The 120280-nt window shown below is 37.2% G+C and overlaps 4 protein-coding genes across 4 annotated transcripts; 3 read left to right on the forward strand and 1 right to left on the reverse strand.

Annotated features, from left to right (window-relative positions):
- The first annotated feature begins 29736 nt into the window (after positions 1 to 29736).
- Positions 29737 to 58308, forward strand: LOC139740886 (cytochrome P450 3A19-like). The gene is made up of 7 exons (XM_071651471.1): positions 29737 to 29935; positions 43052 to 43191; positions 44864 to 45040; positions 53401 to 53621; positions 55310 to 55447; positions 57546 to 57708; positions 58234 to 58308. The coding sequence occupies exons 1-7, from the start codon at positions 29737 to 29739 to the stop codon at positions 58306 to 58308; spliced, it is 1113 nt and encodes a 370-aa protein (XP_071507572.1).
- A 14125-nt stretch (positions 58309 to 72433) lies between these two features.
- On the forward strand, positions 72434 to 80591 carry LOC139740887 (cytochrome P450 3A56-like). The gene is made up of 5 exons (XM_071651472.1): positions 72434 to 72691; positions 75713 to 75806; positions 76448 to 76500; positions 78264 to 78360; positions 80487 to 80591. The coding sequence occupies exons 1-5, from the start codon at positions 72621 to 72623 to the stop codon at positions 80589 to 80591; spliced, it is 420 nt and encodes a 139-aa protein (XP_071507573.1). The 5' UTR covers positions 72434 to 72620.
- A 466-nt stretch (positions 80592 to 81057) lies between these two features.
- On the forward strand, positions 81058 to 93948 carry LOC139740866 (cytochrome P450 3A24-like). Its single transcript, XM_071651448.1, has 8 exons — positions 81058 to 81142; positions 81438 to 81586; positions 83532 to 83662; positions 86970 to 87149; positions 88931 to 89151; positions 90714 to 90851; positions 91504 to 91666; positions 92337 to 93948. Exons 2-8 carry the CDS (start codon positions 81457 to 81459, stop codon positions 92409 to 92411), a joined length of 1038 nt encoding a protein of 345 aa, XP_071507549.1. The 5' UTR covers positions 81058 to 81142; positions 81438 to 81456; the 3' UTR covers positions 92412 to 93948.
- Positions 93949 to 100662: 6714 nt separating this feature from the next.
- Positions 100663 to 115668, reverse strand: LOC139740867 (cytochrome P450 3A6-like). Its single transcript, XM_071651449.1, has 10 exons — positions 115577 to 115668; positions 114112 to 114228; positions 113147 to 113235; positions 110764 to 110912; positions 108207 to 108337; positions 106871 to 107050; positions 104859 to 105079; positions 103834 to 103971; positions 102069 to 102231; positions 100663 to 100761 (listed from the first exon to the last, which is right to left on the reverse strand). Exons 1-10 carry the CDS (start codon positions 115625 to 115627, stop codon positions 100687 to 100689), a joined length of 1314 nt encoding a protein of 437 aa, XP_071507550.1. The 5' UTR covers positions 115628 to 115668; the 3' UTR covers positions 100663 to 100686.
- Positions 115669 to 120280: the final 4612 nt, after the last annotated feature.

Below are 120280 nucleotides of genomic sequence, written 5' to 3' on the forward strand. Positions count from 1 at the left end.
ATGCTAAGTGTTTAAGAGACATGTTTACACATCATACATTCATACATGCTAATTTCTAAGTGTTTACATGAGACATGTTACTCATCATACATGTTATAATTCCCATGTGTTTATTAATGTGAAGTGGCTTTTTCCACTTTTGCATGGAATGAGGTAAACGCATAACATTTTATAGAATTTACCCAGTATGTACCGAATTATCAGCACACTTACATCCCATAATACCAGGGAAGACTTGGGTTAGCTTTGACAAACATTTTGGCTACAAGAGTCAGAGGAAATTCTCTGAATGCAAGTTCTCAAAGCATCAGTCAAAGCTTGGGCAACATTTGATGAATAATAAGTTTAAATCCTTTAAATATTACAATGCACCATGCTTTGCTATGTGACACCATACTGAGTTAAATGCAAGAGACCTGGGAGTCGCAGGCCTGTACACAAAGACATAAATGAAATTCTCTCCTATACACACAGTAAAATTTGTATTATAGTAGGCTTGCTAAGGGCAAAAAAGGGGTGATCGCTGCATTTTATAGTACAAATGTCCTACTTGGCACACATGTTCCTCTGTACAATTGGAATTTTTTCATCTAAAGAGACAATCTGTACCTATGCAAATAAGCCTTAATTTGCATAATTTATGCAAAAATACATATAAAAGTTATTATAAAATATATGTGCATCAAGCTGAAATACCAAATTTGGTATAAGTATAGAGTATGTGGAAACAATTCCTGCAAAAATTTGATTTCATACCTATGTAAATAAACATAAAATTTGCATAATTACGCAAGTTATTGTGCAAAAATCTGCATTTTTGAAAGAATTTCTAAACTATTAAGCACTGGATCTTGTAGTACAAAGTTTGAACCTGGGATGGATGTTCCTTGGGTCAAAAGTAAATGATTCACCAGAAGAGACAAACTGTCTCTATGCAAACAACCTGTTATTTGCATGATATGCATATCAATACCATGCAGGTCCTACACATCTAGAGATAATCAGAACAAACAAAAAGCCTTAATGAAGCCTTAATGAAACTCCCCTTAAATCTCATCCTAGATAGATATAACCCGTTAGAAACACTTAATGAAACAAATGAGAAAAGAACTTGAATAATTGGAAGTTAATTTTGATGCACACATGTATAACCTCAGACATTCTTACCTTTTACATTTTTACCTGTATATTTCTTTCAATTTAACCTCTGACATCTTTACACTAAACCAGTTAACATATTTTTTTTTTAATACTTCAAGATCATGTAGGTCACGATCATCTATACAGGTATTAGCTAATATGTGGTGGAATATAACATTCTTTGGACCACCAGGGAGTTACATTATCCCAAGGGAAAACAGTCACAACCAGGGAGAATATGATATTTACGATCCTCGTAAACAGTAGCCTGTGACGATCTGTTGGCAAATCACATCCTAGTAATTGTAAAAGCCATCGAATACACTCTTCTATGGCTATGAACATTTTATTTCTGCTTTGATATATGGTTGAAATTGACTGATTTTAAGTCAGAGACTGAGATTATTTGACTTAAAGTATAACATCTCCTATATTGTTCACATGACAATTTTTGCATATTATTGCCTTATCAAAATGTTATTGTGTATATATTTCCTAGCATAGTTTCTATGCCATAGTAGCTCATAGTATACTGAGTTAACATTTTTTTTTTCAGAAACAGACTTTGTTTGTAACTCAAGCTTGTAAGTTCTTAATGTTTGCAGATACCTTTGCATCCACATAATTTGCACAAGTTTATAATCAGTTTGACGTAAAAAGCCTCTTATTCGCTTGATCGCCTACAAAATGCAGTGAAAATCAGAATTCACACTTTCACTATGGTAGTGTTTTTTGTAATGATTTTCTAATCATAACCTCAGTTTTGTACTGTTTGCAAGGAAAAAAACAGTCCTTTTGTAAGCAATACTGTTCCGATTTGCATCTGCTCATATGTAGGCCCTACTGTTAGATTTGCATAATCATATTTAAAGAGTGTCACCGTCGATTGCCATTTTCCCCACCCTGCGAAGCATTTATGCAATGAGGGGAAAATTGATAGCAAAAATTATTTCAAAGACCAATATGTTTCGAAATTTCACGTCTGGTGTACTTATTTACATAATTTATGCATAAAATGCCTAAGTTGTTTAAATACTATGGAAACAATTTAAGCAACTGAAAAGTGTTGCTGACGTTAGGCCACTGTAGTCTTGTTTCTGGGCAGAAGCCACGTGAATTAGAGTCTATTCCTATATTTCCTACAGTCTACACTATTCCTAAGCTTCTACATCCTATACTTATTCCTAGACCTAGACCTAGACCTAGACCTAGACCTATTCCTATACCTAGCTGAAAGAAAAGCATTTGATTTTCTTTATAAACCCCCACGTGATGATTATGTTTCAAGACACGGTTACTAACTGGATGACACTTTCATTACATTTTCATCAAAATTCCATCAAAACATCGGAATACTTTTTGAAACGCGAATGGAAATTATGAATAAATCAGCAATAATTTGATTACAATTTCTAACACAGTTTACAGTTTAATCCAAGCATCGATACTTTTAAATTTAACGTTTTTTAATATTTTGTGCCATATTTGAATAGCAAATTCTCTCATTAATATTCATGATCTTGGTATGTCGTTATTGCTTTTTCACATGATTATGACTTGGCAAAAAAAAAATCCAAATACAATGTATTCAAAAAAGTTAGATTTGCATAATCATATTATTTAAAGAGTGTCACCATCGATTGCCATTTTCCCCACCCTGCAAAGCATTTATGCAATGAGGGGAAAATTGATAGCAAAAATTTGATAGCAAAAATTGTGAATTATAATCAATACATTGTTATTTGAAAAAAAATTTCACTGAAAGACTGAAAGAAATATAATTTGGAAATTTCATGAAATTCAATATTCAGATTAATACAAATTTTGGAGTAAAATACGTATAATATATTGCTAAATGCAAGGTACCTGTTTTGCAATAAGACTACAAGATTAGAGATCGATCTATATATTCGTAAAATTCAGTTATTGAAGACTTTTTTTAAATTCAATTATTTTATTTAGTTGATATATGTAGGGTCTCTTACCCCTTTGCCAGAATGGGTATATAATGAATTGGAATCGGTTGTTTGGGAATTTATTTGGCAAGGGTGACCCCCGAAAAAACTGTGTTAGTATTAGATTATGAACATAATTCTGAAATAAAATGTATTTTAGCAGGATAAGAAGTAGCACTTTGAGTTCTGTTTTGAGGGATTTTCAATTTAGATTATTGCATGGAGTAGTGTACACAAATCATCATTCATATCAGTTTCAGTTCGTAAATGATAATTTATGTTCTTTTTTTAACAATAAACCTTTTTTTTTACAATAAACTTCAATCAAAGGATATTGATATTTTAAGTTTGGATTGAATGAATGTTGAAAAGAAATTATTTTGGGGTTATTAATTTAGTTAATAGAATTTGTAATGTAATGAAGGAATAAAGTTGAAAAGAGAATGAGGGATTAGTAGTGTAAAAATAGAATAGAAGAGATGTGTATATTATGGATTGGGCATGAGGATTGTAAAAAAAAAATGTATCAGAGTGTATCAAAATGTATCAAATTGATGTTAAATTTTGGCATAAATTTTGTATCCATTGGTGAAAATGATTATGAAATTGGTCCAGAGAATTTTGTGTAAATTTATGTTATGTTTCCCATTGATCAAGAATAACATATTCTTTTAAGGACAAGTTTACCTTCATAGACATGTGGGTTGAGTGAATGCAGCATTAATAGTAGAAGACATCAGTGAGAGTTTGAGGAAAATCGGACAATCCGTTCAAAAGTTATGAATTTGTGAAGTTTCTGCTCAGTCACGGCTGGATGAAAAGACTACTTTAGCTTGTGATGTCACATGAGTACAACGATATAAAGAAAGAATAAAGAAAAATAAACATTCTTCCATAAACATTTTTCCATTTTTCTCGCATAACGTAAGAACACTCGACTTCTCTCTTTCAGAAGGCAGGGGGAATAATATTACCCTTAATATACGTCAATAACAAGTCGAAGAAGTGTAACTTTAATAAAAAAGTAAAGTTTTGTGAAATTCTCCTTTTATTTTCCTTATATCGTTGTACGCATGTGACACCATACACTGTAGTAGTCTTCTCATCCAGCAGTGACTGCACAGATACTTAAGAAATTCATAACTTTTGAACGGATTGTCCGATTTTCCTCAAACTTTTACTGATGTATTCTACTAATATTGCTGCATTCTCTCAATCCTTATGTATATGAAGGTGGACTTGTCCTTTAAAACAAAAAAAAAATATCACGCAAATTGCCTGGTGGAAATGATTGACGTGATCTCATCGACCAATCAGGATGTTCGAAATGAATATAGGCGGAGCCAACTTTCCCCCAAAATTTTCGGGAAACTCGAAGCATTGGCAAACCAGACTGGACTGTTTTGGTAGTCGAGCGCGTGCGCGGTAAATTAATACACGATCGTACGGTGGGGCATACGCGTGCTGTAGCGCTGTGTGCGCGCGGTAAATGATCACACAAAACAGTCCAGGCAGTGGACTAATCCTTCAGTGAAACACAAAAGAGAGCATTTCGGCACTCAATAAGTTTATGATATCCGCGTCGTGGCACAATCGTTACGTTGAAATCAACGCTCCCTCTTGCAAAAATAACAGTTACTGCTGTAATTACTTGCTCGGTTTCTGGTGAGAAAGAAGGGGTGTTACTATATAGACTCGAGAAAGCCTTCAGCAGCTGTAACAGTGTTGGCTGAAGTATTTATTGGGGGAGCTCATCAACTGAGCACCCTTATCACTGTCAATCATGACATTTTCCCTGTTTGGATTCACGGTATTTTGGCCACTTGTTGGAACCTTGGTCGGAATCATAGTGGGGTAAGTGTATCGAAATATTCTAAGTAGGCTAATAATCTCGTATAGGCGTATAATATCAGCACGTTCTTCACAGTTTACCAAGTGGTGCTTTCGAGCGCTCGAAAGCGAACCGAACCAAGCTTATCATAGTGGATAAAATGGGTGTTTCTTGGCTGTAATTTGCTGAAGAAGCAAAATGTGAAGTAATTATCATTGTGAATGACCTTTATGTAGCTATCTTATTATTTCCTTTGTTTTATGTAACATGGGCATCAAGCAATAGATATGCTAGAGATAACAATAAACAGTATTTTCCAAAGTAATATAGTAACCTTGTAATAAAAAAACTTGAAAAAAAAATTCATACTTCCCTGCTTATACACAGTAGTGACCATTGATTTTCTCCTTGTATATTTTTTCTTCACTGATTAAATAAGTGAAGCCCTCACTTTCCAAACTTATTTTCACAAAAAGACAATGAGGAGAGGGAGGAGGCTGAGGAAAAGGTGCAGGGTAAAATGAAAGTAAAGGTTGAACAAATGAATGTTTATTCTTGTTGATTTCTTTTAGTTTTTTCTCTCAAGTATAAGATATGAAGCAAATTTTGACTTTTTTCTTATTCTTCTCATTTCGACCTTGTAATGAAAAAAGAAAGAAGAACAAAAATATATGTATACTTACCTTTTATACTGCCTGTGAAGTACTGCCTACTCCAGTATAAACAGTAATGACTACTACCCTTTGTTTATTCTTTCTTTACTGATTAGATAAGTTAAGCCTTCACTTTCCCATCTTATTTTCACACCCCCCCCCAAAAAAAAGAGAGAGAGAGAGAGAGAGAGAGAGAGAAAAGCAACGAGGAGGAGGAGAGGAGGGTAAAATGGATTTAGTTTTACCTTACCTGTTACACTTATCATGAAATATGGTGAAGGTAACTTTAAAGAAGATTATTTGCTGCGTGCCATCATTACGCCTTTTCTTCTTTGAATTATTTCCATTTTGTTACAAAAGAAGAAGAGGAGAATGAAGAAAGAAAAATCCTCTTTTCGGTTAAAATGACTCAAATCTACGTCAGAGCTGACTTCAAAGTTCAATAAATTTTTCGTTTGTCTGTATGTGTGAAAATTCTCCAAGCATAATACGTATATGAATTTATTCATGATATTTATTGCACAATGCATGTCTATATTGACATCAAAGTTCATTATTTTTCGTGAAAAACGCTGATCTTCATGTATGAACTTTATTTCATTCCCAGTATTGAAAAAAGGTGATAAGGAAGAAGGGGACGAGGAAAATGATCCACTCCCAACACAATTTCATCCATAAATTAAGATTCACATCAAATATCAGTAAGCTTATTACAATGTACATGAGTCAAAGAAGTAAAATAAATTTTAGAATTAATTCCATTAAAAAAGAATATCGTATCACCAATTTCAGAATGATTACATGAGAAATTATACGGAAAAGGACTGCCACTATAAGCAAAAGCTTAAACACGTGGCAGCCCAGGGACCTATCTACATAATACACATATATTGCTTGAGGAATGGGGAAATACTACAGAATGTAATACACTGTAAATGCATCATTTTATATTCTACTGCATAAATACGAATAGAAATGAAGTGAATTATGATGAAGATGATGATGATGACGACAGGGTAATGATGGGGGAAATGTGATAATGAAGATGAAAGGGTTGATGGGGTAACTTTGGGCACCTCTCGAGGGGCTGCATTTCAGAACCCTTTAACGGACGGTCCTCGTCAGTTATGTCTATAATTACAATACCCCTTTCAGGTAATCGCGGTTCAATTATCCGCATCCAAATAATGCGGATGAAATAATCAAAATCGCGTTCATATATCCCATGAAGTGCGCACTACTTTTACGAGCGCCCGTTCATATAACGGTGCGAAAGACGGGAGTATTTGTCATGGTTACTCGGCACGCCTCTATAATGACGTAATGTTTCCGTTGATATATACTCACGTGTATGCACAGCTCTCGCTCAAGCTCAGCAATGAGCGGTTGTTCGGGAAATCGAGTGACCTTTGACCGAACTGTGGAATGTTAGTGCGCATAAGTCGTAAAACGCGTTCGTGTATTCTCGATCTACTCCTCATGCTGCAATAATGCGCATAATAGCAGTATCAAAATAATGCGCACTTTTTTACTCCTCTCCCGTTCATGTAATCAAATTTTACGACTTGTTGCTCCTATTATCCGCATCCACGATTACCTGAAAGGGGTATTAGATGCGTAGGTTGGTCAGTGACGTAACAAAGAGCGTAGAAGCGCACGCACGAGTGATGAGCTGAGCTACTAGTAGCTGAGCTGAGCATGCAGCAGCTGCTAGTAGATCGAGCTGGGGCCTGTTTCACTAACATGGGAAATCGATCCAACCCAAGACCGATCCCAACTCTGGGATTGATACCATCCTGGGAACGACTCTTGTGACGCGTTTCATCAAATCGATCTTTGGGTGGGAACGATAATTAATTGAGTTCGACTGATTTAATCATAGTGAACGAGGCTGTGATCGATAGTGAGAGCTAAAGGAGAGAAACATGGCAATGACAACCAAGCAGAAGGTACGGTAAAGAAACAATGAAATTAATATTTCGTGGTCAAATTTCATTTTCAGTACACAAATTTCATCTTAGAATGACATGTTTATTTTTATTTCCATGGCTGATGCCATTCCAAGTCTGTTCTTGGCAGTCATAAGGAAGCACTGCCCAACGATTTCTTTACTCTGTTCGTATTGAACATGTTAATCGCAACAATCGTGATTTGCTTAGTCCCATGTGTGTAATTACGCACACGTATGTCAGTCTACATCTACCACTGATACGGTAATCCACATCTAGCTCCATCCTTGCTTTATTCATGCATGTAGACTCGCGACTGTAGACCTAGAATATATCTAACTGTTAGATTAGTTACAACTTGTCACTGATAAGATTTCGATTAAGTGAGCTTCGAATAACTTGTGAAATGTCAGCAATATCGCAGACGCCGCTAGCTAGGCGATCGCGTAGCTGTCTAGCTATAGAAAATTCAAATTTCAATTGAGGCTCCTCCGGACAGACGTCAGCTTTTTCTGCCTAGAAACTCTAGACCCTCTACCTAACATTGTTAGACCCCTAACCTGTTACTCTTCATCACAATCACAATTGAGTCTCTCTTGTCTAGACCTAGACTCTGTACTACTCAATTCGAGTGCAGTCTACACTTGACTACAGTGCAGTAGATTACATTATAGGCCTAGCCTAGACTAGGCCTAGGGCTAGATCTAACGTTACTACTACTTACTAGTAGGCATACTACTACTTCTAGTTAGCTAACGTCAGTATCATTAGATATCTAACGTTAGTCAGTAACACATAGATCTACCATTAGATTAGTCGAGAACTAGTAGATACACAGTAATGGCAACGTAGCATGCTGATTCTATTATAGACCTCTATATCTTTGTCTGATTTTGTTTTCGGTGCTAAGTACTCGGTATCCATGGTTGCATGTTTACTAGACTTAGAGCTCTATACGGATGTTATATCTCAAGTTCCACTACTGTTTTGTTGGAACAAGCCGTCCATACTTCGACTATAACACTGTCCTAAATTTGACAAGCGGGTATGTGGAAAGACCTAATTCCATGCTTTTACATGTGGTCATATTTTTTCGTTGAACTGCTGTGCATTTTTGTTTGGGGGGGGGGTACAACAAATTGTACCAGACTACACCAAAGTTAATTCATATTACACCATAGCCTGTTTCAATATATGCATCTCTCGATGTGTAGGTTACTTCAGGTAAGCGTAGGCAGCAGCGCAGCGTATGCTGCGGAGAGCGAGGTTTTTGCAGTAACCATGTGCAAGTCAATGTCAATATCAACAATTTCCTTTACCGAGTTGGTTCCAACTTACGTGAATGATTGGAAAAAATCTGGTAGTATTTCCTGCCATTTTCATACAATATGGTATTACAGTAAAATCAAAATATCTCTACCTGGGTATGAAAGTACAATGCACAAATGCAAGTCGGTGACACTTCCTTTTCCCGCTAGGTTGAGTAATGACAGACAAATTTGAGAAAAGAACTAGAGCTTGAGATATTTTACTTGTCATAGCATGTTTCTACAGACTTGTATAGTTAAACTTTGTAATCTGCTTTATTCTGTTATCAGCAGGGACTGGCTCTGAATGTGATGCACTCTTCTACACAGTGGACAAGAGGACTGTGCAAACCTTATGAGAGAGGTGAATTCCTGACCAGGCTTTGAGCTCATTGATTGACTGGAAAGATGTAAGTTTCATTTCTTAAAATTTTCTGAAAGCTCATTATTCAAAAGGTTTTTCAATGTATTATCTATACCCAGTTTTAGAACGCAATCATACGATTGTGGGAGGGAAAAAAATCATTTAATGGGGATTTGGTGGTAGTGGTACTTAGTATTTCTAATCACAATACCTATGTACATTTTTATCGTAATTATGACACCATGTACTTTGAATGCTTATTTTCCTGATACCAAGTGTGAAATTTCCTTGAATTCATATTTTTTCTAGCGTCTTAAATCTGCCTCCCTCAGAGAAATATAAATTCTTCTCTTTCTTCTTCTCTGTAAAGGATCGTCAGATACTTTTAGTTGGTATTATGTAATCCAGCATTGGCAAATCAAGATCAATAAAACGGTATGAGATATGACATGAATCCAAAATCATGAATGTACAGAAAGCTCTTTTAAAACCAAAGTTGTAAGTCAAATAATGGCCAATGCAAGTGTCGGTATGGAGACCAAAAAATGCAAGTAGTGTAATATTTAAATTTAAAGTTATCACCATTACCCATCATTTTTTTATTAAGTCCTGAGAGATTTGACTTCATTAATTGGCAGAGTGACATCTATTTGCAACATGACTTTGTCTTAAATTAAGCTAGATATCAAAATGAAAAATAGCATTACTCGGGCTAGAGATGTAATGTGATCTTTAGCTTCCATGTAATACAGACCTATGCTACCCCCACATGCCATGTCTTTTTTTTTTTTTATTCGCAAAATAATCTTTTGCTTTTAAATGTGACCATCTTTGAGAGTCCATCAAGTTATGGTATGAGTCATTACAGAATTAATGTCATAAGAAAAAAAATCTTAACAGTAACAAAACCATTTTGTGGTTCAAGACGTCTTCAATGTTTCTCTTTTTATTTTATATGCTTTGTTTTACCTCAGGAAGGGACAGTTGCTGAGTTTTATTGGTCATGTGTCGTCAACATGGAGCATCTACAGTCACAGCCTTCGTCCTTTCTATTGGAGGATATGAAACCCTATTCCTTCTTATATGCAGCCGTGGAGAACAGCTAGGGGACTGTCTTGTCCAAGCATTGTAGCTACAGGTGATCTTGTCTTCAAGTTGAGCTTTCAAATCTGTTCAACTGAACCCTTATCTTTTCCAGCAACTTTGTGAATGACGTGTAATACATTCTGGGACCTGGGCGCCTTTGAATGTTTCTACACATAAATGGCGCTATGCTGTTTCCTCATCATCATGGTCATCTGTGTTCTAGATCTCGGCTTCTAGCCACATTACATGGCAGAGTCACCATTTTCTTTTAAGAGGGATTTGTGTATAAACTAGGGCCGAGCAAACAGTAACGTAACAATTTATTCATCATCTCCAATCTCCACATAACAAGTCCACACAAATACGACAACAGTTGATTCAGAGGTGATAAGGGAATAAAAGGTTACTTTTGATTTTGATCTCCCTGTGTAACAACAATGGTATTCTTTCAAAAGTCATTTAGCAAGAAAGTTTAGGCATTATTGTCTAAATATTTTACCCTAAATGTGTTAATAGTGTCATGAATATGCATTTGTACAAAGTGGGTGTGGCCTGTTCTGCCCATAGTGGAAGTCAAGATGGCTCGAAGCAGGGACCATGCCGTCTGAGGAGTCGAGGGAAGAATAAAGTTTTCATTACTTTTAAGTTTGATTAGTGGTGGTGATTTGTTTGGTGTCAGAATGTGTGACATGTTGCCCCAACAGGATTTCCCTCATTCCATAATACTGTAATAGGAAATACAAGAGTATGCTGTAAGCAGATTCCTGGAAACTTATACCTTTGGCTGGTGAATACTTTTACTTTGAAACCTCACTCTTTAACTTTTGACACGACATTGAATTTTATCTCATTGTGAACGTTTGTGAGCTTATAATTTTTTTTTGTAATCAATTAGTGTCATATTACTGAGATAACCATCATATGTGACCGTGCACCTCAAAACGAACATAAAGTCGCACACACTGATTTTGCGTAAGGACTGAAAATAAGTGAAATGGGTCAACCTAGCCGAACTTGACTTTTTCATATTTTCTGAAAGAGCGGGTCTTCTTTTACATTATGCTAAAAATTTGGTATCATAAAACGGGCAGGAAAGTGTGGTTTTTAGCAGTTAATCTCGAACATTTTTGGTAGAATAGTGTGATTAGGCGTGTCTTTAGAATCCCTTTTTCATTTCTGAAAAACCTTGTCCACACTCTTCACTTTCAATTCTAATAACTTTTGAAAGGATAAGTGCTACTGCTTTGAAAGTTGGCATTAATTATGGACAGAATGTGTTAATGAGGCATGCTTAATTTCAATTTAATCTGATAATCCCTTCATTGTTGTTACTCTGGTGGTTTACTTCCTGTTTTTTGTCCCATTCATCGCACAGCCAGCACGCTTTGGTAAAGATTAAGCGCTTGAATAGACACTGTGCTTCAGAGCCTCTTTTCTCACTTCACACTTTTCCCGAGTTTGTGATTTCTTTCCAATATTTAGATAGGTTAGGAGAGTCCATTTGATTTCAGTTATACATCATTTCAAAGCTTAAAGTCTGCTCTTTCAGAATATGGTTTAACTAAAAAGTCATGTCTGACGACTTTTTGTTTGTTTTGAGGTGCAGGGTCACATATCATATGCATAATAAATAGCCACTTTGTTATGTATTTGTTTTATCTGACTAGATTCAAATAGAAACCATCTAAGGCAATGAGTAAGCCATTTTAGTCATAGTCCTTGCTTGTTTCTTCATTTTTTCTTTGTCTATGTAATTGTGTGTCAAAGTCGTTATAAATCTGTAGTCTCTTCCATCCCCCTCTAAAATCCAAGTATATCATAGTTCCTCTTTCTTGCTCAATTTCTCTTGAACCTATTTTTCTTATTGCTCTCTTCTTGCACTGCTATGATTCTCTCATTTTCATTCTCCCTGGTGTGCATGATATGCTACCTTTCTCTCCTTTCCATTCTCCTTGTTATGCATATATGCTACTTCACTCTTGACCTTTAACAATGAAAAAAAAAACTTGTCTTGTGTTGGAGGCTTAAAAGAGGGAATGTCTGAATGGAGTTGTCTCATGTTGTAATGTGTACGTTTCTACCATGGATTTGATTTGAATTTGAATATTTTTTCAGTTGTAAGAGAAGAGAAAAGCTACTGTATGTAGAAGAAAGATGCATACTAGTATTAAAAGTTTCATTGGTGTTGATTTTCATATCTTATTCATTCATGACTTCAATTACCATTGTTTCTTCTATGTGATTTTAACACACCCAGATGTGAATGATTTGCCCTTCACGTGTGAACGTGATGTAGTGGTGTTGAAACCCAAGTAGAGGCTTTCAGATAATGAAGAGTGTGTATTCATTGCATTTTTTTTTTTATTCCGGTAGTATTTTGACATTGCACAATTAAATTCCATCAAATGTGAATATTTTTGTAACAGTTGACTTATTCAGAAGTGTCTCGGGAGCTGTAGTTGATTGATGTTGTTTTATCGAGTGCTATAGTTGATGGTTTTGTTGGCGCACAGTGAATTTTGTGTATCTATGTAAATAAATTATGGTTACATGTATACATATGGTTACATGTATACACTGTACATATGCTTACATGTATACATGTAACCATATGATATAGCGCACAGGTCCACCTTTCAGTGCTCATGGCGCTTTAAAGATGAAAAGATAGATATACACACACATTGTACATGTATGTTCAAACATGTCAACAAAGATGAAAATGGCAAACAAAAAACAAACATATGTATACCAAATAAAGAATACAATATTGTTCCAAATATTAATGACAGCAATTACAGTCCTCAGTGTGAGTGGAACAGATACGTTATATATATGTATTATGTATATATACATGTATTATGTATATATATATATATATATATATATACATATATATATATATATATATATACATACATACATACATAATACATATATATAACGTATCTGTTCCACTCACGCTGAGGACTGTAATTGCTGTCATTAATATTTGGAACAATATTGTATTCTTTATTTGGTATATATGTTTGTTTTTTGTTTGCCATTTTCACCTATACGCCACCTTGGGCATTTAACAGACATGATGCAGTTATATATACACGTAACTGCATCATGTGTGTTAAATGTCCAAGGTGGCGTATAGGTGAAACTACCAGAAAATTCTGTACTAGTATGAGGTTCAACATAATCTAATTGATAATTTCACTCTGTGAATGGTCTTTATATTATACTGGGCAATATATATGTACTTAGCCTTGGCGTGTTACTAGTATACTACATAATGTCATTTTCCTCATCCTCTTCCTCTTTATTTTCTCTCTTTCTCTTCTTTCTTCCGTCCCTTCATTCGTACTTTTTTGCTCTTCTCTCTTTTCGCTCATGTAACATACGAGCACATGACAAATTGTATCACTTCATTGCCATTATGACGCTTCTGTGTGAGGTCATCGCTATTATGACGTAACAATCATAAGCGCGCAACTCGGCGAGTGTAATGGATCTTTCCCAACTTGGGTCAGATCTGAATCAATCCCAACTTTGGGTTCAATTCCCAGCTCCGTATCGTTCCCAAATTGCTTAGTGAAACAGTTCCTAACTTTTTGGGAATGATCAATCCCAAAACTGCCCCTGGGATCAATTGAATTGAACTTAGGATTGATCCCAGAGCTTAGTGAAACAGGCCCCAGGAGTGTAGTACGTACGGATACCCGACAGCTCCTCACCAGGTTCACCAACCGGTTCACGATTCCTAGTGTGAAAAAGACATATAAGAATAAACTTTAGCTATTAAAATTAGACACCCATCTCATTTGTATAATAAATTATACAAATATTTGGCCGTTTTCTCAACATATTTTCCCCGCAAACAAAGTCTTGTTATCAAACTGTATAACTTGACGTAGTTAGTTAGGTAGTGAAAAATAGATAAGGTATAATCTGTCAAACAAAGCGTAAGTCCTACATGGTGTCATCAGAATCCGAGGAAAATCAAGTTCTGGAAACAACCAATTGAGAAAAAAAAAAGAATAACAATATTTTCAATTACGTATGCAAATTGGTGTGCAAGGTATGCCGTACAAACGACAGGCTTCGAGATTCTACACACATTGCCGCGACATATGAATCTGAATCATTATAGTTATCATATCAAGATCTATGTTGACGATTCCTGTTGTAATAATGCAGATACAAGAGAAAGCCATCAGATGCCTTAATAACCTAATTTGCGTAATTAATTATGCAACTGATTGTCTATCTCTATGCGTATTTTCCCTAAAACAAAATCTTGCTATCAAAATGCACACGTACTTTGGTGTACTGAAAACCAGGTAAGTTATCGGGCAAACAAGTAACACATTATAGTGTCGTCAGAGTCCAAGGTACAGTAACTAAAGAACTGGAATCAATCAATAAAAAAGAACTTAACTACACTTATAGAAATATGTTATCAATTAATTATTCAAGAGGCCGTATTTTTCGAGATTCTACGATGCACTGCTGCAATATATGTGACCGTGCTTCACAAAACCAACGACAAGTCGCACCTCCTGATTTTATGTGAGGCCTAAAAAAGGTGAAACGGGTCAGCTAAGTCAATCTCGACTTTTTCATATTTTCTGAAAGAGCTATTTGTGGATCATAAAATGAATGGGAAAGTGTGTTTTCAGCAGTTTTTCTACAACTTTTTTTTTGTAGAGTAGTGTGATCAGGTATGTATAGAGGCAAACATTTCTTTAAAAAACCCTTTACACATTCTTCCCTTTCAGCCACTCAAATAACTTTTGAAAGGATAAAGCGATACTGCTTTGAAGTTTGGTATTAGTCGCGGAAAATAATCATGTGCTATAGAGCAGGAGGAATGTCAGCTTAATTTGATTGACCCAAACATCCATTGCACAGCTATACTATAGCATGGCTTTAAGAATAAGCACTTGAAAGTCAGAGCCTCTTTACTCAGTAAACACTTTTCCAGACTATGTGCTTTCTTTTTTTTTACGTTTAGATATGTTAGGAGATTCTATATAAATTGAGTTATACATAATTCTAAAGCTTAGGGTCCCGTCTCTCGGGGAATCTGCCTCTAACTAAAAAGCCCATGTCTAGCGATTTTTTGTTTTTGTTTTGTTTTGTGATGCAGTGGTCACATATCTGAATCTGTTTCATAACATTTACACATCAAGACCTGCTCATAATTCTTGGTGTGATAAAGAGATACAAAAATTAACTACTAAGCAGCACACCTCTATTATTTCATTTGCAAAATTATTTATGCAAATATTATCCCATTTTCGATGCATATATTCCACCCAAACAAAGTCATGCTATTAAAGTGTATCAAAAAGGATAAGTTATCGGGTAATCACATGACTATCCACTGCTCTATAGATTATTGCAAGGTCACTCTATCTTTTCCTGTACTATGTTGGATTTATTGGATAAGTTGGTATATAATTATTTTTAATCTGCAGGTGCATAAATCTCGTCTGCGAACATAAAATGTATTTTTTCATGTATCTCTTCACCCCATCTGTCATTAGGTTCAAGCCAAAATTAAAAAAAATGTAAGAAAAATCCTGGAATTTTGGAAACAGACTTGACAGAAACGAAGGATGATTTTGTAATACTTCAGTCATTAAAGTATGGTGAACGAGACATTAAAATCAAGAAAACTATATAAAAGAAGGTGTCAAAGCAGAGGGAAATGTCTCCTAGAAAAGATTATTTATGTGACTTATTAGAAGATATTCGCGCCACTGAGAAATCGCGAGTTAAACTGACTGATTTGCTTCACCGATATTTGCTCCGGAACAGCCGTCTTTTTCGAGCCCTAAAATATGACGTCACGAAATGAACAAAACCCTTTACGAGTGCAGCGGGACATCGAGGTCTCCATTCATAAAGCACGCATTTCTTGGTGAGCGGATGCAATATCTGGCCTGTCTTTAGTCGCATCTGCTTTCTCGGCTGAGACATTAAAACTTCCAATTTTACCTCATATTGTACGGAAAGATTTTGAGTTTGACATCGACAGTGAATTGAGGGATGGCAGTGACAATGGCACTGATAGTGACAGTGGCAAAGTCGGGGTGGTAGATGAAGCGAGGGAGAGGCGGCGGATATAGAAGGCCGCTGCGGACACAACTCGTTAGGGGCATACGAAACGGGCACACTGCCTCTCCATACGTATGCCCCAAACGAACCACGTCCGCAGCGGCCCTCCATAAACGGAGCCCACTGTGTGGATGGAGTGGTAGCACATATTTTTGTTTGGAGTGGTAGCACACATGACGTCATTTCGTGACGTCATAATTTTGGTCACCAAAATTTCGCCGTCAGATCGGATTCAGGTAGCCTAAAAAGGGTCTCAAAACACCATCTCTCCATCTTTCTGGACACGTTTTTAAAATTTAATTATTCATATACCTAGAGACTTAAAGGACAAGTTCACCTTCATAAACACAAGGATTGAGAGAATGTAGCAATATTAGTAGAACACATCATTGAAAGTTTGAGGAAAATCGGACAATCCGTTCAAAAGTTATGAATTTTTGAAGTTTTTGTGCAGTAACCGCTGGATGAGAAGACTACTGCAGTGTGTAATGTCACATGCGTACAACAATATAAGGACAATATAAAGAGAATTTCACAAAATATCATCTTTTGAAAAAAGTACACATTCCCTTGACTCGTTACCGACATATGTTATGGGTAATATTATTCCCCCTGCCCTTAGAAAGCGGCAAGTCAAGTGCTCTTTTATTATGCGAAAAAAGTGAAAATATGTTGAATTTTCTTTACATTTTCTTTATACGGTTGTACGCATATGACATTACAAGCTGTAGTAGTCTCCTCACCCAGCGGCTCCAACACAAAAATTTTAAAAATTCATAACTTTTGCATCGATTGTCCAATTTCCCTCAAACTTTCACTGATGTGTTCTACTAATATTGCTGCATTCTCTCAATCCTTATGTTTATGAAGGTGAACTTGTCCTTTAAGCTTTCCAGAAATGTGAAAATCACGTTGTTTATGAATATTGTCCTTTTTTTTCTCGTTCACCATAATTTTAAGGCATAATCTACAATTTGAAGATAAAACAAAAACCCAGCATTAGTGCATCCAAATAGTTCTAAAATATGAGTTAGGGATAGAAACAACCAATGTTAAAACTTGAACTAGTAATTAAAATATGAACAATACTTGTAATGAAAATGTTTCCAGATCATTGAGAGGCAAAAGGGCGACCATTTCCCTCTTTTACACGAACTGAAATCTGTGTGTAACATGGTTCCTTCTGAGTATTCGGTATACGCAGTTCTTACAAACCACCATGAACCACTGGTCCTTCAAGCTTATAAAATAGGGGCCCATTTGCTAAGAATGTCATTTCTATGATATGAATAACACCTGGTGAGATCTATCATAAATAGGCGTTTTCGTATCAGCACGATAAAAAAAATCCAAGCTCGAGATATTTTTCGCAAACGCAAAGTTGTGCGCTATTTCATTTCCTATTCACATCAGCCCGAACATTATCAAATAACGCGCTAGTTCCCAAGAAAGAAAAGAGCGCGCTATTTCGAAACACTGGGCTGATGTGAAAACGCCTAATGTGTCTACTAGCCCAACATAAATTATGGACTTGATCTCGATATTTAGTACAATGTATTAGAATGATCAACAGAAATTTCATTAACTAACGAAAGCAGATTAATAAGTATTGTACATCACTTCTCGCTGGTTAAGATTCATAACAGTATATCTTTTTGCTCGAAATGGGACCGGATAATTTACCTATTTAGCAAAAGTCAGACAGACAATTTAAAGAAGCGTCGTGTCGTGCAATTAAGAATAAACTGACGTGACTGAAATGAATCAGGGAGGTGGAAGATCTTCCATCTCCCTGAATGAATCAATACCTGGTGGTTATCACTGGTGACATGTTATCCACGTATGTTAAAAAAAAAAAAAAAAAAAAGGACCAGGAAGGTGTGGACCCTTATTTCGCAGATTGAACTGGCCGAGGCCGTTTCAGAGTTTTATTTGTTTGCTTGTTTGGTTGGTTTTTTTACAGATGTAATAGGAAGATCAAACCTAGATGGATTAGTGCCATACGTCTTCTCTTCGATTTCTTCTCCCTCGATCAATGCTATTATAACGTAGCTATTCAAGTTTATCATAATAAGGCGCGGTCAGACTGGCAAAAGATCACAAAGTTTAAGATCGCAAAGTCTTCGCGATCTCTTGTTGTCCGGTCACATTGGCAAAAGATCGAGAAGTTTGGCGGGGATGGCATAGGAAGAAATATCCCTAGTTGTAGTGGGAAGTTTCTCGGAAAGTTTGCGGTCACATGCACTTGCATAACGTCGAGATCTTAAAGATTGCGATCTTAAACATTTCGATGTTTCGCCACTCTGACCGCGCCTTTTTTTGGTATCTTTTGCCAGTGTGTGATCGTGGCTATTCTACAATTTTCCCCCATGGATCCTTCTCCAGTCTTTAAAAATACACTCTTATTTCTGCCGAGTCAAAATTTCAACTCTGAATCCGAGTCAAAAATTTTTCACTCCGATCCGTGTAAATTCAACACCAACCGTGTACTTCTGACTCAAATCCGAGTTATTATTTTGGTTATTGAACTTTTTACACCTGCGCAGAGTCACATCAGAAATACCCAGCGCGGTGTACATGACATACGCGCGCTACAATTGGACAAAACATGTCATGTGTCCTATGTGACGTAGTGCCCCCGCGAAAAAAAAACAAAACAAAGAAGCGTCATTTCTCGACCATCCGCCGCAGCCGCGAGATGTCTTGCAACTTTGTGTCTTCAAGATGGACAATTTTGTGCGCACTTTTCTAGAGGAATGCAGAATGGAGGAATACATAGGAGTTTTCATCGGTGAGTACCCACCTCATTCACAACACTCACATAAAATTGCCTGAAACATGGTCTAAACAGTCAGTTTTATTTAGGGCAAAATGAACTTTCAACACGGACACATTGACTGGTAATGGCGTAGCCATAGGCGGCCGTATGGTAGCTCGTACCTTTTGTACGTAGCCCTTGGCTATATGCTATACGTTAGAACCAATCTACAATAGTAAACCTACCTAGGTACACCTCCACTGTACATGCATAACACACACATACGATCTTGATTGCTAATTCGAGCTACCATACGGCCGCCTACGGCTACGCCATTACCAGTCAATGTGTCCGTGTCGAAAGTTCATTTTGCCCTAAATAAAAATGGCTGTTTAGACCATGTTTCAGGTAATTATTTATATGAGTGTTGTGAATGAGGTGGGTACTCACCGATGGAAACTCCTATATGTATTCCTCCATTCCGCATTCCTCTAGAAAAGTGCACACCAAATCCGAGTCATTACTACACCAAAATGGGTTACTTACAATGCGGGAAACGACACCGTATCAGAGTGAAATTGTGATCTTTTGATTCGGAAATCCGTGTCATTTTGCTAGAATAGATTGCACCTAACTGACCCATTTCCATGTCAAATTTGACACTTTCCGAGTTAACTTGACGCCACAGAAATGACTCGGAAAGTGACTCGGAATCCGAGTGAAATCATTTGACTCGGAAGTTCGAGTAGCTTTCACTTGGAAGGAGTTGACTCCCAGCTGGCGCCATTTCCGAGTTATTTTTGACGCCGCAGAAATAAGAGTGTATCATTATTTGATTTACTGGACATAATTTTTGTTCATTTATTTTGAGCATCAGTAATGTTTGTTGTGAAATTAAAGGTGTTTTTCTAAGACGTAAAAGAAAGAAAAAATGCTAGGGCACTTTGAGTTAGATTTTGAGAGTCACAAAAGAGTGTGGTTCGAGCGTATACTTGAAGCTGTGTTGCACCATAAAGCTGTATTTACAGCTCTAAACCCCTTCGCTGAGCGCACGGTGTTGTGATGTGCGTAGTGAATGATGGGATACACAAACTTGAGTTTATTTGGTCGACCGTCCACATGTTACCAGAAATAAAGCAAAATTTCTCGGATTTAGCAGATGGATTCTTTTTTTGCGGGTACGTTTTATATCCACACGTACAAAAATTCGAGTTTCCCAGCGGGTTACACTAACTCGAGTGTTGTGAGTCACTAATTATTTGTGTGCGTGTGAATCCCCTAGCGTTAACTGCTCGTTAGTTCAACAACTCAGGATTATTTCTTCTTCTTCTTCTTCTTCTTCTTCTTCTTCTTCTTCGTCTTCTTCTTCTTGGAGTCTTTCAGATCGGGAGTCCATTCGGTGAATTCAAAATGTCGCCCTCTTGCGTCGAGTAAAGTTGCCTTTGAGGGAGAACTGACTAGGCGGTAGCCCTTTACGTTACTACGTCTGTGGTATGGCCATCAGGCCAGCCCGCTTGTGGGCCAGCCTCACACTACTGACCCGACCACTTATGTGACAAAATGTGTACATTCATATGCGATAGGCTATATGAAAAATTGCCTGCATTCGTTGTACTAGTATGTATACACCATTTCCCCCCTTACTTTTCATTTCTAGACGAGAGATATGGAGGCTGACATACTTTAAGAGAAAGGGACTACCTTATGCAACACCTCTTCCTATTCTAGGGAATTCCATGAGCTTTACAGAGGTAAGATCTAAGCTTTGGTACAGGATCTATTACTTTTGAAGGTATATCAATAACAGTATCAAAACATTAATTCAGGGTTTTAAGATACAGTGCATTTAATTCTCCCATCATTTCAACAACTCTCAGTAAAATATTTGATTCACCATTTTCCATCTTTGAAGCTGAATTCAATTTCGATCTAATAGTTTGATTTGTTTGATATTTACATTGTTTTGTGTAACAACATATTCTCGATGATGATATCCTAGCATTTTCTATGTCGATCTTTCAGGGCTTTCATGTCACCTTGCTGAAATTTACGAAGAAATATGGCAAGGTTTTTGGGTGAGTATGCGATAAAAAAAAATCAAATGAATAACTGTTTATATAGCCTGTCTGCATGAAAAAAAAAATATTAGGCTGTGTTTTCTCTCTCACCAAACTCATAGGAATTTAGTATACATAAGACTTACTTTGTACATTTGGTATGGATTCAAAGGTTAGTATAGGTATGGATTCATTATTTATCTAGTTCATGTAAGTCAACTTTATGCATTGCATTTTGGGATAGGAAGTCACCTCTGTGAATTTGATTAGTATGTCATCGTAAGCACAAGACATTTAGCATAAAACTCTACACTGACAGTTGACACTGCTATAGAGCTATTGTAAACCTTAGTCTATGACAGTGGGAAGACGGGCAAATATCACGACAAGTTGTGCAGAGAATTGCAAACCAGAGATTCCAATCAGTTTCCTCGTTCTGTCCTGCTTCATATTTGTTTGGTTACATTCAGTGACGGCTTGTTCCAAGAATAGTACTTGCACAGTGAACGCACAGTAAAGACCAAACACAAATCGTGCTACATTCGTGGTTCTTTTTTGTTTATTTCGGGTACTGGTATTCCAAGTAATACAACTTAAGGGCAGCGACGTGCAGAACCACGGAAAGTTACTGTCCACGGCTGGCGCCACGATTTTAAAAGTGGAGCCCAGTTTATATTTCTGGTGTCACTTCCGGGTTTCATCAGCTAACAAGCAAAAAAAAAAAAAAAAAAAATCGCATCTGGTCTGGTACAATTTGCCATTGGCAAAAGCTTTAGCACATTTCTTTTTTTTTTCTGGCGCCACGTCCACAGTAAAAAATAAAAAAGATAAAGAAACGAAGGGGTCCAAAGTCGTTTACACATTATGTATTCCTATGCATTTTGAAAAAAAAAAGGAAGAAAGAAACAAGGTGGGGGAGAACCCTCACCAACCCCCCCCCCCCCCCCCCAATTGGGCGTAAATCGGGGGGGGGGGGGGAGGGGATATATTGAATTGAATTTATTTATTCAGCATAAAAACAACAAAGAAAGACAACGATGAACAAGCATGACAGACACTATGGAATACATAAAGCTGAAGGGAAGCAGCCAACGAGGAATTAATTTTCCTTAAAATCTGACCGACCCAGAAAATCAATTCTAAAAGATGCATTGGTGGTAAATTAATTCATATTTATTGAAAAAAATGAGATGAACAGATATACCGTTGCAAGAGCAAAACATAAAGCAATACAGCATACTCAGTACGGATTTACGCCGTTGCCTCACCCCCCCCCCCCCCCCCCCCCCAACCCGGTTGCGTCGGCCTGGCAATGGCAAACAATGGCCAAAATGGTCACGACGGTTCGAGAGGTATCGCTTTGCATCAGGCCTCGCATCCAAGCAAGACGGCGACCAGGTCAGTACGCTACCGTGATGGGGGACTGTGCTGAAGATAATATTATCGACTATCGTATCTCTCAGCAGCATAGCACGATACTTCAAAGAACGGCAAAAATACACAAAATATCATTGTTGACAGGGCCAAATTCAACAAAAGAACACAACTTGCATAAAGTGTAGATACATTCATCAACAATTTGTACAGGCTTGCTGAGGACTGTGACTATGGTGCTGAAGGAGTAGTTGATAAAAGACAGAATTATAGTTTTCGTGCTCGATGCCTCTCTACGAGTATCTTATGAACTGCAGACTAGAGAAGACCTATACTAGTCCAGGCTAGGCTCCATAGAAAGTGCACCTAACGTTGTTCTTTGATATATACAATGTTTTTTGATGGTTTCTTGTCAATTTGAGGGTGCTGATTCCGATTGGCGCCACTCGCGTAACCTCGAGCATTTCGGCAAAATGCAAAAATCCGAAATGGCCGCCAGATATGCTTATTTCAATTTCAATTTCAATTTATTTTCATATTTCTCGATGAAAAATTACATCAAATATAACAAAATTGAATGAAATACATGACATACATAGAATATTGCAAATATGTAAAACATAATAGTGGTCGATCTGTTAAGTTTGGAATCTGTGAATAAATGCTAAAGAAATATGAAGGAACCTACTTAAAAGCGAGCTTGTTGAGCGTATAGGTCCCGGTTAAAAACAAGTTTAAGATTGAGAAGGGGAGCACGGGTACAACAATGACCGGAAAATAAGAGAAAAACAAAATAAAAAAGTACAATTATACAGTTATATAGCAAATTCTTCTCTAGTGCAGGTTAGGGGTCGGAAAAGCCACATGCTGTGTATAGGCGGATGGACCATTGTCGTTCTGGCAATACAATATGACTTAATATATAATAACAATGATACCATTTAGACAGTATTAGAAATGTGTACATTGCGTGTATTAAGAAGGGAACACATGCACCTGCAAATCCAGAAAAAAAAAAGACATTCAACAACCAGTTGCAGTGCAGTGAGAATGTGAAATACCAGCATGATGGCTATGATAGTCCCAGTTATGTCAATTGAATGACCGGTTATTCCATCAAACTTTTAAAATTTTTGTTCCTTAAATAATTCTATTGCACATGCAAGAAATTTTTCATTTGAAGTAGGAACATTTAGTATTTTAAGCTTATTTTCAATTCAAAATGGCCGCCACTCCTACACTCACGGACTACAGTGTATATGAATGACAAAAAACACGCATAGAAATAGAAGACGAATTTGCTGTATTTCCAGTCACATACCTAAGCTGTTATCAAGTTTTGCATGTGGAATACAAACAAACAAACAAACAAACAAACAAGCAGAAAAGGTATCGTTTCTATCCTTATATTATGTTCTTGTTAATACAAAACTTCAAAATCGATGCCACTCAAAAACCCCTGTACAATATGGACGGCAAAATGTACATGGAAATAAACAAATTTTCCTTTTTTTTTCTGTCACGCAGCTACACTGCTTATTACTTTGGGTGCTGATTATACATCAGAAGGTTGTTACAAATAAAAATCTGTTTTATTTGTAATGCAAACATCCAAATTTGCTACCTCAATCTGGATTTTTCCCTAGAAATTGGGGAAAAAACCCACCGAAACTTGAATTAACGCCAACATCAAGATCGCTTATCAGAAATTATTAGATATGAACATTAATTTTGATACTTATTCGCCTTGAGATGTTCAGCATCATAATATTCATTCTGATTTAGTGAATTAAGATACTGAATCTTAGATGATGACACAAATGAAATTTCAAAATAACTGTCCTGTTCTACATCATCTGAAAGCGATATTAGACAAACTTTTCAATCCCCTCATCCGAGAACGAACATGAGGCAGGGGGAAATTGGGGGAAAAGGGACTATCTCACTTCGTGACATCTCACTTTCCCGTCAAATCTCTGAAATAAACACAATGCCTAAAAGTTTTTCATGTTAAACCAGAATTTGATTTGCTTGAAAACACAAACGACAACCACCAATTACCACTGTATATCGTACAGCAGATTTACCGCTGGTTCTGCGATTGCGTGATTTCACCTATTCGCTCAAGGCTGGTTAAAATGTAACAGCATGGACTTGTGCTTGGAGGATTACAAAGACTTTGGTAAAGTATTGATAGTAGTATCCACCATATTTTGTTTATTTTTTTTAGGTAAACAGAAAGTCATCTCACTACAGTAGTCTTATTTTGAATGCAGTCACTGTGTAATGGACGTGACGCATATGCTGAAAGACGCATAAGAGTGAGTCGTTGTCAGGAGCATTGCTACGTGCATCAGGAGAAAAGTCTGTCGTTACTCCTACTGAAACAGAGTTGACCTCATAAAGTAGGCACCTATTGACTGTAACATGCTCACAATACCATCAGGTAATCTTAATTCTGTGCTTGCCACTGTAAAATTGACACATTTTCTGTCTGGAGACGAGTACTTTGCTCAGACCTTTCCTCCAACGATGAATTGAGGAATTATGGAATATTTGCTAATGTTAGTACAATGCAGGGGATTCATGATGGATATACTTGTAATGGGATGGGTCCATTTTAATCAAGGGGCTTGTTTTACACCTGTTTGCCCCCACCTCTGCTGCTGCCCAGCCCTCGGTTCCGCGACCCCTGCAATCCTGCAATTGCCTTACAAGAGACTTAGAGGTCACTGGGTGATCTTGCCATAGAGACATGGTGAACACATGGGGACTTGCTTGAGCACTCCTTTACAGAAGATCCAAAGCCCAACCTTACCAGCAACCATCCACACAGATGTCAAGGGAGCCTCTGAGATCTGTAAAGTGCTGCCTCATTCTGAAAGCAATGCTATAACAACTTCACACTGCTTGCCTTTAATCTTCAGCACTTGCAGATTCAGGATTGCTCGAGGTAACCAAACCAGACCAGATGGCCTCCTCCAGGATGGCTATAAACTAACTCCACTCCTCTTTAACATATACATGGTGACGTGACAATCACTTCATGTAGGAAGTTTGCTCGTGCAGATTATCTTGCCCTTACGTCTCATAGATGGTCCTTGGATGACATCAGCCGAGTACTGACCCATCTCAAGACAATAGAGGAGTACTTCACCTTCTGGAGACTTTACCCCAACCTTTACAAGATTACCATCAGGCCCATGCCTTCCATCTTAGTAACCATCTTGCCAACGCTATGTTCAAGGTAGCCTTCTGTGGCAAGCCTTCCAAGTATAGGCTAGGGAAATCCACCCTTCTTCACTTGCACTCGATCGATCACTCTCCCTCCTTACGCTGGAAGGAAAGGATGGCAAGTGTCACCAGTGCCGTCAACGCACACCCTGACCTTCCAATCACGATAACCTGGGGGCATTTCATAAAGCGTTTTGTCTGACAAATTTGTCTGCTCTCAGCCAATCAGATTCAAGAATTTTAGTAGCTTATAACAGTTTGTCGAAAAAAAAATCTGATGAAACGCTTCATGAAATGCCCTCCTGAACAACCTGCATCAATGCGTCTGAAATCCCACAAGCCAACCTAGCTAGATTTCCCTCGTCACTTGAAAGCTTTGACTCCAAAACAGGGTGGTGCAAATGCTGGTCTGATGTCATCTCTGATGCCACCCAAGTTATTTGCTACAATGTCTCTGGCCTGGCAACAAAGCCAAAGGGCTTCAACGGGTGGTGAAGCAAGTCTTCATGTCTTCATCCTGTTTCTATGGCAAATAATCACCCTCTGACCACTGAGGAAGTGATGAACATAATCAGATGTGGATGAAATTAAGGCAATTTCATGAGGCAAATCTCTCGTTTGAAGAAGCTACACCCCTGTAGACAATGCCAGTGTATATCTTGGCAATCAAGGACTTAAAAACCAAAGATATAAAACACCTGTTTCTTGACCCTGGCCTAATCTAAGCATCAGTCACCGCCACAGGGTGGGGGGCACCCACGAGAGGAGGAGATTGTTTTGGTTTTGGCATGGGCTATGTAGCTCCATGGTGCGTGTGTGTGTCGACAAACTTCTACAATGCTCTCCTTCTTATTCCTGTATTTTCGTTATTTATGGGTCAAATTTTTTCGTCCGAAATTCAAAACGGACGACTATAGAATTTCTCAATAGAATATAAAATCTAAAACTTGAGAAAAAATAGAGAAAATTGAGTGTACTTTGAATGGTCTGCCACAGGCAGATATCCTTATCATGCTCTTACGTAATATGACAACTGTTGCAGTCATTAAACCCTGGCTTGGCCTCCAGGTTTGCCACGCCTGAGTAGAAAGTTATTTAGCAGTGGACAAGACATCTACTCCCAACTCTCAAACGAGGAATCGTTAGGGGGGTATAGCACCCCATCAGCTTCGTTTGGTGATGGGGTCTCGCCTCAAACGGGGGTTTGACGGCATAATGCAGGACTGATATGACTCTTTAGCCTGAGAATCCTGCAAATCTGGGGCTGATGTCGCCTGCTACCAAAAATATCCAATTAAAGAGATCTTTAAAGACAATAAAGATTTAGTGTTAAGACAAGACTGAATGACCTCATGATGTCAAAGTGTATTATTATCAACACCTGAGAACTGTGAGAGAACTGAAAGAGGTACCTCACATTGCTCCTTGGTTGATGTTTAATGAATAGTTTGTATGGTGTTGCGTTTGGACAGTTTCGTTTATGCCTTCACCAGTTTTTGTTGTTTTAATTCAAGAAGAAAGTCAAGTTTGCTCGATAATATCAAGGCGGTACTCCTAAATTATAACATATTTGTATTGCACATGCAACACCTTATAACAGCATATTGTAGGTACGGGAGTAGAAATAACAGTAAATTTGTTATATTTCCATGCATATTTTTTGCCATTCATATTCTACATGAGCATAGGAGCTAGTGGGTGCCAGTTTGAATTGAAAATGAGCTTTAAATACTAAATGAACCTATATGAAATGAAAATTATCTTGCAAATGCAGATGGAGTAACTCTAGTAATAGAAATGTACAAAGTTTAGTAGAATAATTGGTCATAGAATGCACATTATTACGATTATCACAGCCAGATTAGCATATCTGGCGGCCATTTTGGATTTTTGCATTTTGTCGAAAATGCTCAAGGTTACGCGAGTGGCATCAATCAGATTTGGAATCAGCACCCTCGAATTGACAAGAAACCATAAAAAGCATTGTATATATCAAACAAGGGAAGTGCCAAATTGTGTCTCGCCCATTCGCGTACAAGAAATTAATATTTTTCTAACTCCCAGAAGTTGATTGACTCGCCTATGACCTTTGACCTTGTGGTGACCTAGAACTTCCCAAGGGACATCTACCATCTGAGTTTGGTCACAAACAGACAGATACATCAAAAGTTATGAGCCACAATCGAAACGCGCCCTAAAAACTTAACATTGGGCCCTAAAATTTTGTTGACCCCTGTTTGTGACCTTTGACCTTGCGATGACCCTTACCTCCCCAAGGGACATCTACCATCCAAGTTTGCTCACAAACGGACAAAGGGCTCAAAAGTTATGAGCCATAATCAAAACACGCCATAAAAACTTAACATTGGGCCCTAAAAGTTCGTTGACCCCTGTATGTGACCTTTGACCTTTTGATGACCTTTACCTCCCCAAGGGACATCTACAATGCAAGTTTGGTCACAAACAGAAAAAGGGATCAAAAGTTATGAGCCACAATCGAAACGCGCCCTAAAAACTTAACATTGGGCCCTAAAAGTTCGTTGACCCCTGTCTGTTACCTTTGACCTTGTGGTAACCTTCAACTTCCCAAGGGACATCTACCATCTGAGTTTGGTCACAAACAGACAGATACATCAAAAGTTACGAGCCATAAACGAAACGCGCCTAAAAACCTATCATTGGGCCCTAAAGTTCATTGAAGTCTGCCTGTGACCTTTGACCTTGAGGTGCCCTTCATGTTTGATAAAATGTGTAACTTTGTATAACCACTCTTCCCTCCAAGTTTGATTGAAATTAAAATCCTCAGTAGAGAGTTATTCAAGTTTTTGTAGCGTTACGGGCAGACGACGGACGGACGGACGACGGACGGACGAACGACGGCCGGACAGACGCCGCAGGCGATCCCTTAGTCTCCCCATACCTCCGGTGGGCTCGACAAAAACAAGGCTTGGTGCCTTCTAGCCTGGACTACACACTTTCAAAAGCAGTGCAGTTGAATAGACAGGCAGAAGCCCAGAAACAAAACAAGTCTGTCGTGAAATAAGGTCCAGAAAGTGAGAGCTCAAACTCTTCTGTAGAGCATGTCAGACACAAAAGCAAAGGGAAATTTCTCAAAACGCCTAAACTCTACAAGGTACAATGTATAACAACTGCAAATGATGAAGGCAAATCGTGTCCCGCAAAAGATGAGCTGTGCCACCACTGCGGGACAACAAGCCCTTGCAGTCGGTGTGTCGTAACAAAAGTCAAAGTCAGCAAAGTATATGCTTCTGATTCTTCCGATGACATTGAACTCGTCTTTCTTGGTGCAATCAAGGAGAATGGAAAGACATATTGGAGAGCAGCTGTCCAAGTAGTAGATGGGATAGGCACTGGGGCATCAGTAACTGTGCTGTTCGAATCTACTCCATGGTTGAACAGAAATAGAAACCTACAACCAACAAACAAGACGTTACATGGTCCAGGTAATAAAGTTCTTACTAAGGTCGGGCAAATGACAGTAACCATCCAGCATAGAGATAAACAGATCAAGGAAACTCTCTATGTTATCAAAAATCAGGGCTGTTCATTACTGAGCAGGAAGGCATGTTCAGACTCGAATCTAATCTTGATGGTGGAGGAATTTGACAACCAAGATGATGAAAATGCACCTTCAAGGTTTTATTCCATCAACTCTTCACTGGCTTTGGAGATTTGAAGACAGCAAGCATAAGCCAGGAAAGTTTCACATCTATGTGAAGAAGGAACTATGGTCCATGTTGAAGCAAGGAGGGATCTGAAAAATTGATTGAACCAGCAAAAATATCGCTCAGGGATGATTTCAGTGCTAAAAAAACAAAAACAAAACAAAACAAAACACACGGTTCATTTAGAATTTGTTTAAGTGCAAAAGTCTGAGACTACTGTATAGGGGGATGACCAGACGACATGCCACACAACCCTATCCTGGAACATACTATGAGCAGAGAGGACATTTGAGTGTGGAAGATGACTCGCTGGTCTACAATGAAAGGTTGGTAATTCTGAGCGCTCTGAGACTCAATATCAATCGAGGCTACATCAAGGACATGGTCTGGGAATCACCAAACGCAGAGCCAGAGCCAGAGAACCAAGGTGATGGCTAGGTCCGTCAAAATTATTGGCGGAAATGATCTCAAGCTCTTTGACGTGTGCCATCCATCCACAAAGAGTCCACGATCCTTTGATGATGTCGTCCTTTCCTTCAACTCCATAAGACTGTCTTGGAATGGACTTGTTCGAACACAAAGGGAAAATATTCCTGATAGTAGTTGACTACTACTTGAGATGGATTGACGTCAAACAGTCACAAAGTCAGATAGCAACAGCAATGATTTCTTTGCTAAAGGAGATCTTTGCAGTCCATGACGAGTTCAAACATTGTATTATCAGAATATGGTCCACAATTTACCAACGAGTGCTTGAAAAGCTTGATGAAGAGTGTAGGTTTTTCCATGCTACCATTATTGTTCTCCCCGCAAGCAAGAGGAGTTTGCTCCGTCGAATCATTGCTGAAAAAGAATGATGATATCCATTTGGCCCTTCTCAGCTATCAAGTGTCTCCACTCCAAAGTGGGATAGCTCCTTGTGAACAGTTTCTTCTCATGGGAAGGAGATTGAAGACACAGGTTCCTTGGTTGCCACTCATGCTGCTGTCACGAGTACAACAGCAGGACCAGAAATCTGTGAGAGAGAAGGAGGAGAAGAAGTACCGATCAGATCAGATGATGACCTAGAAGAGGGCCATTACCCGAAATAGTTTGCAATTACCGTTGTAATAAATGACACACACAAAAAATGAACATCACAGATATCATCCATTGTAATTTGTTTATCAATTCAGAAACGTCAGTCCCTTAGGAATACAAAACAATCAATGGGTAATTTTTGAAAGCTCATATTTTTTCTAGAAACATTTCCAAACGTGGAGTCCTTTTTGCATGTTAAAACCACTTATCAGATACGCTACCAGAGGTAGTAGCTAAGAAAACTGTTGATTGCTTTTTTCTTGCTTTAAATTGGTAATGCTTATGTAAAACTACAAGCTCAAACATAAGCAAACATCATGGAAACATTTTGGAGTCAGCCTTGATCAAATCTGTAATAAAAATGAGCGTAATTTATAAAGTGAAGGCTAAATGAAAATCCCGAACCTCGTATTTCAGCTCTAAATATGTTACCCTAATTCAACCTTTTACCTGCATTTCATAATCTCATTGATTATGTATGAAACTTTATTAATAAGTATTACTGTTTTCATAAATAGCAAATGCCAGGTATCACCTCTTCCAAATTAAATATATTTTGGACAGACAATAACGGTGTGTGGTAATGTATCTGACGCATCAGACGTTCCGTAAGCATACAACTTCAAACCCACACCAATCATGCCAATACATTCATTTTACCTTGTATGAACATCACAATATGATTATTTTTGTTAAAACATCGCACTTATAAACATAAAGAATGTTCTCGTCATGGATAGAAGATTAGAGAACTCTTCAATAAAACTTTGAGATGTACATGAAATACGAGAACCAATCAAGCACATATCCATTTTTTTTCTGATATAGTTCCCGCCGAAATTTTGTAAATACACGGAAGACGATAAAAATGAAGTAGGAAGAGATTTATGCAAATGATACACATGAATTCAATGTTCCTCTGTTCCTGTCTGTAATAAAATGGGTCTCAAGAATCATAAACGATGGTAACGTATCTGACAAAGTATTCATGTTCATTGACACAATACACTACCGATTTACATGAAACCCCGAACACTCCAACATGTGATAAAAAACTCGATGCAAAATGTTAGACATCAAATCCTATTGTCGATTTCAGAACATAAATATTCTCTTGACTTCCGTCTTATGTCTTACCTATCCCAAAATGATATATTATTCAACAAACAATTTGGATGTCGACAAAAGTACTCCACTTATATGGCATTATTAGATTTTATTGACAAAATTACAACTTCCATTGAGAATAAAAACTTATTGATAGGAACATTTTTTGATCTGTCAAAGGCTTTTGATTGTATTGACCACACTATATTGTTGAGTAAACTGCGGTTTTATGGAATAAGAGGTACAGCTTTTAATTGGTTAAAGAGTTATCTTTCAAATCGTGTGCAATATGAAACATTTAATGGTTTTTCTTCTCCCTGTGTGACTGTAAATATCGGTGTACCCCAGGGGTCAGTTTTAGGTCGATTAATTTTTATACTTTACATAAATGACTTACAGCATGCCAGTAACTGTTTGCAGCTGATCTTTTATGCATACTGATGATACTAGTTTTTTCATTTCATGTAAAGATATACAAAGTATCAGTGCAATCTTAAGTTGTGAACTAGAGAAAGTTAATCAATGGTTCATAGCCAATAAATTGAAATTAAATGCAGACATAACATCATGTATGATATTTAGACCAAGGAATAAAGTAGTAAACACTGATGATTTTGATGATATTGCTGACTTTAAAATTCCAGTTGTTCGTTTTACTAAATTTCTTGGAGTTATCATTGATGATCACTTAACATGGAGATATCATGTCAATGAAGTATGCCGTAAAGTCTCTAGAGCAATAGGTGCAATCAATAGTATACGTGCAATCGTACCTTCTGAAATTCTTGTTAAGTTATATCACACTTTGATTATGCCTCAATTATCTTACTGTAACATAATATGGGGAAATTGTGCAAAGTATCTTTTACAGCGTATTTTTATTTTACAAAAGCGTGCAATCCGTATGATTAGTAACAGACCATTTCTTAGCCACACAGGTCCTCTATTCAAAGAACATAACTTATTGACGATTTTTGATATGAAAAAAAAAAAAATCTCGCTGTTTTCATGTACACATATATAAACAACATTTTGCCAGGGTTTCTTGATACTTCCTTCATCCAAAATAAGAACAAATAGAATACTAGACAGACGAATAGATTGTATATCCCAAATTTTAAATATTGCATTTCAAGATACATTTCAAATATACGGGACCTGTTCTATGGAACGACTTGCCAAATGTGATAAAGCTGTCTAATAGACTTTCAATATTTAAAAAGAAGATACAAATTATTCCTTGTTCATAAAGATATATTATAGATTTGAAGTTTTATGCAGTGTACAAGCACCACACTTTGATTACTCTTGCCTTCTTATATGTATTGTGCACTTTTTGTAGTATAGTTTTTCTTGTGTGTATTGCATCAATGTAACTATTCATTGCTGTAACATTTGGGATCAGCCATAGAAAGACCAACGGTCTATGTTGATCCCCCCCCCCCCGCCACAAACTGAAATAGCTGCTTTTATGTTGTGTTTGTCTGTTGTAAAATCCTTGTAAGTTGGATTTATTTTTCTTGTATTGTTGCAATGTCTTCTGTGTATGTATCGTTCCTTTTTTTTTGTAAATGCTTTTTATCAGGATGTGGAAAATAAAATAAATGAAATGAAATGAAACTTAAGGCATAATACTAAGCGCGTTTTATGCAAATAAGATGTATAATTATAATGAACAATGATGGCCGTTCATGTAGTTGTGTTTGCTGTGAAGTTGAACAAAAGAGGTGGGTACCAGACTTCAGCTCTTAAAGTCCTTCTAAGTTATAGTCATACAGAACAAACACACACACAATGAAAAAAAAAAGAGAACAAAGACAACATAGAATAGATTTGTAACGTATATCTCATGGCCCTTTTTGTTAATTCCACAATTCTAAGGGATAGTAGAGTTCTGGTTGATATGAGATTTAGGTTTAAACTTTTTTGCAAGATAATCAATATCCAGTTATAAGAAATACTTAAGAGTGTACAACTCAAAGAGGATTTAAGAATTTATTTGATGAAATCGGTTTTAAAGTGGCTGAGATGTCTAAAACAATGTAAAAGATTTCAAAGAGGTAGGTGTACCATCACATTTTATTAGAACCTATTTTTTCACTTTATTTTGGATATATCGGCCATTTCAAAACCGATTTTCATCAAATAAACTTTTAATTTCTATAAGAACTACAATGTACTTGTTCTCTTAGCAAGTCATATAGTTAAACGGTTATATGCGCGCGCAAAAGCGCGTCGCGGTTAACCTTGCTCCACGATGTATTTTATTGGTAACGTATCTGATGTGCCGTTACCGTTCTCACACTATAATCTACAAAAAAATACGAACTTTCTTCAACAATTTCTGCTGTATGATCAATCATTTCCTGTAGTATTCAAATGTCTCTGAGCTTTGTTTGTATTTACAGCAAACTTTCTCTTAATAAAACAAAGTTTAACGTATCTGATATCAGCATAGTATATAGTATATAGGCCCTATATTTTTTTGGTAACAAGAGATTAAATGATTACATCATAGTTCCATTATGTATGCGTTGAGTTGACTTTGTATAACACATGAAATTTTACTGCTATGCGGCATTATTTTGATCTTTTCTCAAGAGTCTGAAAAAGAGTAACGTACCTAGCTGCGATTTGGCGACATGATACAAATGATGTCTTGGAGAAATATCAAAACATCATATTATTATGTAAAATTATTTGTCATTCGGGCACTTGAGGGGCAATGGGATGAAGTACAAGAGGCTTGATTTGAATGATATGCAATAGAAAGTGATTACTGGTAGGGAATTTGTCTTTATACAACGTTTTGTAAGTGTATACAGAATGTAAATGTGTAGCACATTATACATCTACTTATCATTTAAAGTTTGGTGAACGAGACATTAAAATCAAGGAAATCACATAAAAGAAAGTGTCAAAGCAGAGGGAAATGTCTCCTTAAACAGATTTTTAATGTGACTTATTAAAAGATATTCGCGCCACTGAGAAATCGCGAGTTAAAACTGACTGATTTACTTCACCGGTTTTCACTCCGGAACAGCCGTCTTTTTCGAGCCCTAAAATATGACGTCATGAAATGAACAAAAACACTTTACGAGTGCAGCGGGACATCGAGGCAGCCATTTATAAAGCATGTATTTCTTAGTGAGCGGATGCAATATCTGGCCTGTCATTAGCATCATCTGCTTTCTCGGCTGAGACACTAAAACGTCCAATTTTTACCTTCTATTGTACGGAAAGACTTTGAGTTTGACATCGAGAGTGAATTGAGTGATGACAGTAACAATGACACTGATAGTGACAGTGGCAAAGTCGGGTGGTAGACGAAGCGAGGGAGAGGCAACGGAGCCCAGTGTGTTGTTGTATTTTGTCATGGTGCGCCAAAAGTAACCGTGTCTGGTTCTGCTACGATATCACTTCCCCGCTTATAATTTTGTTTAAAAAAGCCCGGAGGCTTCATATAATGATGTTGATGCCCTTCATTTTGACATTAGAGTAACATTGCATGGATTTTGTACTGAATTCCTGAATTTCATATTGTTTTATAGTATCGAACATTATTTACTTTGGCGCATCATAGCAACAAACCAGACCTTGTTCGGCATAAGGGCTGCGCTTGTATTGTCCGACTGATGCTAAGTTTGACTTTCTTGATGGGCCTAGCTAGCTAGTGGCATATTATAATGACACACGTCGCGACGCGTAGAAAGCATCATAATGCTAGATTAGTACTGTACACGTTAGAGGTACTAGGGTCTGATGCTTCTAGAAAATGTCTAACGTTAATGGTTACTTCTACTAGATAGTTTGCTGCCACTAGAATGCACCAGAGGATAGTTGTGTTCAGGATTTCTGTGTGAGGAGATTTGCCAGGTTACGGTTTTCACATCACCTTGGGCCCATAATTTTAACTGTGCCCCTCATAGCAGCCATTATTTGTATACTACGTACTATACATAGGTCAGAGTTCTGGTTCTAAGTTAGAGTGCCTAGGCCCACTATGGGCTGTTTGAGAGTCGAGACTGAGGCGCAAAAGCGTAAGTAGAAGTGTAAAAAGGCTGTCATTTGTGTACTTAATGGTAATTCTAAGGAAGATGAATTCAATGAGTGATATCATAACTCACTTGTGCCTGATTGTGTGAACAAGACACCTTGCTGCACTCAGGTCATCATGCGGAATTCACGCTTTGAACCACGGCGCCGCGTAGCACATAAGCGCATCAGCGCAGGGCTGATTCGTTCATTTCGTGACGTCATGATTTTGGTCACCAAAATTTCGCCGTCAGATCGGGTTTAGTTGGTCTAAAAAGGGTTTCAAAACACCATCTCTGCATTGTTTTAGTGACGTTTTCACCTTCCGAAAATTAATTATTCATATTTCTAGAGACTTCCAGAAATGTATAAGTCACCTTGTTTCTGAATATCGTCCTTTTTCCTCGTTCACCATACTTTAAGTATTAATGTGCAAAGATATACCAGTATTCAAAAATGAGAGGAAGAGTGTAAGTAATCGAGTCATGAGACACGGTTGTACTATACTATGAAGTCATACACGTTTGGATGCATGTTTTGTATTTGCATGTAGAATATACTTCTTCAGCCGACCTGTTTACGTCATCGCTGACCCAGACATAATTCAAGATATAACTGTGAAAAGTTTCGGGAGCTTCGTCAATCACCACGTAGTAAGTCTGAGAGTATGAGATTCGTCATGGGGTGTTGTTTTATAATACAGTACTTTAGTCACTTGATTTGCAGATTGCATTTTTTGCCCTTTTTTCTCTAGCCTACGAAGAGAATAATCAGCATAAATGTCGGTTCAGAGTCACACTGGATTTCTCTGTTTGTTTGCTTGCTTACCAGTCCATCCCATCAGAGGTGATTTCAATAGAAGACTTGTTACATGAAAAACTCGAAAACACATATGTAATAAATGCCATTATGTGAACTAGCCATTAGAACAACACTCAAAACCCTTAGTCCAGTCACACTCTGAAAAAAGTGGGTCAACTCAAAACAAATTGCAACAAAAACCATTACACTTGCATCAAACCTGAGATTGTTGACTCATCCAATAGCTACAGGTTCAAGAACTGAGCTATTTCTTTTTTTTAATACCACCGCCACAAAGTGGTGCCGGAGTTAATGTTTTCGGGCTGTCCGTCCTACCGTCCGTACGTAATGAATTTTGTGGACAGCGTTACTAAAAAAACCTTTTGAGGTATCCTAATGGAACTTGGCATGTATGTGTATTAAGGGGTGAAGTTGTGCCTACCAACTTTTGGGAGCACATCCTCAAGGTCAAACTTCAAAAGGTCAAGGTCATATTATCAAAATTTACTATTTCCCCCATATCTATGCAAAGCCTGAAGATATTTTCTTGAACCTTAGTGTATACATGTCTTAACCAATTAAGATTCTCTGGTGAAAGATTGGGGTAATAAGGTCAAAGGTCAAGTAAAAATTTGAACATTTCACTTTTCTCTCCATATCTTGGAAGTGATTCAAGATATCGCATGGAACATAGTATATATCCATGCACTGACTGGCAGTGATTAGGGAACTTTGGGTTCATTGGGTCAAACGTCAAAGTTCAAAGGTCAAGGGCAATACTTCAAAATTTAACTATTTACCTCACATGTATGCAATGCCTGCAGGACTATTTTTTAAAGCTTGGTGTATGCGCATATAACCCAACATATATTCTTTTGGATTTTTTTTTTGCCAAGAAGGTCAAAGGTGAAAAGGTCAAAGATCAAGTAAAAGGCCTGAACTTTCCGTCATATCCTGAAGTGGCTCAAGTTATCTTGAAACTTAGTACATATGCAAGTTCTGCCTGACAGTGAATCTCTTCTGAATCTTAGGGTCAAAGGCCAGATGAAAATTATAACAATTTACTATTCAATACAGAAATTGCACTTTTGCTCTGTACTTTGAAAATTACTCTGTGCATAAACATATGAAAGGGTCAAGCAAAAGTCCTAAAATCCCCAAATATATACTCTCCCTTTCATCCAATTAAAGCTATGTCAAGGAAGGTGAACATTCAGCACATTTGTGACAAACATGTCATTTTGATATTTTGCCAATTTTTTGAAAATGCAATCACACATTTTCCACATGTACTGTAGATCTATTAGGAGAATCATGCATTATTGCAGAAACATACCAGTCTCCAAAGCGACATTTCTAGTTTTTATTATATTCATATTCTCTTTGAAAATTCCATGACATATTTTCAGCAAAGTAGGCAGGTGGAGTCCCTTGATGACAGGATCTCAACTCCTTTAAATGGGCACAATGTTCACAAAACTTCGAAACATACGGAATCAATATAATAAAAAGAAGAAAAGTAACGCGCGTGTGTGTGTGTGTGTGCGCGTGCGTGTGTATAAATCTTAACAACATACATCATTTTTAAATCTAGAACGGGAAATAAGTTACCCACTGGAGAAAAGATGCAAAAGATTATTGTTGAATTAATAAATGAGGAAAAAATCCTTGCGACCAAGGCTGGGAAGCTACATGTACATTTACAAAAATGGGAATATTTTTGAAAATAGTAATGTTTCCATAGTATTCCACTCTTTCTTTTCTTCATTTTTTTTCCTTTCCTTCATTCCTCCTCCTCTTCTTCTTCTTCTTCGTTTTTTTTTCTCTTGTGTTGTTTTGTATTTTCTCCCCCTCCTTTCCCATGCGTTCCTGTCAGCCTGTTGGCGGGCTGATTATATAACTATATTTACTATATTGTGATGTGTAGGCAAGAGCAGTTAACCAAATTAGGTGCATGTGGGGAACTGGTGGGGGTGGTCATAGGGACTCAGTAAGGGATATGAGTTAGTAGGTGGGCGGGTATTGGTTGATAAATAATATGGTTCCATTATTTATTACTGTATAATTTTGCTGCATAATTCATTTGGATGATTATTAAGATTAATGCTAGAAGAATTGAATTATCACTGTTAAATTTAAGCAATTTTTTGAGAGCATAGGGGAAGTGACTGTATGTAAATTGATAATTGTTCATGAAAATGTAATTTTTGTTATGTCATTATGTACAGCAATAGCAAATTTGCTATTATGATCACAAATGTATATTTTCGTCATTTCAATTGTAGCAAATGAAAATTGTTATTTTTTTTCTATTACTTTGAATGGAACAGAATAAACATCGTTGAAAAAAAAAATAAACAGTACCAATAGTACTATACGTAAGTACATTGGGAACTGTGGTTTGAAGTTTACTCTTCCGGGTACCTATGACATTAATAGTGAAATAAAATCAATCCTTTAGTGATAATTTGAAAGAGATTCATGTGATTATTATGCATTTTTAGCATTTTAGAATGTTGGCATGTTACACACTTCATTGTATACTATTTTCGAAAATGACGTAACTGCTTATGACATTTTCCAAATATTGCATTATTTGTGAAATGATTTCACAAGGAATTGTAACATCACCAAGCAATTTTGACATCGCGTGGTGCTTCGTACAGACACTCTATGACATGTAACAATATCTAACAGAACAATTATGACATCACAAATCAATTCTGACATTGTGCAGTATTTCGTAGGTTTCTTTGTGAAATTACACAAATGAAAACAATTGTGACATCACGCCCACCATCATACGGTCACTGTAAAATCCCTCCATAACATCGCTTCCACCGCATGACTTCTTGCCTCATATTTTCTCTCGTTTTTTGTCTACAATTTTGATTCCAAATATTAAACAAATAAATTCTGTGTAATTATTTTTCAATTTCAATTCGATTTTCAATTTTAATTTATTTTTTTCATATTTCTCGATGAAAAAATACATTAAATATAACAAAATTAAATGACATACATGATATCCAGCTGGAGACATACATAGAATATTGCAAATAAATAAAACATAATAGTTGTCGATCTGTTAAGTTTGGCATCTGTGAACGAATGCTAAAGAAATATGAAGGAACCTACTAAAAAGCGAGCTTGTTGAGCATAGGTCCCAGTTAAAATCGAGTTTAAGATTGAGATGGGGAGCACGGGTACAACAATGACCGAAACATAAGAGAAAAACAAAATAAAAAAGTACAATTATACAGTTATATAGCAGATTCTTCCTTAATGCAGGTTAAGGGTCGGGTTATGATTTTTCTGACTAAATTTACGATCCCTGATGTCTCCAAAAGTACTATTCAGCTTAGAAATGCTCCTATATGGAGTAACATCTGCTCACAGTTTTAATCAAAACTTCTCAGGGCAAAGTTTTCTGTATTGCTTATGGAAAAGAATTAATCACTGGAGGATCTTCCAAAGTTCTATTAATTCATATTTACATTTTCTACTTCCTAATGTCAATGCAATGTCAGAAAAAGTGTATCAGTAACAGAATTCGCGTAAACACACATTTTTCATTTACACATGCCTGAGGTAATAAACTTTAGCTGGTGGAAAGGTGTCATAATAGGATATTTTTGTTGTTGAAACATATTATTCACGTTGATTTCTTTCAGCTGTGCATATATAACATGACTCGCCATTTAAAGGCAATTTAATAGTGTACCTTTTCTCTTTTGATTATCAGACCTATATATTCAAGAATAAACCTCTTAACAAGTGTCTGGTAGCCTTGGAACACGAGCAGTGGAAAGATGTGAGGCGCGTCATCACGCCAACTTTCAGTCCCACCAAAATGAAGAAGGTAAAAAAAAAAAATGCAACCAAGTGAAAGTGAAAAATTAGTTGCTCACTGTGGCTAAGTTTTGCTATTTTTGTCAATGTCCCGGGATAACTATTACCTTATATTTTTGGCAAATTGTGCCAATAAACTTACTGCTAGTTGAAAAGGAGGAAGGAAAGAGAATGTAACTACTTTATTTTCTGAGTCTTTGCTTCCAGGTGATAGTTGTGTTTTCTGTAAAAGACAGGTTCGAGTGACAAATATTCATTTCTATTGTGTTTGTACACTGTCTTTGAAAATACATGTTTGAGTGCCAGTCGGACCAATTCTAGGGTCTTTTTACAGGATATACATCATTTGAATGTCTAAAAAGAGTACGTGTCTTTGTGTATTTGCATCATGTATAATTGTTGGTGTTTGTATTCTTGTGCTTCTATGATACGATATCCCAGACTGTGGTAAATATTTCTCTGTCAGTCATGTCTTTATCTTTTTATTCTTTAATCCTTCCGATAGTTGAATGAAGGATTGATCTTATTTTTTTCCACAGATGTCTGGTTTGATAAGCGAGTGTTGTGACCAACTAGTAAAAAACATCGGAGCGAAACAGCAAAGAAACACTGAGATATGTGTTGGCAGGTGTGTAGTCCCACATGTATTTCTTCTTGTATGTGCCTCTCTTGTTTCCTAACAGTTAACTTGACTGAAAGCCAAGACCAGCTGCCGAGAAGTGCTATGAGCAGATGCTCAAAGTTTGCAGTTCTGTACAATATTTCAATTTTCCAAGTTATAGTCTTACATGTATTTCCTCTTGCACATGCCTCTCTTGTGTCTAAACAGTTTATTTAGTGATAGCGTAGACCAGCATGTGATTCGTGCAAAAAAAAAAAAAAAGCAATCCCTCCCAGAAATAAACTATCCTTGTCGATGTTCTCAATTCCACTTGCAGTGTTTTTGAACCCTACACCATGGACTGTATTGCTCGGTGTGCATTTGGTTTGGAGGTGGATACACTGAATAGTTCCAATGACCCATTTGTCAGAAATGGCAATGTAATTTTGGAAACAAGACTAGGCCGCCTCAAAGCCTTCTTGGCTGGTAAGACAATGATTCTTTTATCCTGGTAAAAACATGTTTTTATCATCAGTAGCTAGTGATCTTGCTTGATTCTATTCAAGTCTACCATGAAACGATTGGTCCTATGCAGTTGAAGAAAAAAAAAGTTAGATGTAGAGATTCATAATTCCGTATTTCAGGTAACTTCTACATAAGATTTACTCTTGTTATTATAATAAAAGAAAACGTTAATTCTATGAGAGAGATCATCAGTGTGGCATGAAACACTAATATCTAGACTCCATTATGACTATGGGGTGTGTTTTATGGCATAATGTATTGCATGTAACTTTCACTATTCAAGCCAGTCAGGAGCGAAAAGGATGCGTTCACACTTGCAACATCGTGAAGTAACTGCTTGACACGGGAAAAAGTATATAGGAAAGTAGTATAAGTAAGAATTCATCGTATATCAGCATCTCGGAATCTACACCCTTAAAGCAATGCTTTTGTATGAACTCTTTATATTTCACATGGTCGTTGGAATTATATTTGCTGTATTCGACAATTCACCAATGCAATTTTTGTTATGTTTATGCTCTATTTGTTTAAACGTGGAATATATGAAACAATAAAAACTAGAGAAGCACTGTGAGAGCGCAGACCTCCGCCAAGCATGCAAATCATTTTTACCACTGATCTTTTTCTTCCATAGAGATATCAGTGATTTCCATCCATACGCACTTGTAGCATTGTGCGCTGAAAGTCGCTCGATTTCCCAATATAGGGGGTTTCACACCAAGAGAGTTGCGTAGCGACTACGCCGAAATCGGCTGCGTACTCATGAAAAATAATTGTGATGATCCGCGCAGGATTTGCGTAGTGCCGGCGTAGGGTTACGTATGATTGCGTAGAAAGCGACTATCCACCTATAGCGTACAAATTGTATTTGGCGTGTAGCGGGCGTAGAGTTGCGTACATAAACGGAGGTCGGGCGTACAGGCCGCGTAGAGTTGCTTACAGTTGCGGGAAGTTGCATACCGCGGGCGTATGCACAAATTGATGTAACTGCAGAGCTACTTCAGCATTTCTGCTTCTTATTCCACTAATTGCCTGCAGTTCAAACATGATATGGTGGGGAGGTTAAATCCTTTGCTGGTATCTTCATTTCTCCAGTATTTAGCTGTGCTAGAAACAGCATTAGCATAAATACGAACGTTTTGCAAAATGAGAAAAGAGAAGAAAATAAGATGTTGCAAGAATCAGAATTAAGAAGTTTGTGGGTCAAATCTCGGATCCAGTGGCGACCAAGGGGCACTACGAACAACTGATGAAAAAAGTGCATGCCGACAATGTTTCTTCATTTGTCAATTTCATGTGAATGAAGCCACAGGCGTTCAATAAACTCCTGACACGACATGCCCCGAGAATTACACAATAAGATACGAAACACAGACCCATCTTTTGTTCCTTGTTCAGGGCACGTAATCACATAAGATGAGACATCACAATTCTAGAATTACAGAAACGTGTCCCTATTTTTTTTTGCGTGTGTGTGTGTGTGTACCAATCTACATATCTTTCCCAAACTTCACGTATTGTCTGTATTGTGGTTGTTTATAGGTATCTGGCCACTCGCTATCGATGTCATGAATTATGTTGGCATTCGAATGTTCCCAGAAGCGTTCTCAGAAGCGACACAGTTCTTTATTGATGTGGTAGGGAAAGCCATGGAAAGCAGGGAGATAAACCAAGGCAACGAGGTTTGTTGAAATTCATCAAGCATGTATACCGTGCATATCGGTTCATCTTGGTGATGTTTAATGTAACACTGTAAAAACATTCGTGATAGATTTAACACCACGGGTGTTACATCTAACACCGATCAAACTTCAATAAAGGACCACACCCACAGGTGTTAAAAATGCACTGTGATGGTGTTGAAAAGTGTTCACCTGACACTTCGTGGTGTTAATTTGACACTGTACCTGGTGTTATTTCGACACTGTACTGGTGTTAATTCAAAAATGACACCACATGGTGTTGATTTGATATTTGTTGGTGTTAATATCAATGGTTTAACACCCGTCCAGCTTCAATAAGAGACCACACTAGCTGGTGTTACTTTGGTGTAAATTTAATTTCACATTTTTTCAAAAATCTAGTATTTTAATGTAAAATTCTTAGGGCTTGTTTAAATTAAAAATCAACAAGAAGTGCAGTTACTAAGAAACTCTTCAGAAAACAGTTTAAAATTTAGAAATGACACCCGGAGGTGTTAATTTAACACCATAAATGAGCACCGAAAATTTAACACCAGCTCGGTGTTCACTATTTAACACCGGACTTTTTGCAGTGAAGGTGATTTGATGTCTCTCCCCCTGGATGGATACCAGAAGCTTCAGAACTGGGCTTCGCTGACTGTCTTTCCAGATTTTCTTCTTTACTCCTGTGTAGGCCTAAAGCTTCTCTTTTTATTGACCTCACAAGGTTGATAACCAATTGAATCACCTTTCACAATGTGTAAGATACTTTACTTTTCATGCTTTGAGGTCAAAGGTCAAGTGAATATGTTAAAATTTCACTTTTTTCTCCATTTCTCTAAGATGGTTCAGGGTATCTTCATTGGACTTGGAACATACGCATGTATTGACTTGCATTGATTATTTAGGGAATTTGTAGGCCATGGAGTGAAAGGTCAAGTGTCAATGATCAAGGTCAACTCCACAAGGTTTCACTATATCCCTCTTATTTAAAACTTAGGGCATATTATATGCATTACCCAAATAGAGATTCGCTGAGAAAGGTTTTTGCAAAAAGGTCAAAGGTCAAGTAAAAATGGTTTATTTCAGTTCTTCCTTCATATCCCGAAAGGGAATATGTAATTATCATGAAGATAAGTATGGCAGTAATACAGTTTTGGGGGGAATTTTAGGGTCATAGGGTCAAGGGTCAAAGGCCCGGTTAAAAAGTGTCAATATTTTACTGTAGGCCCCTATCTAACTTTACAAAAAGTACACTCTTTCTCCCTACCTTGGAAACTGGGAGCCTATTCAGTGTATAAACTTATACTAGGATCAAAAGTCAAGTAAAAATTCGCAAATTCCCAAAGCCTATCTGCTTTCTAAGACAATTGCCATTCATCCAATTGAATCTAGTTAAAGGAATGTGAACAACCAACACGTTTGTGACAAACGTGTCATTTTTAGGTGATTATTTTGCCAGTCATGTGAAACTGTCATCACACATTGTCAAAATTTACTACAGACCTGTTGGAAAAACCAGTCAAACTAACATGCATTAAGGCGGAGGCTTACTAGTCGGTACAACAATATTTCTAGACCATTCTGTCCTGGTGTGTACAATCAGCTGAGATTTTTGTGTGTGTTCGTGTGTGTTCTGTTTTTTAATCTGCATTGATTTAATTTCCAGGAGAAAAAAGATTTCCTTCAGCTGATGATGAATTCCCATAAGGAAAGTGAAAAAGTCCCTGAAGAAAACGCGGCAGAAGATGACCTTCATAGTCACTTGGATGATCACCATGGTAACAGACTCATTGAATCCAAGAAAACCAGTCAAGCCAAGCTCACTGCTGAGGAGATTGTTGCCCAGGTAAGGTAATAGGGAGTTTTCGTTATACACGACGGGAAGACCGAGAGTAGGCGGAAGCAGTCAGCCGCGACAGTCCCCGTACTCGGACTCCCGTGCCGTCAGTATGTAAAAATAAATGTGTTTTTGATGATATTTGGCCCTACATCATCATATGAGAAATTGTACATCTAATAGGGTTATAACGTTTCTCTAAGGGACACTTTGAAAAATGATGCCCTTTGGGTTTTTTTTTTTGAAAAATAAATTGTGCAGTTTTTATCAGTTCTTCATAACATTTTTTCTTTTGATATTCATAAATTGTATCTATTTGTTTTCATTGTATGAATTGTTTGATGATTTTATGTCGAATGGAAATAAATTTGAACTTGAACTTGACATTAATACATAGATGCAGGCAGTTATCCTTGATTAAGAGGACGTCATCATCACCTTATTATCTTCAAATTACTGTAAAAGACCAAACGGATTAACTTGGTGTATTTTGAGCTGTTTCAGTGGTAGAAAAAAACAAAGAAATACACTAAAATACCACAATCATTCAAAGTTGTGTGACATTGATGACTATTATTGATGACTACTATGTACTAAAACTGGACTAAGGTCTAGTACACAAGAACATAATAAGAAAACAAATTGTAGTTAAGCAGAGTTAGGTGGGGGTTGGGGGTTGGGGTAGAGGGGGGTAGGGGGGTAGGGGGGGGGTAGGAGAGGGGTGATTTCACAGAATAGATCAGCATAAACCAGCAGAGCTTGCATTGGATGAAATACAAAATCAATTGAACGAACAAATTGAGCACTGTATAATTTGAATCTGACAGATAAAACAGAAAATGATTAATTCAAATATCCAACATTTTTCTAACACGATACAAAATGAAAACAAACAGGCGTTATTTTATGCATATACACGTATTTATGCAAACATAGGATATGGTGCGTTTGTCGTTCAAAGACAAATTAAGCAACTCTTAAACCTAAAAGGGCCGATGAAAATTTTTGACAGCGCCGTTCGCTGACTTTTTACTTTCAATTAGTCTCGCGCATCTTTTGATACCATTTTTGCGAAAGTCATGCATACCGTTACGATGCTGCACGACCTTTTATACATCCCTGTCAGACCTAAAATGGCGAAAAACGTGACTTTGTGTGTAAAGTCTATGCAAGTCACCATATTCATAAAGATATGATTATTTTCACTTTCATAGGCTGAAATCAATTAAAATCAAGCATTATTATACTTGAAAACGGTTCTGTCATATATTTTGCGATTAAAGATAAAGCAAAAGCCAAAAAACAAAGAAATACATAAGAAATTCAAAAAGGGAAATACATAAGAAATTAAGTCTAATACTAGATTTTTAAAAGTACATTGTTAGGAATGCTACAAAGAATGCTATCACCAAAAATGAGGATTCTAAGAGCTTTGCTTTCTGATTTAGAACGAAATTTATGATTATGATTTTTATGCATATACTAGCATGATTAATTGATATAACGAAAATTTCCATTTGTTTCCATATAATGTCGCAGATTATAGGCAACATGTAATGCATGTGCCAATTTTCATGGCGATTGCGCGATCGACGGCCAAGATCTTGGGGGGGGGGGGGGTTGGATCAACGGTTCGGTGTTACAATGTAAGAGGTAAAAATGTCCGAGGTATAAATGTCAGAAATAAAAATGTCAGACTTAAAGATGTCAGAGGAAAAAATGTCAGGGGTAAAAATGTCAGAAATAAAAATGTCAGGGTAAAGATGTCAGAGGTAAAAATGTCAGAGGTAAAAATGTCACAGGAAAAAATGTCAGAGGTAAAAATGCCAGAAGTAAAAATGTCAGAGATAAAAAAAAAATGTCAGATGAAAAAATGTCAGAAGTAAAAATGTCAGAGGTAAAGATGTCAGAGGTAAAGATGTCAGCGATATAAATGTAAGTCGTCTACAGAAATATACAGTACATTGTACCCGCTTTTTCTCCAGCTTCAGTTACCACTGCTGACCGAATTTTCTTTTTTCATCTCCCTGACTATGAGTTCGGCTTTCAGTTCCCAGTTTCATGGCGGGGATAGCTGCTCACTGGGCAAACCCTGGAAATGACTATTCAAACTGAAATGCTCATAAATTAAAGTAAAAAAAAAATACAAAATGCAAACAAACAAACTACAGTAGATGTACTGGTAGACATAAGAAAGCTCTTGCAAAAAATAAAAAGGTTCAAGTATCACATGGCACAAAAAAAAATATCTTGAAGTTCAATGAACACTTTCTGGTCAGTTTACTAACTTATGCCTATTGAAACTGGAGACGAAGTTTAGCAACAGACTGTTCTAGTGAGAGTAAAACCCAATAGTTTACCATGTGATTTCTGGTTCTTTCATGGGATGGGCTTTTTGTGTGGAGCATCCATTCTTTACTGAAATAACCTCAGAAACAATTTGGGAGGAGAACTCTTTTTTTCATATTCAGTTCAGTTTGAATAGTCATTTCCGGATTTTGCTGGCGTAGTAAATGCAGAGCTCAGTCCTACATTGATATATAAGAATGATTACAACAATTCTGCTGCTTGAGAAGTAATCATGGAAAATAAAGTAAAGTCCATTTTTCCATCATTGATTCATATGAGGCTTCTTATAAATGATATAAATGACAAAATCTCTCACAAAAATGATATCTTATAATACACGTGGATCACAGAAAATAACATGAAATGAACACGTAAGACCTCTTTACATGAGTTGGCTGTCACTATGTTACTCTTAAGTTTTCATCGGCTTCACATTTCGTATTTGGATGGGGTAATTACCAATCCCTCGTTCGGGAGGGTGTGAAAGTTTAAATTTACGTTGGTAACATGAACTGGTGTTGTGCATGATTTTTATATTTGGAAGACTGTGGAGTCATGCTAAAGTCATGCATTCACTTATGATAGCTACAAGCAACAAGTATTGAATTGTATAACTCATTAAGTGATTTCAATGATTCAGGAAGGGTGATCCACACGTCAGGACCTATATAGAACTATGATGGATAGGATATTATACATTTCATATCATAATGAAGGATTTACTTTGTGCTTTCGTGTAGGCCTATCAAGCACCCATAAATCCATTAGCATGTGTTATTTGCAAGTAATTTGAATCTTTTCTATGTAATAGTAAAACTAGTGCCAGATCAGGACGATTATTTTTTTTTTCTGGAACAGCTTCATTGAAGAGTATATTAAGGGTTTGAAAAAAGTAATCTGGTCTATCACATATTTGTAGTATTTTGAAATGCTAGGCAAGATAGAAATAGGTCCATAGTTGCTAATTCCATGAGGATCACTTTTTTGAGAACGGAGGTAATTTCTGCAATTTCGTCACCCATTACATGACACATGCAATAAAACCATTCCGCGTCTATTCTCGCGCATGCACTTTTTTTTTTCGTTTTAATGCAAAAGTGCACATCATTTTGATCACGGCAATGGTTAATGCACTCTTATCTCATAATATATAAACCGATGGATATGTTTCGGATATACCAGAATGAGGCCAGGTGAGGCGATACGCATTCTACCTGTAAGTGAGGACAACGAGGGAAATATTTTGTACATGTACGTCCTGGTCGTGAAGGAATGCAGTTTTCATTCTGAACATTTTTTGTGCATGCTCAATTTGCAATAATTTAGAGAAGTATTGGGGGTTGTGGGTGGAAAGTTTGATCCTTTTCATTAAAACGCAGCGAGAAAAAAAAGGAGGAAAGTGTAGAGGAGACCGGGGTGAAATGGGCCATTTTTGCATCATGAAAAATTCCTTGTAACTTTTTAGATATATTGTCAAGCTAATTCATGATCATAATTATATACTATAGATTCTGAAGTTTATAGTATTTAGCGATACCTGTATACACGTATATATTGGACATTTCGTGTAATTAACGGTTTGTTAAACCCGTAACTTTGGGGGGAATGGGACAACACGGGGAGAAATGGGACAACCATGCATGCAAAAAAAGAATCCATAAATTATCACAAAATATAGACTGGTACTAAAACCAACACCTAAAGATATAAGACAGAAGGGAATAATTTGTGAACAGAAGCATATCTTATAATAGTCCAAGAGTATTAGTCTTAACTTGGACATTTTTGGTAACAAGCTGATTTTTTTTTTTTCAGGATAGGTCCATAAAATTGTCTATAAAATAACATACTAAAAGTCCTCATAAATCCTCTTTCTTGTTTCCCACAATCCAAGATGGCGTCTAAAATGGCCGCCATTTCCAGAAATTCTTATAACATGAAGAACTCAATAAAACACATATCAAAGATGTTGATCACGCAAGTACCGAAATCCAAGATGTCGTCGAAAATGGCCGCCATTTTCTGAAATTCTTATAGCTTATCAGCCAGGTAACCCAAATACAAAATTCAAATATCAATATACGTTTGATGGATGAAGAACTCAGTAATAGACATATTAGAGATGTTGATGCACGCTAGTACCGTAATCCAAGATGGCGTCCAAGATGACCGCCATTTTTTGAAATTCTTATAACTTTTGAGCCTGGTAACCTAAATACAAACTTTAAATGTCAAAACATATGTTTTGAAGGATGGAGAACTCAATAAAATGCATATTAGGAGTTGTTGAAGCACGCAAGTACCATAATCCCAGATGGAGTCCAAAATGGCCGCCATTTCCAGTTTGTTTTTTTTTTCTCATAATTTTGCAAGTGATTTCAACTATACAGACTTGGAATGTCGAAATATACGTTTTGAGTCACAAGGAACCAAATATAAGACTTATTTAGAGATTTTGAAACATAAACATAGCACTTAAGCACTTTCAGAAATCCAAAATGGTGTCCAAAATGGCTGCCCATAAATCTGCAACTAGGTAAACGCGATACGTTCTTGAATGTATAAATATATATTTTGAGACAATAAGGAACCAAACGAAGTACTTATTCAGAGATTATGAAGCACGGCCTATACGATCATTATTTTCCAAATATTCAACCTTAAGTATTTGCACTTTGACATTGAATTGCAATCATAAAAATGCTAAACGTCCCTCGCTCGGCCCCTTTCCATAGACTTTGTTCATTTTCTAAATTAACAAATTTCCGAATATGTCATCAAGAAGTGTGCACTAGATCATTCACTTACAAATTGCAAAAGTTAGTTCCCTCATATTATTGAAGGATAATTTGCCCTTCCAAACACTTCCACCGCTCACTTCCCCCAATATAAATGAAATACCACCCTGAATAACAATTCCCAAGTATTCCGTCAAATGTGTGTAAATGATATGATCATTTTCATTTCAATCCAAGTGTAAAAGCGCCCTCTTGTCGGAGGGGATGGGGGTATACTGAGACTATGAATTATCTACTCTTTGACGATGGACAATCAATATAACACCAAGGGTGCACTAGGCCGGTTAATGACGATCAAAGAAATGCAAAACTCCCTCCAGCCGAAAGTAACTCCCCCCCCCCCACATCTTCTACTATTGCCTTGAGCATACTAGTCTTATTCTACTATACACTTTTTAATAGAAACAAAAATCTAGTATTTTACCAATAGTGCCCACCATAAAACTGGTAAAAAAAAAACCCTCCATTTTGGGGGAGGGTGCTTCACCTCATACACCTCCCCCGCATATTTCCATTAATATATATTTTCTTACTTTCAGGACAAAAACAAATCTCAGATATTTCACCGAAAGAGTGCGCTATATCTCTGAATTTCAAGTTGGAAAATGCCAAAATCCATATTGTATGGAAAGGAGTATTCTCCGCTCACACTTCCCCCATCCCGGACACTTTCCTGAATATATATTTCTCCTGGCGTTTTCAAATAGAAAACAAATATCGGATATTTTACCAAATGGGTGCAACAGATGTGTGAATGTCACGTCTGAAAATACGAAATTTTTCCTCGTGTGGGAACGGGCAACCCTATGACCACGCACTGCCATGATTATATATAATGGTTTACAAGATTTTAAATGACAAGAGTGCCGGCTTATCTAAAACCACTCATTGCCATTAGACCAGTGTACTACCACACCAGATACGCAGTCAACAGCCCCCTCTTTGTGCCTAAACCACGGACAGAATACATGCGAACATCTTTTTCTTACCAGGGAAGTGCAATATTCAACACCTTACCAGTATTCTTACAAACTTGCCCCTATTTTGAAAGATTTAGAAAACAGTTGAGTTATACGTTTTAAACAAATATTTATCTTGGTATAATGGTTATTTATTGAATGTTTTAACGATTTTGTAACTTTCTTTAATTGTTTGTATAAGGTTTTTTTGTATGGTTTTTCTTCTTTGGTTCCATTAACCCCTTTTATGGTATTTTAAACTCAGTTTTTTTGTTTTTGTTTTTTGGTGTGTCATTACAATAATTTCTATTACACAGTCTTTTTTTTAATAATACATTTTGTCTATGCCGAATTCAGAATACATTTTAAGTCAGTCTCCATGGTCTAGTATCTTTTAAGGCTTGTATTGTTTTGTGTATATGTGTTTACTTGTATATGATTTTTTTTTTAATGAAGTCTATTGTAATCCAATGTTTTTATCATGTATATGTACACAGGGCTCCCCTGGAAAGCAGTTGTGAAACTGAGGGGACTACCCTGTTTAAATATGACGGAATAAATAAATAATAAATAAATATATCTTTTTTTCCTCTTTCGATGGAAACAAAACTTTAATATTTCACCAATAGGGTGCATCAGATGTCTAGTCTGAAAATGCAAAATCTCCCTCGTGTGTGTGTGTGTAGGGGGGAGGGGAGGTGATTCCTCTTCCCCACCCTCCAATATATTACACATTTCCCTGAATAATACTTTATATATTTCCTACTCTTTGATGGAAATAATTCAATATCTTACCAAACGTTTGCACTATATGTTTTACTTTTGAGTGAAAGAAAAAAATCCTCGTGTGGGAGAGGAGTATCCCTCCTCTATGTACCAATAACTATGAGTGCCATATTTTCTTATTTCTATCTATTATATAATTTTACCTAATCTACACAGAGGATGTACTAGGCTCCCCTTGAACCTCCTTGATTTACACGAAATGAATAAGATAATTTAGACACTATAATATGTTTAGGTGGTGCAATATACTATACCAAAGAAATTCACTGTCATGACGTGATGAATTACACATTATTTTGTAGCATATGTAGATACTAATTTTTAAAATTTTTAGTTTTATGTAGCACAAATATCGAAAAAAAGAACTGTTTTTACTTCTCAAGTGATAACTGACAGTTTCGACTAGACATCACCTCACGGTAGCAAAAAGGGGCTAGCTCTAAATTTTTATTTCATGTTTGAGGTGACGAAAATAGACCATGTGGCAACAAATCTGATGGTGAAATGTTTCTCTCGTAACAAGGACACACTTTTTAAGTTAACATCCAATGTTTTTTTTTTATTTGTATACTTTACACGTAAGAACTATTTTCAAATAAAAAGTTTCTTATAAACTATACTGACAGTTACTTACATAATTGTGGGATAAAATTGTGACAGCAGGCCATTTTGCCCGCCATTTTTTGCACTTTAAGAACAGCTCAAACGGTTTAATGGGTCCATGCGTGCGTCAAAATCTCTTAAAATACGTATTTTATTGAGTTCTTCTTGTTTCAAATCATATTATAATACACTTGAACTGTGTATTACGTTTCCTGGTTGAAAGGCTATACAAATTTCAGGAAATGGCGGCCATTTTGGATGCCATCTTGGATTACGGTACTTGTGTGCTTCAACATCTAATATGTATTCTATTTCTTCATCCTTTAAAACATATATCTAGACATTTAAATTTTGTAATTGGGTTACCTGGCTGAAAAGCTATAAAAATTCAGAAAATGGCGGTCATTTTGGACGCCATCTTTGATTTCGGTACTTGCGTGCATCAACATCTTTTGATATGTGTTTTATTGAGTTCTTCATGCTTTAAAACATATATTTAGACATTTATATTTTGTATTTTGGTTCTCTAGTTGAAAAGTTATAAGAATTTCTGGAAATAGCGGCAGTTTTGGATGGCATCTTGGATTGCTGAAAACGCTCAAAGAGGATTTATGAGGACTGTTAGTATGTTATTCTAGACGTTTTTCTTGACCTATCTTTGAAAATAAGTTTGTTACCAAAAATGTCCAGGTTTAAGACTTTTTTGACCTAATGCTCTTGGACTATAATAGACGTATTGAGATAATATTGTTGAAGATCGATGCCTGTGTATTATACCCATCAATACATTTTAAATGTATACTTGTATCTGTACTGATAAGTCTTTTTAATACTCAAATGATTATTCCATTTATCTGCCTCTCTCTTATGGCAGGCGGTGTTCTTCTTCCTTGCTGGCTATGATACTTCAAACACCACTCTGGGCTTCATAGCCTACTCTCTGGCCACCAACCCTGAGGTTCAGGACAAACTTATCCAGGAAGTAGATGAGATGGCACCAGATAGGGACTCTGTGAACTACAGCTCCATTGACAAGATGCCTTACCTTGATGGAGTGGTGTGTGAAACACTGCGCATGTACCCACCTTCTGCTGTGTAAGTGTTTTGTAACACAGGCAAATTTTAAGTCAAAGCTCTTCACTTGAAAATTTTCTAATAGGAGTCATGCAATCACACTTAACGATCACATGACGTGATCACATGACGTAGTGCAGGATGCAAAGCATTTGACAGAGTTTGATTGTGTTTGATATCTTTGCAGTGTACTCATAGACGCCAGCCATAATAGCTTGTAGTTAGAAAGTACTGTTGGTACTGTCTTAGGTCTACAAAGGAAAAAATGAGTATAAATAATGTCACTTCATGTTTGTTGTGGCTGTATACTGTTTCGTTGTAGAACTGACAGAGTATGCAACGAGACATAACCCTAACCCTAACCCTTACTTTCCCCAAGGGTGTTCAGATCTTCTGCCCTAGTAAATAAGCACTCAATTGATCAGTGTTCTAGTAGTAGCCATGATAAAAATAAAAAAAAAATCATGGGCGTAGATACTTCAGAGGGATTCGAACCCACGACCTCCTGATCACCGGACAGGCGTCATCTCCACTAGATCACCGACCTTTCGCCCCACATGAAGTGTTGGTTCTAATCCTACTGCGTAATTATACAAATTAATGAAATTCTTCCGTCGAGATTATCAATTCAGAGCTTAATGGGCGTTTTCATATGAGCCCGATAAAAATCCAAGCTCGAGATATTTTTCGTGATTGTGAATTAACGCGAGATTTCATTTCCTATTCACATCAGCCCGAAGAGAATTAGCCCGAAATTTTTTCGAGCTTATTCGACTGCTGAGCATGTGCAAACAGCATCAGTAAGGTGTGCACTTTCAAAAGTTCCTCATGATTTGTGTGCAGTTTGCCTTCATCGATTGGGTCACACACGCTAGGCATGATGGGATGCATCGCGCTAATTTCTTGAGGCGTTTTCACATTATCAAATAGCGCGCCAGTTCGCCAGTTATCCCGCTATTTCAGAAATTTCCCGAGTTAGACTCGAGAAATTTTCTCGATCAGAGCGATACAATTAGCTCGCTAATTTGTGTTCACATTATCAAATAGCGCGCTATTTCGTGGTCGGGTTAATTTCCCAAGTCAGAAAATAGCGCGCTATTTCGAAACATCGGGCTGATGTGAAAACGCCTATTTACGTCGATGCACTTTAGTAGACTATAATAATTATGGCTACACTTATGGCTACACTTTGAACATTGTGGAACACTGTTCCATGTTAAAGGAAGTTTCCACAGTATTAACGTTCAAAACTGTTCTCAAGACATTTCTGTTTATAAAGTATTATGAATGAGTTTTGGTTTGCATCTACGGTATATAGGGCCTACATTGTAGAGTGCATTTCTTTTTCCATTTCCATCCCTCTCCATTAAAGCGCAACCCACACCCTCCCCCTCTACCTCAATAGACCTCGCAGTGGTGATGCACACGAGGAAAAGGGCTAAATTCTAAATTCTTTGATTCAGCTATCAACATTTACATCTATTTTTTTTTTTTTTTTTGCTGAAAAAAAAAAATCGTTATTTTACCAAAAGTTTGCACCAGATCGCTGTATTTCAGATATCAAAATGCAAAAATTACCCTCTCCTATACTACATCCTCGTTTCCATGCTTTTTGTTTGGGTGACAAACAACTCAAAATCAAACGCATGGACTAACATGAATTTGGATGTAACTATTCAGTGATTATCTATTGTGCTGTCTGATTGCAGTACGGATCGGAAATGCACTAAGGATTACACCAGTAAGAATCTCAACGTACCCAAAGGAGGTCAAGTTATTATTTCCATCATCTCTGTCCATCGTGACCCCGAATACTGGCCAAACCCTGAGGTCTTTGATCCAGAGAGGTAAGGATCTCACTATGTGTGCTGTAAATATTGCCATTTTTGTGTGATGAAGCTTTTGCTTTAAATTACAGTGAGCGAGAAAATAGCTCGATATTCAAAAATAAGACGAATCATATATTTCTGGTTAGCATAAGTCTCTAGGAATATGAGTAATTAAGATTTAGAAGGTGAAAACGTCTCTGAGAATAAAGGATAGAATGGGGGATGATGTTTTGAGGGTGGTGAGTTGGCTCAGTCGGTAGCGCATCTGCCTCACGATCCTAAGGGCCCGGGTTCGAACCCGAGTCTGGACTGAGCAATGTTGTGTGTAAGCATACCGTCCCCTCTAGCAAGAGGCAAACTCTCTGTCCATCGGATAGGACATAAAATGGAGGTCCTGTGTATGAAAGAGTAATAACTCATGCACGTAAAAGATCCCGCTTCATTCATTCATCGCAAAGAGCAGGGTGTCTAACCTGGTGAAGTGGTCCCACCTCATATCCAACTGGACCCCATGGAAGATCAACTTAACGTAGCTGATTATGGGCTATCCAGCCATCTTCTCAGGTGGAAATGAACAACAAACAAACAAACAAACCCTTTTCTGACCACCAGAATCCGATCTGACGGCGAAATTTCGGGACCGAAATTATGACGTCACGCAAGGAACGAACGAGCCCTGCGCTGATGCGCTGTTGCTACTATCAAAGTACACAGCGCCGCGGTTCAAAGCTGTCAATGGAAACTTTAGTTACCTGGAAATACCCCCGACAATCCCACAAGAAGTGTGGCTTTTCCAGCACATACAAGAAATGTGAAATGACCTCTAAGTCGGAACAATCAGGGTACCGTCACCACAAACTTTTAATGTCCTTCATGTAGAATGACCACCCATGAACCTCTTTAGCAAGTATGAGTTAAATCCAGTGAGTAACAATCAAGTTATTGCATAAAGAAGCATTATTGCAAATTTTGACATGATCAGGGTGACCTTTGACCCTATAAAAGGTGGAACTCTGAGGCACCATTATCAATAGGTATAGGCGTATAGATTTGACTGTTATACATTTACATGCCAAATTTGAAAAAAAAAAAATGGTCGAGAAACAAGGCCAGCGTCGCACACGCAAGATAATGCAAGTAGACCCTGTTAAAATTCACCTTTTCATGTATAAAGACGGAAGAAGCGAGGGCACCATCACCAAGATCACCAAAAACAACAGGCGTCTTCGTTTTACCATAATACACCTTCATGCCAAATTTGAAGATGATCTACGAACTGCAGCCAGTAGAGCGCTCAAAAGAAAATATCCACGGCGGACGCGTCGGCGCAACGAGGCCATATCCGTGGTATCCTCCCAACTCTGTTCGGTGGATACAATGATAGTTTGTTTAAATGAAAGAAAGATATTATTCAGAGGGGTGAAGGCTCAGGTTTGAGCTTCTCAGTTTGTCTCCCTCTACAAATGAAAATTTGTTGTTGTGATCTTTAAAATTTTTCATTTTTAGAGGGAGACAAACTGAAGAAACTCAAACCTGAATAGTTTGTTTGTTTGTTTGTTTGTTTAATTTATCTTTCTTCCAACGCAATTTCATACATAAATCAAGATTCTTTTCATTAATGTCACATAGAATATCAGTAAGCAGATTACAATGTACATGATTCAAAGAAGGAAAATTGATGTGTAAATAAATTCTATTAACAAAACATAACTCGTATTACCAAATTTCCAAATAATTACCTTAGACATTATGCGGAAGAATGGGAATGAAATGAAATGACAAACACAGAAATATTGCGTATATTTGTTGTAGTTTGAAATACAATTTACATGAAAAGAAATGTGATAAACAAAGCAAATCTATATTCAGATGTTATGTTCATTTAAAGCAATAGCATGTGTTCTGTAGAATCAAGCATTCCAAACAGTGATACCATGTCAGAGTTATTCCAGAAAGGTGCTTGGACCATCCTTATACATGTATAAAACATGACATCCATTAATTTTCTTCTCTGTTATGTTTGTTTGATATGACTCTGTAGTTATCAAGCAAATAATGATAACTGCATTGATATGTAGCTTTATGATTATAACCTTTTACGCTTTTAACCCTCAAGATTCACTAAGGAGAACCGTAAGGGGCGTCACCCCTTTGCCTGGATGCCATTTGGTGCTGGTCCTCGCAACTGTGTTGGGATGCGGTTTGCTCTCATGGAAATGAAGATGGCAATAGTGCGTGTGCTCCAGAAGTACCGCTTTGAAATCAGCCCAAACACTCCGGTATTCCCTCTCACAATGTCCTTAGATTATGGAATTAATGTTTACCTTCTAGGGAAATCCTGACATGTGATTCTGTGGCTTTATCTTCCAGATATCTGACATTATGGCATTAGTCTCTTGATGCTACGTTCTCTCTTCGTTTCTTGTCTCTTGACACTAAATATCAGGAGTTGGGGTGTTGAGGCCAACTTGGTGCTCCTATGGAGATAGTGTACATAATTGAAGTCATTTTGTACTCAGGTACAGGTGATGAGGGAATGTAACACGTCTTGGGAGATGCTGTGACCACAAATCTCCACAGCATGTATACAAACCTTATGTTTTTGCTGAAGTTTAAAGATTACCCTTGGTTTTGATGTTGTGATCTTCATCACCATCCTTGTCACCAACATTAGATAAGTGTCTGGTAATTTGATACAATCACGGCTTGGCATGCGTAAAACTGTAATCTTCTGTGTGAAACACTTATCAACATTGATTCATTTTTTCGCTTTCCCTTTTTGCTATTTTCTGCTGTATCTGCAGGTACCAGTCAAATTTGGTGTGAGGAATGCGACGCCGAATGATGGTATTATCCTGTCTGTTGTAGAGAGAGAGTGAGTTCTTCTAGCCTGGCTTACCACAAGATTGCACAAAATAATTAAAGGAAAGTGCCTTTAAACAAAGCTCAGGCACAAACTTGTCTTCAAGGACAAGTTCCCCTTCATAGACATGTTGGTTGAGTGAATGCAGCAATATTAGTAGAACACATAAATGAGAGTTTGAGGAAAATCGGACAATCCATTCAAAAGTTATGAATTGTTGAAGTTTCTACTCAGTCACGTCTGGATGAGAAGATTCCTATAGCTTTTGATATCACATGTGCACAACGATATAAAGAAAGTACAAAAAAAGTATAGACATAATAAGATATAAGAGGTATAAGAGGTATGAGGTATAAGAAAGTATAAACATATTTTCAATTTTCTCAAAAAAACAAAACAAAACAAAAACACTCAACTTCTCTCTTTCAGAAGACAGGGGAAATGATATTACCCTTAACGTACGTCAGTCACAAATCGAAGAAATGTGCAGCTTATTAAAAAAGCGAAGTTTTGTGAAATTCTCTTTTTATTTCCCTTATATCATGTATATCGTTGCACGCATGTGACTATAGTCTTCTCTTCAAACAGTGATTGCGCAGATACCCTAAAAATTCTCTACTTTTTAATGGATTGTCGGATTTTCCCCAAACTTTTACTGACGTGTTCTACACATTGTTGCATTCACTCAATCCACATGTATATGAAGGTGGACTTGTACGTTAGAGCATGTTCTCGTAGTACATCATTGATTGTATGTCGTCTAGATTATAGACTTCATTATACGAAAACATAATCCTCTAAGTCTGCTCTTCAGATTATGTTCATTATGTCAACACTGTCTTCACAAGAAAAAGTTCAAAGTTCAAATTTATTTCCATTTTTAGTAAATGAATCATCCGATATGTTACAAACCCAGTTGTCATGTGCACATTAATTTCGTTTGTCTTTCATGAGTAGACTGTTTTTGATAATTATTTGGCTCTAAAAAAAAAAAGAGGAAAAAAAGCATTGCTGTATCAGTGGTAAGAAATATTTTTCCATCTTTAGCAACTTACTGATGACCATGTTTCCGTGAAAGCATTGTTTTTAATTTAGACAATTAAGGCTTGTGAGGACTCTCTGAAATTCTATGAGATCTATGAAAGCATTATCTCTGTTCACAAATCCTCACAAGTTTACGAAGAGAAAGTTTTAGCAATATGTTTACAGAACAAAGATGACATAATTCTGAAAGTTTTAAAAACTCAATGTACGTTGACAGAAGTATTCCACATGTAAATAGTGATGTTGGTGAGGTAGCACTGCTTATATAATTTTAGAGAATATGTTATTAAACATCCATGTTCAAAGCATACAAGCATGCAATGTATTGTAATCACTACGCTAACGTGTACAATAAGTTATGCACAGACTGTAAGAATTTGTTTTGATTTTTTTAACGTAATACACGTGGGTTTTAGTCAAATGTGGCCTCTCTGAGGAGACCTATTCGTATTCAAAGAAGTTCTATATATAACCTCTTTGTTCTTATTGTAGAAGAGCAGTGGGAATGAAACAATATTTTTAAATGAGATTAGTGACAGTTGCTACTGTATTCTTTGTTGCTGTAAACGTCCACATCAAGACAGTCACTCTACACACAGTTACACTTTTTTGGCGAATTTTAGGTGACCACACACTATAGTGCAAAAATAAAAGTACGTGAAAATGTATGCTTGTCTGTATTTACGTTTCACAAATAAATGTCTTGATTCCGCAAGATTTTTATTTTTTTTTTTGCCACTGGCAAGATAAAAAGATGGCTGTTGAAAAATTGATTACAATAATTTTTTACACACTCAGTAGAGGTCTTTTAGTTTGGAATACAAAAACAAAAAGCAAAACAAAGAAAACAAATCATCAGGAACTTGCTGCATGTATGACAAATTTCTTTGGTTTTTTTTAAAATGTGCTAATCTTTGTCGTCTTTCTTTCATAGAGCTGTGTGAAATGTGAGTGTAGATCCAACTTTGGAGGGCTATTGTTTCATAACTGTCAAAAAAAGTATTTCATTTCATTTCTGCACTTTTCACAAAGTATGTACTACGTTACAATTTTCCAATACTAATCATATTGTATCCAACACAAATAAAAGCATACCGTGTGCATGTATCATGTATGATGTACCAATGATTGAAAGGTGAGTTAAAGGGACTGTACAGTACTGGTTGAGGTGGGGATTCATGTTTTGAACATTCCCAAGTGAGATAATGAAAAGCCTCTTATGAAAAATATGAAAGCGCATGTAATTTTAAGAAGGATTCAACGTTTATATGATGAAAATTGGTTTTCAAATGGCTAAGATATCCAGAAAAGTGCTAATAATAAAAGGCGACATGCCCTAACTTTATAAGTATCTCTTTGTTTCACCTTGTTTTTGGATATCTCGGCCATTTCAATACCGATTTTCATCGAATAAACTTTTGATACCCCTTAGAACTGCATGCTCTTTGACATCTCATAGAGTGGTTTCTGAATATCTCACAAAACGTTAAAAGCTAAATCTTCACCTCGACCAGAACTGTACACACCCTCTAAAAACATACATTTAAAAAAAGATATTTGACTATTCAATCTAATAATTCATCTTAAGCTAAAGCTTGAATTTGTTGACGGCCTCTAAAAATGCATATGGCTTACACTTCATTACAAATCATTACATACACACTAAATTGTAGAACGAAGTGGGGTACGTACAAAATGCACCAGTGCAAAGGTGAGCTATACCCGGGTGTCCCCAAAAAAGCGGAACGGTGGGTTTTCAGTACTTTGCGTTATAAAAGTGATATATTTTTTGACATCATTAGAAAGAGCATTTTCTACAGAAGACAATGATACCAAAATCATTAAATTTGGTTCAGTACTTTTTATTCTACGCCAATTTCTAAAAATGCAGTCATTTTCAAATTTCGTCGGATTTGGGGGACTTATGAGATAATAATTTGAGTGCAACACGCGATCCATACGGTGAATATTGTTGTAAGGTAAGCACTATTTGGGCACCCGTCCCGCTTCATCATGAATATTCATCAGGCAGTAAGATACTGTACTCGTAAATGGCAGAACGCTGGATACGTGCAAAACGTATCGCCGGGAAATGTAAAAATCTCGAAAAATTGCATCAACGGTGAATGTTAAAACGTCTCGCCGAGAGATGGAAAAAACGCTGCCAGGAAATGAAAAAAAAAAAATATGTATTTCCACGGTATTACGGATACATGTAGATGATGAATATTCATGATGAAGCGGGACGGGTGCCCAGATAGTGCTTACCATTGTGTAAGCTCGGTGATCCATGTCAACAAAAGATACAGCTCTCACATTGGGCACTGGCCAGGAAAAAACTGTGTGTGTGTGTGTGTGTGTGTGTGTGTCTGTGTCTGTGTGTGCGCGCGCCCAATATGAAAGCGTTATATTTTGTTGACATGGATCAACGAGCTTATACAATTCGCCGTATGGAACGCGTGTCGCATCCAAATTATTATCTCATAAATCGCAAAAAATTGAAAATGACTGCATTTACAGAAATTGGAGTAGAATAAAAAGTACTGAACCAAATTTAATGATTTTGGTATCATGGTCTTCTGCGGAAGATGCTCTTTCTATTGATGTAAACTATGATGTAAAATGATCTAAAAATATATCACTTTTAGAACGCAAGGTACTGAAAATCCACCGTTCCGCTTTTTTGGGGACACCCGGTATAGGGTGTAAGTATGAATGTGCATTTTTTTTTTTGTTAATGCCATTCAGAAAAAAAGAAAACAGTGTTTGTTGATTTGCAGAGAGAAAAATAACATAAATAATGTTGATATAATAATGTTAAGATTTTATACTCGCGACTCAATGGAGTAGTCAAAACTTCACATTAGGACTTCTGACAGTTTCCCCTTCAACAGAGGTGTATTCCAAGGAGACCCGATCTCCCCTATTATCTTCTTACTCACGTTCAACCCGATATTGAAACACTTACAAGCGAATGAAGCGAAATTCGGATACGATTTGAACGGAACACGACTCATCTGCGTACCATTCGCTGACGACTTCAATCTTATAACGGGTAATAAAAGAACCCATCAGCGTCTCATGAACGAAATATCTGGTTTGGTAAAGTCTATGAAACTCACCATCAATCCACTCGATCCAAATGTCGCACTATTTCGATCTGTGGCGGTAACCCTACTGATATCTCCTTTTCAATTGACCAACATACTATTGAAACAGTTCGAAATAAGCCGGAAAAATATCTCGGTTCTCTTATAAAGTTTAACATGCAATCTGCGAATGCCTATATTTTCATATTGGAGAAATTACGTAATATTATTACAAATATCAACAGTTGTTCTGTTCATGATGAATACAAATTGGCGGTATTTACCAGATACAGCTTACCATCTCTTCGATACTTACTGTCTGTCCATGACTTTACTAACACTCAGCAGGACGGTCTGGACAAGACTGCAATTTCTCAAATTAAGAAATGGATTTCAACCGCTTTTTTATTTAGCCCCGATGGACTCGACTTTAGAGTACCCTCTCAACTTTACAGAGAATCTCATGTTCTCGGACATGTTTCTTCGCGTATTCGTGGTGATGATAAGGTCCAAGCTGCGCCGGATGCGAAAGTTTCTCGCGAAGGTCAATGGTCGAAAAAAAATGTCCAATTGCAATGCTAAATCATGTGAAAAGTATTTTTCTGATGTGGCTGTATCTGATTGGGAAAAAGTAAAAAATGTAGTGAAACAAACCCTACATACTGAAGTTAAAGCATTCTGGAATGAAAAGGTAGCTCCCCTTGTCATGCAAGGTGATTTTTTTAAAGCTTTTGCAATCAGAGAATTCGGATCTGACATGGCGTTCAATTATGTTCTCTTTTCCATAAAGCGCCCTCAGTTTTATCACGAGAGCGTCCATCAACTGTCTGTACCTTCAGGTGATAATCTCCGCAGATGGGGAAAGAAATTGAATTCACGTTGTTATTTGTGTGGTAATCATGAAACGCTTTTCCACATATTGCACAATTGTAAAAGAGCGTTGGAACAAGAGCGATATAATTACAGACATGACAGCATTTTGAATTATGTGAAGAATGTTATCAGCGATAACATTACTTGTACTGGAAATTTGGATTTGTATGCAGGTTTAGATGGTCATCGCGTGAATGGTGGCACCATACCCCCTGATGTTGTGGTTACAGCAGAACGCCCCGATATTGTGATAGTGAACAAGAGAGATAAGCAAGTTGTAATTGCAGAGTTGACAGTTCCATTTGAGCCCAATATCACAGATGCAAATAAATGAAAAGAAGAAAAATATGCGCCCCTTCAAGCAGACATTGAATCCCATGGTTACAAGTGTGATCTCATTTGCTTCGCAATTGGCTCCCGAGGACTAGTTACGAAAGAAAACAATAAGAAAATATGTTCCATACTAAGATTCGCAGACGAACAAGCAAAAACGAAACCCCATCACGTCCAGGCCCTGTCCAAAATATCTATTGTTTCCTCTTATGCCATCTATAATGCACGTAAAGAACCCACCTGGAATGTTAAAGCTTTACTTACAACGTGAAGTTGAAAACAAGTATTGGCGTTCAATTTACCATGAGTATATAATGTATGGTGGTTGATGATTTTAGATAGAATGTTTGTATATTCATTTATATTATTAGTAAAGTTTTTTTCTTTTTGAGTGTTAAGATTTTATGTTTAGGTTTATGTAAGAAAAAAAGAATTTGAGAGTTAATTCGATATGTTAGATGTGATGCTATAGGATTTGGTATTGTTAATTGTTGTTATCTTTACTGAGAAAGTTAAAGTAGAGTTTTTGGAGAAAAGTTAAGAAGGTGTAAAGTGAATTAATGGTAATGGAGAAAAAAGAAAGGTATAAGAAAAGCAGGGGGAAGGCAGAGAGAGAGAAGAGAGAGAAAGAGAGAGAGGGAGGGAGGGAGAGAGAGAAAGGTTTTATGAGAACGATTTATATAAAACGTAAAGAAATGAAAATAATAGAATGAGATGAATTTGTATTATTTTGATAATAAGGTATGTTTTGAAATGAAATATATGTATTGTATATTTGAATTTGTTTGTGTATAAATGTATCTTTGGTAAATTTGTTTTGAGTACGTAACTGTAACTGAGTGTGTGTGGTTTTTTTTTATAATGTATGATGTATTTACATGTTTTTCTGTATTGTCCTTTGTCTTTGCCCTGTGCCTCCTGTACAATCCAGGAGACAACCTCAGGGTTCCCACAGTCCTGGAAAATCCTGGAAAATCCTGGAAAAATATGTGGTCATGGAAAGTCAGGGAAAAGTCAGGGAATTTGGAAAATTTGTAAAAAGTCATGGAAAAGTCATGGAATTGCATTTACCTCGTGGCTATGGCAGCTTTCCAGTTTGTTGTGTCTCGCAACTCTCATACTCTGTGATCATACTCTGCTATTATAATTGGTGTTCGTGATTTCCATTTTTCCCAGTTTTGTGACATCCCAAATTCTACATAACTCCTGGGACATTATACTAATGATAATAGATGTACATGTAATGAGTAAGATAGTAGGTGGAACGGATGGCTGTGAGGGGAGGTGGAGGCCATCATAACGTGTCTGATTTTGGAAACCGTGCCAGAAAGGAAGTCATGGAAAATCATAGAAAAGCCATGGAATTCTGTTTTCAAATTTCTGTGGGAACCCTGCAACCTAGGCCTTTCATGTTACATTGTTTATTGAGTTAATAAAGAATGCTGAACAACATGCATGTATGTATGGAAATGAATCATGAAATGTAACATTGTGGTAAAAAGAATAAAGTGTATCTTGGCACGACTGCGTCAGCACTCTGATGTGTGGTTTATTAGACATAGGACCCTTTAAGAAAATGTACAAGTTCAGTACAAAACTAATCTATTAATAAATTTCAAATCAAAATAATATAACACACAACAGAATTTTCTCTGATTTCTGAATCCAGATTAACAATTTGTAAATGTATTACTCATTAAAACACACACAAACACATTGCGTTTACAAGTTAAGCTTTCACAAATTTTAGAAATATAAGATACTAAAGATAGGGGTCTGTAATTGTCCCCTTTCGTATTGTTTATAGTGTCGTGAATAATCATTTATGTAAAATACAGGTAAGTGTAAACTGTTCAGCCCACGTGGGGCAGAGGAAGATTGCAGAGACTCTTGGGACTATGGCGCTCGAGGGGAGGAATAAAGGTTGTTACTTTATAGAAAGTTTAGTATATACATGTATAGGTATGGTGGAGATTTATTTGGTGTCAGTGATGATACATGTGACATGTTGGGTTGCCATCATCTTTTCCTCTCCTCTCTGAAATATGAATAAATTTCGCAATCTTCATATTATCAGGTACAAGTCCAGATGTGAGGAAAAGGTTAATAATGTATACTAGTTTCTACTATTTTGGGAATTATATTCTTTAAACAAATCTTATTCAATTACAACCAGAGCGTTCCCGTCTTTCACAATCCCGGTCTTGATTACTTCTTTATCATATATGGGTAGAAAATAATCATTATAGTTTTGGGATTAGGTATATTAAAAAAAAAATCATGAATATGTTACAACACGAGGAGATATTTTGTGATCATTTTCCCGATCAATGAAAAGAAATCATTAAAACTTCAGTCATGCCAGCGGGAATATTGAGGTGTTACCCAATCGCATTTCTGAAATACTTGATGCATCATTAGACATTGTTAGACGTATTCATAACATTAAAACATTAGTATTACCGAGTGTTTCTGATTTCATTAAACTATATTTAGTTATCTGGTTAACATAAAACTATCTCTTCTGTATACGCAATAAATTAGTAAGCATATTTTGATAGGTAACATTTTTGTCTATTCTTATCAGTGGTGTTGCATCTGTACTTATATTTTGTTACTCGATCGATCGTTTTCCGCGGGAGTCTTGGAGTTCTTTTGTAACTATTTTTCCTGTTATAGACGCTTTATGCTCATCAATTTTAAAGGAATAGTAACTAGTTTTCACAAAATAATCATGAGACGAATCAAGATCGGTACTGTATCACATACAAAAGACCAATTGATATCTTTTAAGCTAATTTGCAAATGAGCAAAATTATCGTTATCTTACGAAGTTTCTGATTATTATTTTGCTTGGGAGTTAACTTAACGAGGACTTGTGTATAAATATAGGAATAGGATAATGATCGGAAATGTCTGAAAGGACATTATCGGTCTCGGAAAGTGGAAGAATTACAAAAAAATGGCAGTTTGGTCAGTAACACGGATATATGTATAGAAATCAGCGGTAACAAATCCACAGTCACTATAATTTCTACAATTCTAGCGAAGCATTTTCGAGCATTATACATTTCACAAGATCAATATTAAGATCACCTATGAGCTAATATAGGTATTTATTATTTTATGAACATATAGATTTCTCCACTAAATATAGTATATTAAAAAATAATTAAATTTAGATCCAGGGATCTGTAAAAAATTCCAATCAATTATTTTTATCAATTCGATTTGCCAATTCAGCAAAAAGAGATTCAACTTTGACAGTCTTAACATTTAGCTTTTTGTGAATAGAATATTCAAATTTGTTCGAGATATCAAAAAACCGACTCCACCACTTATTCCCTTATTTCCATGCAGAAATTCAAACCCGGATATGGAGAATAAGTAACTGATATTGGGAGTCAACTCTTAATTGTTTCCGTCAGGCCTGTAAAAGTACAACTTTTTTACCAGAGTTTTCTAAAAATAAACACAACTTCTCAAGAGTTCTACTTAGTCCCTATATGCTCCGTATAATAGGCTAACAAAAAACTAGCATTGACAATAATTATTCATATGTTGCTTATATTGGTTTATAGTCAGGTAAACACATGTCGAGCTCTGCACAAGTTCTTGTGAAACAAAATTATATTCAAATTTTGTGCCAAAACATTAATTTATTCGATATTTTCTTAACAGTTGGAAGTTTTGCTTGCTTTTGCGGACGAAAAAGAGTGGCTAACTGTGACTTAAAACTCATTATCATGCACAAAATTTAACAATGTCGGATAAGGCATAATCATGTATGAGGTAAGACACGCCGGAATTGACAGAATTTCCACCTAGATCTGGAGACTGCAGTTACGTGAAAATGTACAGATTTGGATGGAAGAAAAAAGAAAGCGAAACGCATGATATACACAAACATCTTTTCAAGCAATGGCCATCTTTTCAAGCAATGCTTACAATGGCGGCCCTCTGCATTATCACTTCTTAAATATAATATTGTTATTGTAATCCCAGCTGCATAGACATGCATACTGTAATATCATTAATTTCCTTTTATATCGTTGTTTATGCAAGTCAAATGACTCTGTTTCAAATACTAGTATACTTTGTATGTTTCCCATGTTAACGATTATTCAATCTATGTATATATTGATTTGCAGAAAATAAAGTATCTATCAAACTATCAAACAAACATGAAACACACTCAAAACCCGGAAAACAACATGGACGCAGTCGAGATAATGGAAACCGAGGAGGTACTTTAGTACCTCCTTGGTTATAATCAATGACGTTGCGGTGGGCACCAAAGAGGTTCTATAATTATGTACATGTAATAGAGTAAGCGCCAAAGAGCTTATAGAACCTCTTTAGTAAGCGCTCACCATTTAATGCGAACAAATGAAAACGGGACCAATAATTATTGAACAGTGGCGCGCGCGCACGAAAGAGGTCGACTACCAGAATCCTGAACCCGGAAGTGCCTATAGTAATACACGTAAAGTACAGCCTCGAAGATGGGGTTGGGTTGGCAAAATCATTCTAATCTTAAGGAAAATCAATATTTGTCCATATGCCTCCGGACTTTATGAGAGAAATACATTCTCAACACAGTTAACGTGTTTTGATGAAAACAGGACTCGCTCTGATGTGTCAAATATGTGCCTTAACATGCTTAACAAGAAGCCAAAATTGCCAAACAGGCATTCATACATTCATACTACATATTACTAGTATAAAGATTGCAGAAAGGTATACAGTGTATCCTCTTTGGTATGGGAGTACTGATTTCACATACTATAATGTCACTTAGAAACATCAGACACACATACAACACACACTCCCACACAAAATACCTATCACTCTCATTTATGCTTACATGATTAACTTTGTTTAGGAGCCCAGAATGCCCCAAATACTATGATGAGACACTCAATGAATAACCATTGAATATTTGTGCTTGCCGTCAGTGAATGATTTAATACCTACTGCCGAACAAACCGGTACCACAAACAGCAACATTAAGACAGAATCGCACATAATTAGCTGTCCATATGCGTACCTTGAAATAACTAAATATACTATGCAATCAACTTTAAAGCCTCCAAGGTGATAGTGTACCGTATCCAATAGTGTTTTTGCATTCCTTCCTGCTGTCTGTGCCTTGAGTTATGCGCATGGTCTGGACTCAAGACATGCATGTGTGTGTGTGTGTGTGTGTGTGTGCGCGCGCGTGTTGAAATTTAAAAACAAAAAAGTGTTTGTGTGTGTGTTGTGTGTGTGTGTTGGAATTTGAAAAAAAAATGTGGTTTGGTGTTTAGGTGTGTGTGCGAATGTGTGTGGGTGTGTGAGTGTGTGTGTTTGTTGTGGATGTGTGTTGTATGTCCGATGTTTCTAAGTGACATATATTATGCGAAATCAGTACTCCCATACCAAAAGGTATACGTTGTACCTTTCTGCAATCTTTTTATGTAGTATATTTATGAAAGCATGAATGCCTATTTGGCAATTTTGGCTTCATGTGAAGGCACATAAAATTTTGACACATTAGAGCAAGTCCTTCATCAAAACACGTATACTGTGTTGAGAATATATCTCTCTTATAAAATCCGGAAGCACATGGACAAATATTGATTTTCCTTAAAGGGGATGGCTAGTAACTGATCAGAGGGAATCAGTGGGAATTCTGGAGGATGATTGTTCCAATCCTTGTGGGATTCATTTAAGAGTACATCATATATCTATTGTTGTGTGAAAACTATTTGCTTCAGAATGGTCTCATATTCAAGTAATGTGCAATTTAATGTTTCCAGGTTAGCGTGCCTGGTCAGTGACGGGGCATTAATCTGCACATTACTTGAATATGAGACCGTTCTGAAGCAAATGATTTTCACACAACAGCAGATATATAATGTACTCTTAAATGAATCCCACAAGGATTGGAACAATCATCCCTCAGCATTCCCACTGATTCCCACTGATCGGTTACTAGCCATCCCCTTTAAAATTAGAATGATTTTTCAGACCCAACCCCATCTTCGAAGCTGTACTTTACGTGTATTACTATGGGCACTTCCGGGTTCAGGCTACTGGTAATCGACCTCTTTGCTAATGGCGGCGGGTCGTTCAATTGGCCCCGCTTGCCGCTTCATCGATATGCGAGCGCGCGCTCTATTACATCCACACAACCTCTTATCTCTAGAACCTCTTCGGTGGGCACACACTGCCACAGCCAGTGTCTGCCCAGCCAGGACAACATGAGGAATTGATAATGCATATAAGTGAGTTCCCTTAATATTTGTGAGAATACCTTTGGAGAAATCCTCTCTGAATATTGCCCAATTTAATATGGTAGCATAACCGCAACACCAAAAGCTCAAATGGCATGATATCGTGCTTTTTTATGTTTCACGACAACACAAAAATCAGCAAATTTTTACTATCAAGTATTGTACAAGTATTATATCAAAAAAAAAAATCTGGATGTAGTGCTTATCGATAGTTGATGAAAAAAACATAATATGCGAGTACTTCCGTGATTCTTGCAATTGCTCAAAAAATGTAGACAGTTCATTTTAAATTGTCCGTGCAGAAGCTATATCATAATGGGCTCTCTGCAATCTAATTGGTCAATATTGTCACGCATTGATTTGTACTGATCCACACTGAGCCATGCGTCAGGTAAAATCCGAACGCATGGCTCAAGTCTTGTATGAGTGTAGTAGGTTTACCGGACATGATGTGGAAAATGGTTGCATTTCATGAATTTACGGGCCTATTTTATAACAAAAATGATGCACAGACCTATTTCGTGGATCAGTGAGAATTGGATGCTGAGCAATTAACCCCAAATTTGGCATGTGTGACCACTATCAAAGGAAGATGTGCAAGATAACTCTTTTGTTAGTATTGCATAATGAATTACCATGGCAACAGCAAATCGAACTACTCTTTCATTTCTTGAGCAATTGATCCCCAAATTTGGAATGTGTGACCAGGGAGGTGTGAGAGAGACCTCCCTGCAGACACCATCAACGTACGTCCGTACGTACGCGGGTACACTGCATACGAATACTAGTACATATATTGGGCTATGAAGTGGACTAGCTTCGCACCTGCTCGCATGCACCATAGAGATATATACTAAGAACACTAGAGGGCGGACTCCGTAAAATCCCTGTGACCGATAGAAGGAGGCGTTCGCCATTTTGGTCCGGGCAAATTTCGACTAGCGACCGTACCGATAACGTGTAGCGCTATAGCGGAGCATGCAGGGAGATCGACGACGGGATGCAACGGCAGTAGGCTAGCATCTATGCCAAGGTCTCCATCGGAGTTTGGAAATCGAAAATGTTCCTAAATTCGCAAATTCTACTTAAAGTAGCATAGATCTATGTTGCAAAATGCCTGGTTCATGTGCTGCTTTTGGATGAGAAACAGGAGAAAAGAAACTGGTGAAAAGAAGGGGAGCTGAGTTTCCTTTCACAAGTAACTAAAATTACATTTATAGTGTGTGTTAAACAGATTGATTCAAGACAAAAAAAAGAAAAAGAAAAGAAAAGGTCTTGCAAAATTCGTCAGGGGCACTCCGCCCTCCCTCAGCTATTCTCGATCTATTGCTACTATATATAGATAGCTACATAACTATATGCAAGGTCGGCGGAGCGGGGGGTGGGGGGATTTGCCCCATTTCCAAAATAAAAACAAAAAACTCCCCTTTTTAAAGTTTAAAAAGTGCTCTTTTCTAAGTGCCCTATTTGGCCCTTGAGCCCCCCCCCCCCAAAAAAAAAAAAAAAAATCGTTCCTCCTACCTTTGCTATACGAGCAGTTAATTTCACTATGGTGATAGTGTGAGAAAAGCTCAGAATAATATATATGCCTGGTGACAGGACATATTATGCTCCGGCATTGATATCTTTCTGAAAATAGAATTAGCATCATGAGTCTGAGCTATTTGGCTTTTGGTTTAAGGCAGGGTGAGGATTTAGGGTTAGGTGTTATGATTTGGGTTAGGGTTTATGTAAGCTTCAACACTATAGCTTTTCGAGCTTGAACATAATATGTCATGGAACCAATATGCCTATACGTACTTACATTACAAAAATGATTTGTTATTTCATTTCCATCACCACCAAAAAAAAAAAAAAATAGAAATACAATGAAACACTCGAATACACAGATAGGACTATAGAATGCAGTTCCCTCATACAGAACAAATATAATAGCAAAAAAAAAAAATACAAAAATTGACGCAGTATACTGTATCACAAGGGGCATCCGGCTGTCTAGAGACCAAGAGAACCCTTTGTATTGCATGGACCATGGTCGTGTTGGTCGGCTTGAAAGTATTACCTCGTTGAGAATAAAGTAAAATTTTATTTGATTTTCATTTTCTTTACCACTCATAAGAGATTGCTAGCAACTTAAATTTTTGAGTTGTTTCCTTCTCTCATCTCCGACCCCCTCATCTTCTTGCTGAAAGCCAATACGTGTTTGAGCGCTTGTTGTACGTGTTTATGTGTCCACCACTAACTGCGCTGCCCGGACGCGATGTTTGTTTTTGCCCGGACAAAGATGGCGCGCGGCCTCTTCATCTCGGCACACGAGCACTGCGTACGCGCCACACGCAGTCCGCGCTCTAGTATATTATTTAGTATACATCTCTATGGCATGCACCAAACATCGCGATCGAGTTGCATCATCAGCTCGCAGACTCGACACCGCCGCAGGTGAAGGAGGCAGGGACATAATAAATACACGTAGTGAAGACTTCCGCCGCGCGATCAACGGATCCCTTGCGAAATGACAGTTACAGCCAGTAAAGCTACAGTAGTAGTGCTTGTGTAGTACTGATTATCATAATTACTTGCTCAGTTTTGTGGTGCGAAAGTCTATCAACAGCCAGGGACAGGTTGCTGCAGCTGAAACAGTGTCAGTGTTCCTGTATTTTAATCTTCGAATAGACCAGAGAGCTAGAGCTCATCAACTATCACAGTCAATCATGGCATTTTCCCTGTTTGGATTCACGGTATCTTGGCCACTTGTTGGAGCCTTGGTCGGAATTATAGTGGGGTAAGTTCAAAGTACAGGTAGGGTCCTACAAACGGTACAAACTACATTAGCATGTCTTTCACAGTGACCTCGGTCGAAAACAAGAGGTCACTCTAAGAAACTAATCAAAACGAGAAGCCGCCTGGACATTAGGAAGAACTTCTAATACTGAGAGTCTAGGCCTATAGGCCTATCAATAGCCAGAGAGTTAATTGTCAACGGCTGGAATAAAAACAATAAGCCACCACAAATCGCCATGAAGACGCCCCCACACTCCTAAGTTTCAATAGACAACTAGATACGGAATTTGTCAACAGCACTGACAAATTACAAAGAATTTTTAAGATTTAAAGGTCACAGGCAGGGGTCAATGAACTTTCAGAGCCCAATGTTAAGTTTTTAGGGCACGTTTCGATTATGGGCCATAACTTTTGACCCGTAAGTCTATTTGTGACCAAGCTTGGATGGTAGATGTACCTTGGGGAGTTGATGGTCACCACAAGGTCAAAGGTCACATGCAGGGGTCAATGAACTTTTAGGGCCCAATGACAATGTTAAGTTTTTAGGGCGTGTTTCAATTATGGCAATATGGGTCATAACTTTTCATCCATAAGTCCGTTTGTGACTAAACTTGGGTGGTAGATGTCCCTTGGGGAGTTGATGGTCACCACAAGGTCAAAGGTCATAGGCAGGGGTCAATGAACTTTAAGGGCCCAATGTTAAGTTTTTAGGGCGCGTTTCGATTATGGACCATAAATTTTGATCTGTTAGTTTTTGTGACCAAACTTGGATGGTAGATGTACCTTGGGGAGTTAATGGTCACCAGAAGGTCAAAGGTCACAGACCGGGGTCAGTGAACTTTTAGGGCCCAATGTTAAGTTTTTAGGGCGCGTTTTAATTATGGGTCATAACTTTTGATCCGTAAGTCTACTTGTGATTAAACTTGGATGGTACTGTAGATGTACCTTGGGGAGTTCAATTTCATTTTTCAATTTCAATTTTATTTTTGTATTTCTCGATGGAAAATACATGGTATATAACAAAATATTATACAGAATGTCCAGCTTGGATATATACATGAAGAAATAGGAATACAAAAATAATACATAATGGTCGATGTGTCATTTTCAATCAAAGTAAAGGATACAAGGAGAAATACGATGGAACCTACTAAAGAGTAAAGCTTGTTGAGTGTAAGACCCCGTTTACAGTGCGGGGCCGGGCTCAATTGCGCGGCCGAGCCCCGCAATTTTGTCCATTTACACTGCTAGGCTCGGCCGCGCTTTTGATTCAAACCTTTCAATATTTTGTCTTAGTGGCGCTCTGCTTGTAAACAAACGCAATTTGGTATTGTCTGGTTTTCAGACCCTTTGCCAACTGAATTCCAAGCCGACAAAGTCGCCGTACGGACAAAGGCCTTTACCGAAGGAAAAAATCCTTTGCAGTACAAGGTCAAAGGTCACAGACCGGGGTCAATGAACTTTTAGGGCCCAATGTTAAGTTTTTAGGGCGCGTTTTAATTATGCGTCATAACTTTTGATCTGTAAGTCTATTTGTGATTAAACTTGGATGGCAGATGTACCTTGGGGAGTTGATGGTCACCACAAGTCAAAGGTCACAGGCAGGGCTCAATGAACTTTTAGGGCCCAATATACTGTGCATTTAATTATGACTCCTAACTTTTGATCCATAGGTCTATTTGTGAACAAAATGAATAAAAGGTGTTTGTGGGCGAGACACATTACGGCACTTGCCTTGTTTTAATTTGAGCAAGACCCTACCTACAACTAATGTTAGAATCTTACATGGTTAAATGACAATCAAGTGCTCCAAGCACCAAGATTAGATTTATACCCAACTATAATATCTAACAAACTATCTTTAGACGTTTGTTAGACTACAGGTATCTATTATTTCTAAAGTAAAAACTTAAAACAATGTATAGCGAGGTACCCGCACCTCGTCAGGGGCCCGAATACCGTCACCCCGCTTAAAATTGTTTTAAGCGCACTAAACAAAAATTTAAGCCCGGGACTGTGTTCAGTATGCTTGAAACTTGGCAGGGCAAAGCAAATTTTTGGTGAAAACCGAATAGTTTTTCGCGAAAATCTGAAATTTTAATCGGAATAGGACCCTACGTGTTATAAGTATCACCACTGTCCCCGCACGCATCTTTTACGTGTATGTCTATGGGAGCATCACGGTCACCCGCACACGTCTTTTACGTGCTTTGTCTATGGGAGCGCGGGTGACGAGTTGCGGGCCCCTTCCTTAGCGCACAGCTATTTCGCATCGTTCGCGTTTGACGACGATAGCTGCAAATTTTCGATATCGATCAGTGAGCTTGTGATTCCATTGGAATTTTCAGCATTTTTCCTGTATGTGAGTTGAATTTCAAAGAATTTCAGTGGCGAAATGTGATTCAAATACGCGCAAACATTAACTATGACGAGGTGCGGGTCACCCAAGTATACTTGTAAACCCTCCAGAAGCATAATCCAGAGGCCCTCGGAACCGAGGGGTTGGGTGCTGCAGCCCCTCTCCCGCAGCCCTCTTAACACTGAAAGAAAAGTTCTGCTGCCCCTGTAAACTCTTTCAAAAGGTCAATGGGGATCCATATCCGTGATAGTGTTATCACCTCTGAAGTTTATCTACTAGATATCCTGAGTAGAATGTGGTTTCTGTTGACCGGTTGGCTGTAATGGTCACCACTACCAGATCAAGTAGACATTTTGTAAGTATTTCACAAAATATAATTTTAACATGTAGGCCTATGTACTTTAGATAGTAATCAGTATAAATAAGTTGATTGCTACACATCAACTGATTGATATTATACATTGTACAATTGTACCAGAAGTGCACAAGTAAATACCAAAAGTGTGACCCTACTTGACCTCTGCATACACCACATTTGCTCTTTTAGTGTATCTGTATGGTCAATAGGGCCTATACTGACCTGACCTCTTGCAACAAAGTGTTGGAATAGTTCTTAGGGAGAATTGCCTTCATTCTTTGTATTTTCTGTTTGTTCTTTTCTAGACGAGAGATATGGAGGTTGACATACTTCAAGAGAAAGGGACTACCCTCTCCAACGCCTCTTCCTTTTCTAGGAAATTTCATGAGCTTTGCAGAGGTAAGCTACAGTATTATTTTTGAAGGGATATCGGTAAGGGTCGTATGTCACATTGCATTTACAGAGCTACCAAGTCTCACACATTCTGAGTGAGACTCAAGCATTTAGAGGTCGTCTCACGATCTCACGCATGGCACCCATTTTTCTCACGCATCGGGCAAAGTCTGCAATTTGGGCCCATAATAAGGAGCATAGCTCAAATTGAAGGTATATTTTCCTTTTGTCTTTCAAAATAAGTAAAAAATAGTCACTTAAGTATGCACCTGATCGCACCATTAAGAGCTAAAAATTGAAAAAGCTCCCTACCGTGGGAGGCGCCACAGGGGGATGGCGGGCCGGGACCCCTCCCACACCCTCACTTGCATGCACATTTGCTCGCCGAGATGCCGAGTCATGAAAATCTCACTCATAGAACTTTTTTGAACTTGGCATCCCTGCATTTATTTAGAATCTTGAATTCTCCCGTTATTGAATAAATCAAATTAAGAACTCCCATATTTGATACATTATTTTTCATGCTTGACTGAATACCTTTTCTACCTTTGTATTGTTTTGACTTGATTGTGTGATATTTGTGTTGTTTTCTAGTACAATGTAGCCTATTCTCATTGATGATTTCCTACCGTTGTCTTGTCTTCCAGGGCATTCATGTCGCCATGCTGAGATATACGAAGACACATGGCAAGGTTTTTGGGTGAGTGCCTTAGAGATACAAAAAATCGAATAAATAACTGTATGTAGCCTGTCTGCAAAATAAAGACTGCAAAGATGTGTCTTAATTTGTTCCCTTCAAAGGAATTCTGTGCAGATAAGACTTATCTATACATCTGGTATGGATTTACAGGTTAGTAGGATTCTATACAACAGTACTAAAGTCAGTGTAAGCTAACTTACGCACTGCATTTTGGGATGAAGTAACTTCTGCAAACTTGATTATGTAATTGTACACACATGACATTTAGAAGAAGACTCTACACTGCACCGTTGACACTGCTATTGGTCTAACCGTAGTCTAACCGTAGTCCAACCATAGGAAGCTGGGCAAACATTACAAGTTGACTGTGAGTGTGCACAGATTTGCAAACTCATTGCAATCCTATGACAGTTTCTTCATTCAGCCCTGGTTATTATTTGTATATAGGATCAAAATGTGCTGAAACCTTAAAGGGGATGACTAGTAACTAATCAGTGGGAGTCAATGGGAATGGTGGGGGATGATTGTTCCAATTCTTGTGGGATTCAAGAGAGTACATTATTATCTATTGCATGAAAATTATTTGCCTCAGAACGGTCTCATATTCAAGTAATGTGCAGTTTAACCCTAAAAGGACGGGGGGGGGGGGGGGGCTTTTTGGCCCCCCTCGCCATTTTTCATGATAAATCTGTAATGCAAAAATCTTGTGCCACGACATTTTATGATTTTTTTCTTTTAAGTCTTACGCTACTTTTGAGACCAAATTTGCCACGCCCGGGTATGTGGTTCTGAAGTTACGCGATATTTTGTAGACTGTTCATGTCAGACCCGAAATTGCTCAAAAACGTGATTTCATGTACAGATCCAATGCAAATTCCATTTCTGACCAAAATTCATAAATGTGATCATTATTTTTACTTTTACTGATCAAAATCGATAAATTTCATGTTGTTTATGATCGAATAAGTCTCGTCAATGATTTGCCATCGAAAAAAACAAGAAGAAACAAAAAGTTTTAAAAAATGAAATACATACAGCTGTAAGGAATGTTAAAAGCAACAAAATACATAAGAAAATATTTGATACTGCCGTTTTTTTCGATGTACATTTAATAAGAATCCTGCAAAGAGTACAATGTACCTAGACCAAAAATAAGCAGTTTTGGACCTTTAATTACAGATTGACAGCCAATTTCTTAAATGTCATGCATTAATTAGCATAATAAAAGTAAATTTGAAATAATTACCTATTCAGTTTTGGAGATTACCTCGTGGATGACGCGCGTGCCAATTTTCTTTGCAATTACCCCCCCCCCCCCCCCCCCCAGTCTTTTTAGGGTTAATGCCCCATCACTGCACAGGCATGGTAACCTGGAAACATTATACTGCACATTACTTGAATATGAGACCATTTGAAGCAAATAATTTCCACACAACAATAATAGTTGTACGTAATGTACTCTTAAATGAATCCCACAAGGATTGGAACAATCATCCTTCAACATTCCCACTGATTCCCACTGATCAGTTACTAGCCATCCCCTTTAAACATACCCCATTACTCTTATTTCAGACTAATTTTGACAGATAGGAGGGATAATTTACCCAAGGATGTAATATGTGACTGTGGGTAATGATAGGAGGTATGACCACATTTAAACAAAACAAAAAAAAAGAAAAAAAAAGTGAATGTAATAAAGTTATCAGACATGGCTTCACTTTGTAGTCATACTGTATGCATTTTATTTTTTGTTCTTCATATAGAATCTACATGTTCAGCCAACCTGTTTATGTTGTCTCTGACCCAGACATCATTCAAGACATGGCTGTGAAAAGCTTCAGCAGCTTCACCAATCACCAGGTGAGAGTATGAGATTTTACACGAGGTTTTGTTTTATTTTGGTCATTTAATTTGCAGATTGCAATTTTGCCCTTTTTCTTTCTTCTGCCGCTAACCTACTGAGAGAATAATTAGCATAAATGATTATAGGGAGATGTACTGGGGGTTGTTTTTTTTTTCATAATTGTAAGTTACCATCTTATCAGATGATATTTCAATCAAGGACCTGTTAAAATGAGATACTCAAAAAACACATACATGTAATTTATGTCTTTGTGTGAGCTAGCAACTCAAGACAACACTACTCAAAAACTTGCTCGAACCCTTGTAGAATAGACAGGACAGATCCGGCAATTCCCTAAAGGGGAAGTGCCTTTACAGAATTGAAGGGGTGCATGCCCCTATTTTTTGTCCCCGCCGAACGAGTTCGAGCAGGGGACTATGAAACGGGCTCCGTACGTGTGTGCGTCCGTGTGTCCGTCCATCCGTCCGTCCGTCCGTGTGTGTGTCCGTGTGTGATCAAAATCTTCAATTTGCTACTTCTCTGTCATTTATGAGCCGATTTTGATTCTGTTTGCTTTATATGATAGCACTACATGGGAGCTTGTCCCCGCCGAACGAGTTCGAGCAGGGGACTATGAAACGGGCTCCGTACATGTGTGTGTCCGTCCGTCCGTCCGTCCGTCCGTGCGTCCGTGTGTGCGTCCGTGTGTGATCAAAATCTTCAATTTGCTACTTCTCTGTCATTTATGAGCCAATTTTGATTCTGTTTGCTTTATATGATAGCACTACCTGGGAGCTTTGAAACTTCTACACAGAATTTCAGTTGTGACCTTTGACCTTGACCTTTGACCTATATTTTACATTTTGCTACAAAATGCTACTCCTTCGCCATTTCTAACCCGATTTCGATTCTGTTTGTTTTATGTGATGGCACTAGGTGAGGGCTTCAAAACTTCTACACAGAATTTTGACCTTTGATTTCTTTGACCTTTGACCTTGATTTTTTACCTATATTGTACATTTTGCTACAAAATGCTACTCCGCCATTTCTAACCCGATTTCGATTCTGTTTGCTTTATGTGATGGCACTAGGTGAGGGCTTCAAAACTTGTGCACAGAATTTTGACCTTTGACCTTGATTTTTGACCTATATTGTACATTGGCTACAATATGCTACTCCTTTGCCATTTCTAACCCGATTTCGATTCCGTTTGCTTTATGTGATGGCACTAGGTGACAGCTTCAAAACTTCTACACAGAATTTTGACCTTTGACCTTTGACCTTCATTTTTGACCTATATTGTACTTTGGTTACAAAATGCTACTCCTTCGCCATTTCTAACCCGATTTCGATTCCGTTTGCTTTATGTGATGGCACTAGGTGAGGGCTTCAAAACTTCTACACAGAATTTTGACCTTTGACTTCTTTGACCTTTGACCTTGATTTTTACCTATATTGTACATTGGCTACAAAGTGCTACTCCTTTGCCATTTCTAACCCGATTTTGATTCTCTTTGCTTTATGTGATGGCACTAGGTGAGGGCTTCAAAACTTCTTCACAGAATTTTGACCTTTGACTTCTTTGACCTTTGACCTTGATTGTTGACCTGTATTGCACATTTTGCTACAAAATGCTACTTCCGGCGGGGACATATATTACGCACCACGTAATTTCTACTTTTCCTTGTTTTATATTTCTTTTGTTTAACAAAAAAATAAGAGGGGCGCATGCCTGGTGCATCCCCCCCCCCCCCCCCCCCCCCCCCCCCCCCGGATCCGCCACTGATAGAATGCATTATTCCGAATGCTATGTACAAAATTATACTGGTCTAATGGAAATGTGGATAAATCAATGATTTTCCAGAGTTCTATTTCACATCTTTTAAATTTTTACTTTCTAATATCAGTGCATTGGCAGAAAAAAAGAAGAAATGCATTCTTTTCACTACATTGCACAAAGTGCAAAGCTCTTACACCGTTTGAGGACATGCCGATTTTGCACAAACGCACATTTCTCATAGACACCTGCCTGAGGTTATAAACTGTAAAGCTGGTGAGAAAGTAATAGGACGTATGACTGTGCATCTGACTTGCCATATAAGGGCATTAGTTAATAGTGTGTCTTTTCTCTCATGACTACCAGGATTTTGTCCTCAAGAATAAACCATTTGACAAGGGTCTGACAGTCTTGCAAGACCAGCATTGGAATGCCCAGCTCACTGTTGTTAAGTTTTGCTATTTTTGTTAATACTTTGTGATATCTGCTGTTATAATTGGCTGTGATATTGGCAAATTACTCCATGAAGCCTTTATACTGCTATCCCAATTGAAAAAGGGGGAAAGGAAGAAAATGTAGTTGCTTTCTCTTTCCGAGTCTTTACATCCAGGTGAAAGTTGAGTGTTGTTTAAACGATAGGTTAGGGATGACGAAGTCTTTATACACGTATGCTGTCTTTGAGAATACACGTTTGAGTGCCAATCAGATCAATTCCAGGGTCTTTTACAGGGGATATACATCATTTGAATATCTTAGACAACAGTGTCTTTGTGTATTTGCATGTATAATTGTTTGTGTTTTTATTTTTGAGCTTCTATGATACAATGTCCCAGACTTTGGTAGATCTATTTTCTCTGTCAGTCATGTTTTTATCTTCTTATTCTTTAATCGGTCCGATAGTTGAATGAAGGAATGATCTTATTATCTCCACAGATGTCTGGTTTGATAAACGAGTGTTGTGACCAACTGGTGAGAAACATCAGAGTGAAACAGCAAAAAGACACTGAGATTAATGTCAACAGGTGTGTAGTCCCACATGTATTTCTTCTTGTATGTGCCTCTCTTGATTCCTAACAGTTTACTTTACTGAAAGCCAAGACCAGCTGCCGAGAAGTGCTATGATCAGATGCTCAAAGTTTGCAGTTTTATGCCTTATTTTAATTTTACAAGTGAACGAATAGAAATCAAGAGTATCAATCACAGTGCAAAGTAGATAATTCAAAATTCAAAAGTATGCTTTGTAGTTTCGAGAATTGAAATGAATAAGAAAGACAATGATAACAAATCAGTGTTAAATGTCCCGAATTCCACTTCTAGTATTTTTGAGTCCTTCACCATGGATGGTATTGCTCGGTGTGCATTTGGTCTGGAGGTGGATTCCCAGAATAACCCTGATGATCCGTTTGTCACCAATGCCAAAGAAATCGTGGGAGGAAGTCTCATCAATCCCAAACTTATACTGGCTGGTAAGACACTTCTTCTCTTAATGCTGGTAAAAAATAATAACACAAGGGCATACATTTTATTTTTTTTTTTCTTTCGTGAGTAGTAGTATTACTTAATTGATGAAACAATAGGCCTTTGCAGTTTAAAAAGAGGTTCATGTAGAGGTTCATAATTACATATTAAAGGGATCGCATAGTTTTGGTTGAGACCTAACTTCAGTTTCTAACATTTTTAGGTGAGATAAGGAGAAACCTGAAATGAAATGTGAGAGAGCATGTAATACCAAGAGGAATTCAACGTTTATTTGATAAAAAATTGGTTTTGAAATGGCTGAGATATCCAAAACAGAACGATTCTAATTAAAGGTGGGACCCACCTTTTATTACAATCGCTTTGTTTTACTTTGTTTTTAGATGTATCAGCCATTCCAAAACCAATTTTCATCATATTAACTTTTAAGTTCTCATAGAATGGTATGCTCAATACTATTTCACAAGTGATTTCTTGGTATCGCACAAAATTTAAAAGCCCAATCCTCGTCTCCACCAATACTATACCATCCCTTTATTTTCTGCGAGAGATTTACGCTTGATTTTTTTTTTTCATGAGAGAACATCAATATGGCATGAAAAACTGGTATAAAGATTCAACTACAGGCGGGTTTAATGGCATAATGCATTTGCATGTAACTTTTATCATGTTATGCACATGATAGCATTTTATTCAGCCACATAATGGGGCATCGAAGTGAACTAGACAGACTGGGTGACCTTGTAAGTAACAAGTTTCCCTGTGTTGATGAATGCACTGCTTTGGGATAGTGGGAATGTCCAAAGATGAGTTTGATGTCTATGTTGTCTCAAAATTGTCACAAAATATGAATGAGGTTTGGGCAGTAAGGCTAATACCTTGTTCCTTTTGTACAACAGTAAAATTCATTTTGTGTCATTTCAGGATCCTCCATTCAACATGCTAAACTTTCAAATGAAACATTAAAAATCACTGATTAAAATTGTGTGGTACATCATCCTCATCTGGTTGTGTTAATTTGACTTTTGCTTTGGGTTTGTCTGTTGTTGTTTTTCCAGCCATCTAAGAGTCAGAGTAGATAGAAAAATCTGTCTGTTTGGAGTGAATGTTATAACAGTTTTGGACTTTGATGGTTCTCCTCCAAGGCAGATGAAAGCTTCTCATAGGCACTGCTGTGGGAGAATGCTTAACCACTGTCCCTATGGACATTTGGGTGAGGTACTAACCTCACCTGCTTTGATAATAGGGAGCTTTAGATTTGAGACGCGCGGACGTTCAAAGGGAAAAAAACATGGTCTGAGCGTGCGCAGTAGCGCACGTCAAGCTACTGCGCATGCTCAGACCATGTTTTTTTCCCTTTGAACGTCCGCGCGTCTAAAATCTAAAGCTCCCTAATGTCTAATTCACAGTTCTACTGTAGATCAACAAATTTAAACTTTAAATAAAATAAACATCTCATATTAAGATGCACTCACCAGCTCTTTGAAGTATGAAAAATATGGATGGAATTTTCATGGAAAAGACACCGATACCAGCTCATCGATACACTAGTGACACATGGCTAACACATGGTGATAACCAAAGGGTATAGAAGTGCATGCACTGCGTGCACTTCTTTGTGTACGCTCTTTAGTGATTAATACTAATTACCAGCGAATTGGTTTTCATGCTCCAGCATCCATCACACAACATCGGGAATAAAAGCCTTCAGTCTGTGTAGGAGGAGATTCTATGAAACCAGATGTAGTCTCCACAGAACATATCCTCGATGATGAATACAGGCTGATCTTTTGAGCTATGTTTAGAGTGTCTAATCACACAAGATGAGACCTGAAATCAAGATCACAGAAATGCATTTGTAATGGGGTTTCTTCACACCACATTATAAATTCTCTCCAAAACTTCACTACTTCTCTGTGTTCTGGTTGTATATAGGTATCTTGCCACCCGTTGCCCATGTCATGAATTATTTTGACGTTGGAATGTTTCCACCGGGGGTGACTCAGTTCTTCACCGATGTGGTAGGGAAAGCCATGAAACTGAGGGAGACAAGCCAAGGCAACGAGGTTTGTTGAAATTCGTCACATTGCATTTTAATTCTTCTTGGCAAAATTTGTGGTCATATTTGATATCTCTTTCCTTGAATGAATGCCAGAAGCTTTAGATTTGGGGCTTTGCTGACTGTCTTTCCATTCACCCCAGATCTTATTAAACATGATCAGTAAAATTGTCAAAAGAGTAATTCCGTGAAGTTTGGGCACAAAGTGTGACATTTTAGCATAACTCAATACTAATTATGCTATACATATACTGTATTGTTTATAGGCTTTACATTTGTATTGAGACCATACATTTTCCTGGAAATGTTGTGCCATTCAGACTCAATTTTGATGAAGTTATTAAAACGATATGTAACGGTGTCCTGTAGCATCATGACGTGTCCATGTAGCATCGTGATGGTTAAAATCTGGTCCTAAAAGACAAATTAATGCAATTAGCTTGACCAAAATTTTATGCAATATGCATATTTACAAGAAAATTACACAATGTGTCACTATGCTACGCGGTGTCCACCAAATGTCACAAAAAAGGACACCGCATAGCATCGTGATACATTTTGTAATTTTCTTTTGAAATTAAAATTGTGTACAGGAAATTTGAGATATTTAGCTATCTCATTCATATATTGTAAATATGCATATTGCATCAAATTTTGGTCAAGCTAATTGCCATAATTTGTCTCTTAGGACCAAATTTTAAAATATCACGATGCTACATGGACACGTCACGATTCTACAGGACACTGTTACATATTGTTTAATAACTTCATCAAAATTGAGTCTGAATGGCACAAAATTTCCAGGTAAATGTGTGGCCTCAATGCAAATGTAAAGCCTACAAACAATAAATGTATAGCATAATTAGTATTGAGTTATGCTGAAATGTATTTTTTGATTATCACGATGCTACATGGACACTGCCCCAACTTCATGGAACTACCCAAATGGATGTTCGTGATACTAATGCAAGGTATACTACAAGCAAAGGTGTCCATATGCCTGCAAGAACTGTTGATTTGGCTATAAAATGGACACATGTGCATAAGAAATGTGTGTTTTACCTGTGATATAATGCTGTAATAAGAAGAAGAATAAGCGAAGATGTAAAGTATTCGTTTTGAAGGTGCTCCCATGATATTGCAATCTCAGCACTATACCTGATCATGGCTGCTACGATATGTTTTATGATCAATTACAAATCAGTCCACAGGAGTATTCAATGATCTCCTGCTCAAGATTTGCATGCAGCTTGTCAGGAAATACTACTGCAAGGGCACAATCGATCAACACTTCAAAATTCTATCTAGCCCTACCAACTTTCTAAAAAACGGAAGGGACGCTTCTGGAGTGCAAGTTGTGTACTATGACCCCGTTTACAGTGCGGGGCTTGGCCGAGCCGCGGCCGAGCCCAGCCTCAATTGCGAGGCCGGGCCCCGCAATTTTGTCCGTTTACACTGCCGGGCTCGGTCGCGCTTTTGATTCAAACCTTTCAATATTTTGTCGTAGTGGCGCTCTGCTTGTAAACAAACGCAATTTGGTATTGTCTGGTTTTCAGACCCTTTGCCAAATGAATTCCGTGGAGAACAAGTTGCCGTTCGGGCAAAGACCTTTGCCGAATGGAAAAATCCTTTGCAGGACAAAACCACCTTAACCCTAACTAGGCCGGGCTATTTAGGTAGTTGATAGAGCCGGGGGGGGGGGGGGGGAGGGGCCCCCCCTCCAGATCTCGGCTGTCGACCGCGCGATCGCGACGAAAATTGGCACACACATTGCCTATGATGTGATCTAAAATACCATGAAGTTAATTTTTCAAAAAATCATCATTTATGCTAAATTATGCTAATTTATGCATGATGATGCATAAAATCAGACTAATTGGTATAAAATCATAAAATAAAGCTCAAAACAGGCACATTTTTTGTGTAAATATTCTTTTTAGTGTCCTTAGCAAATGTAATTTAAAAAAATTGTGATATCAAAAAAATTTTTAAGTATTTTATTGTTTTTTTGAATTTCTTATGTATTTCTTTGTTTTTTCGACTTTATGTTTTTCATTGTTTTTTCGATGAAATTTGTCCGCGACATCGCTCCGAACAAGAAAATATGTTATTCATTGATTTTAATCAATAAAACACCAAAATAATCATGCTTTTATGAAATTTGCCAGTAAGCACAGTTTGCATTGAAATTGTACACGAATTAACGTTTTGGAGCAATTTTTGGTCTGACATGCATGTACATATTTATGCGTAACTTCGGAACCGCGCGCCCGGGTGTCGCAAATTTGGTGTCAAAAGATGCGGGAGACTCGAAAGAAAAAAGTCATGAAACGTCGCGGCGATAGCTTTTTGCGATTGCGATACATCGTGCGGAACGTCGAGGGGGGGGGGCCTCGGAGGCCCCCCCCCCCAGCCTAGTTAGGGTTAAACTATACTAGTTTTCGATGTTGAGGGGGCTAATATCCTGAACAGCGAAGTAGTACAGGCAGAGGGTTTGGAAGCCAGACTAAAATTGGCCGCGCATTTGGCTCAGTTTGCGTTTACACTGAGAAAAGGCCGGGCTCGGCCGCGGCCGTGACCACCTCCAGAGCGTGGCCAAATGCGAGGCCAATTTTGGCCTCGCATTTGGCCTTTTGCGCGTTTACACTGAAATGAAGGTAGACTTGGCCACGGCCTCGCCGCGGCCGAGCCTCGCCGCGGCCGAGCCTCGCCGCGGCCGAGCCTCGCACTGTAAACGGGGTCTATGATCAAATCTATTTACAATGTTGATCTCAAAGTTCTCAAGAAACATCTCATCATCCTGGCAAATCACATCAGCCAGAAAAGTGTGATAGACCTTTTCTATATACTCATTCTTCAAGCATATCCAGATGATGGAAGATGCATTTTAAGCCCTTCTTAGAACTACATGTATTTGTTACACAACCAGTTTTGCTAGTAATACTGCAAAGTGAATTATGAGAATTTATTCCAAATAGTACATTCCATGCCCCCCCCCCCCCCGCCACACCCATTCCCAATTTCTCTAAGCCCACGATACATTCGAAAGTATGAGTAATATGTGGAGTGATGCATCTGTACCTCTACTCGAAGCCCAACTGCGTTTTAAACATTAATTTACAAGCCATGACAACACTGCAATATATGAGACTCAACATGCCTAGATCAATGTCCTGTGAGATAAATGCACTGTTTTGGCTATACATGTCCTGAGTAGTTTTTACTGTCATGGTGTGTACAAACAGCTGAGACAGGTTTGTGTGTGTGTCTCTGTGTGTGTTTTCTTTTTTAATCTGCATTGATTTCATTTCCAGGAGAAAAAAGACTTCCTTCAGCTGATGATGAATGCCCATAAGGAAAGTGAAAAAGTCCCTGAAGGAAAGGTGACAGAAGATGATGTACACAGTCACTTGGATGATCACCATGGTAACGGACTTCTTGACTCCAAGAAAACCAATCATGCCAAGTTGACTACTGAGGAGATTGTTGCCCAGGTAGGCTATTAATGTTTTCAGTGATAACAGAATTTTTTTCCTGTGTGTCAACCTAGATAAGAGGTGTGATAGATAAAGAAGGAACTATTTGTAATACTTGCCTTTGTTTGACACTGCCAAGAAGCTACACGTATGCGCTAAGATACAAGTTACACCCTGGTGCTTTGACAAAAGAGCACATCAGTAATCGGGACAAGCACTATGCTGTCTCAATGTGGTGGCAATAGTGAATGTGTGTGCTTTGAATTTGAGGAGGGAATCAAAGTGTAATATTAAAATTACTCTTGATAGCAAAAAGTAGGAAAATATGCTCAAACATGAATTAGCAGACTACCTTTTTGAAAGGTCAAATATGCCAGGTAAAAAATAGAAAACTAATGTGCACAAATGTACATGTCATGGACAAATAGTGATGGTAAAAGAGGACCTGATTTTCATGTCATTTTGATTTGCAAGTTACAATCACAACAGAAGTGCATGTATGACATTTAATTCTTCCCTGAAATGTTCTGATCAAATTTTAGTCTTTCATTCGAAATTTTACATAGAAAACCAGCTTGTAATTTGATGAAATATGAACGTTTTTCTTCATCTCCAAATTTTGTTTTGGAGATAGAGTGGCAACTAGCATGATGTCAAAACAGAGGAATGTTAGACATCCCACTGTAATGCTTAAGAACTATCTAAAAACATGTGTGCATACAAGCTGTATGTTATGAACACATTCCGCTTCGTTTATAACACCTGCCTGGGATGACTAGCAAAGTTAATGCATATTTGGTGCTATTAAATTGGTCAAGCTGAAATACTGTATGCGCAGTATATTTCATTATCGTAGTATTTGCATTTAATAGGACTTATAACACAGATAAATCCTGAGAGGGAGACAATTTCAATTAGAACCAGGGTGACATGATATACAAATATTGACTCCTTTGAGGGAAATGGTTGAAACTATTTGCCCTAAGGTGATTTCTCTCGTTGAGAAATCACAGAGGGCAAATAGTTTTAACCATGACGTGAAAGAAAGCAGTCAATATTTGTTTTATACAGCATCCCACTTAATTTTAAGATTTTAAAATGTTTGTGTTAAAGTAGGGCATTAAAATGAAGTTGTCGTGAAGTTGCTGGTCAGAGAGGACAGAATTACGTAAAGTATCATTTCACAGTGCCCAAGTATAGATACGCATCCTATTCACAATTAGCTACGTGTACATCTTGATCGCGCATCTTGGGGGGGGGGGGGGGGGAAGAACTAGCTGACTGCTGGACAGAACTGTATAGATGAAACTATTTACTGCACCATTGACCAATGAGAATTGAGGTAAAACTGAGAAATATTCCCTTTCAGGAGAAAGTTATGGATGTCCCACGTTGGAGATGATATACCGGTATTGTGCATTTGCAGTGCTTGAAGCAGTATTCTTGCGAGATATTTATTTTATGAACATCAGTCAACTCACAAATTAAGATGAAATTTTAAATGAAAGTAAAACCTTGCAACCCCTCCATGTATTATACAGACAGTGTGTTTAAAGCGAAGTGTAGCACATTTCAATATTTTTGAAGATTTCTTGATTGATGTTATCATGAATTATGAGTAGCTTTTTGCTTTGTTAAGTTACATTTGAATGTAGAGTTATAAATGCAATTTTGCTATGTATGTCGTTGTTAATCACATGCACAACAGCCTATTTTAAGTGTATGATTTTTATATGTTATTTTTTTTACTCAAATGATATGATAATTATTATTGTTTATCTCCCTCTCTCTTATGTCAGGCGGTGTTTTTCTTCATTGCTGGATATGAGACCACAAATGTCACGCTGGGCTTCATAGCCTACTCTCTGGCCACCAACCCTGAAATCCAGGACAAACTCATCCAGGAAGTAGATGAGATGGCACCAGATAGGGACTCTGTGAACTACAGCTCCATTGCCAAGATGACCTACCTTGATGGAGTGGTTTGTGAGACACTGCGCCTGTACCCAGCAGCTTCTTTGTAAGCACTCAGTTCACATCTGTATTCAAAGAAAATGATAAAGACATTTGCAAAAAAATGCTTGTTCTTCAGTGAATTTGTGCACATCTGTAGTAATTCACCTGTACCATTTTTAGCTTGAATGAGTTTTGCAGTATGTGCAGTAAATCTCAATCCCATTATGGCTAAACTGCTTTTTGTGCAATTTCTGAGCAGAGGACTGTGCACATTTGCACATAATATTTTGCGCATGTTTATGTTTTCAAAAAGGGGCAGAAAGGGTTCCAAATGGGTGATTCTCCTGTGTAAGAGGTGTTTTGGGTTGGAGGCTCTGAAAAGAAAGTGATTGTTATTCAGTTCCCTGTGTTCAGTGTAGCCTTGGGAGTGATACATGAAACTTATCAGTCACTGACAACTTTTTGAAAGTTACTGAAATCCTTCAAACTGATTGGCTGAGAGCAAATTTATCAATGAAAATCACTGAGAAAACACCTAATAAGATGCCCGCTGATTATTAAACTACAATCTGTAAGGATTGTGTCAGTTTTCTAACAAGTTTCAGTAGGATGCATGACCCTTCTACTGCAGGAATTATACAGTGTAAGCTGTGAGAATGATTCATAGAATTTGTCTTTCAGCAAAAGGTACTCAAGTTTCAGATCCCAATGAACTCATTCCCTCAGAAAGTGGTAGCGATCATATTCTATTAGCAATGTATAAAAACCTTTTAAAGATTCAAGAATTTTCTGGCTTTAAATGGCCGCATGATGAGAATTGACAAAGCACTATGCATAAAGTCACACTACAACTTTACCATGAAATATTTATTTTTGTAAGACAACTTAGTTTGCCCAAAAATATTCAAGAGGGAAGAACAAGATCTTCATTTCGAAGAAACCTAAAAAATCACTTGTTGAATGAAGTTTAGTAATGAAAAGAATATTCAGGTGTGTAGTTTAATGTACTTTTAAAGTACAGTTAATACTTTAAAAGAGTAGATCTTGCAATAAGCAGCTTGAATATACATGTAGCTATAATGGGAGAACCATTCTCGACTAGCACTTGTGCTAACGTTTGGTTCCCCCTTTAACAACATTATCTTCTTTTTTTTCTATTTTTTTTTTTCAGAACCTTTGTCTATGCATATATGTCTACATTACATACTTATTCATTCTCTTTGCCTTTTCAGTGATAAATATATCACAACGAAACTAAATCTATTTTACCACATGCATTCTTATGTAAGATAGATATAAGTATGTAAAATACAATTATGCTTGCATAGCTGTAAGAACCTTATGTAAGATAAATATAAGTATGTAAACTATATGCTTGCATAGCTGTAAGAACCTTGTACGAAATCATTGTATTCTCATAAAAAAATATGTGATTTTATCTTACCATTTGGAATTTCATATTATCGTATTCACATGTATGTTGTTAATAAACTCAACTCAACTCAAGAGGAACATGAGAAATACTTTCTTATGTATCTATTGATCTTTCATAGCCTGTAAAATTTGGAAAAGTTGAGAAAGAAATTCAGAATTTCCTACTTGGAATGCTCCCCTGTCTGATTTTAGAACGGATCGGGAATGCAGTCAAGATTACACCAATAAGAGTCTCAGCGTCCCAAAAGGATATCAAGTTTTCTTCTCCATCTTCTCTCTCCACCGTGACCCCGAGTACTGGCCAAACCCTGAGGTCTTTGATCCAGAGAGGTAAGGATCTCACAACTGTAACTGGCATTATTTTGCACTGAGTGGCTCAAAAATGATAAATTCACAGGGTTTTAGATTTGCTCTGCACAATAAATGTATGCTTGCTATCAATGCACAGTAAGGACAGAAATTGGTTATTGTTTATTCACTACCATGCATGAAAATTGATGTACTCTGTACCTTTGGCATAATAATCAACACATGTAGTCCCCCTGAGAAGAGGTTAGAGAAAAAGAAGAAATTCCATTGATAGTGCTTCTGTTTATTCTGTGCTTTGAAACAGTGATATTGATATTAATTTAACTAGCTCATCCTGAACATTACATGTTTATCTAATTGGTTTTGTCACAATCTCATATCTATTTTCTATGCAATCAAGAGTGTTGGTGGATGACAAAGCCAAGATATTGAATGCATGTGTCACTCAAAAAAAAGAGAATGAACACTTGAACAAAGGGACTTGAAGCATTCCATCTAAAATGTAATGAAATGTCAACTACCGGAAGCTTGCATTAATGTCAGTGAAAACATCTACAACATAGCAGAAAGTGTGCTGGAAATCAAATTTGTCTATCATAATCCCTTTCACAGTCACTCACTAATATTAATGTGATCAGATAATGATAAATGCTTATTATTTTTAACCCGCAAGATTCAGTAAGAAGAACCGTGAGGGGCGTCACCCGTTTGCCTGGATGCCATTTGGTGCTGGTCCTCGCATCTGTGTTGGGATGAGGTTTGCTCTGATGGAAATCAAGATGGCAGTAGTGCGTGTGCTCCAGAAGTACCGCTTTGAAACCAGCCCAAACAGTCAGGTATTCCCTCTCACAATACCCCTAGGTTATGGGATTAATGTTTAGCTTCTAGGGAAAACCAGGACATGTGATTATATCGCTTTGTGTTCCAAACATCTGAGTTTGGGTGTGTGTCAAGGGTCCAAGTTGGAGCTCATAAAGAGATAGTGTCCTTTAGTGTAGTCATTGTGTCTTCAGGATACAGATGTTGAGAGGAGACAATACTGTACGAGTTAAAATTTTCGTGTACAGATATTTTTGCGAATTGCTACTTGGAGGACATTTTCATGTGTTGTTAATTTCACGGTTGCAAGGGTCTCACTGAACTTAGTTATTTGTGCGTTATTATTTACGCGGTTCAAAAGCGATTCGCGAAAATAAAACCACCATGAAAATTTCAGCTCGTACAGTAGGTCTTGGGAAATGCTGCGACCAGAAATCTGGACAGCATGTATACAAACCTTGCTAGTAGAAGTTTAAAGATTACTGTTGATATCTTAATCAATTTTATGATCTTCATCGCCATCCTGATTATCACCAACATTTTTATTGTGATAAATGTCATTTGTATTAAAGTTGATATAATCACAGCTCAGATTGTGCAAAATGTTTATCTTTTGTTAGAAACACTTATCAACATCTACTTTATTTTCCTTCTTTCTCTTTTGGATATATTCTGCCATTTCTTCAGGTACCAGTCAAACTTGGCCAAAGGAGTGTGAAGCCGGAGAGTGGTATCATCCTGTCTGTGGTAGAGAGAGAATAAATCCATCTAGTGTGGTTCACCAAAAGATTGCACACATTCATCGAAAGTGCCTATACAAAGCTCAAGTACCAACTTGTCTTATAGGTACATTCTCTCTAAGTGCCTCATTCATTGTCATCTAGATAATTGACTATCATATAAAAACAATATCCTATGAGTCATTTCTTCAGATTTTGTTCAATATGTTGTTAACATTGTGTTAATACATTGTAGATGATTCAATCAATAACTTAGTATGTTAGCATTGTGTTAATAGATCAATGAATTTTTGCTCTTGAGTTTTGTTTGTCACTTCAAGAAATAAGACCATTCCTTATGATTTGGCTTTAAAAAGAAATACCAGGTACTGTATTGGTGTATCAGTGGCAGTGTTTCCATCTTTATCAAACTGCTGATGAACATTCCTTCATTATAGCATTGTTTTTAAGTAAGAATAGATGAGAGGAGTTTAGTAGGAGCAAGTCTGGAGCAATATATGTAATCAAAAAAAAAAAAAAAGAAGAAAAAATGTAGTCTTGAAAGTTTTGAGAACTCCATGTACTAATGACAATACCCTAATAAGTCAACAGAAGTATTTCTTAGGTATGTGTAGATATCAGTGAAGTTATATTGCATTATATCAGTCAGAAAATATATATTTTAAGAAACCTCCATGTTTAATGCATAGATGCAATGTACTATAGTTATTACAATTACTATACAATCAGTAACGTACAGACAGTATGAATTAGTTCTGATTTTTTTTTTTAACACATGATACACCTTTGTTTTATTCAAATGTGGCCTCTTTTAAAGAGGCCTATTTACAGCTGTATATTGTCAAAGAACAGGGGGAAAAAAAAACAACAAAATTATCATGTGTGATTAGTGACAGTTGATGCTATTTTCTTTGTTGACATAAACTGCCACATCATTACAGACACTGTGCCCACACCCAGGATTGTGATACCAGATGTTTTCACTGAAACATTTGCCATTGGCAAGGTAAAAAGAGGCATGTATCATGAATAACCTGACATTGTGCATGTTGTTGATTACACTAACATTTTACATTCAAAGTGCACAGTAAAACCAGAATGAAAAAAAAAAAACCAACAACAACAACAACCAGAAGCACAAAACAGTTTTATTCACTGAGAAGACTTTTTCCTGTAAGTTGTATGACAGATTTCTTATACATGTATCTTTAATGTATGTAATCTCTGTCGTGTTTTATTGTGTGATATATGTGAGTGGAGAAATAGGTCATAATTTATTGCATTGCAAAGGAGAATAATGTACGGTTTGAAACACATAACACTGGGAGTTGTGATGTATCAGAATTTTGCGTTAAAGGTATTAGCCCACATTTGCAAACCCACGAAAATCAAAACTGCATAAAACAGGTCCAATATGACTTCAAGTACAAGTTATAACAGTAACATACCTCACCTGTTGCTCTTTGTCTATACCATTCGATAAAAGAGAGAAAATCATCGTTTTAAAATCAATTTTCAAACCGGGTCAACCCGACCCAAAATCGAATTACGAGCGCGGGCTAGCTACGTACTAACTATACACAGCCCAGTAGCTGTACATAGGTACGTCGCGACAGTCGCGATGTACAGCGACTGGGCTGTGTATAGTTAGCTACGTACATGTAACTTACACATGTATCGCATGCATGTAGACTAGTACATATGTGGACCGGAGCTAGCGAGCGTTATACGCATGCATATGGTGCATTTTCATTTATTTTTATGAAAGTAATGGACTAATTGGAACGAAATTTTGCACAGGTGTTACTGCAATCATACCCAAACTCCATGCTAACTATGAGACCAATTGCTGCAGGTTTACAAATGTGGGCTAATACCTTTAAAGCTCAAAAGGTTTTGGAAAAAGTTCCAGAAATCTTCTGCAGAAAGACCCGTCATAACTAAACCTGAACTGGAATGTGATGATTTGGACATGTGTATACCTGCAGAGAAATTCTTGCTGAATATTTTGCTCATAGTCTGGTAATATAACTGGAAGACCAAGAGCTCAAATGGTATAGTATTGTGCTTTCTTCATGTTGCCATGATGACATGGAAACCACTCATACAGTATTTGTAATGTAGTGTACTTGCCAGAAAACAAACAAACAAACAAATTGGAGCTGGTACTTGTAGATGGTTGATAAAAAAAAACAACAACAACTACAAAACAAAACAAACCTCGATATGTGAGATTTGTCATTTTTGCAAGTACAGCTGTAGTTTGAAAATTTACACAGCTCTTCTGATATAAATTGTCAGTACTAAAGCTAGACTGGCCAATTGATCATTAGTATACCTGACATGGATTTTTGAAATACCCTATCTTATCTTATAGTTCTCATTATCATACTTGTCATACTGCTGTGATAATCATAAAATGTTCGATGAAAGTCTCCTGTGTATAGTGATGAAAGTATGATACAATGGAGCATTGTATTACAATGGTTATTACTCTACATCTTCCAGAGCCCAGTTGCATGAATGTGAATTGTCCGTGATAAGAAGTCTGGACATCAAGGCCATTTCAGAATCAGCTTTTTGGGACCAAGCATGATTGAAAGTTGCATAAAATTGTCAAATTTAATAGTTCAGTAGCAATATTCTTTGTCACAGAGGCGAGTTGTTGAACAAATTTGTTGGTGAATGTATACAAACTACGTACGTCAAACAAGTCATCATATTGAACTAAATGAATCCATATGATGAATAAATGGATACATCCATAGTGTATGTCATAATAAAAGAAGGAAGTGCACAAAAATGTATGTGTGACATGTTACAAGCTTCAGATGTCTTGATAATTTGCTGCTTGTTCTTGATTTGATCTATTCTCAGCCTCATCTTCCTTCATGTTCTGTGTCTAGACCTGTAGGGACTTTTTGTATTTACTTGTTTCTTAGTTTGGACATTGTTACAGATATTTTCCCTTGTAGCCAATATCAGATGATTATGAATGTTGTTCATCACATCTTGGTGTAAACACCAAATCAATTCTTCGGGTTTCTTACAGGGTGTAGAGTATTTTGCCTTTGTGGAAAGTGTATTCTGTATTCTATTTTTACAAAGTATCTTAGTTGGTAGTGTGTGTGTAATATCCTTACAAAATTATATCAAGATATTTCATGGCAGAGTTAGATTTTTATCAGAAAACAATGTATATAGTAATTATGCCAGTATTAATGAACAATATTTTTGTAATAAATTACATCACAACCATGACTTGATGCAGAGCGGTTTGTACTCCGTTCTTTTTTGTACTACATGTACTGCGCCTTGAGCACATTAGTTACCAGGGTATTTGGAAATGGTGCATTATAAGTACCCTATATTATTATCATTATTATTATTATTACATTGCAATAATCCTGTTATTTTGATTCAATAAATTGTTAGAATAATGAATAAGTTATCAATAACTTTCCTTTGCTTCCTTTTCAGACATGTTCATGTTACAAATACATGTACAAACATTGTACTCTGTAATACAGGTACAATCTCTACATGTATTTATATTTTAGTTCAGGTGTGTGTGTTTGTGGGTTTACATTCGTATGTGTGCTCGATTTGATGCAAAGGATGTTAAAAAATGTATTTTACATCAACTGTTACGCTTGTTCTCATTAAGACTAGAAAGAAGCCCCCCCCCCCCAAAAAAAAAAAAAAAAAAAAAAAATCCAGTGAAAAATAGAATTGTTGTTATAAGGAAACACCCCTCTTCAGATTTTTCTTTCTTCCTAACTTATGAAAGAATCTATCAAAATTCAGTACATTGTACCAATACTGTAGCATGGCAAAACCTTTCTCTTGTCACTAACTTATCAAAAATCACCTGTTATACATTGTACAGTGTACTAGAAAATGTGACAGGAGCAAAATGTCTTAACCCTAACCAGGCCGGCTTTTTTTTTGGTGTTCTGTGGCCGGGGAGGGGTTGATTCAACCCCCTCCCCCCCAGATCTCAGCCATCGATCGCGCAATCGCCATGAAATTTGGCATGTGCATTACCTGTGGCGTATTCTACCAAGCTATACAAAAAGAAATGGAAATTTTTGTCATAATAATTATGCTAATATATGCATAAAATCATACATTTTGCTCTAAGTCAGAAATTAAAGCTCCTAGAATCCTAATTTTTGGTGAAAACATTCTTTGTAGCATTCCTAACAATGTACTTGAAAAAAAAAGATTGGTATCAGAATCAATTTCTTATGTATTTTATTGTTTTATGAATTTCTTATGTATTTCTGTTTTTTCGACCTTTTGTTTTATCATCTTTTTTCGCAAAATTTATGACAGAACCTATTTCAAGCATAATTATGCAAAAATTAATTAGTTTCAGCCTATGAAAGTGAAAATAATCATAACTTTATGAACTAGAAAAGCACTCTGAGAGCGCAGACCTCCGCCAAGCATGCAGCTTATTTCCACCACTGATCTTGTTCTCCCAAAGAGATATCGGTGATTTCCACCCATGTATGTGCTGAAAGTCGCCTGATTTCCCAATATAAAAGCCTTTGTTACATCATAAACTTTCAGCTGCACAGCGTGCCTAACCCTAGTAGAAACTAGAGCACGCACTGTAGTGTGCGCATGCAAACCTCAATACGCGCAGCCTGAACTCCCAAGTTCATTGACCCTACCTGCCATAATGTCAAAAATCCTTCATAAATTCCCCAAAAATTCTCAGATCACTACCAAAATTTAATCGTTTGTTACTTGTGTCATTCTAAACTTTTCCTGCAAGTTTCATCCAAATCCGTTAGCTACTTTTTGAGTTATTTTGCACACGGACAAACGAACGAACGAACGAACGAACAAACCAATGGTAACGAAAACATAACCTCCTCCCTTGGCGGAGGTAATAAGAAGAGAAAACTCCATTTGCATAGACTTTATAAACAAAATCACGTTTTTGAGCCATTTTCGGTCTGACAGGCATGTATAAAACATCATGCAGGGTCGTAACGGTATGCGCAATTTTCGCGAAAATGGTGTCAAAAGATGCCCGAGACTTGAAAGTAAAAAGTCAGAGAACGGCGCAGTCAAAAAATTTCGCGCGGCGGAGTAGTCACGAAAAATGTCGAGGGGGGGGTTGATTCACCCCCCCCCCAGCCTTTTTAGGGTTAATCCTGTAACCACAAAAGCAGAACACGAAAGGGAATTAAAATGAGAATGCAAGCCCAAATAGTTGAGAGATGAAATATTTGCCCAACTGCCTTGACAGTGAATGTTCTTAACTATACAACAATAACACAATGCTCACACACAAACTTACCCTAACCCACTCACACTGAAAAGAACAGCAAACATACAAACAAACTATTGTCAATCACATCCAACATGCAGCATGTTTTATTTCCAAATAACATTACATGTATATCAAGATCATATCAACAATGGGTAGAAAATGAATGTAAATACAACTATGTGCAGCTGCTCTTATTTTGTTGTTGTTGTTGTTTTTTTTTGTGAGTGTAGACTGTCGGTGGGTATACTGTATATGAAGAGTTTGTTTGCAAAAACCGACAAGTCCATATTTGTCAAATGGAGATATTTGCGATTAAAGGTCAAGAAAATATATATAATAATAAGAAAATGTTTGCTTCTTTTGACCATAACTTCAAAAATATACCTTTGTGCTTATGTAGTGACTAATACATCATTTAAAAGGTATTATTTTGTACTTTATGACAGAGAAAATCTTCAAAAATGGACTTATCGGTTTTTGCAAACAAACTCTTCATATGTCATATACAGAACAAGTACACAACAAGAACACAATGTAATGACCAAAAAAAAAAAAAAATCAACCAAAAGCAATCAGTCAAACTAACATGTGTATTGACATAAACATCACAGAGGTCTGAAACAAATCATGGCAAATCAGATTTTACTACAACCAATCTGTAATTACCACCCCAGAAAAAAAAAAAACCCACAAAAACAAAAACAAAAACGAGAGACAGTAAAATCAACATGTAATAGGACCTACCTAAGACATGTTGGCAAAGTTCACACAAACTAGTGATAATGGAAATCTACAATTAAACCAATGCAAGGAACTAAACAATTATTCCATGTCATTAAATATACATGTATGCATTAAGCATACATGTACTGTATCATCAACAATGTAGAGATCATGATTGTCAAATCACATTACGTGGGTGAGGGAGCATGCACTTGAGCATCCAGATTTGATCTAATTCAAAGTACAGTATAAGTATTACTATTCAAAACTGTTTGGATCATTTTCTGTGACATCTATAAAATCAGCAATATATATACAGCTGTACATGTAGTTCATTTGTTATCAACACATTGCCCAATGTCCTTCCTTATTTGTTAAAGCGTAGGGCATGAGAATGCATTCAACAACTCTCCATTTCATTCCTGACTGTGATATAATAACCAAAGGGACATCATTTCAAAATGTTATCCATGAGTGTGACATGCCACTCAGTGAAAATACATGTATATGTAACTGCATCAATATCATTTAGTCTGATATGTGCCTTATTGACTTCACTATAGATGTACCAATTCTCTAGAAGCAAATATCAAAATGTAGAAGGGCTCATATCTTGACAAAGGAAAATGGAGGCAATGAAAGCTACAAAATGGCAAGACACTCTGATTCTTAACTTCATATAGTTACTTTATAAGGTAGACTCAATACAAATGAGTGACAAATGAAGCTAAGACATCTAAAACCTATAAAGGATACATCCTATCTCATTGAACAAAGACTAATCTAAGCTTCCTAGAAAATATGCTTCACATCATTTAGATTACGTTGAGAGCAGAATGAAAACAAGACTAATAAAGATGATCGATTGAATAACCATGACATTATACATGTACTGTACATAAGTATCATGCTTAACATTATTTAGATTGTGATGAGAGCTGAATGAAATATAAAAAAATAATAAAGATTATCGATTGAATAGTCATGACATAAAACATGTACTGTACATAAGTATGCGTACTGATTCAAGTGAGGAAGCAGGGGTGTACTCAACCCAATGAGGACAAGTATAGAAAATAGAGAATAGTCAGGCAGATGTCTATGGGAAGTGTGTTACAGCAAAATCAGTCTGTCCTCAACTGCGTAAGGAGATGACAAATTTATGTACTTAGTACACTGTAAGGTGATTCTAAATACTGCTGATAGAGGATACAAAACCTTGTATTTGTGTGCTGTTTGGTGATTGGCTAGCAGGCAAATATCCACTGTACATTTATGCAATGAAATGAAAACGTGTTTTTTTCTTTTTTGTACATTCAACTAATAAAAGTGCAAGAGAAAAGTTCCTCAGCTTTTGAGGACAATCAGTCGTAAAATAGCATGATTGCAGTAAAAGCTATATACATTTGTACACTCTTGCACACTTGGCATTACCATGGGAATGAATTATTTTTTGTCAATGCAATAAAACATTGATGTAAATCATTCCTGTATTATTTAGGCTAGACTAGGCACTTCTGATAGAGTAATTGATAAATCTATAAGGTATATATGACATGTTCATTCTGAGGCACTAAAAAAAAATATCACAAATGCAATAGTACAAACAAATGAAGCATGTATGTATCCACACACTAACCTTGGTCATTTCAACATTCACTGTTTTGATGTGTATCTCTAAGCATTTGCCAATACATGTACACTCTTTTCATAATACCTGAAGTACATGTATAATGTATACTCTTCTGATGTCATACATTAACTCTTTATGACAAATTCTAAAAATTTTACAAGCTCAAATAAGAGAGATCACATAAATATGAAAAATACAAATCAAAAAATGCAGAAGATATCAACCGTAGGCTGCCTCACACCTTCCATGTGTGATTGGAATGTGGGAATTCTGACAATGACTTTTATTCAATACTAATACAGATAACACTCATTGGTAATCAAATGAAAAGAAATGATACTGTATTGAAATCCCTGTGGGGGGGGGGGGGGGGGGGGACATGATCTCTATAGACCAAGTGCTTTGGCACATTGTGGGTGTATTATCTGTTCTTGTGTTAGCATGCATACATAAAGTGATTGTCTGACAGCATTTCACAGGTTTGGGCAATCTATTCAATAATAAAAATTTTAATAGAATGACAATGAAAGGAAAGTGAGAAATGCCTTGTGGAAGCAGTCACTATTGTCCAATAAAGACAAGTGGCTATTAAAGTAATGCTGGGGAGAATATAATATATATAGCAGTCTTGTGATCTATCATCTCTCCATGCTAGGCCCTCTCAACAAAAGATAGGATAATTCCTTCCTCTGGTTTCACACTTCTCCTTCCAAGTTTGATTGGCACCTGTAATTCAGACACACAACAACCGAGAAAAAAAAAATGAGAACATGAATTTTTTACTAATGTCCAACCAGTAGTGTGCATTATTTGTTTTATAAAATGGTGACATGATTTATAGCCTGTGGCAGGCATTTTCACAAGATTCCCAGGCCAGTATCAGCTCCAATCTATAAACTAAACTGCAAACACAAAACACTGTAATGCATTTATAATACACAGGCAATGGTGATGAGCACAGATGGGGGTTCATTAGTACCAGTGATTACCACAGAGCTGGCGGAACGAGGGATGCTCGGGTCCCCCAACTTTTCTGCAGCTGTACATAGGAACGCATAATGTGTCGCCACTTTGGTCTCCCAAGCAATGAGGACCATTTTTTTTTTCTTGTCAACTGAAGAAACCCGAAGGTGGAATGAGAAAGATCCATTGATGCACTGAAGACCTGGTCTATATTTTTTTTTTCTTTCTTCTTGTTAGCTGAAGAAACCCAGAAGTGGCAGCACAATTTGCGCTGACAGCCTTTTTTTTTCTTTCGCTTGTTAGCTCATGAAAGCCGTAAGTGGGCAGTGGGCCCCCTACTTTTAAAAATGTGGCACCGGCCGTGTAGTACACTAACAACCGATGAAAAATACATGTAGCTTCAGGCCTCTGGATAGAATGAGAGACTGGTCATGTGATGGCTCTCAGCCAATCATTTGGTTAGGACTCATATTGCACTTTTTATTATCAGTAATGATGATGGTTACAGTGATTAATCTGCTCAAGCAATCTGCTTTATATCATTTCAACTGATAATGATTACTGAGATCATAAATATGAGAATATAAATATGATATTAAATATTAACAATCATTCTTGAATGAACTAAGGAAATGACAAAGTATTCATCAAAATGTATAATGCTCAAAGTCCTTTTTTTTTCAACAGGATGACGCAATTTATAAATATGCTTCAACTATATCATATGCATACGCAGCAAATACTTCCCCCTGAGTAGAGTAGAGCAGAGCAGGAATTGATTTCATACCAGGAGACACAGGTGCCCTGGAGACGGGACTGTTGAGTCAAACCAACACCTACATCTGCTTTTCAGTGCTATCCCACATTGCCCCACAACTCTGACATTGGCAGGAGTGGATCCAGGAATTCTGAAAAGGGCAGGCACCTTTATGAAATTATAAGGGGCGCAGAGGCACCCCCCCCCCCCCCCCCATTAAAAAAAAAAAGAATCTTGTTTTAACCAAAAATAAAGAGGGGCGCATGCCCGGTGCACCCCCTTTGGATCCGCCACTGATTGGGATGGTCATTACCTGGCTGTTTGGTCCAGTTTCAATGCGATACTTCTGGAGAATCCGTACAGTGGCCATCTTGACTTCCATGAGAGCAAACCGCATCCCAACACAGTTGCGAGGACCAGCACCAAATGGAATCCACGCAAAGGGGTGACGCCCCTCACGCTTCTCTTTGCTGAATCTTGGAAGGTTAGAATAATATACAGTGGATATGTTTATAAAATTATTACCATATGCACTATCAGTTACACCCTCATTGGAAGGACAAGCAAACACACACACACACACACACACACACACACACACATATATGTATATATATATATATATATATATATATATATATATACATGTATATATATATAGTTGCCTGTATATATATATATATATATATATATATATATATATATATATATATATATATACATGTATATATATATAGTTGCCTGTATATATATATACTCCTAGATGGGTCATTTGGAAGACATTTCCATTTGTTTTATATGCAAATTTTTATATACATGTTCAATGGCAGTTTACGCAATGGAGACACGAAAATTGTCTCCCTAATGACCAGTTGTCTCCCCAATGAAGACACTTCCCCCCAATATGTCTCCCTAAGGTGCCAACTAGGGATATATATATATATATATATATATATATATATATATATATATATATATATATATATATAAATATATCTATGTATATATATATATATATATATATATATATATATTTATGTCAGGGGCAGCAGATTTTTTTAAATATATTTTAGTGTGGGTGTGGGGGTGGTGTTCCAACGGCTCTGTATGTGTCTGTGTCTTGTAGCTAAAAGTAACCATATTGATCACTAATAGTAACCAGTCATGGTTGTCACACATTTAAAATTCCCTTCTGCACAGTCCAATGAATTAAGCCTTCCACAGAGTTTATACTCTTTGATGTGAATCAAAGTGGGAAATAGGATTTTCTTCATTTATTTCATTTTTAATCTAAGTGGCTCTGGTGAAGATATACATTGTAGATTATGATTAACCCGTTGAGGACGAGTCTTGAGTATACTCGGGCAAGCGTCTATGGAAAATGCCTGTTGTAGCAAAATCAAACCATCCTCAACGGGTTAAAGGGACTGTACAGTACTGGATGAGGTAAGGGATTCATGTTTTGAACATTTTTAAGTGAGATAATGAGAAACCTCTTATGAAATATGAAAGAGCATGTAGTTTTAAGAAGGATTCAATGTTTATTTGCTGAAAATTGGTTTTGAAATGGCTGAGATATCCAAAAAAGTGATAATAATAAAAGGCGACATGCCACAACTTTATTGGGATCTCTTTGTTTCACCTTGTTTTGGGATATCTCAGCCATTTCAAAACCGATTTTCATCAAAGAAACTTTTGATACCCTTTAGAATTGCATGCTCTTTGACATCTCATAGAGTGGTTTCTGAATATCTCGCAAAATGTTAAAAGCTAAATCCTCACCTCCACCAGAACTGTACACACCCTTTAAAGACATCAAAACAATCAAACAAGAGTCTCCAAGCACATTTTGACTTACCAGGGGTCAATAAGCTGATTCGGGCATTTTAACCGTCACCAATTAAAACTGAAATAAACTATTGCTCCATTCCACAAAGTATCCCCTAAAAGCTTTTGCCATATCAAAATACTGAACCTAAGAAAGTGTGTGTGTGTGTGTGTGTGTGTGTGTGTGTGTGGCTTCTCAAAAGACATACTTGGTTATTTACATTTTACACTGAGACCTCATGAGATCTTACCTCTCTGGATCGAAGACCTCAGGGTTTGGCCAGTACTCTGGGTTATGGTGAATGTTGTAGACAGCGAGGAGGACTTGAAAACCCTTAGGGATGGTCAAGCCATTGTGTACAAACGTCTCATTACAGTAACGATCCGTTCTGTTGGAAAGTAAAGAGTAGATACATAGGTGATGAATACCATTTTTTTCATTGAATATGAGAAGTCAGCACAATCTCCTCCTATGACATTTTTGTAGCTAAGAAATGATCAATTCCAAAACAAATTTTGATTTGATTTAAACACTGTTCAAATGGTCCCTACAGTGATACATGGCAATGAAGTAATATCATCCAGCTTTGTAGTACTTTTTATGAAGAAAAAATTTCCTAACAATTTGAGAAATTGTGACTATTTGCCAACTTTTTGTCAACACTCAATATCTGCCAGCTCATGACAGATAAAAACAATTTCCAAGTGATGTCAGTTCTGCAGTGGAAGACCATATGAGCATGAACAGGCAGGGCAGGCGGAAGCACCCCCCCCCCCCCTTTTTCGCACCATAAGGAATACATAAGGTGTCATCGCTTTGGGCCCCCACTTCTTTAATCCCGGAAGTGTGTAAGTTGCACTAGAAAGAAATAGACAGGAACCGTGAAATGAAGTGTGACCTTTTTTCTTTTTTTTTTGCTTGTCAGCTTTAGAAACGTGGAAGTGGCATCAGAAGTGCGCTGAAGGCCTTTTTTTTTTTTGCTTGTTAGTTTATGAAACCTGGAAGTGCCCCCCCCCCCCCCCCAATTTTCAAAAACATTCCACCGGCAGTGACGGGTGTGGTATCTGTTCACATGTCACCACTCTTCTTTGCTGCTTGCATTTGATTTAAACTTATCTTTCAAGAAATCCACTAAACAAAGTTCAAGAAACTCCCCAAAAAAGGCGGAGATGAGACAAAACACATGCTACCTCTCTCTGTTACAACATTTTTGCTGTTAAAACACATGAAGGATGTTAATACACATGAAGGACGTTAATTGAATAAACTCCTTACACGCCAGCAGGTGGGTACAGGCGCAGTGTCTCACAAACCACTCCATCAAGGTAGGTCATCTTGGCAATGGAGCTGTAGTTCACCGAGTCCCTATCTGGTGCCATCTCATCTACTTCCTGGATGAGTTTGTCCTGAACCTCAGGGTTGGTGGCCAGAGAGTAGGCTATGAAGCCAAGAGAGGTGTTTGTAGTCTCGTAGCCAGCAAGGAAGAAGAACAGGGCCTTGTACGAAAAGAAATCCTAATGGATCAATTTAGGGCCCCTTTTTTGTCTCTCTGTTCTTTCTTTAAAACACAACACTAATGGAAATCATATCAGTCATTCTGCCTAAGGTCTCACACTTCATTAAATATAGATTTTCATAAAGCTGCATTATCACTAGAAGCGTCTCTTTAAAAAAGAAAGAAAGAAAACAAAAAAGAAATCGTGTATTTTCTTATTGTTATGTGCTCAGGATTGAGCTTAACCTTTATAGAGACCAAAAGTCCCATTTGAAAAAACTCTGCTTTCTAAATCCCTCAGGATGTTATACAGAATTTTAAGAAAAGTAATACATGTATGGAGTTGCATTTTTCAAAAGGGCCTCCAACTGCCACCCTTGGAATTACATTTTATATTCCACTTTTGTAGGTGTCTATAAACAATACCATAACAGGAGACTACTTGATAAAGAGAAGATGTCATCATCACCCAGCTATGGATCTTGAGGGTCTTTGCTTCATGACCCCAAATAAAGAATGAAGCTTGATGAACTTTGTTTCCAAAATCTTTCAGGAACAGTGATCACATAGTCTTAATAGATGAATATATTATTTGTATGCACTAGTTACCTTCCAAAACACCACCCTTTCATGACCTAACTTGCCCAACACTGCCATAGTCCTGCCAAACCTACATTCTATACCTCTAGAATGAAACCTTAACTTTGAGAAACTGATGATTGAAAATGATCTACTTCTAACCCTTGGACACCATGTCCTAGGCCCCTTTTGTGGCCAACTGCGATGTTTAAAGACCTTGTGTCCCTGGCATTGTGACTGATTCCCACACAGCTTGGTTAACCCAAATCAGGACAGGCTTTGTTGGCTATGCTAACCCTACCCCCCCCCCCCCCCATGCAAATGCGACGAAATTTGGCATGCCTGACACCCACGTCATAATCTACAAGACTGTGTCATATGTAAGATATTTGAAACAATCAATTCTTAATTTTAATCAATTAATTAAACAAATTAAGCTCAAGATCAAATTTCTAGCCTAATCAAAAGGATTGAGAGTCTACTTTTTGGTCTGTAAATCTGTTTTGGCATATTCAACAATTGTACATCACAAAAACTTACAAATGTCATTTCAATTCTTATGAATGTTATTTTTTTCAGAATTTCTTATGTATTTCCTTGTTTTTCAACTTTTGTCTTTTCTTTGTTTTTTATTGTAAATTGTCACTGACCACTTTTCTACCATAATTAGCATGAAATTAATCAATGAAAATGATTGTTTTTATGACTTTCATGACAGAGCATTGTTTTCCATAGGAAATGTAGGCCTACACAAAATTACAAAATTGTGCCTGTTTTAGGGCAACATGCCGTTACAAAAATGGGCGTGGCTTCGAAAAAGTATGCGCGGATGTTGCAAATTTGGTCTCAAAAGTTGCCCGAGACTTGAACAAAGTAAGTCAAGAAGCCTCGCGATGAGGCCGTCTCGCGTTACAGAATTAGAGCGCGAAATGTCGAGGGGGGCGGGGCGGATTCTGCCCCCCCCCCCCCATGAATCTATATGTTACGTGGAGCTGTTCATTTATGTACTACATGATGTGAAACTATGAAAATTGTCTTGAATGCCCCTTTAACAAACTGTACATTTGTCAATGGTGAATGGCAAAAGTGTGATTGTTTCATGATTTAAGTCCACCCATGTGACAGATGAATAGTAGTTTTGTAGCGTACTTCAGCTCTTAGCTGAGATGATCTAAAAAGTAATCCAAAGTTTCAGTGAAAACCTTTCACCTACCTGAGCCAAAATCTCCTCTGAAGTCAACTTGAAATCTTTGTTTTTCTTTGCCGCAATTATTTCGTAGCCATGGTGATCATCCAAGTGACTGTGTACATCATCTTCTGTCACCTTTCCTTCAGGGACTTTTTCACTTTCCTTATGGGCATTCATCATCAGCTGAAGGAAGTCTTTTTTCTCCTGTCACAGGGGGAACATTAGATAATACTGATAACTCAACCAGCCTCTTGTAGGAGACTATTCATCAAGTTAATGATGGTCACATGACAAGCCAACAGTGAATATCTAATCAGTACTCATCACTGATTCAGGCATCACAAATATTGATGATCATCACATGAAGCTTTAATAATGAAATGTGTCTCATTTCCCCCAATCATAAGAACACAGTGCTATGAAGTTCCTTATCTTGGAAAGATTGGCTGCTTTAATGCAAAGGGGGAAAAAAACTTGGTGTAAAACTTGAATTTTTGCTGTACTATATACCTACAGTGGCTTTTACATTCACTATGCTTCATCCCTTTCATTTCATCCAATGAGCATGATGCTTATTGCATCCTCTGTCTTCATACACATGTCTTCACACACATACACATGCGAAATGCTCACTAGAAATAAATCCCTACAGTCTTTATTGACAAAGATAGTTCAAAGTCATAATTTACCATTTGCAGATGAAACAAAAACCAAGCATTAGTGCTGTAAAATAGTTCTAAAATGTGAGTTACGGATAGAAACAACCACTGTAAAAATTTGAATCCATACAATCTACATTAAGTGTTCTGAAATACACAAAATATGAACAATAGCTATAACAAAAATGTTTCCAGACCAAACCATCTACAGTTATGGTCAAGTGAGAAAAATACTGATATCTCCTTATATTTAAACCTCAGTGTGAACATTTTATTGGTAGGGCATTTTGTGACACAACTGAAGTACACATAATTATGCATCACATGTGATATCTTGAACATTTTTAAAATCACTGCTCCCAAAGGTAAATAGGACCTTAAGTCAAATCCATGGTTTGATTTAGTCTGAGAATGTACCTGGTACACGGGCATGCCAGCTTGAGTCATTTACAATTGTTGGAAGTCTGTTGGCATACATGATGTCTCACATGCATCTATGCAGATTTGTGCTCTCATTTGTGATCTCATGCCTTGAGTTCCATTAGCATATGTTGAAATTAGGAAGGCACCCTTTCCTTATGATATGAAGGTACTTTGTTCTCACTTGTTAGCATCCATCTTCCATGACACAATTCATTCTTATAACACAGTGATCACACAGTGCTAATAAAAGCGAGTTATATTGATCATCATTCACTAACCTCGCCTCCAGGGTTAGATTGCCTCAATGCGATTGTTTTCTCAACGACATCGCAGAAGAAGTTTGTCAACGTCTTAGGGAATGCTCCAATATCCAGGTAGTTCATAAGATGAGCAATGGGTGGAAACAGACCTGGAGAGACAGAGAGAAGGGCTTGTGTGCACATTTTTGAAAGATCCATACAAATGTACTGTGTAAATAGGCCTTATCTACTCTTGTTCTTTTCTCTTGGGAGGCATCGCCTATACTTGACAAAAGGCTCACATGATAACCCCCCCCCCCCCCCCAACAACAACAATTAACTCTTAATGTGCCAGGCCCAAAACCCCTAACGTGCCAGAGGTTTTTACCTAACGCCAGAATGTTTCGAAATTGGACTGACAATGAAATTTAAAACCGCCATATCTCTGAAACTATTGACTGTTTTGAATTGAGTTCTACACAACATATATCAAGAAATGTTTGTTCTTTCGTGTCATGCAGTCAGTTTGCCACAATATCTATCTGAACCTGAAATATTGCAGAAATAATTGATACATCAAAAAAAAATATTAGAGATTTTTGTGTAGTATGGAAAAAAAGAGTCAGTCGTGTTTTTTCTTCAATGGAACGCTCCCTTGACTCTGTGAGAAAGTTTTAGAGCAACATCTCCTCTTTCAAATGATAACAAAATTGCCTTCTAGAATTGTACGATTCCAAAGATAGTAGAAGTTTATTTTGTCTTGGCAATTTCTCTTTCTGCCTCAGTAATTCATTCCCAAATCTGAGTCCTTTAGTCCCAGATCTTGTATTTAAAACTAAAGTAATTGTCCCGGGCCTTGGAATAATCCTCCTTTTGTCTAAGCAGACTGCGGGCGGGCGTATTCTATTGAAATCGGCAGGCCTTTGTCCATGCACAATTCCTATGCTAAAGTGGGGACGATTAGTGACGTTCACCAAAACAAAAGGATGAAAGACTTGACCGAAGAACGAAAGCTGACCCTCTTTGAGGGACAAAATCAATGCAGCTTCCCGCAGGACTATCCAAGCGGAACAATGCGAGTGGAACCGCATAGACAATACACGCAGATTCAATAGCATACACACGCGTGGTTTACCTATGAGACTTTTGATCCATACACATCTCGCAGAGGGTGCGCCCGCTGCGGATTTTCCCGACGCGAAAAAAAAAAACATCTAGCTGAAAAATTGTGTATTTACTCAAAATTTTCCAATGTAAGCATGCTCATATTTTTAGTGGAAATGATGGCTATGCTAATCAGCTACCAGAACATATCATTGGCAGTTGCTTGGTGTAACACATTACGGTACCACAAGAACTTCAATGATCAATGCTTTTCTTGCTCTTCTTAGTCGCCGATTGGCGACCATGGCACGTCAGGACTAAGGTCACCGTTCGGCGACCATGGCACGTTAAGAGTTAACACGTTCCTCCCACAATTCTCCAAGAGCCTTCAATGTCCCAAAATGATATATCTTTTTGCAGGTCAACAGAGAAGGTTGTTAATCCGCCAGTGTGAAAGCAGTCAAGTGCTACATGTATCCCCTTGCCATGGTCAACTACATGTGCCATATAACATTACATGTTGATCAGGCGCGAGGTATGAATAGAGCGTGCGCTGATGGGCTCAAAAACTCTTATGTTCTAAACTAAGTAGAAGCCTGAATGTGGTCAGCAAAAGCGAACTTCCAATGAGCACAGCCTTGATTGCTGTGTACATCTTCATACAAGTTTTACATCATAATAATATGTTTGCACTACATGGAAAAAGGGCAAATAATCTGCGATGCACGTGGTTTTCATAATTCATACAGACAGAAAACTGACATTGATATATAAAAGTCTAATCTTTCTACCAAAGCCATTTTTCTGGGCATTATAACACAAAATTCACATGAATTTAGGCCATAAATGAAGGCACTCTAGATCTCTTCTACATTTTGGGAACCTGTTATACCATGTTCCTGTGTATCAGTTGACGCCATGGGAACCTGGTATACTACGTTCCCGTGAGGAACTGGTTAAGATGCTTACACCCCTACATCCTATCTACAAAGGTGCAAGAAATCACATTTTTATATGAACCATGTGTATTGGAAATTCCTGTCAGTCATACCCCATGAACACTACAAATCCACCATTCAGGTACATATGTACGTACATATAGTCTGAGGTCACAATTATCTCTCAGCTATAAGTTATGTTCAGTGGAATGCAATAAATTCAAAGTTTTATGCTATACTTTAATAGAGGTATTACGATAATTCAATGTTGGGATTGCTATCGCATCAGAGCTGGCACAACCGGGGGGTGGAGGGGGGAGGGTAAGCTGCATACGGTACACCATTAAGTGGCATCAGAAAATTGCACTGAAGGCCTTCTTTCTTTTCTTTTCTTTTGTTTTGGGTTTTTTGCTTGTCAACTGATCAAGCCCAGAATTGGCACGAATAATATAAACTGGGCCCCCCCCCCCCCCCCCCATCCACTTTTCAAAATGTGGTGTCGGCCCTGCACATTATCAATTTCAAACATGAATTACTGGCATTCTCCACATTACCTGCCAACATTATTCTTGGGTTGAAGATACTTCCTTTCATTAGTGTTTTGGCATTGGTAACAAACGGATCATTGGGGTTACTCTGCGAATCCACCTGTAGACCAAATGCACACCGAGCAATACCGTCCATGGTGAAGGACTCAAATACACTGAAATAAAAAGACAACATTTTGATATACACATATAGTTAATCTGAACTTCTAGTTGTTTTAATACATCATGCTATGTTTGACCTGCCATCAAGTCTTAACATCGCAACTGACATATCTACTACTGACTTGTGATACAAGAACAAAAAATGATCTATTCACAACTATACAGGAAGTGTGTCAAACCACTTCTCATTCTAAATGTGACCGTGCACCTCAAAACGAACATAAAGTCGCACACACTGATTTTGCGTGAGGACTGAAAATAAGTGAAATGGGTCAACCTAGCCGAACTTGACTTTTTTATATTTTTTGAAAGAGCGGGTCTTCTTTTACATTATGCTAAAATTTGGTATCATAAAACGGGCAGGAAAGTGTGTTTTTTAGCAGTTTATCTCGAACATTTTTGGTAGAATAGTGTGATTAGGTGTGTCTTTAGAATCCCTTTTTCATTTCTGAAAAACCTTGTCCACACTCTTCACTTTCAACTCCAATAACTTTTGAAAGGATAATGCTACTGATTTGAAAGTTGGCATTGATTATGGACAGAATGTGTTAATAAGGCATGCATAATTTCAGTTTAATCTAATAATCCCTTCATTGTTGTTACTCTGGTGGTTTACTTCCTGTTTTTTGTCCCATTCATCGCACAGCCAGCACGGTTTGGTAAAGATTAAGCGCTTGAATAGACACTGTACTTCAGAGCCTCTTTTCTCAGTTCACACTTTTCCTGAGTTTGTGCTTTCTTTCCAATATTTAGATAGGTTAGGAGAGTCCATTTGATTTGAGTTATACATCATTTTAAAGCTTAAAGTCTGCTCTTTCAGAATATGGTCTTAACTAAAAATTTATGCCTGGCGACTTTTTGTTTGTTTTGAGGTGCAGGGTCACAAATATAGACCTGCTACAATAGACTTAATTCATTCCATCAACACATATTACATATTTGTGTGTGCATACATCAAGGCTCTGCACCAACTTCTCTTTTGATGGTGACACATTAGGGGTACTAAAATCATCAAATTTCATACACCTGACATTTACATTAGTCGCCGCATCAAGGGGAAAGTCTCCTGCTGCAGAGCTTTCACCTCCCAAAGAATAGTATGGACGCTCACTGGGACTTGTCCCCCATCCCCGCGAAGATAGTCAGGACCGGGGACAAAATTTGGAATGGAGAGTGACCAGGGCCCCCGTTTCATAAAACTTGTTATCAGTGACCAGTACAAACTCTGCCACATTTCTATGACAAATCTCCTCTTGGCCAATCAGATGCAAAGATTCCAGTAGCTTCTAACAAGTATTACAACTTGTCACTGATAACAATTTGTTTAATTAACGGGGCCCTGATAGCATCCAGGTGTATTCACCAAATATGTGCATGCACAAGGTTTCGTGTCAAGTGATGGGGCTTGCCTCACGCCGCGATTGCTCTTGTAACTTAATTGTGGAAAGTCAAGATACTGTAGCAATTTGGATGAACAGTCGTAAAAAAGATGTGATCTCTCCTAACTGTCCCCATGACACAGGGTCAAGTGTGAACATAGGGACAAAGGTGGCCCAACAATGATATTTAGAAGAAAAAAACAAGGAAAAAAATTAAAAAAACTGAATCAGTTCTTAAAGAACTAAAATAACACAATAAACCTTTATGATAATGTGAAGATTGGCAGACTTGATAAAGTGCTTCAAATACCATGTACTAAGACTAAGAACTAAGAAAGGAAAACATGCAAATTGTAGAAGGACAAAGACATAACAGGTCGAAACTCATTTCTAATTTAGAGCTATATGCAGTCCTGAAATACATTTCATGAAGTAAGAAGGCTTATAGGGACGGTACAGTATTGGTGGAGATGAGGATTGGGCCTTTGACTTTTTGCGAGATACCGGTACCATGAAATCACTTACCAGTATGAATTAGTACAGAGCACACAATTCTAAGAGGAATTCAAAGTTTATTTAATAAAATTCAGTTTGGGAACAAAGCAAACTAAGTGATCATAATAAAAGGTGGGTCCCACCTTTTAATCAGAGTGATCTGTTTTGGATATCTCAGCCATTTACAAACCAATTTTCATCAAATAAACGTTGAATCTCTCTTGGAATTACATGCTTTCTCATATTTCATATTCAGAAGAGGTTTCCCATTATCTCGCTCCAAAATGTAAAAAACCTGAAGTTAGCTCTCATCCACAACTATACAAGTCCCTTTAATATGTTTGAGCACACACCTGTTGACATTAACTTCATTGTCTTTCTGCTGCCTGGCTCCTATGTTCTTCACCAGATAGTCACAACACTCATTTATCAGACCAGCCATCTGTGGACAGAATCACAATACTTCCTCATTGGACTAGTTCATGGCGTGACATCAAAGTATATTCAGCAATTTACAAAGAGAAGGCAGATTGAGAGACATTCACAATGTATAAAATCAGATGAGGTAAGAAATTATTCTTGAAAACTTTCTATAGTATTAGAATTACAATCAGTGTACAAACATTATAATGAATGGCATAGCTACTGAAAGCTTACAGGCTTTGTATGCAAAGTGGCCCTGTGCATATCTCTTTTTTCCATAACAAAATAACTATTGACAAAAACAACAATAAACTACAGACAGGACAGGCAAGGAGAAAATGAAGATGAACTACTCATGAACAATAGTTGGTCAGAAGAATATTTCATTACTTATGTAAAAATTATATGCTCAAGCACCATATTAATAGTCATGAAAAACATTGGATATCACAACATAAGCTCCATTTAGTGATAGTGAAAAGACATCTGCCATGAGAGTGTAGGTACCTTATAGCTACAGTGCACTCCCGTTATAATGAGCACAGTTATGATGCAATTCGTACTACAATGAAGAAAACATTCCTGTCTGTTGAAAATCATCATCTATATCTATACATTTATGTACAGTTTCTTAGGTGTTTGCTATGAATGCTTGAAAGAATCTCAAGGGAATGAATCATACTCACAAAGGCAAAATTTTCACAGCATAATAGAAAATGGAGATGAAGGTTATATTATACCAATTTCTTTGTTTAAAGGGAATCAAAATAATATGAATTTGGTGTATTTCAGTTGCTCAGGTCACAAAACATATATAACAACTGACAATACAAAGTGATTTAGAAATGGTCAACAAAAGTTTGACTGAATGAACAGTATAAAAATGATGATTTACCTTCTTCATTTTGGCGGCACTGAAAGTTGGAGTGATGACATTCCTAACGTCTTTCCAATGCTGGTCTTTAAGGCCTGTCAGCCCCTTGTCAAAAGGCCGACTCTTCAGAACGAAGCTCTGTGCAATGCCAAAAAAAAAAAAAAGGATAATAGCCATTTAAGTTTAATTCATTTGTCAAACCAGAAATTAAAAGCTACAAAGTCCTCAAATCAAGAGATAAGTTAAAGTGTGAAGACTATGGTTCTGTCAACATTTACCCTGTAACACCTGGAGCCTCTGTAGTCACCCCTTTAAGAATCACAAAACTGATTGTCATCTGCCCTCTCCTTTAGTGTGTGTGTGTGTGTGTGTGTGTGTGTGAGAGAGAGAGAGAGAGAGACAGAGGTTTCAGAGTATGCAAATGATGTGTCTTTGTTTTGCTATTTCATCTTGTTCCTGAACCCCCTCCCCCACCCCCACTCCCATTTCTGCAGTTTAATCTTTTGAGGCTTTTTTCTAACAAATGCAAACACTTTGTGGAAATATGCAGAAAAGTGTTGTGTGATTTCCAATTGCTCTCCAATAAAGCAATTATTTTGTAAAGGGCACTGCTACATAGTGACTACCTGCTACACGCTACCAGAGATGTTTAACAACCACAAAGGTGAGGTTTAAAAAGAGATACAACTCATATTGGCAAACAGTACTGTATCATAAATATGAAAATCCTAAATTCACTTTATTTGATGCAAGCCAGAATGAAAGTCAGATTTCTTTTTTACCCTCGATTATGTGATACAGTTGACTCAAATATGAATAATACTACCAGAATTGAAGATGATGTGAACTAACTTGATGACAAGTCAAAAATGTATCATAATTCATACCAGATGGGGCAATGTCTGGCCCACTGGGAGTGGTGATAAGTTATCATCCTGCTGGGTTTGTGATATCAACAAAATACCAAGTAGATCTACTGCTCACATGATCATCATTATTTGCTAAATATTAATTTAACATATTGAGTCTCTCTATTCTGAGGACAATAGCAATATATACAGTCATATATTGAGGTGCGTCCACTTCATCTCTTTCCACATCTTCTCCTAGACAGATCGAAGACAAACCTGCACCATTAACTCACTAGAGCCTCTAATGCTACAGAGAATTCAAAACTTACTGCAACTTTGTACTTCAAACTGCAACATTGATGATGAAATCATACATCATTTTCTACACCATATGACTTTCCCTACTAACACCTGACATTCTGCAATATCACTTAATCTTGAATTAGTTGCTCTTTGGGAATATTACATGAATTTTTACATCACAAACGATGCTCTTTTTACCATTCTGTATAACCGTGACTGATGAATTTAAGAGAGTTGTTTGTCACTGCAGCAGGGGATTCTACATGGAGAGTGTAAGCCAACATAATACCATGTAAAATAGAAAGCCAACATTAACAATTCTACTCATTTACCAAATGATTGGGGAAGTTGTTGAAGCTCTTCACAGCTATTTCTCGAACCATATCTGGGTCACTGAGAGCAATGACTGGTTGACGGAATACGTACAATCTACATATGAGAAAAAAATATAATGGAAAACATAACAAGTTACACTATCTCAGCTTACAAAACACTGTTGACTTTTTATTCCTTGCTGTTATTTTTTTTTTGTATTGAACAAGCAAAGACATAATATTCACAAATATCTATTCATTTTCCATTTATGAAAGATATCAAGTAAAAAGAAAGCCGTCATTTATGACAGCAGTGACTAATGTTTTTACTTAATCGAAAAAAAAAAATGTGAGGGAACTGCTCAGAAAATTGTAAGGTTCTTTTTGTTTTTGTAACAGCTCCACATTGATCAGGAGGCAGCTACAAGTTGCAGCATTCATTGGAATGAATATACAGTTTGTGTGGGTTCTTCTATCACTAGTTTTAAACAAGAATAAACAATAGATACAACACAGCCAGCTACATAAATCAAACACTTTTAGCCCCAGAGTACTACTTATACAGTTACAAGCAAATGGCAGAGGGCACTTATCTTCATCTCTTCTCAAAATCAGCATACAGTCATTACCTATGCCAATCAATCTATGCAAATTGTATTATATGTAGTGGTGGATCCAGAGGGGGGCGCACAAGGCGCATGTCCCCTCTTTTTTTTGTGTTAAAACAAAAGAAACTAAAAAGAAATAAATGGGAGAGGGGTGCGTGTGCCCCCTTTTAATTTTGCAAAGACACCCTCCCCTTCACGGAATTCCTGGATCCGCCCCTGACATGCAAAACTGATTTCACTGTTTTGGTCATCTCAGTGATCCAGTACCGGTATTGATTCCTTGACATGTTTCTTTTTTTTTTTTTTTGCTACAGTTAAGAACTATTCTTAATCTTATGTTTGTAGATAAATCTGTTATTGAGAATTAGCTCTTATGGACTGGCTGGAAATTTAGCAGGAATATTATCAACGGAAAGGTACAAGATCAATAGCTAAAGGCTATTCTTTAACCCGTTGAGGACGGTTTGGTATTGCTACAACACGCATTTCCCATAGACGCTTGCCCGAGTATACTCGGGACTCGTCCTCAACAGGCTAATGCATGTTTATGATTCATAAAAGAGACAGTACAATTACATCCGTATACGTGAGGTACAAAATAGGTCTATGATGCAAACATACCCAAACACCTTGCCATACTTGCTGAAACAATCCTGCATGGCGGCATTCGCACCCTGTACAAGAATGAGGAAGGAAAAAATTGATGTAAAACAAAACTATGACAGAAATTAAACACAGACATAAATAAAACATAACGAAGCAGAGCAAAGAAATCATTATTGAGATTTGTAACCCCATGGAAAACTTAAGGACACCAGTATCTCACTCTGAACTCTATTTTGTAACAAGATGAATAAGCCAAGCTCTTATTCTTTCATTTATTCGTGCTCTTTCGTCTTCTTGCCTTACTACGCCAGAAGTTTCTGGTCACAGGGATGGCACCTACTGTCATTTGTCATTACTATTTCAGAGTTACAGAGGAGATCCATCCACAGAATGAATAAACCTCAAAAGAAAAAGAAAAATATTCCCTGCAGAATGATACAAAAATGACAAAACTTGGATAAGAAAGAAGGGAGATATGACATCTTGAGATTTCAAATTCTTTTGGTAAACATTTCTTGACCAGTCCTTACGAATATTCAAATCAGGAAGTTGATGATGTCATGCCCTCACAATTTCTTATTCATTTCATACACAGAAATGACAAATATACTAGTGTCATATTTCAGCTGTATAAATATACACTGTAAAACTTGTCTTACTGCCACCCAAAATAAGAAAGAACTATGGTTAACTCTGCTAACAATTTTTAACAATCGTGGTATGGGAACATGCTTTTACTTGCAGAGCTAAAAACAAAAATTTCCAAATTTCATGAATATGATACAATACATGAAAAATGATGAGGGTATGACATCATCAACTTGCTCATCTGAATATTCATGAGGACTGGTCAAGAAATGTTTTCTGAAAAAAATGTGACATTTAAAATTTCATATCTTCCTATTTCTTATCTAATTTTTGTCATTTTTTATCATTCTGTATGGAATATGTTATAGATCTCTTTCTTTTGAAGTTAATTTTTTTTTTGGGGGGGGGGTGGATTTCTTCTTTAATCTATAATTTATGCAACATCAGTTTGACAAAAAAAAGGATAAAATATGCAATGTGCACAATGGGAATATCCAACAAAAGAAAAGTAAATAAGGCATCCTTTTTCATACAATCTTAAGCCATCTTACCTTTGAAAAGGTAAATACATTTCCAAAGAAAGGCAAAGGCCTTGGGTGGGGTATTCCCATTCTCTTGAAGTATGTCATGTTCCATAACTCTCGTCTTGGGAAAGAAAAGAGGGGTACACATGAAATTAGAAAACATCAACATTAGAGAATGCAATTGTTGTGAAAATAACACATCTTTTTAAAATGACAAACTCACCACGCAGTACTGCCTAATTTCTCTTTCATTCCCCTATAGATTGAAATTCATTATGTCACATAATGACCATTTGATGTCAATGTTCCTGCCAGATTGCTCGTAAAACTGAGATTTTATAAATCCTAGGTCAATGGCTTGTTATTCACACTCTACAATGTACTTCACACTACAATGTCCCACAAACCAATATTGCAGGTACGTATTTCAAAGTTGGTATTTCTTTTTCTTGAGGTCACTCAAATCAATACTGGGTAATTCATAAAAATTGTTTTTGCCCAACAATATACATTTTAACATCAGTGAATTTAGATAGGCGTCAACCACTTTTTAAGCAACTGTAAATCCTAGATTCCATGGTCAGAGAGCATCTAGGCATAAAATTACTTGTCTGCAATGCCCAAGGGTCCAAAGGGAAGGGGAAATGATGTGCAAGGGGTTGTTATTCCCCCCCCCCCCAACAGTAACGAGCTTCAGCATTTTTAACCTGTGAAATGTGTGATCTGGTGCATACTGAATATAATATTTTGGCTTATTCTAATGATATATTTTCAAAAAATGTGACTATTTTCGTGGTTGGAAGTTCACTTTTTTAAAGTTTTGGGGTCTTTTTTTTTGTGAGGGGTTAGTCAAAGCTTGTCAGGCATGTAAGCATGAGAAAGACCCCTAAATATATTAAGTCTCAACTTGACCTTTATACTTAGGAGGACTGGTTGGTTTGTTAAATTATACTCACTTCAACAACAAAGTATGTGTTTCTGTAACAGTCAATGTAAAATCAAGCACTACATTTGGGATCATATGAAGAACCTAAACTGCTTTGTCATAACATACAGGGCACAACTTAAGGAGCTCGAAGCTTATGATTTGTGACTGTGCACCTCAAAACAAACAAAAAGTCGCCAGGCATGAATTTTTAGTTAAGACCATATTCTGAAAGAACAGACTTTAAGCTTTAAAATGATGTATAACTCAAATCAAATGGACTCTCCTAACCTTTCTAAATATTGGAAAGAAAACACAAACTCAGGAAAAGTGTGAACTGAGAAAAGAGGCTCTGAAGTACAGTGTCTATTCAAGCGCTTAATCTTTACCAAACCGTGCTGGCTGTGCGATGAATGGGACAAAAAACAGGAAGTAAACCACCAGAGTAATGACAATGAAGGGATTATCAGATTAAACTAAAATTAAGCACGCCTCATTAACACATTCTGTCCACAATTAATGCCAACTTTCAAAGCAGTAGCACTATCCTTTCAAAAGTTATCATAGTTGAAATTGAAGAGTGTGGACAAGGTTTTTCAGAAATGAAAAAGGGATTCTCAAGACACACATAATCACACTATTCTACCAAAAATGTTCGAGATAAACTGCTAAAAAAACATACTTTAATGCCCGTTTTATGATACCAAATTTTAGCATATTGTGAAAGAAGGCCCGCTCTTTCAGAAAATATGAAAAAGTCAAGTTCGGCTAGGTTGACCCATTTCACTTATTTTCAGTCCTCACGCAAAATCAGTGTGTGCGACTTTATGTTCGTTTTGAGGTGCACGGTCACATTTTAAGATTTGATGGCACACAGGTTGAGGCACGAGAGAGCTTTGTAATTCAGATTTGATTGACAGTGTCCACGCTAAAGCAGCTGCAGGAATACTTGCTCATTAATTTGTTAATTTGGATTAATAATGAGAGGGGCCTATGTTGATATGTCTCAACCCTATTAAACAAAAATTCTCACAAGATCTGAAACTACCATGGAAACTGGTGTAGGATTATATGACTTGTCAACTCTTGCAGCTGCATACAAAGAAAATAAAGGGATAGTTCTTTTTTATGAGGCTCCATCCATTTCAAGCTTAATCACTAATGATGGCAGTCTCCTGCATTCACTTAATCTCTGTTATTTACTGAAAAAATAGTTTACTTTATTTCATGTTTCTGTGTATTAGTGTATGTATACTTCTCAGATGCATTTGCTTACGTGTATCTATTCATTGTATTGTTATCATTTTATTTCACTGCATTTGTTATTCTTTGTCTTTAAAATGCGCTCTTGAAGTTTGTATTCAATTTGTATCTGATTGAATGCAGAAATAAATCAAATGAAATCAATCAAAATCATATATATTATTTTATTTGGGTAAAATCATTGTCAATAATAGTATGCACTTTATAA

This window comes from Diadema antillarum, unplaced genomic scaffold, assembly GCF_040938485.1.
Source record: "Diadema antillarum isolate AM-2024a unplaced genomic scaffold, OU_Dant_1.0 seq00000889_RagTag, whole genome shotgun sequence".
Taxonomy (NCBI): domain Eukaryota; kingdom Metazoa; phylum Echinodermata; class Echinoidea; order Diadematoida; family Diadematidae; genus Diadema; species Diadema antillarum.

Excerpts from the sequence above, each read along its gene's own strand:
- LOC139740866 (XM_071651448.1), top strand. The coding sequence starts at position 81,457 with ATGGATGGTATTGCTCGGTGTGCATTTGGTCTGGAGGTGGATTCCCAG. Across the intron at positions 90,852-91,503 it reads GAGGTCTTTGATCCAGAGAG|ATTCAGTAAGAAGAACCGTG; the intron begins GTAAGGATCTCA and ends TTAACCCGCAAG. Across the intron at positions 91,667-92,336 it reads AAACCAGCCCAAACAGTCAG|GTACCAGTCAAACTTGGCCA; the intron begins GTATTCCCTCTC and ends CCATTTCTTCAG.
- LOC139740886 (XM_071651471.1), top strand. The coding sequence starts at position 29,737 with ATGACCAGACGACATGCCACACAACCCTATCCTGGAACATACTATGAG. Across the intron at positions 29,936-43,051 it reads GCCAGAGCCAGAGAACCAAG|GTATCTGGCCACTCGCTATC; the intron begins GTGATGGCTAGG and ends GGTTGTTTATAG. Across the intron at positions 53,622-55,309 it reads ATGTACCCACCTTCTGCTGT|TACGGATCGGAAATGCACTA; the intron begins GTAAGTGTTTTG and ends GTCTGATTGCAG.
- LOC139740887 (XM_071651472.1), top strand. The coding sequence starts at position 72,621 with ATGGCATTTTCCCTGTTTGGATTCACGGTATCTTGGCCACTTGTTGGA. Across the intron at positions 75,807-76,447 it reads ATTTCATGAGCTTTGCAGAG|GGCATTCATGTCGCCATGCT; the intron begins GTAAGCTACAGT and ends CTTGTCTTCCAG. Across the intron at positions 76,501-78,263 it reads ACACATGGCAAGGTTTTTGG|AATCTACATGTTCAGCCAAC; the intron begins GTGAGTGCCTTA and ends TTCTTCATATAG.
- LOC139740867 (XM_071651449.1), bottom strand. The coding sequence starts at position 115,627 with ATGGTTCGAGAAATAGCTGTGAAGAGCTTCAACAACTTCCCCAATCAT. Across the intron at positions 110,913-113,146 it reads AATGAAGTTAATGTCAACAG|TGTATTTGAGTCCTTCACCA; the intron begins GTGTGTGCTCAA and ends TTTTTATTTCAG. Across the intron at positions 108,338-110,763 it reads CCCAAGAATAATGTTGGCAG|GTCTGTTTCCACCCATTGCT; the intron begins GTAATGTGGAGA and ends CTGTCTCTCCAG.